This window comes from Mobula birostris, chromosome 30 (genome assembly GCF_030028105.1).
Source record: "Mobula birostris isolate sMobBir1 chromosome 30, sMobBir1.hap1, whole genome shotgun sequence".
Lineage (NCBI taxonomy): Eukaryota > Metazoa > Chordata > Chondrichthyes > Myliobatiformes > Myliobatidae > Mobula > Mobula birostris.
In genome coordinates, this window is record NC_092399.1 from 34,033,116 (window position 1) to 34,153,432 (window position 120,317).

The 120,317-nt window shown below is 41.0% G+C and overlaps 1 protein-coding gene across 2 annotated transcripts; it reads right to left on the reverse strand.

The window, feature by feature from the left end:
* Nucleotides 1-4,494: 4,494 nt before the first annotated feature.
* Nucleotides 4,495-102,216, reverse strand: nfyc (nuclear transcription factor Y, gamma). Of its 2 annotated transcripts, none has more exons than XM_072247308.1 (11): nucleotides 102,053-102,216; nucleotides 70,932-71,056; nucleotides 65,129-65,200; nucleotides 55,294-55,407; nucleotides 52,302-52,397; nucleotides 35,180-35,347; nucleotides 34,446-34,523; nucleotides 27,508-27,660; nucleotides 20,018-20,128; nucleotides 17,085-17,156; nucleotides 4,495-9,231 (listed from the first exon to the last, which is right to left on the reverse strand). In XM_072247308.1, the coding sequence occupies exons 2-11, from the start codon at nucleotides 71,052-71,054 to the stop codon at nucleotides 9,115-9,117; spliced, it is 1,104 nt and encodes a 367-aa protein (XP_072103409.1). In that variant the 5' UTR covers nucleotides 71,055-71,056; nucleotides 102,053-102,216; the 3' UTR covers nucleotides 4,495-9,114. The 2 variants fall into 2 exon arrangements, with proteins under 2 accessions (XP_072103409.1, XP_072103410.1); XM_072247309.1 differs by lacking the exon at nucleotides 102,053-102,216 and adding an exon at nucleotides 83,724-84,029.
* Between the last annotated feature and the right edge of the window lie 18,101 nt (nucleotides 102,217-120,317).

A 120,317-nucleotide genomic window follows, 5' to 3' on the forward strand; every position in this document is an offset into this window, starting at 1 on the left:
GAGAAAATGCTGGACACTATACTAAAGGATGTAACAGAACATCTTGAAAATAGTAATAGTATTGAAGTGTCAATACAGATTTATGAAAGAAAGATGCTTGGGTTCTGACTAGTAGAATAAGTAAGGGATAAGTCCATGGATCTGACATTGGTTATCAAGGATAGCTACACAAAACAGGCAGCAATGTACCCATATCGATGGTATCAAATTGACAGAAAAGTGAGAATCACCACTTCACAATAATGGTTCATGAATCTTTGGTATTTTCTGTCTGTTACAGAACCTCTCGGGGGGTTAAATAGCCTATTCCTGCTATCACAGTTCCTATGTTGACCAGCTGGAAAGGTTGATACGGTAAAATTACTGAGTGCAATGTCGTGGTTACAAGGTGTCCTTTAAATTTAGTTGGAAGAGTGAAAGAAAGTTGGAACGAGAGAAGCAAAGTGATTAAAGCGGGTGGGGGAAGAGTTGTATAGGGTTGAGACAAAATGCTGGCAGTGAGAATATGTAGAGTAAAGAAGCTGATAGGAAACATTAGGTGATTGTTGGAGAGGGAGGGAACAGAGTACATTGAGGCAGTAGGGTTAGAAAATTTGGGAGGAATATTGCAGGAAATTGGAAGGACAATGAAAATGGGGAAACATGGGCTGCAAGGGATCACATGAAGAAAATTAAGTGTTTGGGAAATAGTATCAGTGTAAGGGGAGAGCATGGGAAAAAGACAGAGTGAAGAGTTAATGTCCCTGGAGGTAAGAAATTAAATGGGAAGAGTGTGTGGGGTAGAGAATAAAATAGAGATTGTGAGGGAAAATCTGAGAGGGGGAGAATGTTTTGGAGAGGTTGTGGAAGAGAACAGCTGTACAGATGGAATGTATATTTAGAATAAGAGTGGATGAGCAGACTGTATCAAAGAAAATGGGCCAGTGGAAATTTAGGGAAGAAAGATTGTATAACAGTGGAGTATGAAGTGAGAGTGTGAAGTACAGAGTGGAAGAGAAAGTGCCCAGTTTACTTACTCTGCCATATTTTCCCTTAGTTTCTTTATCCTTGGCCCCCACCCATAAAGACCTGCAGCACTCACTCCAAATACAGTCTCCATTCCCATAACTCTCTCACCTTTGCACCAACCATTGACTTGCATCACAGACGCTCAGCCCCAGTGTATTCTCTCTCTGAACACACTGTGTTCCACATCCATGGTGCTTTCCAGCAGAGTTCATCATTTAACCTACACCACTAAAACAGATTCTCTGGCCATTAGACGAGTTTCAGTTTTGACATATTTGTAAGCTTAAACCAGCTACTGCATTATCTCATTCAAAAACTGAAGGTGGCTCTTCAGTCAACCAAGTCTGTGCCAAGCACCAGGCCTAATTTCTACCAATTTTCTTTTACACTCTCCTCACATTCCTATCAACTCCCCACCATTCAGCTACACACTACAGAGACTAAATAAGCTACAGATACACATGCCCTTGGGGTGCAGGACAAAATCTTACCACATAAGGGAAACCTATGTAGTCATAGTGAGAATTGCAAAACCTCCACATACACAGCACTAGATGGCAGGATTGAAGTCAGATCACTGGATCTGGAAACAAAGGCATTGATGTGTACACTTCCCTGATTGCAATAGTTTGTGGCCAATGAACATGAGTACAACTGTCTCCTTTCATTCCACCCACACATTCCATGCTCTTTAAGATCAAAGGTACCTGAAAATTTTCAAACAATAAATCTCAAGACATTTTGCATATTAATATCTGGGCATGTCTTTGCTAAAATGTCATGCATTATTGCAACTCCCTCAGAAGAGAAAAAAAAATGTTTCATTTGTTGCATTCCATCAAAACATACAGTGAAATGCATCACTTGCATCAAATTAAATCAGTGAGGTTTGTGCTGGGCATCCCACAAGAGTCACCACCATTTTTCCGGAGCCAAGCATGCTCACAATTTACTAACGCTAACCTGCACACTTTCAGAATGTGGGAGGAAACTGGAACACTCGGAGGAACCCGCATGGTCATGGGGAGAATGTACAAACTCCTTACAGACAATAAATATTGAATCCTGGTCTTACAGCTAGTGCTATAAAGCACTGCACTAACCACTACGTTACCCCTTATCAATACTACAGTGGCTGCTGTGTTGTGCTGGCCCTACGGTACTTCGATGACTGATACAAGATGAGTGCCAGGCTGTGATTTCATCATTAAAAGCACAGGTAGGCTGCAGAGAAAAATTCATCTTTAGTACCCATGGGAATTGTATAATTGCGCAGACTAATATCTCTGCCTTCTGTCCAATCAGCTGTGGGACCCGACACAGGGGTTTGGTTTAAAAAAATAGGAAAAAGAAAATAGTTTCATTGTTTGCGATTTTCTTAACCACTTTTATAATCAATGGCTAAAGCGTATTGATTATCAAGTTCCCAAAGCAAAAGTTAGCTGGCCTGCAACATCTGCGAGACATATGGTGACACCAGTTCCCAGGCCAAGGAAAGGAAGTACAAAGGCTTAGCCAGGATCTTACCTCAGAGTATTATCCAGAAACCCAAGACTGATGACTCATTGATAACTGACAGCTCTGTCATGTAAGAAAGCAGACTCCTGTTGCTCAATAAATCAGCACTCTCACTTGATGGTTTCTCAATCCAGCTCTATAATTGTTCTTCTCATTCATTCAGTGTTATTGCAAGAAGGATCAGAAAGTATACATATGAGGAAAGCTTAGAGAACAGTGCATTCAAAATAAAAGCACACACGGGAGATTCTGCAGATGATGGAAATTCAGATCAGTACCCAGCTGGTCAGTCAGGCATCTATGGAAGTGAATGAACAGGACGTTCTTTTAGAACTGAGATGCAGAGAAATTACTTTAGTCAGAGGGTGGTAAATCTGTGGAATTTGTTGCCACCAGTGGCTGTGGAGACCAAGTCATTGGGTGTATTTAAGGCAGAGACAGAAGGTTCTTGATTAACCAGGGCATCAAAGGATATGGGGTAAGGCAGGGGAGTGGGGATGACTGGAAGAATTGGATCAGATCATGATTGAATGGCGGAGCAGACCCAATGGGCCGAATGGCCCACTTCTGCTCCTATATCTTATGGTCTTAATGAAGTAAGAAGCTGGGAGGTGATAGGTGGAAAAGATAAAGGGCTGGAGAAGAAGGAATCTGATAGGAGAGGAGAATGGGCCATGGGTGAAAGGGAAAGAGGAAGGGCACCAGGCCATAAGCAGGTGAGGAGAAAAGGAAAGGGGCCAGCGTGGGGAACCAAAGGGGTAAAAATATTAGAAGTTGGAGAAATCGATGTTCACGCCACCAGGTTGGAGACCACCTAGGTGGAATACAAAGGGTTGTTCCTCCAACCTTAGAGTGGCCTCATCATGACAGAAGAGGCGGCCATGGCTGACCTGTCAGAACAAGAATGCGGATAGGAATTAAAATGGGTGGGCCACTGCTAAATCTACTTACTGTGGATGGAGTGGAGGTGCTGGACAAAGCAGTCCCCCAATCTACGTCAGGTCTCACAAATGTAGAGGAGGCTCCATTGGGAACACCGGATACAGTAGACAATCCCAACAGATTCACAGGTGAAGTGTTGCCACATCAGTAAGGACTGTCTGAGGCTCTGAAAAGAGGCGAGGGAGGAGGTAAATGGACAGGTGGAGCACTTCTGCTGCTTGTAGAGATAAGTGCCAGAAGGGAAATAAAAATAAATGCAAGTTTTGCAAAACTACTGTCATTTACGTTAAGACAACAGTTAAGGGGGAGTAAGTACCAACAACATGATATGGACTCCATTAAATAATATTGAAATAAACTGGCATGAGTGTCGAGTTCAAGGTCATCTGAAATTATGGTAACTGAAAAGGTGGGAAAGCAAGTTCAATTCCAAAGTTAGATCTTCCAGGTAATACCGCAGGTAACACTAGAAAAACTGTAGGACGTGAACGTATGTTTGTTGGATACACATGATATGGGTTACTCTGCACATGCAAAGGATTGCAAAAGTTACACTTTTTGCATGCTTCTGTCCTTCAGTGACATTGGCCATACCAAATGTTAACCTCACATACATTCTACAGTCACTGAGTTAAACAGCACCGAGGAATCAATAATAATGAGCTATAGGACCTGCACTGGAATAGGCATTTGCCTAAATAAATTAATCTGCATTTATACAGCACCTATAACCTCAGGGCACCTTGAAAACTTTACAACCAAATACACACTTCGTAAGTCTAATTGCTATTATGTTGGAACACACAGTAGCTATAACGCACACAGTAAAGTCACTCACACAGAAGTAATTACATTTTTGAAGGCATGAAAGATGGTTATGGAGAAACCACAGGGGAGTTTTAATTTAGTGCTGCAAAGGTCTCTTGGAGATGTAAAGAATGAAAAAGACTTTTGAGCTGCAAGCTTCTTTAACCGCTGCCCCCCCCCAACACTTCAGCAATGTTTAAATAAAGCTTGATACAAGTGTTATAACAAAAAAACATTTTATTTCTAAAGGTATATAAAGTATAAGTGGGCTAATATCAAAGACTCTGGATATCAGAAAATCCGTAAGACAATTTCAAACAACAAATGCACCCAGTGTATCACATGCATTGGAGAAGTGCAGGACATTGTAGCACAGGACCCAGCATACTAGATCTTCAACCTGGAAATGGCACTCAACCATTTCAGGGAAGGGATTTCACCTCCAGGAGTGGCTGCAAAGCTTGCACCTTAACCCAATCTTTTTAAAGGATGGACGCAGAAGCTCAGTAGAGACATGACTTGTGTGGACACCTTGTCATCTCAGTTGAGGCTGTGGGAAATTATTTAATAAGATCAACTACTGGAAATGGGCTATAGTAAGAATAATTCCAAAAGAGGAGAGAGAAAGGGGTGGGATAGGAATGGGGAAAGGGAAGTTCATAATGCTAATCACATCCTTGGAAATGCCAAGATCTATGACTGCTTATGACGCTTCACAAATGGGCTCAAATACTGCAGTTTCAAGTGTGCATCATCTTGACACCTGCCTAACTCTATTCACGATGTCTGCATCGTCACAGACCCAATGAAAATAATTTTTACCCACATAATACAAAAAGAAACTAACCATAGTTCTCTCAGGAGCACCCAAGGTGAGAGTTCAACAAAGGACAAATCATTTTTAGGGATGATACAATTTTCTGAGATTAAAACAGCTTTCAATAAGGGCACAGCTGGTTTCATCTCACTCTCTAGGGAAAAGAGTTCCTCCAGTTGTGTTCCAGTATTAGTATTACCTATTCTTTAAAAGATCAATAAACAACACCCAGGACTCTTCTCGGTTCTGTGCCATTGACTTTTGGAAGGAGTGGACTATCAGCACCAAGTCAGATTATTCCATGTCAGTGCACTGCCTAGAAAACAAACCTGATGCCAGAGGAGGTGGTGCACACTAAAACACAAATTATCTGGCTCCTTAGATGTCACATCAGTTATCAATTTCATGCCCTTACAGGAAAGGTGAGTAGGAAAGTTGGAAGACACATTCAAAATGTCAAGGGCATTAGGCAAGAAAATGTTTTTCCCATGGCCTGGCAGATGAGAAATTAGAGATGAAAGATTTAAAGTAAAAACTTGTATGAAAGGGAAAATAATCTTAGACATTATAATTTGGGAGGTACTACCCCAATGGTGGTGGAAACAGGTAAGAAAATAGAACTAGAAATCAGACCTGCTGTGAACTAATTAAATGACAAAGCAGGTATTGTTCGTATTTTGTTATCTTCATATTAAAGTTACAGCATGGAAGGAGAATCCTCAATCTGTTGGATCAGTAGCAACTCTGTGGAACAGTAATCCAGCTAATCCCACTTCCCAGACCTCTTCAAAGCTCTGCAAAATTTCATCTTTTCAAGTACTTAATTGGGCCCCTAAATGGATAATTTTCCAAAACAGCCATCATCAGCCAGATAAACTAAATAGCACTATCCTATGGAGCAAAGACTATTCTCCCATTGGAACAAACAGGTTCTGTTGTTACAGATATCCAATGTGTCCATAAATTGGAAAATACACAAAAATCACTTGATGTGAGAAACCTACTAGCAGTATTGCAATGAACAGCAATAAAAGTACACAGCTGTGATAGTTACTAAAAGTGGGGAAACCAGTCCTGCCATTTGTCAGAATGAGCATCATGTACACGTTAGACCTATTACACGTTAGACCTATCTTTGTATAAGTGTCCACAAACTGGTGTTTGTAATTGACGGACAGCTTGCAGAACAATTAGCAAATTGGCCCCTGCTGGTCAGATGAACAGAGAAGGTTTCCAATAACTGACATGAGACTAGCATCCGCCTTGCTCTGGCAATCTAAACTCCAAACTTTATCTGTTTACATGGGTTACGAAAAGCTTTAAAATTTTCAAGTATTTTTTTCTTCCCTACGGTGCTTCAAAGTCAAGAACCTACTGTCTCTCAATAGTAAATTACTAAACTGGGGAATACACACAAAATGCTAGAGGAACTCAAGTCAGGCAGCAGCTACAGAGCGATGTTTCAAACTGGAAAGGAAGGGGGCAGAAGCCAGAGCAGTACAAGCTGGCGGGTGAAATGTGAGAGCACGAGAAGGGGAAGGGGGGTGGGTGGTGGTAATAGGGATCCGGAAGGAAAAGAAAGTTGAGATCAAAGATTAAATCAACCAACTTCTTAATAGAGCAGGCTTGAGGCCAATTGATCTTCTACTCCCTGTTGTGTTCTCCAAAGATAATAGAAAAGATTACTGCACAATTAACATGAATTAATTTAGATTTAATAATTACAGAAACTTGAAAGGACTATGGATTTTCTATGGACCACCCAAAACCTTCCAGTATCCCCTCTCTATTATGTTTGGAAATACAGCGACGATTGTACGTTTAACTTTATTCAGGATGTTATCTTATTCAGGTAGTAGAATTGAGAGGATGCATTTAATTTTGGAAATTTGGAAAATGTGAGGCAAACTGCTTTACTAAAGCAGAAACAGATGAAGCAATACTGGCAGATCTGGCTCACAGGAGGGATACAGCAGCATTTATTCTGTGCACATTGTCAAATAGCTAGAAATGAATTGAAGAGAAATGAAGCTCTGTTAAAAGTCAATTTTAGTTCCAAACATTGGGTCAATATCCTGGAATGATGGTTGTTTTCCTGGAATTCAAATGATTAAACAGTGCTTTGAATAAACATTTTTGAAGCATTAAGGAGATCTGACAGGATACATAGGAGGGAACTATAACTGCTGGGACATATTTTCCCCCTTGGGAGCAAAGGAAAAAATAAGCAGGCCCGATGTATTTCTCTTCACATATGGTGACAAACATTTGGAACACGCTTCAGCACATGGCAACTTTTGTCAAGCTGGAGGATAAACTTGAGATTGTAGGATTTTATTAACCAAAGAGTTACATTGAAAAATAAAGGTATACGGAGAAACAAATCAGCTGTGATCTCACAAAGTGGTAAAAGTGGCCCAAGGGACTTATGACCTTCTCATGTTTACAAGTTCTGACTGAAAGACTATCTTCACCACAATGATTACAATTCAAGGTGGCTGTCCATTATTTCACCAGGTTATCAGGGCTGAGTGATAAAAGCTGGCCCAGTCAGCACCACTCACAGCCTGAGAATGGCCATAATACTGTGCAGAGGAACAACTAACTAGCTGATTCAATGCTCAACAACACATGTAACACGCAGCTTCTGCGAAGTCCTGTTACACTCTTTACTACAGTTTCTTTCTCTGGTCAGCAAAACAGAAAAGGAGACACTGAAACACTGCAGAAAACATCCATGGGCTCTAGAATCAGCATCATGGATTTTTTGTGAGAAAAGCTGAAGAAATTAGATCTTTCCAGTTTAAAATGAAGGACCACGAGATAGTCAATGCCACAACAAAAGGCAGAATACCAAAGAATACTTTGGTAACTGTCCACTGTACACGGGTTCCAGGAAATAACAGGCTACTGCAGTATTGCCACCAGAATATTCTTCATGCAATGATCAAGTGTTTTAGTAACATGGGCAAAAATTCCAGAATTATCAAAATGCAAGTTAGAAGTTGCAGTGAGGGTACAGTGCAAGATTTATTGCTAGTTGGATGAAAGGATCCCCCTTATTTATATTATCGTGCAGTATGGAGAAATGCAATACATGTCTTGGAAGACAGCTGATTTACCTCGACATTCAGGGGAATTACTAGACCTGCAGCATGCTGCCAAACTGGGAAAAATTTAATCAGAGATCTCTCACGAATAGATCTACACCCAAGGCAACCCCTGACCATCCTATTCAGCTTTATGGCCCCAAGCAGTTAACCGGTCAGTTATGTAGCTAGATCCAAGGTATAGTCAACACCTATTTCATGTGAACAATCAGCATTTTATAAAACAATTGAAAGGTTTTAAACATAAGAAAAAAAAACAACCACATTTTCTCCAACAGCTAAAACACACGGCAAGTTATTGAGAATGCATTCTACAAATAATATTTAGCATTCCACAGAATTTACATTTACTGTGGCAAACCCAAGAGCCACAAAATAAAATCCTCTTGCAGGAAATTGAATCTGACACTACAAATGCATCCTAATGATCCATTCTTGAAATTCTAGTCAATGTTCATGTAAAGATCTTTTGATGATTAAGACTGAGAGGGAATACTTGTTTATAAACCTATTACTACAAAATTGTGATTTAGACTATCCCTTATTAATTCAGCCAAGAAACACAGTTGTTTAGGTTACTTCCATTTTTAACATGAGTTGCATTTCTTTATATAAAAAAAGGTCAGGCACAACACTGTACAACTGAACAAGAGAACAGCAATATGGTCAGTGATGGTACTGGATAATCAGCACAGACAAGAATTCTCCTTCCCGTCAACTCTTGTATATGGGGTTACAAAGCTTCTCAGAAGGAGTTTATTGCATTTTATATATGTACAATTAATTTTACTTAACACAATGCAATGGTGAAAAAAACTTTAAAAAATCAATTTCTATCCCAGTTATTTAGTTACTGTACTATTTATACAATGGCTTCTGTGACATTTGCTTCCACCTCTCCATCACGTTGGACTATTCCGTGACCTGGGCCGTCTGTCCATCTGCGGTCTGATTAGTGGATTGGATGAACATGGGCTGGGCGATGTCTTGTCCGGCTGGCATGGTGACCTGTTGAATCTGGTACAGCTGCTGCAGAGATCAAGACCAAATAGTAACAAATTAGACCCCTCACAGATCAAGTAGCAATATTCTACAAGACACTTAGGTTCAACACCTTTTCTAGGCAATGACCAGAAAACAGTTCACATGGCTCAACTTGTCCAAACCAGATACCAACCTCCTCCTGCCATTTTTAACTTCACCCTAACAGCATCACAATGAGACACAAACTATTCAGAATCAAAGCCAAAGGCATTTAGTAGGTGGCAGTTGTTGCAAACAATAAGGTAACTTCTGCTTTGATTTATGGAAGAATACAAAAATATAAACAGGATAAAGCCCTCATAAAGGTCAATACCTGTGAATAACATCACAGATCACCTTCTACTTCAGGGCCACCTCCCCATATCCAAAAATCCATCGATCTCTTTTAATGTACTCACTGTCAGAGCCTTTAAAGCGCTCATGGGTAGGCAATTCCAAATACCCTCTGAGTAAACAATCTCTATCTCCCGAAGAGCCAACCTACCTATTGCCCATTATGCCACTCGCATATAGGGCAGCAATGCAGGTCCTCCATCTCTGATGGTGTTCAGGGCTTCCTTCAGCATGTCAGTAGCTTGGTTTTCACTACTGTCAGTCATGCAAGTTCCAGGTGGAGAACCAGGAATATGTCCAACGATTCTTCATGCTATTTCTGTAACAGTTTTGCTTTACCAGTCAGGTTGTTAGCACTGAACTGAACCCATGAACCTGGGGGACTGGTGGATCACTCTTGGCCTGGCCTCTACCCTTCGACCTTTTTGGCATGGGTGACCCTACCAAGAGCCAAAGCATAAAGCTCCGTCTCCAGCCAATATAGCTCTCCATGTCATTAAGGGACTCAAGCCTCCAAACCATAACAAGGCTGTGGTCCTCTGAAACAGCAAATACTTCATTTTTAAAAAACCTAGATTCTAGAGACCCTAGCCAGAGGAAGACATTAATCCTTTACTGTGTTAAGAACGATGAAAAACATTTTAAAGAGAGCATTTCAAAGTTCAACTTTCAGAGTAAATTCATTATCAAAGTACATATGTCACCATATACAATCCTGAGATTCATTTTCTTATAGGCATTCACAGTAAATCCAAAAATCAACAATAGAATCAATGAGAGATCGCACCCAACAGGACAGACAACCAATGTGCAAAAGACAACAAATTGCAAATACATAAAGGAAAAAAAGAAATATAGATAACAATAAATATCAAGAACATGAGATGAGTCCATAAGTTGTGGGAACAGTTCAGAGTTGGGATGAGAGAAGTTGAATGAAGTTATTCCCTCTGGTTCAAGAGCCTGATGGTTGAGGGGTAATAACTGTTCCTGGTTACTACCCCTGGTTTCTGGTGTGGGTCCAGAAGCTCCTGTACCTTTGTCCCGATGGCAGCAGCGAGAAGAGAGCATGGCCTGAATGGTGGGAGTCCTTAATGATGGCTGCTGCTTTCCTCTGACAGTGCTCTGTGTAGATGTGCTCAATGATGGAGAGGGCTTTACCTGTGATGGACTGGGCTGCATCCACCATTTTTTGTAGGTTTTTCTGTTCAGGGGTGTCGATGTTCCCATACTAGGCTGTGACAATGTCAATATGCTCTCTACCACATACCTATAGAAGATTGTCAAAGTTTTAGATGTCACGCTAAACCTTCACAAACTCCTAAGAAAATAGAGGCACTGCCATGCTATCTCTGTAATGACATTTGCAAGCTAGACCCAGGTCCTAGCCTTGTGGTGCACCTGTGCTGATTGTGATTGTGGAGGAGATGTCGCTAATCCGAACTGACTGGGGTCTGCAAGGAGGTATTGAGGCCGAGGTCTTGAAGCTTATTGATTAGTTTTGAGGGGATAATAGCATTGAATGTCGAGCTGTAGTCAATGCAGAACTTCGAGGACTATGCATCTTCACTGTCCAGATGTTCACGGATTGAGAGAAGAGCCAATGAGATGGCATCTGCCACAAGAGATCAAAGGCACTACCTGCCTTCACTGCCTACAGGCTATGTGCCGTGCCCTACCCTCTGTCCCCACCCACAGCAGGCATCAATCTGGTAGAAGCTCACTACACTCTCTCCATCACAAATACACCCCACTTTGTGTAGGACTAAGATCTGCACACATTTCATACCCAAGACCATCAAACAAGAGAAAAATCTGCAGATGCTGGAAATCCAAGTCACACACACAAAATACTGGAAAAACTCAGCAGGCCAGACAGCATCTATGGAAAAAAAATACAGCCGACACTTCGGCCCGAAATGTCGTCTGTACTTTTTTCCCCATACATACTGCCTGGCCTGCTGAGCTCATCCAGTATTTTGTGTGTGTTGATGCCCAAAACAAACATATTGTTTGCTTTCCTAATTATTTGTTAACGTTTAGTGATTTGTGTCCAATATCAAAGTCCCTCTGAGCACAGCCACCTCAATGGTCTCAATAGCATGTGCCTCAAATAACCCCTCACAACTAAGTCCAGCTCCTGGCCTTCACGTGTGGCTTAGCTACTAAGCCCAGCAGAATAGTTTCAACTGGCAGGAGAAGGGGCAAAAATGGGTTACCTGTGTCTTAATCAGTTGCTTTGGGCAGATGGGCAACATCAGACATGGTTGGCACCTCATCTAGGAGGAGAACTCCAATCTCAAACATTCGCTGTCTTGTGGCCACAGTATATTCATTCATGGGGAGGGCTTCTGGAGTAAACCGAGGGGGAAAAACCCAGAGCTGGAGACCCTGAGGCAGCCCTGCAATGCGTTCAACACTGACTGACAACTCCTGAGATACTGCTGGTGCAAAAGTGCACTGGTCTCTGGAGTTCCTTTGAGTTCACCAGATGTGCGGAGAGGGGAAACTTGCTATATGGGCAACAGCTTGCCCTCCATATTGTACTGCCCAGGGTTGTGTATCTAGACAGTTAGAATGCAACATCCATAGTTGACCCTGACTGCCAGAGGCCTCTCTCACTCAGTTAGTGTGAGCAACAGCAGGAAGAGTGTGAGAACCCCGAGCAAAATCACCTGAGAATATGTAGAGAACAGAAGAGGATAGAACTAGACCATGGAAAGAATTGTGATACCAGAATTGCTGATAACTGTCAGTAGGACACTGGAAAACAGCAAAATTTGGAACAACAATATGGAACCATGGGCAGGTGTCCTTTTAATCCTTGAAAACTAGGTACGTGAGGAAGAAAGGGTGGCGCATGAAAAAACAATGGGGGGGGGTTTAAGTGTTTGCTGGATACTTTAAAAATGTTCATTTCATTTAAATACAAAGAAAGAATAATTTTTAAAAGTTTCCAACTGTAGTACTTTAAGGGGTTTGTATTGTTACACACAGTTAATAACTGGCCATTTGCTGCTAGTTCTCACCCCATAGGAATGCAATTCTGAGAAGGTCAAGTTATTTTTGTGTCAATCATTTACATCTATCACCCACCCCTGCTGAGCAGTTGCTGAATATTATCCTGAATGGCAATTTGAAAGTTAGTGTTTCAAAACTTCACATAAACAAAGCAATTCAAGTAATTGTTATACCTACAATTAATTCTTAGTCAGGAAAAAAGCAAGGATTTGGGAGGCCAGATATAATTGAAGTGCAGTGGGTAGTACTTATGCCAGATTCAAAAGCTGAAGAATTTGACACCTATAACAATCATTTGCATGAAGACATTCTCAGCTGATACTCCTGTATCTCTCCTTCTGGATGATATTTTAAACCATGAAGAAATGCAGGCAAATGGGACTAGCTTGGGTGAGAATCATAATTCTCACGGGCCAGTTGGGCTGTTCAGACAGAAACAGACCTTCCAGCACTTTGTTTTCCTGATAACCAATTCACTGCATATATCACAATTATCTGAATTGTTTTGCTTATGTGAAGATTTGTCATTATATTTTATCAATATATCTTCTGGATAGATCATGAAACCATGTATTTCACTTCTTTTGTGTCTTTTACGTTTATTTTTCACCTTGAATGTGATTCTGGAACTGTTGAGGCCTGTTTGGAAATGGTTTGGGTGTTTGAGTAAACCTCATGGCGGCAGGCTGCGGGACGGCTTGCAAGCTGATGTTTGACTCCACTTCGCCGATTAAAGTTACAAGGAAGATTGAAACGTTAAGGTGAATGTGGAAGTTTGGAGATGGTTTGGGTGTTTCAGTGCTCTGCAGTGTCCCAGAAGATTCTGGGAGACAGAGGCAACATGCGCATACCATGTAGCAGGCAGGCTGCGGGACGGGACGCAAACCCATGTTTGACTCCATTTCACTTATTAAAGCTTCCGTTGTGCGCTGACTGAGCTGACTGCGTTTTAGATGTGGTCTTGGACTATAGAATTCTTTTTCCAGTCTATAGATCTTTTATATACCGCATTTTTCGCCCGATCTTTCTCGTTTTATTGTGCAGAGAGAAGTGATTTGGGGGTTGATGAGACTGTTCAGTTTTTGTTTTTTTTGTGCAGGGAGCTGGAATTTGACTCAATTGTCAGTTCCTGAACCATCAACACTGAAGGATTCCTACATGTCTGAGGTGCAGTCTTTCGGAGAAATTTTAAACTAAGGTCCCATCTGTCTTTTCCAGGTCAATATTTTGAAGAGCTACAACTGGTGCCCTCACTAATATTTTCCATCCCAGTAAAAACAGTAAAATATATTATCTGCTGCTTGTGGCACTTGTCACATGTTCAAAGTAAATTATCAAGGTAAATACAGTACTGTGCAAAAGTCATAGGCACATACATAAATGTAGGGTGCCCAAGACTTCGGCACAGTACTGTAGCAATTTTATGTATTGCACTGTACTGCAGCAAAAGTAAAACAAACTTCATGATGTAGGTGAGTGATGATAAACCTGATTCCGATATGGATCTGCATTATGCACAGAGTGGGAAGAGGTTAGAGAAGGGAGAATCATAGTTGGGAAAAGGGGAAGGGAGGGGGAGGGAGCAGGAAGCACCAGACAGACATTCCATGATTAATAAACCAAATGACCTTTGTCTGGTGTCTCAGGGCTGGGTGTGTCTGCACCCGTCTCACATCCGTCCTACAGTGCTCCACCCTCATCATTCCTAACAGCCTTTGCTCTGCCAGATTTACAAACTCGGGTCCAGGCTCCATGTTGACAAGTACAGTAGTATGCAAGAGTTTTAGGCACCCTAGCGCGCGATATTATATATGTATATGTGTGTGTGTGTGTGTGTGTATTTTTTATATATACATATACACACACACAACTAAGACTTTTGCACAGTACTGTATATGCCACCATATACAACCCCAGCATTAATTTTCTGGCAGGCATTCACAGTAAACCCAAGAAACACAATGGAATCAATGAAAGACCGCACCCAACAAAATGCACCCACAACCAATGTGCAAGACAACAAACTGTGCAAATACAAAAAAAAGTAATAATAAATAAATGAATAAACAATAAATAGACAACATAAGACGTAAAGTCCTTGAAAGTGAATCAATATGTTGCAGGAACATTTCAATGATGAGGTGAGTGAAGTTGAGTAAAGTTAGCCCCCTTGGTTCAAGAGTCTGATGGTTGAGGGGTAGTAACTGTTTCTGAACCTGGTAGTGTGAGCCCTGAGGCTCCTGTACCTTCTTCCCGATGACAGCAGCGAGAGGAGAGCATGGCCTGGATGGTGGGGGTCCTTGATGGACGCTGCTTTCCTGTGACAGCGCTTGTGCAGATGTGCTCAATAATGGGGACATTTTTACTCGTGATGGACTGGGCCGCACCTACTACTTTTCAAAGTATTTTCCATTCAAGAGCACTGGTGTTTCCATATCAGGCTGTAATACAACCAGTCAATACAGACTCCACCACAAATCTGTAGAAGTTTGTCCAAGTTTTAGAAGTCATGCCGTATCTTCACAAACTCCAAAGGAAGCAGAGACACTGCAGTGCATTCTTCATGATGGTATTTACTTGCTGGACCCAGAACATTTTGACAGAAACTGTAACACTGAGGAATTTAAAGTTGCTGACCCTCTCCACCTCTGATTTCCCCAATCAGGACTGGCTCATGGACCTCCTGCAGTCAATAATGAGTTCCCTGGTCTTGCTGACATTGAGATAGAGATTGTTGTTGTGCATCATTTGGCTAGATTTTCAATCTCCCTCCTATATACTGATAACACCAACTTTGATTTGACCAAAGGTAACACAGGGATCCAGATTTTCCAGGTTTGAGTGAAGAGCCAATTAAGTGACATCTACTGAGGACCTGCTGTGACTGTGAGCAAATTGGAGTGGTTCCAAGTCACTTATCAGGTAGGAGTTGATAAGCTTCATCACCAATCTCTCATAGCACTTCATCACACTGGAAAATAGCAGTTGAGGTGGGTTACCATTCTTCTGAGGCAACGGTATTATTGAAGCCTCCTTGAAGCAGGTGAGTACATCAGACTGTCAAAGTGAGAGGTTAAAGATATCGGTGAACACTCCAGCCAGTTGATCAGCACACGTCTTCAGTACTCGGCCAGGTATCCCATCTAGGCCAGATGCTTTCTGTGAGTTCACCCTCCTAAAGGATGCTTTCACATTGGCCTCAGAGACTGAAATCACAGGGTCATCGGGGGTTGAGGGAGTTGCTGATGGTTTCTCCATGTTTTTACAGTCAAAGCGAGCATAGAAGGCATTGAGCTCATCTGGGAGTGAAGCCTTGTTGTCATCTATGTTGCTCGGTTTCACTTTGAAAGAGGTAGCAGCATTCAAGCGCTGCCACAGCTGTCCAGCATCTTTGAGCGATTCAAGTTTGATCTGGAATTGCTACTTCTCGCAGAAGGTAGTTTTCCAGAGATCATACCCGAACCTCCTGTATCTTACTTGGTCACCAGACCTGAATGTCACTGCACATATGTGCAGAGCACATGATCACATGTACATGTAATATTAGAAAAGTGACATTTCAAGTTCTACAATTCTACTAAGGTTTGTAATAAGTGGACTTCAAGCACAGTGTAAGTCCTTCTTTCTCATTGACTAAGAACACATCTTGTTGACTTGGATTATGTATCAGGAAGTAGTGGATAATAGAAAAGTTAAGAATCACACTGAATCGCTGATTAAGTACCTTGTACACTGTTTGAAAGAGGAAAAGAAACAGGGTCAACTGAAGAGTAATATGTTATAGTGCTCCACAGGCATTATCTGTACAGCATGGGAGAAGCCCCAGGGGAACGACATCAGGCTGTAATGGAGACCATAGAAGTAGGTTGCTTGAGTGGTTCCAAAATGCCATGAGAATCCCATCACAGTCTATTGCTCCAGTGTATGACTGGCTATATCTTCAGACACAAAATTAACTCAAATGAGTTCATTCACAAAATCACAACTGAAGAAAGGGCAGCAGCTCACTATTTTAAGGCTGTGGGGAGAGGGATGACTGTTGTTGCCACATTATTAATGGCAAATCCAGGTTATTCCTAGCACTGTAAATAGCAAGTTCATTTGTGTGTGACAATAATACTGTGCAAGTCTAATAGCTCTGATCCTGTTGCAGTTCAGGCAATGATCCTCACAAACAATTCTCACAAGGTGAGAACTTTACACATTAGGTAACAGATCAAGAGGAAAGGCATTAACTAATTGTTTTTGACCTGTAACAATCAAAATATAAATACAAAAAGCAGCAGCCAGTCAATATTTCAGATTATTTGTGACTCAAACTAACTTTCAAAACAGTTGTAAAACTATGAACTCTGGTACAGAAAGGTCTGTGACACTTAACATTCCATCTGAAAATGTTGCTAGATACACAATGGTTGCAAGTTATGTTTCTGATACAATCCATGGAAATAAAGTTAAACCTGATCAGGAAGCAATCAGCATACCTGCCCATCAGTAAACTGGTTGTATTGTTGCTGCTGCTGCTGCTGACCCTGTTGAACCTCTGCTTGACCAACCTAAAATACAGGTGAGAACAAATTACCTAAGCAGGATACAAATACAAAAAGCAGCAGCCAGTCAATATTTCTGTTTACACCTTATAGTTATTCACCAGTTCTCTGGATTAAACAGCATTCTGCTGCATAGCACCAAGGTGACCCAATTCCTCACTCAACAGCGGATCATACACAAACAGGTTATCTATTTAGTTGCAATTCCCCTGTGGAGAAACACCTAGAAATACACACCTACTCACTACAAGGCCAGGCATTCATCTTTGTAATCACCTCAGAGCCAGGCATTTCTGTCATATCCTCAGGGAAGGAATGTGTTTTTTTCTTTCTCACTTTCAATGATGGGAAGGGAATTAGTATAAAGCACCAGTAGTCCTGTGACTAGTAAACTCAATAATTCAAAGTTCGTGAACTTTGATTTTGGCCTTCATCTCAGGCCTATTAACGTGAACATTAGTTAGGAAATCACTAATTGCAGGAAACTCTCAATTGCAGCAATGAGTTTCCTGCAGGAGCTAGCAAATCAGAGAAAAACCATTTTAGTTTACAATGTTCAATGAAGCAAGCATCACCATTTACCGGTGCATACCAGCACAGGCAAGTACTATGTAATAAGAGCACAGTAAATTTCTATCGTTTACTAAGTAGTTCAAGTTTTCCTTCCAAAACAATATAATATTGCCAGCATCCCTTGGATTTGTAAGCTGATTTATTACCCAAAATGCCAACTGCCAGGTTATTCTTTCTATTTAATCATTTCGACCTCAGGATTAGAGATGACACGGAACAGTTATTTCAAGGACAATAAAAACAAAATGCTGGGAACATTCAATAGGCCAGGGAGCATTTGTAGAAGTACAACGTTTGTAGTAGTAGTAGTACAGTTAATGCTTCAGGTCAAGAACCACACATCAGAACTGGAAAATAAGAAACCAACTTGGTTTTAAGTAGCAGGGAAGGCAGAGAAAGGATGATTAGGATAAAGGCATATAACTGCAAGGGTGAAGCTTTTGTGAAATGCTATTTACAAAGCCTGTAAGATTATCTATAACGTTAACTCAGTATTTCTCTCCATAAATTGCCTGATCTGCTGTCTACTTTCAGCATTCTCCCCTCGATTTTGGTTCTCTACAAGAGTTCTGATTTGCATTCACAGCTTGTACATGTCCCTCCCTTTGCTTCCTTTCTAACTGCCTCTGTATTCTATATCTATCAAACATAACTTTGCTAACAGCATATCTCCTTGGCAACACCGGCCTCACCCTTTCCGTGGCATTGCCTTTGTCTTATCCATACACCCCCCTCCCCCTTCACTCTGGAACTTAATCAGATCTAAAGTACTGGCAGAGTTAGTTAGTTTCAAGAGTCTTCAATACAAAGTGTTATCACTTTCCAGACTTGCTGACTGACATCCTCAAAGCATCCAACATTTTGCAATTTTATTTTAGATTTCCAGCATTCACTATGTTTGGTTATTAATTAATGAATTTATTTATAGATACAGTATGGAATAGGCCCTTCTAGCTATTCAAGCTGTGCCGCCAGCAATACCTATCTAACCATGGGTTAATTTACAATGCCCAATCCACCAACAAACTGACATGTCTTTGGATTGTAGGAGGAAACCTGAGCACCCAGAGGAAACCCATGTGTTCCATGGGGAGGACGCCAGGATCGAACTCCAAACTCAGATGCCCTTAGCGATAACAGCGTCAAACTAACCACTAATGCTGTGGTAGTTTACTCTACTGGATGAAGAACCACCAGTTTTTCCACTCTCTTTTGACAAAATTGGACACCCTTTCATTGAAAGCAGTCAGGGGAATCTTGTCACGAACATTCCTGTCTATCATCAATATGTCTGATTTAAAGTGAGAACGATATTTAAAATAAATTAGTAAGAAAAGTTTTCCACACAGAGTGATTGATATCTGGAACATGCTACCAGAAGGGACGTAGTGAAGGCAACATCTAAGAGGCATTGCAGCAAGCACACGGATAGCCAAGGCACTGAAGACTGCAGAGTCACTGAGGACAAATAGTATTAGTATAGATAGGTACAATGATATGCATAGAAATGGTAGGCTGAAAGGGACCATTTCTGTGCTGAATGATTCTAATTACACTGAGAAAGTAGTTAGAAGGCTCGTGTGCCCCTATAAACCAAATGTTAAACGCTTCATTGCTATAATTAGTGTCCAATTATATTCACTCCAGAAACCATAGGTAAAACTTCACTGTTAGTGATCATGCCTTTAACAGAACTACAAGTCATTCCCAAAGAACAAGCGGGATCTGATTTTACAGATGGCCACAAGTTGATTGTGTCCATAAATTGGAAAGTACATACTCTATCCTACAACCTACGACCATACCTCCAAAATATTGCAAAATGTGGCATCAAAAGCGAGAGGGACAAATTTTGAATCTTACAGCATCGTGGATGCTTATTTGTATGTAGGGGTGTCCACATGTTGAGGGTTCTAAACCTGGGAATGGCTTGTATAAATTTCAGAACTGTAGGACAATAATCACATTAAATACTCTGGGAAAGAAGTAGTTTCTAATAATAAATACATTAGAGCTAACTTGGGCCACCATTTTTTCTTTTGACAGAGTGAACACCAGAATATATGCCAATTTTTTTCATTTACTAATTGTTTCTTAACGATCAGGAACTCAAATAATGCCAACAGAAGTGTCACTGAAATCAGAAGTCTAAAGTGCAGTATATTCTCCGCAACATTGTGGAATGGTATTGTTTGCAATCAGCTCCAATAAAGTCAATTAACAAACACATCTGGTTGCCTATAGCAAAACAGTCAGTTTCTGAGACTAGGAGGCATTATGAAACACACGCCTACCTGCTGTGGATTGCCTGGGGTAAGGGTCTGGATCTGTCCCTGTACCACTTGAGCTCCAGATACAGGCTGAGCCAAACGGATATACTGCAGCTGCCCAGCATTCAACTGCACCTGAGGATCACAATGGATGGAAACTCAATTCTGCTGTCAGCTTAATAGAAGATGACAAATTCAGTACCTATCAAAGTAAACATAACTAACATTTCAAAACATCTTTCTATTAAACGCAACAAATTGGAAACTGTAATTTTCTCAAAACATCCAGTTTAGAATATTCTGCTGTTACATACCAAGACCATTGTTGTATGATCTAATGAAATACTAGTCAGATATTTGTGGTAGCTATTATTTCTGTCCAGAGCTTCTGAGCAATTCAGCACGCATCCCTTAAAAATGCACAATTCTCATACTTTTCACTACTAAGGGTAGCAGCGTGCTTGCAGTAACTTGAACTGTATGTAAAAGTATTTTGAGATACATGGTAGACTTCTTGTCTGAACAATATTCTTATGCTGGGATCCTATTCCATGGGCATTGACCTCTGTCGTCCCTTGCTCACATATGCAGGCTTGAACCAAGGGGAAGGTCTTTTTGTCTAACCACATATGGACTGATATATGGACAAATATGTGGAGACTGATCAATATTAGGGATTGGAATTTTATTGTCATAAATACAATGAAAAGCTTACTGTCCATACAGATAAAATCATTACACAATGCGATAAACAAGGTAAAACAATGCAGAACAAAATGTAACAGCATAGAGAAAGAGCAGCGCAAGGTGCAATCTATCATAATTAGATAGATTGTGAGGTTAAGAGTCCAACTTAATGTTCAAGGGAATTATTTATACATCTACTTACAGTGTGGTAGAAGCTATCCTTGAGCCTGGCGGTACATGCCATCAGGCTTTTGTATCTTTTGCTCGATAGACGAGGGAAGAGAGAATGCCTGGGATGGATGGGCTCTTTGATTATGCTGGCTGCTTAACTGAGGTTGCGAGAAGTATAGACAGAGTGCACAGAGAGGTGGCTAGTTTCCGTGATGTGCTCTGTGTCCACAATTGTCTGCATTTCATTTGCTGAGGTCAATTTTGGAATCCATACAATTGATTTTACAGAAAGAACAGAAGCATCTTTGTTTATAAAATGAGAATAGTAATTTTATGTACCAAGAGAGCTTGTTAATTTAAAGACAATGGATTCTGGTTAATTGGGCCATCAGTTAAACAGGGCAGCTGCTAGTCGGGACAAAAAACATGCAACACTATCAGGTTGAAAGAAGGCAATGGATCGCATAGCAGATATATTATCTGCACTAGGTGTCTGTGCTGATTTTGCTTATTAACAGTCAAAAGAACATAGCAGGGTACACTGGCTGAATACCCGCCACTAAATGTTAGGAACTAATACAGTATTATAGTACTGTAGTAGTATCGCTAGCATTTTTTAAAAAATCATTCAAATCCATCATTTGTTTGTCTTTTTTATAGTTTTTAACTATTTCCATGAAACTTTGGCTTATTGAGGCAGCCTCTGAATTGGGCCAAAATGTACTGGTCCCAATGTGCCCCAATTAGCCAGATCCCACTGTATGTGTTACTGAAAAGGCACATGGCTACCTTGCTTCTAATTGAAAGGGATTCGAGCACAAAATGGTTGAAAATGTGGTAGGTGAAACAGGCAACTAGTAGTATGAAATGCATTGGTTTTCATAAGTATCTCAAATGTTTTTGTACGTGACACACTAGAAATTAATGTTAACACAGGCACAATAAGCAATTTGGAAGCAAATGGAATATTGTAGCTTACTGTGAGAGAATTTAATACAGGTCCTATAGTCTGTACCTTAAATGCTATGCACTGGTGTATTCTCTCAGAGAATATACACTCAATGGCCACTTTATTAAGTACGGACGTGGAACCCGATGCGGCCTTCAGCTGCGGTAGCCCATCCACTTCAAGGGTTGACGTGTAGTGCGTTCAGAGATGCTCATGTTGGAGTTACTGTCACTTTCCAGTCAGCTTGAACCAGTATGGCCATTCTCCTCTGACCCCTCTCATTAACAAAGTATTTTTGCCCACAGAACTGTCACTATCTAGAATTTTATTTTTTGCAAACTCAAGAGAGTATTGTGCATAAAAATCCCAAGAGATCAGCAGTTTGATAGATACTCAAACCACCCCATTTGGCACCAACAATCATTCCTTGGTTAAAGTCACTTAGATCACATTTCTTCCCTGTTCTGATGTTTAGTTTGAACAACAAGTAAACCTCATGGCCATTTCTGCATGCTTTTATATGTTAAGTTGCTGACACATGATAGGCTGATAAGTTTTCTTTTTACATTAATGAGCAGATATACAGGTGTACCTAATAAAGTGACCACTGAGCGTATTTTAAAGGAGGGAGTATAACAAAGATTCATGGGATTGTTTGTTAGAATGAAATTTGCTCTGAGAAAGAATTAAGCAGATTTGGTTTATACTCTCAAGTTGAAAATGAGGTGTCTTCATTGATACAAAAACCTTTTACAAGGCTTCAGAGACCCGATAAAGGATTTTGAACCAAATTGCCGATTATCCGTTGCCTTCATAGATGCCGCTAGCTTTGCTGGGTTCCTCCAATACTTTGTATGTTGCATTTTATACTTTCATTAAAGACACGAAGGGGGGAAATTTGTGCTTGGAATCAGAAGATGTGGAAGAGTGACCATTGTATTTTGCCCTGGCATTCTCCATGGAGAATGACATGGAAGTTAGTGAGAATAGTGTAGAGCACACTAAAGTGCTAAAGTATTTAGAAGATGGTGATACTAGGTCTTTAAACAACATTAACACAAGTCGCTCCCCATGGCTTGATTGGATATACCCCATCTTATAGAAAGGAGCAAGGGAGGAGATTGCTGGGGTCTCGATAAAGATCTTTAAGATCATCACCAGCAACAGGCAAGGTCCCCAAAGACTTTACAGTAGCCAGTGTTGTTCCATTGTTTAACAAAGGAAACAGGGATAGTCAAGGGTATTATCAGATGGTGAGCCTTATCATGGTAGGGAGCTAGTGGAGGGGATTCTTAGAAATAGGATTTACACTTGGCCTAATTTGTGCAGTGTAGGTCATGTCTTACAGATTTGACTGAGCTTTTTGAGGAAGTGACAAAGGTGATTGATGAGAGTGAGGAGTAGTGTAGATGTTGCCTACATAGACTTTCGTAAGACATTTGACAAAGTCCTTCTAGGAAGGGTGATCCAGAATATTAGCTGCATGGGACCCATATTAACTTGGTAATTTGAATTCAGAATTGGCTTCCAGTAGGCAAGGGTAGAAGAATATTGCTCTGCCTGAAGATCCATGGCCAGCGATGTTATACTGGGACCTCTTGTTTGTAATATACACATATATTTCAGTTGGACTGTATACAGAGTTGGGGAGCTGTGGACAGAGAAAAAGGTTGTCAAAGGATACAGGAGATTATAGAACAATTACAGACCTGGGCAGAGAAATGGCAGATAGAAAGTTAATCTGGGCAAGTGTGAGGTGTTGCACATAGGAAGTCAAATGCAAGGGTAACGTAGTGAGACTGCAGAATCCTTAACAGCATTGATATACGGGCAGTCTTAGGATACAGGTCCATATCTCCGTAAAAGTTGCAATTAACTTTGGTTAGGCCACACTTGAAGTATTGTGTGCAACATTGGTTGCCCCATTACAGGAAGAATATGGAAGCTTTGGAAAGATTACAGAAGGGGTTTACAGGATTGCTGCCTGGATTAGAGGGTAGGAGCTATAATGAAAATTTGGATAAACTAGGGGTGCTTTCTTTGAAGTGTCAGGGGCTGAGGGAAGACCTGATAGAAGTTTATAAAATTATGAGGGGCATAGATGTTTTCCCAGGATAGATATGCCAAATAGCAGATGACATACTTTTAAGGTGAAGGTGGAAAGTTTAAAGTGTGTGGCAGTTTTTTTTATATATAAGAACAGGCAAGCGCCTGGAGCAGGCAACAGGCAAGTGGTGAAAGCAGATACAATAGTAGCATTTAAGAGGTATGAAAGGGTTAACATGAGGAACATATGATGGCTTTGAGCCTGTATTTATTGGAGTTTAGAAGCATGAGGGGAGATCTCACTGAAGCTATGAACATTGAACGGCCCAGAGCGTGGAGATGTTGTTTCCAATAGTGGGGGAGTCCAACACCAGAGGGCACACCCTCAGCATACAAGGAACAGAGATGAGGAGGAATTTCTTTAGCCATTGGGTGATCTGTCTGCAGTATTAAATGCCACAGATGACTGGAGGCCAAGCCATTGGGCATACTTAAAGCAGAGGTTGCTAGATTCTTGATTAGTCAGGGCATCAAAAGTTACAGGGATTGAGAGGGCCAATAAATCATCATGATTGAATCACGAAGCAGACTCAATAGGCCAAATGGCATAATTCTGCTCCTGTATCTTATGGTGTTATAGACAGACACACGGGTTTGCAGGGAGTGGGGGAGGGATATTTATCATATAAAGACAGAAGAGATGTAGTTTAATTTCAGGCATCAGGTTCAGTGCTAACATTGAGGACTGAAGAGACTGCTCTTGTGCTGTACGGTTCTGTGTTCAAACCTTTAAATTGTGGTCCAGGATTCTGATTACATACAGTAGTTATCAAGTTACAGGACCAGCAGGCGATTTCCCTTTGCTGACTCGTGAACACCTTGTAACTACCTTAATCTCCCCTATAATCACGATTTGCCCATCACCCATGCAATCTTCCCTCTGATTCCCGACCTTTCCCTTCATTCCATGGCTTGCTGTCCACTCCTAGCAGAGCCTTTGCCTATTCCACCTGTTACCATCCAGATTCTCTCTTCGCCCCCACCTTCCTGCCTTCTCCTGCTCACTTCGACTCGCTTATCACTCAACTTGTGCCCCCACTTCCACCCTTTTCGTCTGGCCTCTGCCCACTTCCTTTCCAGTCTTGATGAAAGATCTTGGCCCAAAATGTCAACTGTTCATTTCCTTCCAAAGATGCTGCCTGACCTGCTGAGTTTCTCTAGTATTTTGCGTGTGAGACTGCAGTGTATTTTGCTTTTTTGCCTCCTCTTTTGACAGGAAATATCACACTTTAAGTTTTCAAGCTGCTGCAACCTTTATCTGGGGAGCTTTGGAAACCCAGAACTCTTCACGTTCTCTGCAGCCACTTCTGTTAAAACCCATGCATGCAGCCTATCAAACCAGCTCCATCAGCTTTACCTCTAGTACTAACAATTGTTTTCAGTTCCTCTCTCCCTCTGCATCCAGATTTTTTCTTGTAATGGAAGACAAAGTACTTGTCTCTTTTTACTAATCTCTCTTTACTAATTCTTTAGTATCATTGCAGGGATGAACGCTTAGTTTCGCTACTTCTCTTTTTGCATTCTTGCAGAAGCTTCCATTAACTACTTTTATATTTCTTGATCACATTTTTCTCCTTTGTTATCGTTTTCTTTTGTCCAAGTTTTTTCATTGCTGAATCAAAACAGAATTCTCTCACGTGATGATCACTACTTCTCCAGGATCCTTTATTAAGAGATTAGTAATCTGTGCAACACACACAAAATGCTGGTGGACCGCAAGCAGGCCAGCCAGAGAAAGCAGAATCTCCCAGTGGCCACACATCTTAATTCCACGTCCCATTCTCATTCTGATATGTCAATCCATGGCCTCCTCTACTGTCAAGATGAAGCCACACTCAGGTTGGAGGAACAGAACCTTATATTCCGTCTGGGTAGCCTCCAACCTGATGGCAGGAACAATGATTTCTCTAACTTCCATTAAAACTCCTCCTCCCTTTCTTACCCTATCCTTTATTTATGTATTATTTCCCCCCCCCCCCCCCCATCGCTCTCACAACAACTCCTTGCCTGCTCTCCATCTTCCTCTGGTGCTGCCCTCCCCCTTTCTTTATCCCTAGGCCTCCTGTCCCATGATCCTCTCCCTTCTCCAGCCTTGTATCCGTTTTGCCAACCAACTTTCCAGCTCCTGGCTCCATCCCTCCCCCTCCTGTCTTCTCCTATCATTTCGGATCTCCCCCTCCGCCTCTCAAATCTCTTCTTTCAGTTAGTCCCGACGAAGGGTCTTGGCCCGAAACGTCGACTGTACCTCTTCCTATAGATGCCGCCTGGCCTGCTGCGTTCACCAGCATTTTGTGTGTTGCTTGAATTTCCAGGATCTGCAGATTTCCTCGTGTTTGCGGTTTTAAAATTACTAATCTGTCCTGTTTTATTGAACATAACCAGATTTTAAAATAGCGTGTTCTTCAATTAGTTTCACAAAGTATTGCTCCAAGAATCTGTACCAAATACACCACGAACTAATCTTCAAAACCACACTTGCCTGTTTGGTTTCTCCAATCTATGGAAGGATTAAAATTACGATTATTGTGGCATCATTCTCAGAAGACCCCATTTTTTGATTTACATTCTGGGCTATAGACTTGGTTCTACAAAGCAAACTTACTGGTTTGCTTAACCGATTCTACATCTTCACTTTTGACTCAAAATCATTTCTCACAACCGTACTGATCCTGCCCTTTTATTAATGAGCCGTGCCAATTCCTCCACATTCATTTTTCTAAAGAGTCATATTCCTTGTTCTTTCATCTCATTGATCTAATATTTTGTTCCACCTGCTACTTAGTTATTAGCAGACCCTCAAAAAGCAAAAGGTTTGTGGGCTCAAATTTCACTTGAGACTAGCACAGAAATCTAGCTTGGCACTCCACTGCAGCTAGCGAGTGCCATACTGGTAGACATGAGAGATTAAACTGAAACCTGGTCACCTCCTCCATGAGGGTATAAAAGATCCCAAGAGGTTATTTCAGAGAATACCTGGGAACTATCCCTTGCATCCTCACCAAAACTTCTCTCAGATTATCTGGTCACTAATACACTGCTGTTGGAGAAACTCTGCATTTCACAAATTGGCTGCACTGCAACAGCTCCTTAAAAAGTATTTATCACTGTAAACATTACATCAATGATATTTCTACTTCGATGAAATATAATAGTTCCCCATTTTGGATTGTAATATCATCTTTTATATATTCTTGTTTTACTACCATCTTTTATACATTCCCAAAAATGTTTATTTACGAGGAAATTCAATGTTAAAAACCTCAGAATGGTAATAAAAGGTGTCTATACACGTATGTCTGCATGTGCACATCTACTATGCATGCATGTTCAGGAGTGGACACATGTAAAGAGAAAGCACAAAAATAAACCACTCTATGTTCCATCTTCTCCAATAACATGGGAAGTAACTTAATAGTTTCAGGTTGTGTCCAATTTGGTATTTCATCAATCCATGGCACTAAGCAACATCTTATCCACCTTCATCCACACATACAAGCCAAATGCAAATCATCCTGCCAGTTGTTAACATTTGGGGAAAGCAATTGTTTCCAAGAATCACTATTTTATAGCTTTACCGGTGGTTCCAGAAAACTGTGCTTACTGGTATCTGTTGGATCTCGCCAGTGTTGGTGATGATCTGCTGCATGACCTGCATGGTTTGCCCAGAGTTGCTCTGAGCCTGCTGTGTTTGGTTTTGTGCTGGAACAAGCTGCACCTGTTGTCCATCTCCAACCTGCATCGTCACTGGGGCACTCTGTAACAAGGCAGATAAGAAATTACTCACATTGTACATGGTTTTGAAAAGAATGTTTCAGTGGGTAGTTTTAAATAAGACAATAGATTCTGCAGATACTGGAAATCCAAAGCAACACATTCAAGATATTTGAGGAACTCAGCAGGTCAGGCAGCATCTAAGGAGAGGAATAAACAGACATTTTGGGCCAAAACCCTTAAAGGATATTTCAATTTCTTCACCGATTAAAAGGACAGACAACACTTATTTGCCCAAAGATTCTGTAGGTGTGCATTTGCTGCGAATGATGCAGAATCACCTTCAAGTATGGTCCAGGTATTGCTACAGTGAACCTAGTCTATTTCTCCATTCCAGACACCATATGTAAACACAGGCATCATGACAACTCCGGTTCTGTATCTGCAGTGGTTCAGTTCTTGGAAACTGAAGGCAGAAAACTATAGATTTAAGCCGCACTACAAAGGACTTTACACAAAAATCAAGGCTGATATTCCAGTGTAGTCCCCAACAGAGTATGATGCTTTTGGAAATGCTGTCTTTTGGATAAGATATCAAACCAGGGATCAAGCTGGTTACAGGGGAGTGCTAAAGCAGAAAATTGTCCATGCTGTAATGGTTAATAGTTAATCACCTAATAAAAATCATAAAAATAGATTGTGGTTATTGTTACATCACAGTTTGAGGGAAGTTATGTAGGTACAGATCTACAGATGATGGAATGACGTCAAAGAGCCAATGGAACAGGAGACAAATGGACAACTCCGAGGTGACTTACTCCTAAAGATTAAAGATTAGCTTTATCAAAATATCAAAAGGTACAGTGAAATACGTTGTTTGTGATAAGCTGGGGCAGCTTGCAAGTGTTGCCATGCTTCTGGCATCAACAGAACATGCCACAACTTACTAATCCTAACCCATACTTCATTGCAAGGTGGGAGGAAACTACAGCATTTGGAAGAAGCTTACTTGCTCATGGCGAGAACATACAAATTCCTTACTGAAAGCCGGGAATTGAACCTTGACTTACAGCTGGTACTATAAAGCATTACGCATTACACTAACTGCTATGCAACAATGCCGCGCTTGGTCTCAACATGGGAAGTGCAGGAAATACTTAGATCAGCCAGCATTGTTTGAGAGAGATTCTCATCAAAAAGTTAACTCCACTTCCCCTTCCTGTGGGTGCTGCCTGACCTGTTGAGTATTTTCAGCATATTATGTTTTAAATGCAATTAGAAGCTTCGGAAGTTATGTTGCAGTTGTATAAAGCATTGTGGGGTCTAATCAGAACCAGGTTTATTATCACCGGCATGCATCGTGAAATTTGTTAACTTAGCAGCAGCAGTTCAATGCAATACATAATACAGAACAGAAAAAATAATAAGTAAATTAATTCCAGTATATGCATATTGAATAGATATAAAAAACCATGCAAAAACAGAAATAATATATATTAAAAAAAGTGAGGTAGTGTTCACAGGTTCAACGTCCATTTAGGAATTGGATGGCAGAGGGGAAGAAGCTGTTCTCGAATCGCTGAGTGTGCACCTTCGGGCTTCTGTACCTCCTATCTGATGGTAACAGTGAGAAAAGGGCATGCCCTGGGTGCTGGGGGGTCCTTAATAATGGACACTGCCTTTCTGAGACACCGCTCCTTGAAGATGTCCAGGGTACTTTGTAGGCTAGCACCCCAGATGGAGCCAACTAAACTTACAATCTTCTGCAGCTTACTTTGGTCCTGTGCAGTAGCCACACCACCCCCCACCCCATTCCAGACAGTGATGCAGCCTGTCAGAATGCTCTCCATGGTACATCTATAGAAGTCATTGAGTTTTTTTGCTGACATACCAAATCTCTTCAAACTCCAAATAAAGTATAGTCACTGTCTTGCCTTCTTTATAGCTGAATCATAGTTCTTGACACCCAGGAACTTGAAACTACTCACTCTCTCCACTTCTGATCCCTCTGAGGATTGGTATTTGTTCCTTTGTCTTACCCTTCCTGAAGTCCATGATCAGCTCATTCGTCTTACTGAAGCTGAGTGCAAGGTTGTTGTTGTGACACCACTCCACTAGTTGGTACATCTCACTCCTCTACACCCTCTGATCTCTATTTGAGATTCTACCAAGAATGGCTGTATCATTAGCAAATTTATAGACAGTATTTGAGCTATGCTCAGCCACACAGTCATGGGTATAGAGAGTAGAGCAGTGCGCTAAGCACACACCCCTGGGGGGTGGGGGGGGACGTCAACTCAGACCATGAGAGGCCTGTGTCGGGCATTTTCATGCCTTACATTCCCCTGAGGTGCACCGGTATTAATCATCAGCGAGGAGGATATGTTCTCACCATTCCGCACAGACTATGGTCTTCCGGTTAGGAAGTCGAGGATTCAATTGCAGAGGGAGGTACAGAGGCCCAGGTTCTGTAACTTATCAATCAGGATTGTGGGAACGATGGTGTTAAATGCTAAGCTATAGTCGATAAACAGCATCCTGACATAGGTGACTGTATTGTCCAGGTGGTCTAAGGCCGTGTGAAGAGCCATTGCATCTGCCATAGACCTATGGCAATAGGCAAATTGCAGTGGGTTAAAGGTCCTTGCTGAGGCAGGAGTTCAGTCTAGACACGACCAACCTCCAACTTAGAGTATTGTGTGCAATTCTGGTCATCTACCTACAGGAAAGATATTAATAAGATTGAAAGAGTACAGAGAATATTTACAGGTATGTTGCAGAGGCTTGAGGACCTGAGTTATAGACAAAAATTGAATTGGATAGGACTTTATTCCCTGGAGTGTAGAAGAATGAGGGGAGATTTGATAGAGAAGTATACAAATTTATGAAGCATATAGATAGGATAAATGCAAGCAGGCTTTTTCCACTGAGGTTCGGTGAGAGTGGAACTAGGACATTAGTTAAGGGTGAAAGGTGAAATACCTAAGGGGAACATGAGGGAGAACTTCACTTAGGAAGGTGGTAAGAGTGTAGTATGCGCTGCCAGCCGAAGTGGTGGGTGCGGTTCAATGTCAATATTTAAGAGAAGTTTGGATAAGTACATGGATGGAAGAGGTATGGAGGTCTATGGTTCAGGTGCAGGTTGATGGACTAGCCAAACTACTATTCTGCCATGAACAAAGGGCCTGATTCTGTGCTGTAGTGCTCAAATAAAAAAGGAAAACTACTTAACTATATCAAACATACTGCAGGATTCTCATTCATTTGCTAGCTTCTGTCATCCACTCATTCTAAAATTCTACACCTTTGTTAGTTAACTGAACTCAAATTGAATTTTAATGTTTTTGCAAATTAGATTTGAAATTTAATAATGCATTTCCAGAAGTGCTGATTCACCAAAAACTACTTTTGACTGGACTGTATGTCAATGCCTATATGTATGGCAACACACACAAAATGCTGGAGGAACTCCGCAGGTCAGCAAAGTCTACAGAAAAGAGTGAACAGTCCACACTTCAGCCTGTTTGGAAGAGTAGGAATGTCTGCTTGTCAAAGTGGTTATCAGTTGGTGGCTGTTAATAGTCATAGTCATACTTTATTAATCCCGGGGGAAACTGGTTTTCGTTACAGTTGCACCATAAATAATAAATAGTAATAAAACCATAAATAGTTAAATAGTAATATGTAAATTACGCCAGTAAATTATTAAATAAGTCCAGGACCAGCCTATCGGCTCAGGGTGTCTGACCCTCCAAGGGAGGAGTTGTAAAGTTTGATGGCCACAGGCAGGAATGACTTCCTATGATGCTCTGTGCTACATCTCTGAGGAATAAGTCTCTGGCTGAATGTACTCCTGTGCCCACCCAGTACATTATGTAGTGGATGGGAGACATTGACCAAGATGGCATGCAACTTGGACAGCACCCTCTTTTCAGACACCACTGTCAGAGAGTCCAGTTCCATCCCCACAACATCACTGGCCTTACGAATGAGTTTGTTGATTCTGTTGGTGTCTGCTACCCTCAGCCTGCTGCCCCAGCACACAACAGCAAACATGATAGCACTGGCCACCAAAGACTCGTAGAACATCCTCAGCATCGCCCGGCAGATGTTAAAGGACCTCAGTCTCCTCAGGAAATAGAGACGGCTCTGACCCTTCTTGTAGACAGCCTCAGCCACAATACTCCAAAAACTGCATATTTCCCTCTGTAGATATTGCCCAAATTGGTGAGTTCTTTCAGCATGTTGTGTGTAATTTAAAAAGAAACATTTTGGGTTTTAGAGGCATCACTGTAATGAACATGTCTGAACCCAAATCCTAGTATAAATAAGGTACTGTACCTGTAAAATACAAGAATAATTTACGTGTATAGTTGAAGTCAGAAATATACATCCACCTAAGCCAAATACATTTAAACTCAGTTTTTCACAATTCCTGACATTTAATCCTAGAAAACATTCCCTGTCTTAGGTTAGTTAGGATCACTACTTTGTTTTAAGAATGTGAAATGTCAGAATAATAGTAGAGAGAATCATTTATTTCAGCTTTCATTTCCTTCATCACATTCCCAGTGGGTCAAAAGTTTACATACACTTTGTTAGTATTTGGTAGCATTGCCTTTGAATTGTTTAGCTTGGGTCAAATGTTTTGGGTAGCCTTCCACAAGCTTCTCACAGTAAGTTACTGGAATTTTGTTCCATTCCTCCAGACAGAACTGGTGTAACTGAGTCAGGTTTGTAGGCCTCCTTGCTCGCACATGCTTTTTCAGTTCTGTCCACAAATTTTCTATCGGATTGAGGTCAGGGCTTTGTGATACCTTGATTTTGTTGTCCTTAAGCAATTTTGCCACAACTTTGGAGGTATGCTTGGAGTCATTGTCCATTTGGAAGACCCATTTGCGATTGACCTTTAACTTCCTGGCTAATGTCTTGAGATGTTGCTTCAATATATCCACATAATTTTCCTTCCTCATGATGCCATCTATTTTGTGAAGTGCACCAGTCCCTCCTGCAGCAAAGCATCCCCACAACATGATGCTGCCACCCCCATGCTTCACGGTTGGGATGGTGTTCTTCGGCTTGCAAGCCTCACCCTTTTTCCTCCAAACATAACGATGGTCATTATGGCCAAACAGTTCAATTTTTGTTTCATCAGACCAGAGGACATGTTTCCAAAAAGTAAGGTCTTTGTCCCCATGTGCACTTGCAAACTGTAGTCTGGCTTCTTTTTTTTTTAAATGACGGTTTTGGAGCAGTGGCTTCTTCCTTGCTGAGCAGCCTTTCAGGTTATGTCGATATAGGACTCGTTTTACTGTGGATACAGATACTTGTCTACCTGTTTCCTCCAGCATCTTCACAAGGTCCTTTGCTGTTGTTCTGGGATTGACTTGCACTTTTCACGCCAAAGGATATTCCCCTCTAGGAGAGGAAATGCGTCTCCTTCCTGAGCGGTATGACAGCTGCGTGGTCCCATGGTGTTTATACTTGTGTACTATTGTTTGTACAGATGAACGTGGTACCTTCAGGCGTTTGCAAATTGCTCCCAAGGATGAACCAGACTTGACATCATTTTCTGTCCTCAATCCGATAGAAAATTTGTGGGCAGAACTGAAAAAGCGTGTGTGAGCAAGGAGGCCTACAAACCTGACTCAGTTACACCAATTCTGTCTGGAGGAATGGAACAGAATTCCAGCAACTTACTGTGAGAAGTTTGTGGAAGGCTACCCAAAACGTTTGACCCAAGTTAAACAATTTAAAGCCAATGCCACCAAATACTAACAAAGTGTGTGTAAAGTTCTGACCCACTGGGAAAGTGATGAAAGAAATAAAAGCTGAAATAAGTGATTCGCTCTACTATTTTCTGACATTTCACATTCTTAAAGTAAATAGTGATCATAACTGTCCTAAGACAGAGAATGTTTTCTAGGATTAAATGTCAGGAATTGTGAAAAACTGAGTTTAAGTGTATGTAAACTTTTGACTTCAACTGTATGTGCACAGGAGGGAGGAGAAGATAGCAGTGCGCGCGGCCATTCTGAATGAATATCGTATGTGTTAACTAGGGGGCCGTGCACAATCCGGATTTGATGGAGACAGCCGTGAGAAGCACGGAGGAACGCCTGGAGAAACTTCTGAAATGCCTGCTTCGCTGCCGCTGCTACTGTGCGATCGAGAATCTCCGGAGACGAAGGCCCCAAATCCTTGGCTTTGCCTATCGCCTGTTGCCAGGGCCGAAGCGCTCGGCAGAGATGGTGCACGGTGTCAGGGAGCTGGTCGGAGTTTTCGGACGGACTCGGAGTCGAACTGTGGTCGGATGCTTCCAGTATGCTGCATCGGCAAGTTTGCGGTGCTGAAGGTTTACCATCTGCGTGAGATGATGGGACTTTCGAGAGACTTGAGACTTTTACCATGCCATAGTCTGTTCTTATCAAATTACGTTATTGCTTTGCACTGTTGTAACTATATGTTATAATTATGCAGTTTTTGTTAGTTTTTAAGTCGGTTTGTCATGTATATCTGTGATATCATTCTGGAAAAATATTGTATCATTTCTTAATGCATGCATTACTAAATGAAAATAAAAGAGGACTGCGTGTCCTCAATCTAAAAAAAAAATCACAGGAGCACTGAGACTAATCTGAAAATGCAAGACTCTAGGACAGGTAATTTAAATTCACGGATGCAAGCATTACGAATTGTGTTAAAGATATCTGGGAAAGGTATTCCAGTGGTGTGGCAAGCTGGAAATTCATCTATTAGCACCAAGACAAATAACAGCATAAACTATAGCTAGAAACAAAGTACACATGATTTACAGTTGGACATTACCGTGATGGATGATGCAGTAGTCTGAGACTGTGCCACCTGCACTTGCTGCAACTGTTGGACAGTGGCTCCTTGCACAACCTGTAGATGCAACATTTCAAGCCATTGAGCAGCAGAGACCAAAAGGCTTTTTAAACAAGCTGTTACTCATGAAATTATGCATACTGCGGTTCTGATGGCATACAACCAGTAAAGCTAACCAGTGAAATGTGACATCATGTTAGATTCCATTAGAACAAGGATCAGATGACATCTGCTGTGACCTGCTAGCTCCTGAGCCAACAATAATGGTCTATGCAATAATTATCATTTAGATTTTCATGTATACAAGGGTACAATAAAATGAGAATATGACAAGCTGTCCAAATAGATATCAATGAACTAAATTTTGCAAGTCATTAAAATTAAGATAAATTGAGGCATTTTATGCCAACAGTTTTAACCACAGAACTTGAAGTCCAAAATGGCAGAGAGCGCTCCTGCAGCTCGAAGAGTTCAGCTGACTGAAGATGCTCTGTTGTGGTCTCCAAAAGTGTAACAGAAGGAATCCAAGCTCTTAGTTCCCCAAGCCTCTGAGATACCGAGGTCACTGAATAGCTCTGGAGATGAGCTCACAATTAACAATCATAAACAGTTAAAGCTATGAGCTCAAATGAATCTTTAGAGAACTGATCACAACTAGAAGAGTTTGATTAACAAAGTTTGATGCTGCTCCTTGGATCCTTATTGCTTCCTACCTGACCCTGCTGTGGTTGCCCAATGATGATCTGACTTGGCTGAATGGTTGAGCCGCTGGAACTCTGTCCCTGCTGCTGCCCCTGTACTTGCACCGTTGTTGGCTGCTGGGCCAACGTGAAATAGTACTGCACTTGCTCGGAGCTTGGAACTGCCTGGCGGACTTCCTCCTGTCATACAAAAACCCAAAAAGTACATTTAGAGGTTAGAACAGCTGCTATTTTTGTTAGTAAAGCTACTACTATCAAAATAAAAAGGTGTTTTGTTCTACAAACGTAAAAGTAGCATAGATTGTTCCTTTCACGTGACAATCATAAAACTTAAAATGGTGGCACAATATGGCTGCTATATCCAGTACCATACCAATTAGTTACAAAGCACTGCTCTCACCTGGGGCACATCCTCTTCATACAGCATACTTCCAACATGGTACACAAGAGCATCAGCAGTTGCAACTACCCAATTCATATTCTCAAACAAAAGCATATGGATCTTGGCTTCATCACTTGAATGGTAACTTGCTGACAAAAGCTTTCAATTCTCTACGACAGTATTGAAGTACATCACTTAAAAAAAAAAGACCAGGAAAACTACTGGTTCAATAAACAGAATAACTGTCTGATGTTGGTTACTGTTCATTCACCTGTTTTCATGTTTGTGCATTTTGGCTTTTTGCAATACTGGAAAGAAATACTCTAGGCACAATAGTGCGTATCTCCTCTTCTTGGAGTATCATGCATGCCAAACATAGACCCATTAGCATCCTGTGCTATCCTTCACCTAGAATTCTGAAGTACATAAAAATCCTTAAAAGCTAAAGGCCACCGCTTTCTATAGCTAGGTTACCTGGTAAGTTTCCCGTCGAAACAAGAGCCAAGAAATAAACCAGGAAGGATCTGGTTCCAATTAATTTTCAGTCTTTTGTAACATTGACACTCCATGATTGGCTTCATGTTCCGATACTGACTGGTTCCACCACATACTTCCAACACGGACAGGTTTGCTCTCACCACCCCCCACCCCCCCCCCGCCCAAGTCAACGTAAGCACAAGATTAACAGAACCTCTAACAAATCTAGTACAGTCTGTGTGCACACATTGATGGCTTGATGCTGCTTAGTCTGTGCCAGAATGAGCAAACATCCCTCTCCCAGCTCAGTCAGACCACAGCTGAGAGTGTAGGATGTTTACACACCAGAGCACAGTGATTCTTCTGCATCAAAATGAAATCTTCAAACGAGAGCTAGGAGAAAAGGAATGACAAACCAGAAAACAAACACTTCAATGAATGAAAGGCTAATACACTATGACCCCTTGAACAGGGCCGAGGAACTCTGACAAAAGGTTCTTAACTTCAGTATTGATTGGTTCATACAACTTTTCATGCAATTATCACCAGTTTTTATTTCAACATCTGGCATCTTCTGTTGTCACCTTACAAAACAGTTAACACTACAGATGAAGTTGGAAAGATATTTTGTCCAATATCCAATTGCATACACAAAATTCCCACTATTTAGTGAACATTCCTCCTGCTAGCAGTCTCGCCTCCGACCAAAGCCGGGAGATCAGAGAAGTGAAAGTAAAATTTTTAAGTAACAGTATAGTCCAGCATTGATGGAGCACAGTACTGGCTGAAGTGCTTAGTGCTCTCATTTAACAACACTAGTTTAAAAAAAAATCAGGGAGAATTATCAGTGCCCTGGTTATGTTTATCCTACAACTAACATCACTAAAACATGTTGATTATTATCACACAGCTGTTATGGGATTCTGCTATATATAAACTAGGTGCCATATTTATATATTGCCACACTGACTACAGAGCAAAGTGCTCTTTTAGCTATAAAGTTCTTTCAGCATCATGAAGCCACAAGAAGGTATGGAAATTTAAGTCTGACTTTATATTCTTCATTCCCCTAAGGGCTACTTAATGACAGTAACTTAAAATATAATTTAATGTAGATTTTCCTCTATGCCAGTATTCAACACACTCATGGAGACAACAGATGTGCTGGCCTATCAGCAGTTGCTTGGTGGATCAGGCAAGCTATGACAAAGGAACAAAGAGGCTGTAACATTCCCACTTCAGCTTCAGCTGGAAACAGCTCTCATTGCAGTGGCTGCACTGGACAGGGATAACAGTTTGTTGAACAGCAACATGTCCTGGTGGCCTCACTGAGAAGAGGAGGAATTTTAGATGCACATTATATTCAGGAGAATTTTAGTGACATACAAGCTGACTACAGGCATTGTCAAATTTGTTTCTGCAGTACCTTAGTCATTTAGTGATGAACATTTAAGGCACCACTATAGTATGAAGTTTACTTTAGGTTTGTGAAAAGATACGCAGCACTCCAAGATAAGCAGGCTGCTGAAAAATGCCAATTGCAATGAGAAGGGTGAGGTCTGGGAAAAGTGGAATTAATGCTTAGCTAGCAAAACTGCAATTGAACAACCTAAAGTCTTTAAGGTAGAGATAATTCAAGTATAATGAAGATACATTCCCACGAGGAGGAAAAAAGGTATGGTAATTAAAGCCAAAGCACTCCGGATGATCAAAAAGAGAGGATAATAAAGCAAAAGAAAGGGCATTAGACAGGAGGTTGATAACATGTCTGAACCATGATGATTAAAGGGGGTATTTAATAGCCAAAGAACAAAAAAAGCAGGAGAAAAGACTAATAGCAAAAATAAAAGGAAATCCAACATTCTGTAGATATGTAAACAATTAAAGGATTGAGAAAACAGGTGGGGCCAACATCAAATCAACCCAGCATATCACTACAGAAGACGTTGCTGGCATCTCAAAGGAATAGGAAGCTGAAATAGAAAGTGGATGAATGATTGACATAAGTGGCGGTAAAAGGGGTGATTAATTAAAGTGAATTTGTTGCATCCAAGATGCCTAGATAGATTAGGAATAACAATAATCAGGGACAAAACTAGCCATCAGTTCGAATGTTTAGGGAAAGCTACTATGAATTTGCTGAAGGCAAATTGCATCTAATCAAACTGACATTGGTTTTAAAGAGGGACTGAGGTATCTGCAGCTGCAGTATTCAAAGGGTTTCCAAATAAGTCATCTACCTCTACCGCATAAGAGAAGCTAACAAGAGAAGTCAAAGCCAACATGAAAGCCGAACTGAAGGCATATAATAGAGCAAAAACTAGTGGGAAGTTAAAGGCGCAAACAACAGGAATTCTGCAGATGCTGGAAATTCAAGCAACACACATCAAAGTTGCTGGTGAACGCAGCAGGCCAGTCAGCATCTCTAGGAAGAGGTACAGTCGACGTTTCAGGCCGAGACCCTTCGTCAGGACTAACTGAAGGAAGAGTTAGTAAGAGATTTGAAAGTGGGAGGGGGACAGGGAGATCCAAAATGATAGGAGAAGACAGGAGGGGGAGGGATGGAGTCAAGAGCTGGACAGGTGATTGGCAAAGGGGATATGACAGGATCATGGGACAGGAGGTCCGGGAAGAAAGACGGGGGGGGGGGGGGGAGAAGAGAACCCAGAGGATGGGCAAGGGGTATAGTCAGAGGGACACAGGGAGAAAAAGGAGAGTGAGAGAAAGAATGTGTGTATAAAAATAAATAACGGATGGGGTACGAAAGGAAGGTGGGGCACTAGCAGAAGTTAGAGAAGTCAATGTTCATGCCATCAGGTTGGAGGCTACCCAGACGGAATATAAGGTGTTGTTCCTCCAACCGGAGTGTGGCTTCATCTTTACAGTAGAGGAGGCCATGGATAGACATGTCAGAATGGGAATGGGATGTGGAATTAAAATGTGTGGCCACTGGGAGATCCTGCTTTCTCTAGCGGACAGAGCATAGGTGTTCAGCAAAGTGGTCTCCCAGTCTGCGTCGGGTCTCGCCAATATATAGGAGGCCACATCGGGAGATCTGGACGCAGTATATCACCCCAGCCGACTCACAGGTGAAGTGTCGCCTCACCTGGAAGGACTGTCTGGGGCCCTGAATGGTGGTAAGGGAGGAAGTGTAAGGCCACTATCAACTCTGCTCTCAAACGCATCTCCCCCATTTCACATACATCTGCTCTCACTCCATCCTCCCGCCACCCCACTAGGAATAACGTTCCCCTGGTCCTCACCTACCACCCCACCAGCCTCCGGGTCCAACATATTATTCTCCGTAACTTCCGCCACCTCCAATGGGATCCCACCACTAAGCACATCTTCCCCCCCCCCCCCCGCTTTCCGCAGGGATCGCTCCCTACGCGACTCCCTTGTCCATTTGTCCCCCCCATCCCTCCTCACTGATCTCCCTCCTGGCACTTATCCTTGTAAGCAGAACAAGTGCTACACATGCCCTTACACTTCCTCCCTTACCACCATTCAGGGCCCCAGACAGTCCTTCCAGGTGAGGCGACACTTCACCTGTGAGTCGGCTGGGGTGATATACTGCGTCCGGTGCTCCCGATGTGGCCTTCTATATATTGGCGAGACCCGACGCAGACTGGGAGACCGTTTTGCTGAACACCGACGCTCTGTCTGCCAGAGAAAGCAGGATCTCCCAGTGGCCACACATTTTAATTCCACGTCCCATTCCCATTCTGACATGTCTATCCATGGCCTCCTCTACTGTAAAAATGAAGCCACACTCAGATTGGAGGAACAACACCTTATATTCCGTCTGGGTAGCCTCCAACCTGATGGCATGAACATCGACTTCTCTAACTTCTGCTAGTGCCCCACCTCCCCCTCGTACCCCATCCATTATTTATTTTTATACACACATTCTTTCTCTCACTCTCCTTTTCCTCCCTGTGTCCCTCTGACTATACCCCTTGCCCATCCTCTGGGTTCTCTTCTCCCCCCCCCCCCCGTCTTTCTCCCCGGACCTCCTGTCCCATGATCCTCTCATATCCCCTTTGCCAATCAGCTCTTGGCTCCATCCCTCCCCCTCCTGTCTTCTCCTATCATTTTGGATCTCCCCCTCCCCCTCTCAAATCTCTTATTAACTCTTCCTTCAGTTAGTCCAGACGAAGGGTCTCAGCCTGAAACGTCGACTGTACCTCTTCCTAGAGATGCTGCCTGGCCTGCTGCGTTCACCAGCAACTTTGATGTGTGTTGCGGGAAGTTAAAGGATTAGGAAGCTTTTTAAAAACCAACAGAAGGCAACTAAAAAAAGTCATCAAAAGGTAAAGATGGAATATGAAAGCAAGCTCGCCAATAATATTAAAGAGTATATTAAAAGCTTCTTCAGATACATAAAGTGTAAGAGAGGCAAGTGGATATTGGACCGCTGGAAAATGACGTTGGAGAGGTAGTAATGGGGGACAAGGAAATGGCAGACGAACTATGAATTTTACATCAGCCTTCATAGTGGAAGAGGGGAGCAGCATGTTGGAAGTTCCAGATGTAAGGGGTCATGAAGTGTGTGAACCATTACCAGAGAGAAGGTTCTTGGGAAACTGAAAGGCCTGAAGGTAGGTACCATACTCAGGGTTCTGAAAAAGGTGGCTGAAGAGATTGTGGAGGTATTAGTAATTATCTTTCAAGAATCACTAGATTCTGGAATGATTCTGGAAGACTGGAAAACTGCAAACGTCACTCCACTCTTCAAGAAGGGAGAGAGGCAGAATAAAGGAAACTATAGGTCAGTCTTGGAGTTGATTATTATAGGTGAGGTCTCAGGATACGTGGAGAAACATGATAAAATAGGCAACACACACAAAATGCTGGAAGAGCTCAGCAGGCCAGGCAGCATCTATGGAAAAGAGTAAGTAATCTATGTTTCAGACCGAGACCCTTCATCAGTCTTGCTTACTCTTTTCCATAGATGCTGCCTGGCCTGCACAGCTCCTTCAGCATTTTGTGTGTTGCTAGGATTTCCAGCATCTGCAAATTCTCTTGACTTTATGATAAAGTAGGCATGGATTCCTCGAGGGAAAATCTTGCCTGACAAATCTTTTGGAATTCTTTGAAGAAGTAACAAGCAGGATCGACAAAGGAGAAACAGTTGACGATGTGTACTTGGATTTTCAGAAGAACTTTGACAAGGTGCCACATGAGGCTGCTTAATAAGCTACAAGCCCATGGTATTACAGGAAAGACTCTAGCATGGATAAAGCATTGGCTGAATGTCAAGAGGCAAAGAGTGGGAACAAAGGAGCCTATTTCTGGTTGGCTGCCAGTGATTAGTGGTGTTTCACAATGGTCTGTGTTGGGACCACTTCTTTTTACATTATATGTCAATGATTTGGATGATGGAATTGATGGTTTTGCTGCAAAGTTTACAGGCAATATAAAGACAGGTGAAGGGCCAGGTAGTTTTGAGGACGTAGAAAGGCTACAGAAGGACTTGGATGAGGAGAACGGACAAAGAAGTGGCAGATGAAATACAGGGTTGGGAAGTATATGATTATGCACTTTGGTAGAAGAAATGAAAGGGATGACTATTTTTTAAAATAGAGTGAAAACCCAAAAACAGAGGCGCAAAGGAACTTGGGAGTCCTTGTGCAGGATTCGCTTAAGGTTAATTTGCAGATTGAGTCTATGGTGAGGAAGGCAAATGCAATGTTAGCATTCATTTCAAGAGGACTGGATACAAAAACGATCCAAGGTTAGATTATCATTGAAAATTCAAATGGGATTAATGTAGGATTAGTGCAAATAGATGGCTGATGGTCAAAATGGATGGTGGGCCAATAGACCTCCTTCCATTCTGTACGATTCCATGGCATTATGAACAGAGCTGGTCAGATGAAGAAAGTGACCCGAAATGCATACAGAAACTTTGGCTTTACAAACAGACGCCACAAAACATTAGAGGATCTTGATTAACATGGACAAAACAAAAATCCAATTGCAGCAAAAGCAATACCCCCAGTTCTACGCACCCCAGAAAAGAGATTACTAGTGACTGGACAAGAGATCAGTTTAATTATGATCTCCACTATTTTATGGGTAAAATTTGTATTTTTCTTGTTGACCATGTGGGTCACTTGCAGGTGCTCCAGTTTTCTTCGAGATCCTGAAGACATGAAGTTAACTGGCTGCAAAAATTACCCTTAGCATGCAGGTGGGTAATGGAAGGGGTGCTGACCATATGTGGGAAGTTTCAACTGTGATTAATATTGGATTACTCTAAATAAGTGCTTGATGCTTCACAAAGCCCATTTTCACATTCAACAGCAGACTCTACAAGTCAAGTTTGTGCTCCTTGGAATAAGGGAGGTTGACGGCAAATCTGATATTTAACGTTACTAAGGGTCTGGACAGTAAATAGAGCAAAACTCTTTTCCTTTGATAAAGGGTCAAGAATCAGAGAATTAAAAAAAAAACAAGGCAAAGCATCATGAGAAAATAGCAATATTTTAAAAAGGAGGAACAATCTGCCTTAAGAGTCAGTGGGTCGAGCAATATCCACAGAGGTAGAGTAATTTTTGATGATCCAGGTGGAAATCCTGCTTTCAGTCCAGATTCTACCATTTGCCATCTCATGTGCCAGCACTGTAAGGGGAACTGGATAAGTACAAGAAAGGAGAATTATTCCAGTGCTAAGAGGAGAAGGCAAGGCTTGCTCTTGCATAAAATTATGTCCTTAAATTATTTAATATTGTGATGTACTGAGACACTGCAAATCCAAATGCCTACACATGAAGAACCTCACAAAAATGATTGAAATATGTATATTGTGCATTTTGCAACAGTAATTTTTATTTTGTAATTCCTGTGTTTACTGTCAGCTAAGATGCACACAACTGGCAATATAGGTGATCTTTTCTACGGTACTGTACTGGGGAGGGAGGGGAGAAGGAGGGCAATTCATTATACAGGAAATGGCAAAAAACAAATACATTCCTATTTTGGGCAATTTTCAGATGTGCTAAGGAGAACTAGAGTCATAGAATACTAGAGTACAGATACAGGCTCTTCAGCCCATCAAGTCCATGAACAGTTATTCTGCCTAGTCCCATTGACTTGTACCTGGACCAGAGACCTCCAGATCCCTCCCATCCAACCCTTTTAAATGCTGAAATCAAATCCACATCTTCCACTGGCAACTCGCTCCAGTCGCACCATCCTCTGAGTGAAGAAGTTCCCTTAAACACTTCCGCTTTCACCCTTACCCATGACATCTAGTTCCAACATCACTCAACCCCAGTGGAAAAACCTGCCTGTATTAACCCTATCTATACTCCTCATAATTTTGTATACTGCTATCAAATCTCCCCTCCTTGTCTTATGCTCCAGGGAATTAAGTCCAAACCTACTCTAACTTCCCATACAACTTGGGTCCTCAAGACCCAGCAACATCCTTGTAAATGTTTTCTGAACTCTTTCAATCGTACTGCTATCTGTCCTGTAGGAGAGTGACCAGAACTGTACACAATATCCCAAATTAGGCCTCACCAACATCTTATTCAACATAACATCCAACTCTTGTACACAATACTTTGATTTATGGAAGTCAATGTGCCAAAAACACTACGATCCTGTCTACATGTCACATGACTTTTAAAAGTATTATGGACTTGTATTCCCAGATCTCTCTGTACTACCACACACTCCACGGTGGTCTACCGTTCCACTGTGCAAGTCCTACCCTGGTTTGTCATCCCAAAGTACAACACCTCAAACTTGCCTGCATTAAATTCTATCTGCCATTTTTTCCACTGCTCCAGATCCCATTGCAAACCTCAATAGCCTTCCTCACTGCTCACTACACCCACAATTTTAATGTCATTCACAAATTTGCTGATCCAGTTTACTGCCACTCTGGCTTTTTCCATGAAGCTAATGTCAAATCCAAATTACCTCTTGAATGGCAAGCAACTGAACCTTCTTGACCAATCTCCCATGTAAGACCTTGCCAAAGACCTTGCTATGCACACAATACCCTCTGCCTTTCCTTCATCAACATTCTTGGTAACTTCCTCCAAAAATTCTATAAGATTGGTTAGGCATGATCTATCATACACAAAGCAGTCCCGGTCTAATTTTCTTAAAGACTTTCTCAAACAATAAAACAATATTAGCTATTCTCCAATCCTCCTGCATCTCAACCGTCTCCATGGATACTTTTGAAACTTCTGCTATGGCCACTGCAATTTCTGCACGCCTCCCACAAGGTCTGACCCTGGGGATTTATCCACTCTAAGTATGCCCTCCTTTGAAACCTGTATACAGTTCATGACCTCACTGTTATTTTACATCAATTCCATTAACTGTGTCAAACTCCCAAATAAATACACATATACTCCACATAATGCTACCACACATAGCACTGATTCGTTACAATGCAGTTGTTCAATACTTTGACATTTTTTTTTAAATGACTAAAACTCATTCTAAAGAACACTTAAAACTTCTCTAGAGTGGCTGCCGTTACGGTAAACATTCAATCAGCCAATGAGAGCGTTTTACATACGCTCTAAGCCACTCACAGCCAATATGTTAGTTCACGCTCTGTAAATGTTCTTGCTCCCCCACCAATTTTTGCGATTTTCTCACCCATCTCTGGAAAATGGCCTGCAACATCAAACTGCATGAATGGAGTGTGGAAGAAGCTATGGCCAGAAGCATGCAACAACATCCTTGGTTCCAGCTGGAACCAGTCACCTAAAACATCGTTGAACTGACAAATGAAGCGGGATCAGAGGATGTAAATGATGGCGTTATTGAAGAGTTGCTGCATTCTCATGGTGAGAGCCTTAACAACGAAGGACTTCGAGAATTGGCAGATCACCACATCCTGGGTGAATCTGAGGACAATGATGGAGGACAGGAAACACCAGCAAGAAACCTCACCACTAGCATCACCACGATCACACAAATCATGGATCAGTTCATCGGTAATGACCCCAACCAGGAGCGAAGCAACAGGGCAAAGATTTCCTGCTACGGGGAACTGTTTCATAAGAGGAAACTTAAGAAAAGGCAGTCAAATCTGAACATCGACTTGAAGAAACCAAAGTTAGAGGATGACCCACAGCCTGGTCCCTCCTCTCAAGATGTAACCACCACCTAGTTTCCTTCGCTGCTGCTGTGACATGTTGCTGCTCCACTGGTGTACAGGTTTGACCTATTTGCGTGTTTGTTACTCCATGAATTACTGTTTATACATAAAATAATACATCATACATCAGGTTTGATTTTTTTTTAAAAATCAGGCACATGTTCAATTACGCAATGTTATGATGACCCTGCATAGTGCTAATTTACATAGAATTCCACCTCTGAGGAAAGCGTTATGCGGAGTCTGAGTCTACAGATGAAAAAAATCAAGATCTCCTCCATCTCTTTCAGCTCCATAGATAACCATACTGATCTTCAAGTGGAACTGCACAGATGTTAACCCAAGTAGATTGTTATTACTGGCACCCAATTCAATAAAAGGGTGCAGAGCAAAACTCAGCTTTACTGTTGAAAGTATGTCCCACAGTATGGCTGTACACAAGGAACAGTAAATTTTTACAGTAATTAATGGAACATTAACAATTCAATGGTAACAAATGCAAGTGAATTTTGGGGCAAAACTCTAAACATAGTAAATTAGTTTATTATTGTAACAGGTACCAAGGTATAATGAAAAACATCTTGAATATCATACATGCAGAATAGTGTTATAGTTACATAGGCAAACACCAGGTGCAAGGTCATAATGAGGCAGATGAAGCGTTCAATAATTTGGGGAACAGCAGGACAGACCTAATAGCATAGTTTAGGAACAGCAGAGTAAAAGCTGATCTGGAGCCTGGTGGTAGGTACTTTCAGGCTTTGGTATCTTCTACCTAATGGGAAGGTGGTGAATAAAGAATGTCTAGGGTGGGTATGGTCTTTGATTATGCTGACTGCTTTACTGAGGCAGTGAGAATTGTAGACAGAGTCCATAGAAGAGTGGCTAGTTTCTATGATGTGTTGAACTGTGTCCGCAACTCTCTGCGGTTTCATGCAGTCACTGACAGAGCAGTTACCATACCGAGTTGTGATGCAACTGAATAGAATGGTTTCTATGGTGCATCAATAAAAATTGGTAAGCATCGATAGGGGAAATGCCAAATGCCAAATTAATTTAGCTTCTTGAGGAAGTAGAGATAATGGTGAGCAGTCTTGGCAATGGCATCGACAAGTTTGGATCAGGACAGGCCATTGGTGATGTTCACTCCTAGCAGCGTGAAGCTCTCAACTCTCATGATCTCAGGACCATCGATGTAAACAGGAGCTTGTCCAATGTTTCCCTGTTTAAAATCAAACAGCTTGTGTTCTGGTGAATTGAGCTCACAAGACCATAAAACATAGCAGCAGAGTCTGGCCATTCAGCCTTTCAAGCCTGCTTCGCCAATCCATCATGGCTGATTTATTATCCCCCTCAACCCCATTCTCCTGTCTTCCCCCGTCACCTTAACGCCATGTCGAATATACAGTCACAACACCATGTCGAATATACAGTCATGACACCATGTCGAATATACAGTCACAACACCATGTTGAATATACAGTCATGACACCATGTCACTCGGCTCTCCATCTCCTTCCTGCATTTCAGCTCATCATTCTTTAAGAATCAGCCCACTGCAATAGTATCATCTGCAAAGCTGTAGGTAGAACACAATCTGACCATGCAGTCAGGGTATACAGATTAGTGCAGGGGGCTGAGGAACCAGGATGGAGGATAATTGTGGTGTTGCTGTCCTTATTAACTGGGTCTGTAGGACAAGAATCCCATTGCAAAAGTAGGTGATAAGTCTCAGGTCAAGGTTGGAGACAGGCTTGTTTGGAATTATAGTATTGAAGGCACAGATGCAGTCAATAAAGTCTAATGTAGGTGTCCAGATATTCCATTAGTTTGTTAGGCCAGGGTAGATGGTGTCTGCCATCTGTTTTGGTAATAGGCAAGTTGCAGTGGATCAAGGTTTCCTGGGAGGCTGGAGTTAATGTCAGCTACAATCCACTTCTTGAAGCACTTTCTGATGGTGAATGCCAGCCACCATGTGGTAGCCACTAAGGCATGTATGTTATCTTGTTTCCCTTGCACAGCTGGATGGTAGTGGTCTTCTTAAAACAGATAGGAACCCCAGTTTGAAGTGGAGAAGAGGTTAAAAAATTTCTGCAAATATCCCCAACAACTGACCTGTGTAGAACCTAAGATCATAGCCAAGGACACTATCCAGGCCAAATTATGCCAAGAGTGAACGTGGATGTCTAATATTAAATGGACACATATGCAAACCAGACCATTAGTAACCCACCTCAGAGAATTTCAATTGTACCTTGAAGGCAGCAGAACATGAAAATACTTTGATAAAACTTAAACTGAGAAGTTCCAATTTATAAAAAAAAATCTGTACAGAACAGACAGAGATTTCAAAATAAATGTAGAGTCAGTGATGGAAATAGCCCATGTGGGGTAATATACATGCTAAGATACAGATGAGCACTGGGGGACAAGGATGACAAAGACAGATAGAAGAAAGAGAAAAGACAGATGTTTATTGAACCTGTACTAACATGAAGTATTTCATAACCGGACCTTGGAAAACAATACTACACTCTAAAAATCAATTTTACTGCATGTCATAAAGCACAGGACAGCAGACTTCTTAAAACTGCAGGTAATTTCTGAGCAGCCACAATTCATTGAAGCAATCAGCAGTCAACAGCTGCAAACATCTGACTGAAAGCCCTTTAACTGCTGCACAGCTTCCAGTCAAGGATGTTTACAACTGTATAAACTGCCAGTAACCAAATCCATCAATACCAAAAATACTAATAAACCAAGTTGTAAATCAGAAATCACTAAATTAGGTTTGATCAGCACAATATAGGAGTCCTGATCTGATCAATTTGATAGCACCAACTATTCCAAAAATGAGGCAACAAACATGAAAACCACTCTCAGACATCCAAAGTCATTCAATGACCAAGAAGTTACAGTGCTTGACTGGGACAAAAACCCAGAATCCTCTTCAAAAGACATTTCCAGACTTGTGTGACAGGCAGATCCAGAATATTACACTCAACCATTTCAGAAGGTGGTCTAATTGTAGCTTGAAAGCTGCACATGGCTTCTACAGCCCAAACGCAGCTCTCAAAAGATCAATGGCAAACATGATAGGTTCATCAGAAGTGGATCAGGGTGCAACAATGCCCAATGCACTTGGTCCTCCAACCTCAGAAGAACTGCCGTAAAATGCTCTGTATGAAATTTCACAAAATGGTATCAGATAGTATTCAGCCATTTTGCTGAAATGATCAATGTGTTTGTGGCGAATTCTCTGGAGAACATTTCTCAAGAATTTAAGGACTGTAAGTTACGCTTTAAATTATCCATAGCCCTATATTATGTACATTACAATTTAAGGCACAGTGGAAAGATGTTCTGCGTTCACTGTTGAAGATGGCAAGCCACTATCTCCTATAGGTATCTGCAAAGCATGACCCATTTACTGCGCCGTAAGCAACTTGGAAACATCACTACGAAAATGAAGCAGAACGGAAAAGGCAAGATTATGACATTAAAGACAAACCCAAACAGCTAACGAGCACCAACTTTCAGCATGAAAACTGGTAGAACAACACAAGTGAGTTTGGTTATTGCATGCAAAATCGTACATGATTAGAAAATGAAGAGATGAACCTTTTTGAATTTGTATGACAAAACTCCAGCAATGAATAAAGCAAACTTCAATTGTGGAATGTTAGAATATTTACCCATTCAGTGATGTCACAAGGTGGATGCAGAATGGCTTTTCTTTTATGTAGTTAGGCTTGTTCTCATTGAGTACAGTTGAAAGACAAGTCATAACTTTTTGCCAACTATGTTTCTGCATATTAAATGAAGGAAGAAATGGTGGACCTAGTGTTGCTGAAAGAAACAAACTGATGTTGATATAAAGAAAGCAGTTAACAAAACAGTGGAAAATGCCAGAGTGTCAGCATGGAAACTTTTCAGTGCTGCAGTGGGTAAGGTACCTGAAAAGACAGGATAAAAGTAGTCTTTGTCCGACTCTTGACACAGTCCCAAATATCCAGAATATTTTCCCACTCATTACATCATCCATCATGAACATTCTGCCCGCAGAAGCTAAATATAAAAATAATCCTAGAAATCAATTTCTTCTGTTTATATGGGAAGAGGCAAAAAAAATCAGCTAGAAGTGGAATTACTCCACAGCAAGGTGGTTATCCGCCAGCAGTATCTCAAGTATGTCTATGGAAACTACTGGAACACATCATTGCTTTCCTTACAAAAATGGGAAACTTCTCTCCACAACTTGGTATGTATGCAAGTTCGGATAATTTTTACTGTTATCAGACATCTGGAAACATTCAAATGGACACCGCAAGGGCAAGATAAGATTATATTCCACTTTAAAGAGTATTCAACTTTCAGAAGTTCTGCAAATAGTCAGTGTCAAGAAACCTCACTTCTCTCATCATGGTATGGCAAACAAATGACCAAAAATCCAAGTAGCAGAATGAAAACTCAATGAATTTTAGGAATGGTTGATGACTTTCATGTGCATGTGTGAAGATCTACAGAAAGGGAGTGACCACAAATGCTGTGCCATTATTACAGCTACAGAAATATCTACCATAGAAACAGAATCAATAGAGTTCTAGGAGAATCAGACTAAAGGTAACGCACAAACGAGGATCAACATTCAACTTCTGGCAGAGTGTGCCAGGAACAAACCCCAGGACCAGTGTGCTGCAGATTTTGATTTCTAACATCACTATGATGAAGTTGGTAAATTTAAGATGTTGTGCAACGCTTACCAAGTCAACTGACTTCCATGACAACACATCAGATTTCTAAAGAACAAATAGGATGACACAATGGACACAACTCCAGACCCAACATTAACTAGCCATGATGCAGCAAATATTTGTTGTTTCTCTTTATTAATTCAAAACATTGCCAGTAAACTATGGTATAACACTGTGAACATTGAATCTCTTCAACTTCTTAAAGTTACCACACGCAGCTCCAAACACTAGTAGATTTGGTTACCTTAGCCTACAGAAATATAATGCAACATAAAACACAACACAGAAACAGGAACAGAAGTAGGCCATCTGGCCCATTGAGCCTGCTCTGCAATTCAATAAGATCATGGTTGATCTGGCCATGGATTCAGCTCCATCTCCAGCCTTTCCCCCAAATCATCAACTCCCCTGCTATGCAAAAATCAATGTGCGCTTTAAATGTATTTAATGAAGTAACCTCTTCAGCTTCCCTGACTAGAGAAGTCCACAGATTCAGTACTCTGAGAAAAGCAGATTCTTCTCATCTCCATGCTAAATATATTCCACTGAATCTTAAAGCTATGTCCTCTAGATCTGGTCTCACTCACCAGGGAAAACAACTTTCCTGGCTCTCTCATCTATCCCTGTCCAAATTTTATATCTTTCAGTAAGATCCCCTCTCATTCTTCTGAATTCCAGAAAAATATAGTCATGGGCAATCAATCTCTTCTCATAGGTTAACCCCTTCATCTCTGGTGAACCGCCTCTGCACGCCTCCAAAGCCAGTATATCTTTCCTCAAGTACAGAGGCCACAACTGCATGTAGTATTCACTAGTATCCTGTACTGTTACAGCATAACCAAATACGTGTAGCACTGTTCATTTTGCCATTAAGAATGCCTTTTTAGACTATGCATAATTACAATAAACAAAGGCCTACTCTTTTAACTATCAAACATTACCTCAGTAATAGTAGTCCTAAGTAAGCAATCAAGATTTAATTACAAACTCATTTTTGTACAAAGGTTGAATCAGTACATTTCAAATGATACTGATATTCATTCAAGCAAGCTCATAAAAGTCAAACAACATTTAAAGCCACAAATCAGTCAATTAATCAACAATCATTTACTCCCTTTCTGAACTACCATGACAAGAACATGAGTGAGAAGATTGCGAATTTTAAATAAATCGGTACTTAGGGATTGTCCAGTGACTTGATATTCAGAGACTTTTAGTGACAAGGTAACATAAACATCTCACTGAAAGCCGTACTTATCACATCAAGCTTTCAGTTAAAGATGTTTACATGACCTCTGCACTAGACGGCAAATGTATGTACCAAGGAGAAAATGGACAGCACAATTTTAAAATTAAACAGATGACACTATTAGAATCCAACATTTACCATCCAGCCATTTGGGTACGGAGACTTTTCTTTCAAATGCCCTCCTTTGACTATACTTATTGCAGAATAGAGACATAATCTGAAACACAGAGAGCCAGTCGGTACCTAGAGTGAAAGCCATCGACTGCCTGCCAGGAACACTGAAGGGGTAATGCTTGGTCAAGAATTTACAATCAGTTGAGTGCAGGTTTGCTTTGTTTGAAACACATTGCATACAAGCATAGTAAAAATTATATAACAAAAGAAAACACAATGTGGATTTTGTTTTGGAACAAATCCTCATACTTATTTGGATCTTAAGAAAACTGCAAGGACAACTGAAACTGCTAAATTCCAATCACTTGTTAAATAAGCTTTATCTGTGGGTAAAATACATGTGGTCCAGATTATTACCCAAAATTCAGTACCTTTAAGAAAATCTAAAAAAAAATTATAATATTTCAGTGATTTTTAAATTCCCTGTGAAAATAGAATTCAGAATAAATAACATCTTGATCTTTTAAATAAGCCTAAGAGCAATCCATTTCTGCAAATCAAAAATACTTGAAATAGAACAAAATTAAATAATTTCCCTTTTTTTAAAAAAATAAGACACAAACTGTCACATTTATCAAAAAGTAGAAGACATTTTAAAAGACCTGTTCACTTGTTTTGTCACCAAAAGACAATTGGATGTTACTGAAGAAAAAAAACATATGTTCAATAGACAGTGATTGAAAATGACTCCTCTCTCGGAGAGCATGACACTCAGGAATTCCCATCACCAACATACAATGTACAAGGTCAAGGTTGCCATCAAATACCATCATTCTTAAGTGGTGCATAGCCACAACCACGAACTTTAAAGGAATAAGTATACATATTCAGACACCACCATTCCTAGTGATCAACTGATAGACAACCTACACTAATAGATTTGAGAGCTCAGAGTGCAGTAAAGTCTGAGAAGTGTGAATTTGATTTATAGCAACCTAAACATTCCTATTTTTCCTCCTTACCTGCCGTTTTGGGGGCTTGAGCTCATCTCTAGGAACAATGTCAATTAGAAAATCAAACTGATCGAACTTTGTGATGGCCATAGCAATATCATTCCTCTGTAAAAAGAGAAACATGAAAAATACTTCAGAAGCAGGCAAAGCCACAATACAGATAGCAATGCAATACCAATATGCTGAAAGGGAAGGAGAATTTTCCCAAAAAGCATCAATTTATTGGGAGTGAAGGAGTGATGAGAAGTGAGGAGGTTTAGGATATGTAGGGTCAGGTTTGCATCTCCATGCTAAATATTTGCCGTACACAGTATCTTCACTCCACATTTCACTTCACTTTCAGAATCAAAGCAAACTTTCAGCACCTGAAATAATGCCTAGCTTGGGATTCACTAATGGAGTGCAGTCCATTACATTCTAAGGAATGTACAAAAAAAATTCTAAAAAGTTTTACCCGATAAATTTTAATGATTATACGCTACAGAAACCAGGCTGGCATTATTCTGTACAGCATATAATCAATTAGTAATAAAATGTTTTTATGTGATAAATTCAAAAATCAAAAATAAAACCACGTAATAAATTCAACATGTCATCTAGGTCAAAAATTGCTTTAAGTATTCAATTATACCATATTATAAACAATGGCCCCTTCAAAATATTATTTATCCAAAGAATGGGCAACTCCCAAAAACTTGAAATCCTTGGCCAATGGAATTAAAATTCAAAAATAATAGAATCCTCTTTCAACTGCACCCCTCAGCAATCAAGGCAGAGGGTAAATCAGAAACCGGAGAGTCTGGTTTGAGCTGTACACTGGTCTGACTTCTCAAACTCATTCACTGCAGCTGCAAGTCACTGCAACATCTCTGGAAGAATAGTGCAGCGAGAGAAAGGAAGTACAGCTCCTAATCTTACTGTCTTGTGAATCACTACAGTCAAATGGACCACGATGCCACCCTGCTACTTTACAAGCAAACTCACTCCTGTTAGACAATCACAGAGCAACAGCACCTCAGTTCCTTAAAACAATGGAAGACTCCTTGCAATTTTTTTCATTACTTTGTTTTCTAGGGTAACAGCACCCAAGCAAGCCTTGTCCAGCTTTCTAACGTTACCATTAGGGCAGCATTAGGTCATATGGACCATCAAGTCTGCCTCACTGTTCGATCACAGCTGATTTATTAACCCTCTCAACCCCATTCTCCTGCTTTCTCCCTGTACCCTTTGATGTCCTTACCTATCAGGAACCTATCAACTTCTGCTTTAAATATACACAACAACAGCTTTTTATAGCAATAAATTCCACAAATTCATCACTTTCTTGGCTAAAGAAATTCCTCATCTCTGTTCTAAAGGGATGTCCTTCTATTGTGAGGTTGTGCCCTCCGATCCTAGACTTTCCCACTATTGGGAATATCCTATCCTTATCCACTCCATCTAGACTTTTCAATATTCAGTAGGCTTCAATGGTATTTCTAAACTCCAGCGAGTATGGGCCCAGAGCCAAACATCCATCATGAATTAAGCTTCATTCCCTAGGATCATTCTTGTAAACCTCCTGTGGACCCTCTCTAATGGCAGCTCATCCTTGCTGTACATTCATTGCAATGAGGAGCAATTGACAGCAAACTGGATATACGTTCCAGTTCTCCTTCAGCAAAAGTGCTTTCTACAAAGTTGACCAAAGTTGAGCTTTACAGCAAGTTCAAGTGCAAGGGAGCTTTAAACTCACACCTTAAACAGTATTTACTTCAACCAGATGCACAGTATATAAAATTAATTCCCAATAAAACTATGTACACCAAACGGATTAAACTTGTATCTTGATAAAAAGCTGTTATCAGCTTTCCAAGCAGCATGCTGACATCTACAGAGCTGTAATGGTTTGAAACAAGCATTAAGGTTAATGCCTATTCAGAAATTCTAATGTAAATTCACATCTTTACTGTTATGCTATAGATATTTAGCAGTTCTGTAACAGCCATCTGTTTTCAGCTGTTTGGGTTATTGCTGAAGATACGGGATGATGAGGAACGTGTGCCATCCATTAGGATGGTGGAACTGGGATGACATTTTTTTGGGGGAGGGATACTAAAGTTGATCTTGGAGCTTTTGTTTAATGGGAGATGCTGGGGAGAACTGGTCGTAGAATACGACCCGGTGGGTGACTCGTTCGTTCAAGATAGATTGCGAGGAACTTTTGGAACGCAGACCGAGGGCCCAATGCGCGAGTGACAGAGAAGCTCCAACTTGTGCACATTTGACTTTTAATTATAATGGGCCCTTTTTTCTTTTCTTTACTAAACCTTTAGTTAAGCAAGTTTCATAAATATAATTCCTCTAGTCACATGCAGTGTGCTGACCATTATTTCTTGGCAGAGTTGTAACGGGGTAGCAAATTACACAACATCCACACAAACCGGAGTGCATCTTCCCTAGACCTACGCAGCCAAGGAAGCCAATGGGGTGTCATTAATAAAAATATGTAAACAGCCTCTGAAATAATAAAATTTCACTTTTAAGAATTAATTCTATAAATATTTCCTGTCTTATACTCTGATCGGAAATGCTAGACATTCATACATTTGGACAGATGCATGAATAGGAATAGCTTAGAGGGGAAGTGGGCTGAATGCAGGCAGATAGGCTTAGCTAGGTGTTTTTTTTGGTAAATCAGTACTGATGAGTTAGGCTAAAGGGTCAGCTTCAATGCTATATTACTTTATGAATCCAGTTGAATCGACATCTGAATCCTGTCTTGAAGAAAGTGCTGATCAGTGAAGCACGTTTGCTTGGTCAATCTTATCCAATGCTGGATTATCACAAAAACAGAAAATGTTGGAAATACTCAGCAGATCAGGTTATATCCGTGTGACGAGAAAGAGCTAGTATTTTTTTATTCTTCACCTCCTTCAACTGAACTTACTTACTAGAATATCACAATATGACTTAACCTCAGTCAAGTTCGCTATTCAATAAACCTAATTTTCTAAAGTACCTGCAGGGTCCTGCGTTTATTATCTTCAGTATGTATCCATGCTCGTAAGGATAATTCAGTAATGAAAATTTGAGCTGCTTTTGCAAACAGCACTGGTGCCTCTGCGCTGATCATCTGCAAGAGAAAAAGAGCATGTGGAGATTATAAAAAAAATTCTCCTGTCATGTGCTCTTTATGTAACAGGCCAATCAAAACACTACACAGTTCTAATAAATAACAAAGGCTTTGGTGTACAAAGCCCTCAGATAGTCCTACTGCTTACTGAAGGTTTCACAACCAAAGATGTGGTTGTATTGGAGAGAGTCCAGAGGAAAGTTACAAAGAAGCTGCTAAGAATGAAAAATTGTAGCTGTGGGGAAGGATGGGGGTCGGATAAGGCAAGGGCTCTTGACTGATCCCTGATTTAGTGTTCCCATACAATTTGGAACTGATCAACTTGCAGTCTGGGTTTTGGTTACAAATTTATAGATAATTCAGAAGATAATACACTAATATGCAACATTTCAAAATCCTTTTCTGCTACTCCTTCCACCGGGAAATGACTATGTGGACAAATGTATAAACTTTACATAATTGTCGACCTGACTTGAGGTGATTGCCTTATAAACCACGAAATATTTACCTGCACTTAAACACCACAGTGGAATATACAATTGGTGTATTGTACTGGTACTGCATGATAGCTAATGAAAACAGAAAGGTAATAGAGCAAGATTGCATTACTTTATGCTTTATTCCACTGAGTCATTTTCATTCCAACTCTCTACCTTTCTTTGAATTGTAGACTTAGTTACTAATCTACATGCAAGAATTTCAAAAACATCCTGCTAAAATTCATATAGATTTACCTCAAATACCATACTTCCATTAATCCTCGTTACAAGATTCAATTAGTCACACACAACCTGCTCTCAATAAATCAGTCTTGCTGTACTTGATTACCCTCTGCTGCGCTAAATACAGATTTATGCTGCCGTTGGGAGCTTTTCCCAATGATCTGCTTGCTGATTGACTGGTTAGTGGTCACTCAACCTATTCTTTCTTCTCCTTTTAAGTAATGGTACCACATCAGCCTTCTAGTCCACCAGTACCAAGGCTATTACAAGAATTTCAAACTTTTTTTTAAAAACCAAGATACCTGTATTATTACATCAGATCTTGTAAAAACAGATACTAAGCATTCATTTAAAACCAAATTTATATTTTCCATTGCTATATAGAGTCTTAGAGTCAACAGCATGGAAATCAGATCCTTTGACCCAACTCATGCTCAACTGAGCTGGACTCATATCCTTCTAACCTTTACTATAAATTGATTACCTTTTTATAGTTTCCAAAGGCCCTAATTCTGTTTTCCTCTATATTACAGATTTTATTCATTACACATCTATAGATTCTCGTAGCTTTTTAATTTCATTTTTATTTCATCCTTGCTTATCCTATTTCATCAATTTTTCCAAAATATGACCGTTTCTTTTTTAAAAAGTCTTATCAGATACTTTAACTATCTAGACTAGAGAGTCTCACCCTTTCAACGTAAACATATTTAGTATAAAACTTTGCTATTTCTTCCTGGAATGGTTCTCACTTCTCCAAAACTATTTTACCTTGAAGCAGCTATTTCCACACCACTTTTGTCAAATCATATCAGCTTATTGAAGTTGATATTATATCTACAAATAATTCATCCTCATTCTTTGAATCACCGACATCCAACTAAAGCTTTCCCACTGACACCCCAACCATAGGGCAGGGTCTGTTAGGGGTAAAAAGTAACCAGCATGGCATGGAGATAAGATTCTGAATGAATACTCTGCAACTATCTTCAAAGAGAAGGAGAGTGGAAGGTGAGAGATTCATGTCAATGTTACTGGTAGAGAACATTGTTTATCTTCGACAGTATTTTGCAAAGTTTGAAGTTCAGGATCTTTGAAAGTGGATAAATTACCTTGTCAAATGAAATACACATCTCAGACTGCTCAAAGAACCAATGGCAGAAATTGCAAAGGTTTGAACTGTTATTGTTCTATTTCTCCTTGCTGCATGAATTATGCTAAAATGACTGGAGGACAACTGATACTGCATTATTATTTGAAAAGGAAAGTTGGAATACATGCAATTTTAGAATTTGTTTAATCTTGAAAGTGAGAACACAGGTAGATGGGTCATTTGGGCACACAGTGCTATGATTTATGAAGACCAGAGTACAGAAGTAGAGATGTTATGTTGAAATTGTACAAGACGCTGAAGTCAAATTTAAAGTATTGTATGCAGTTATGGTCAACTACCTACAGGAAGGACATCAATAAACTTAAAGAGTGCAGAGAAAATTTACAAGGACATTACCAGAACTTGAGGACCCAAGTTACTGTAGCATTAAGGCCAACAGGCTACAGAACAGTTCCTTTCACTAGGCCATCAGGTTTATCGATACACATTGATCTGATTGCATATCTGACTGTACATACATGTACACAAAACAATTATGTATACAATCTTTGTGTGTGCACAATATCCTTCCACATTTCCCTTCCTTATTACTTGTACATAGCGACACAGACGCAACATTAAAACTTTTACTCCCTCATGTTGTGAGATGAATGTAAATAAAATTCCAATTGTAATACAGGGACAGGCTAAATAGGTTAGGACATTATTTCCTGGAAAGTACAAGAATGAAGGGAAATCTTTTAGAGGTAAACACTGGGTGAATGCATGCAGGCTTTTTTCCGCCCTCAGGGTGGGTGAGACTAAAACTAGAGGTTGTTGGTTTAGAGTGATAGGTGAAACGTTTAAGGGAAATCTGAAGGGGAACTACTCTACTCAAGAGGGTGGTGTAAGTATTTAATGAGCTGGGGGCAGAAGTGGTAGCTGAAGTGGTAGAGGTCAATTTTAACATTTAAGAGAAGTTTGGATAGGTAGGTGGATGGTCCAGCTGCAGGTAGATAGGACTAGCAAGAAAAATCAGGCTGGCATAGATTAGATGGGACAAGAGGTCTGTTTCTGTGCTACAGTGCTCTATGACAGTGATTGCAGAATACAAAACTTCACCGAGATAGCCACACTTGAGAAAGCAAGGAGTTAATGAGGGCAGTACATTTGATGCAGTCCACATGGATTTTTAATTTTTTGACAAGGTCCATCATTACAATTGGTTAAAAAAGGGATGAAAGGAATAATGGCAAATTAGTCCAAAAACTGTCCCAGTGTCAGAAAGCAAGGAGAAAAGTAGGCTTTTTTTATTAGAAGGCTGTTAGTGTGGTTCCTCAGTATGTCAAAAAGTTCAGTCTACCCATCAGCAGTCATGCCTACCATCTTATGATTTTTTTTTTGAGATGGACTTACAGAGCAGTTACCACAAAGCATTAGAGAGCTACTACGAAAAATACCTCTTTAAAATCCTCTGAGTCTCCAGCAGGAGAAGCAAAGCATCAGCATCTTTTCTCAGGCCTCCATCTCTAACATCAAAACCCTGTTTTTGATTGTCAATCCATCTAATTTATTCACCCAACAATTCAGTCTTGAAACATACTCTACTCCTAACTTACCCAGTTAGCATCTTCCACCTTACCCAAACAAAGTTTATCAGTCCTACATTTATGTCTTCAGCCACTTTAGACCTCTCTGGTTTGCACGGCTCACACAGAAAACATAAAAGCACAATACAGATTCTTCAGCCCACCTTAGAACATGTCCCTACCTTAGAACTACCTAGGGTTTATCCATAGCGCTCTATTTTTCTAAGCTCCATGTAGCCATCCAGGAATCTCTTGAAAGGCCCTATCGTTTCTGCTTCCACCACCACTGGTAGCCCATTCCACGTACTCACCACTCTCTGCGTAAAAACTTGCCCCTGACATCTCCTCAGTGCCTACTTCCAAGCACCTTAAAACTATGCCCTCTCATGCTAGCCATTCCAGCCCTGGGGAAAAGCCTCTGACTATCCACACGATCGATGCCTCTCATCATCTTATACACCTGTCAGGTCACCTCTCATCCTCAGTCGCTCCAAGGAGAAAAGGCCGAGTTCACTCAACCTATTCTCATAAGGCATGCTCCCCAATCCAGGCAACATCCTCGTAAGTCTCCTCTGCACCCTTTCTACGGTTTCCACATCCTTCCCATAATGAGGCAACCGGAGTTGGGCATAGTAATCCAAGTGGGGTCTGACCAGGGTCCTATAAAGCTGCAACATTACCTTGCGGCTCTTAAACTCAATCCCACGACTGATGAAGGCCAATGCATCTTATGCCTTCTTAAACACAGAATCAACCTGCGTAGTAGCTTTGAGTGTCCTATGGCCTCGGACCCCAAGATCCTTCTGATCCTCCACACTGCCAAGGCTCTTAGCATTAAAACTATATTCTGCCATCATATTTGACCTACCAAAACGAACCACCTCGCTTTTATCTGGGTTGAACTCAATCTGCCACTTCTCAGCCCAGTTTTGCATCCTATCAATGTCCCGTTGTAACCTCTGACAGCCCTCCACGCTATCCACAACACCCCCAACCTTTGTGTCATCAGCAATTTTACTAACCCATCCCTCTGCTTCCTCATCCAGGTCATTTATAAAAATCACAAAGTGTAGGGGTCCCAGAACAGATCCCTCAGGCATACCGCTGGTCACCAACCTCCATGAAGAATATGACCTGTCTACAACCAGTTTGCCTTCTGTGAGTAAGCCAGTTCTAGATCCATAAAGCGATGTCCCCTTGGATCTCAATAAGCCTTGCACTGGGTACCTTATCAAACGCCTTGCTAAAATCCATATACACAACATCTACGGCTCTACCTTCATCAATGTGTTTAGTCGCATCCTCAAAAAAGTCAATCAGGCCCGTAAGACAACCTGCCTTTGACAAAATCATGCTGACTATTCCTAACCATATTATGCCTCTCCAAATGTTCATAAATCCTGCCTCTCAGAATCTTCTCCATCAACTTACCAACCACTGAAGTAAGACTCACTGGCCTATGATTTCCTGGGCTATCCCTACTCCCTTTCTTGAATAAGGGAACAATATCTACAATCCTCCAATCCTCCGGAACTTCTCCCATCGCATCATTGCCAAAGGCTCAGCAATCTCCTCCCTCACTTCCCACAGTAGCCTGAGGTACATCCCATCCAGTCCCGGTGACTTATCCAACTTGATGCTTTCCAAAAGTTCCACCACACCCTCTTCCTTAATATCTACATTCTCAAGCTTTTCAGTACACTGCAAGTCATCCCTACAATCGTCAAGATCCTTTTCCGTAGTGAATACTGAAGCAAAGTACCTCCGTTATTTCCTCTGGCTCCATACACACTTTTCCACTGTCACACTTGATTGGTCCTATTCTCTCACGCCTTATCCTCTTGCACTTCACATACTTGTAGAATGGGGTTTTCCTTAATCCTGTCTGCCAATGCCTTCTCATGGCTCCTTCTGTCTGGCTCTCCTAATCTCATTCTTAAACTCTTTCCTGCTAGCCTTATAATCTTCTAGATTCCTAACAGTACCTAGTTTTTTTGAACCGTTCGTAAGCTCTTCTTTCCTTCTTGACTAGATTTACAACAGCCTTTGTACACTACGAATCTTGTACCCTACCATCCTTTCCATGTCTCATTGGAATGTACCTACTCAAAACCCCATGCAAATATCCCTGAAAATTTGCCACATGTTCTCTGTACATTTCCCTGAGAACATCTGTTGCCAATCTATGCTTCCAAGTTCCTGCCTGATAGCCTCACATTTCCCCTTACTCCAATTAAACGTTTCCCTAACTTGTCTGTTCCTGTCCATCTCCAATGCTATTGTAAAGGAGATAGAATTGTGATCACTATCTCCAAAATGCTCTCCCACTGAGAGACCTGACAACTGACCAGGTTAATTTCCCAATACCAGATCAAGTACAGCCTCTCCTCTTGTCGGCTGATGTACATATTGTGTCAAAAAACCTTCCTGAACACACCTAACAAACTCTACCCCATCTAAGTCCCTCACTCTAGGGAGATGCCAATCAATATTTGGGAAAATAAGTTTTCCCATCATGACAACCCTGTTATTATTACTCTTTTCCAGAATCTGTCTCCCTGTCTGCTCCTCGATGTCCCTGTTACTATTGGGTGGTCTATAAAAACACCCAGTAGAGTTACTGACCCCTTCCTATTCCTAACTTCCACCTATAGAGACTCCGTAGACAACCCCTCCATGACTTCCTCCTTTTCTGCAGCCGTGACACCATTTCTGATCAACAGTGCCAAGCCCCGACCCTCCCTATCCTTTCTGAAACATCTAAAGCCTGGCACTTGAAGCAGCCATTCCTGACCCTGCACCATCCAAGTCTCTGTAATGGCCACAACGTCATAGCCCCAAATGCTGATCCACACTCTAAGCTCAACCGCTTTATTCCTGATACTCCTCGCAATAAAATAGACACATCTCAAACCACCGGACTGAGCTCGTCCCTTCTCTATCACCTGCCTATCCTCCCTTTCACACTGTCTCCAAGCTTTCTCTATTTGTGAGCCAACCTCCCTTTCCCTCGTCACATCAGTTCGGTTCCCACCCCCCCAGCAATTCTGGTTTAAACTCTCCCCAATAGCCTTAGCAAACCTTCCCGCCAGGATACTGGTCCCCCTCGGATTCAAGTGCAACCCGTCCTTTTAGTACAGGTCACACCTGCCCCAGAAGTCGTCCCACTGATCCAGAAATCTGAATCCTTGATGTCTGCTCCAATCATTAGTGATCTACACTTAAAACACAGGAGGCAAAATAATGTCCTATAGATAGATGGTGGAAAAGTTTTGGGACACAGGCAAGATAGTTGTTGCAGGATACCAAAGCTCTGATCAACTCTCAGCCATAGGACATATATATGGCCAGTCCAACTGAGTTCCAGAACAATATTGACCTCCAGTACATGAATGCAGGAAGACTCAATGGCATAAATTCAAAGGTAGGTGGCCGTCTTGCTAGAAAAGGATATTGCCTGATACTTTAGTACAAACATTAGTTGCCACTCATCAGCCCATGAAGTCTGTGCAATGGAATTGAAAACAGTGCAACAGTCAGTGAACATTCACTCTCCTGACCCATTAGGTTTGCACGCATTTGCTCTTTTACCTTCACGAGCATTTTACCATCATGCAGGTCATTCACTAAGACACAATCTAGTGGAACCACTATGATGCTACTACAATAGAGTAACAGTTGGCTAAACTTCTCAGTAGTAAATTATTTACAGATGTGGATCAGCCCAGAGACAGGTTACCAGTTGTGTCCCACAGGAATTAATGCTGAGTCAATACATTCAATGATCTACTTAAACAACTTAGATGGAAGAGCAAGGGAAGCGTCAAAGTGGGATGATGGAATGAAAACGTGCAGTGTTGAGAAGACAATAGATCTGAAGTTAAATTTTGGAAAAATAGGAATAACTCCAACAAAATGCTTTTAATTCAGAATGCAATGTTAATTACATGGACAAAAGAAACTCCAAATATACCAAGATTTTAACAAATTGAAGCATTAGGATATTGCCCTAACCACTGCTGAAGAGTAGCTATCAGACTAACAGGACTTTTCAATGTAAAAGTACACCATGTTGTCAATATATCAAACTTTATTATTCGAAGTGTTTGTTATGGCACGTCAGATTTTGGTTTCTACACATAGTGGGTGACAGAAGCTGCAATAATAAGGTTCAAAGTTTAGTCACCAAAAAGTAAAACTCCTGCAAGTTGTTTTACAATAATAAACAATCTTAACTACATAGATAACAAGCATTTCAACTTCAGGGAAGGTTGAACTGAAGTCAGTATATATTGAGTAATAAATTGCTACCCTAATGAAGAATTTCTATTTTGGAAGGAATAAGTATCATCCTTTGCCAATAATGTTTCATGGCCACCTTTTATTGACATATACCCAATTAAACTTGAAGTTAGAGGCTGCATTACCGTCCATTACTGTCTGGTATTTGGGGGGGGGGGGGGGGCGGGAGGGTCTACTGCACAGGACTAAAAGAAGCCGCAGAGGGTTATAAATTTAGTCAGCTCCATCTTGGGTACTAGCCTACACAGTACTTAGGACATTTTCAAAGAGCACGTCTCAGAAAGGCAGCGTCCATTAAGGACCTCCAGCACCCAGGGCATGCCCTTTTCTCCTGTTACCATCAGGCAAGAGGTACAGAAGCTTGGAGGCACACACTCAGCGATTCAGGAACAACTTCTTCCCCTCTGCCATCTGATTCCCAAAAGGACCTTGAACACTACCTCACTTTTTTTATATATATCATTTCTGTTTTTGCACAATTTTTAATCTATTCAATGTACATATACTGTAATTTATTTATTATTATTTTTCTTCTAGATTATGTATTGCATTGAACTGCTGCTGCTAAGTTAACAAATTTCATGACACATGCTGTGGGTGGTAATAAACCTGATTCTGTAGGCTTGCTCCGAGATACAAGAGTTAAACTGGACATTGCTGTGTGTATGGCATCACAAGGTAGATTTCCATAAGAATGTTAGTGAAACAGATTAGTTCTTGTGATAATCGAGTAATTTCAGAGTCACTTTCTACACAGTTAATTCCAAATAAAATTTCAGGAAAAAATAAAGTACGTTCAATTATTTAACTGAATTTAAATTGGACTTCCAGATTAGTTCAATAACATAACTACAACTACACCATCAGGTATAGATAAATCAGTTTTCTACTAATTTTTCTAAATTTGCATGAACACAAGGTGGTAAATTCACCAAATTACTACCTCTATCTTTGACCTAAGTGTCTAGGTTCACAGCTTCAATGGCCAGCTGGTGTTTTACAGTCCAAATGTATCACTGAATGATGCTCACAGCATTGTATTCTCTCAGCCACTCCACCACCGTAGAGTGTCTGAAGAACAGAAGACCACAGTATGGTTTTTAAAAACTGCACTTTGGACATTCACAACACTAAAGAATCCACAAATGGTATCAGATTTCTTTCCACCTCAGATTTCTGCGTCTGCTGACTTAAATTAGATTTGATGTGCCATACTGATCAAAAATGCTTTTTGCTCCAGTTTTCTATTAATGTCCTTTTCAAAGATAAGCACCATACTCTGCAGTAAGCAATTGGGCGTCAGGTTTATGGCTGTAAAAGATTAAGAAATGTCACAAATAAAGGAGTCAAGAATTACCGTGACCCTATTATGGCACTGCAGACATATCCATGTTTTGAGTGACTTTGCTTCCCTCCCCCCCACACACTTTTTCCAGATACCTTTATGTACACCGACTGCTATAATTAAAAAAAAACTTACCCTGCAGTTTAACTCAGAGATCTTTTGTTAATAAAACCACATTCAATAATTGGATTATTAATTGATAATCAAAATGAACTTTGGGAGAATTAAAGGAGAATAAGTAACAGTCAGCTGCTGATTTACACTCCGAGTTGCAAGAATACAAATCCTAGTTCTATGAGATTTTGATTTGGTTGCTTAGATGCTACACTGAGAAAAATAAAACAACACTGGAGCAGGCGATAAATTATATCTAAAAAGGGAACAATGATACTGAATCCCTTTATAAAAATAAACACGCACGAGCTACTGCCCATACATATAAACCTTGTCCAGTTAAGGTAGTTCAATGCGGGATCTGAGTGAAAGCATTTCAACCATCGTGGGAACAGTGGAGCTATAATTCGTTAACTGCCACCTGTCATCCGAAGCCTTCCAATTTGCTGGAAAAACATTTTCCACTTATATTAGCTCTGAGTCCAAATGCATGAGTGAAACGGTGCTCCTGTGCAACCTTCACTGATTGCCTATTACTACAGCATGAACACAGTACCTTTACATCTTCATCGAGTTTCATAATCTTCTTGATTCGAGCCAAGGGAAGATCCTGCATCTTGAAATCATTCTGTTGGGTCAAATATGAAAAGAGGGCCAGAAAAGGGGGTTTAAAGCATAATGTAAAAGCTTCTAAAACATACAGATTGAACACGACATCCAGTAATTCTACTAGCTGCACTAATTCTAGATATAATTTTACTTGGGTGGCCTGTGCACAGCTCTCAATCTTTTAAAATTCATTGAGTAATAACTACAGTACATTCCAAACTGGATTCTTAATGACACAATCCCCACTGAAATAAGACCACAAGCCTCGTTTCTGGACTGTTTTCACATTTGGGCTGAAATTAAAAGCCCTGCCCTGGGCTTAAATCAGAATTAACTGCGGAACTATTTAGACCCAATTACAATCTGCCACCCATTAAAAACCCTCCGACAATTCTTTTCAAAATATTAGCACATAACATACTGGGATTCATTTTATTATGAAATGAAATCACAACTGTAGAATTTAGAAGTAAATTTAACACTTAGCAAATGATTTAGAAATGTCCAGATAGGGAATAACAAAACAGCTAAAATAAATTGGAAAAGGAACAGAGATTAATAACTCTCAAATTGAAACAAAACATTTTATTAAAAATGTAAAATAAGAACACAGAACAGCGGAGTACAAGAACATGCCATTTGGCCCACAATGTTGTGACAAACCAATTAAATTAGTATACAAATGGCTTACTAATCTTTTCTGCCTTTGCAATGTCTACAGTATTCCAATTTCCTCTCATTTGTACACCTATCTAAACACATTTTAAAGGTCCCTCATATTTCTGCTACTACCAGCACCCCAGGCACCAACCACCTGGTGTAAAAAAAAAACTTGCCCCTCACATCTCCTTTGAACTGTCCCCCTTTACCTTAAATACATGCCATCTGGTATTAGACATTTCAACACTGGGAGAAAGATACTGTCTGTCTATGTCTCTCATAATCCTCTATCAGATCTGTACTCAGCCTCCACCGCTCTGGAGAAAACAAGCCAAGTTTTTCCAAACTCTCGTTATATAGCACATGCCCTCTAATCCAGGCAACATCCTGGCAAACATCTTCTGCACCCTCTCCAAAGTCTCAACAGCTTTCCTACAATGGGGCACCAGAACTATATGCAATACTCCAGGTGCAGCCTACCTCGAGTTTTATAAAGCAGCAGCATAACTTACTGACCTTTGAACTCAATGCCTCAACTAATAAAGGCAAACATGCCATATGCTTTCTTAACCACCCTTTCAACCTATGTAATCACTTTCGGAGAGTTATTAACTTTGACTTCAAGATCCCTCTGATCAACAACACTGTTAAGGGTCTTAACCTTAACAGTGTACTGTTTCCTTACATTTGACTTGCCAAGGTGCAACACTCACATTTGCCTGGATTAAACTCCATTTACCATTTCCCCACCCATATTCACAAATTAACTATATCCCATTGTATTTTTGCCAGTCGTCTGCGCTATCCACAACACCAGTCTTCATATCATCTGCAAACTTATTAACCCCCCCATCTACATTTTCATTCAGGTCAATTATATACATCACAAACAGTACTGAATAGAAAGCAAATATAGCTTAAGTTTGGAATTCAGCTTCAAAATAATTATTTTTGCATTTAATTCTGTCTGTCTAAATGCTTGGATCACCCCTTTGCAGAGCAAATGAAGATAAACCATGTTTGTTTTTGAGGGAGGTGTACACTAGGGTCAAAGCAGCTCAAGGTGGGAAAAATACCAAGGCCAATTTAATTCATTCTTGAGCACGGGAGGAAATTACACACAGTAGTTGGTAATGCCCACCAATGTGCTCTCTTCACTAAATTGCATTTATATAGGGTCCTAATGGTAATGGAGTCAACTGCCCTAAGGCACTGCACAGAGCTTGCAAATAAAATTTAGCATTAAGTTACAGAACGAGAAATTAGGGCAACTTCTAGGTTCCCAATTTGCATGCATACACAATGAAATGAACGCCATGACCTTGAAAAGCAAGCCTGCAACACGCTCAAATCTCAGTTTAAACTAGTATCAAGGAAGTTAGCAGCTTCAAAGTTGTATCAGTCTTTTTGATCATTATGGGGCAATTCACCTCCAAACTTCCAACTGGAATGAAGCCAATTTACAGAAGAATTCTTCAACCTACTGCAAGTCACCTCTAGACAGAACTACAGCCACTCCAAATTTAAGTTAGATTGCTGTACACAGGATGCCACTTGCATTTGGGCTTGCTCGGAGGCTGAACTGCAAATCATGATCAACTCATTCATTGAAGCATACAGAGGATGAACCTGCTATAAATAACAAACCACCAAACAATGAAGATCTAGGAGAACATCCCGCAATACATTACTACTTTCCTATATCTCAAAGACAGAAATTCATCACTTTCAGTTCACTTACACAGCCTTTGACAATAGACAATAGGTGCAGGAGTAGGCCATTTGGCCCTTTGAGCCAGCATCGCCATTCACTGTGATCATGGCTGATCATCCACAATCAGTATCCAGATCCTGCCTTATCCCCATAACCTTTGATTCCACTATCTTTAAGAGCTCTATCCATCTCTTTGCATCCAGAGACTTGGCCTCCACGGCCTTCTGGGGCACAGCATTCCATATATCCACCACTCTCTGGGTGAAAAAGTTTTTCCTCAACTCCGTTCTAAATGGCCTATCCCTTGTTCTTAAACTGTGGCTTCTGGTTCTGGACTCACCCATCAGCAGGAACATGCTTCCTGCCTCCAGCGTGTCCAATCCCTTAATAATCTTATATGTTTCAATAAGATCCCCTGTCAGCCTTCTAAATTCCAGAGTATACAAGCCCAGTCGCTCCAATCTTTCGACATATGACAGTCCCACCACCCCTGGAATTAACCTTGTGAACCTACGCTGCACTCCCTCAATAGCAAGAATGTCCTTCCTCAAATTTGGAGACCAAAACTGCACGCAGTACTCCAGGTGTGGTCTCACCAGGGTCCTGTACAGCTGCAGAAGGACCTCTTTGCTCTTATACTCAATTCCCCTCGTTATGAAGGCCAGCATGCCATTAGCTTTCTTCACTGCCTGCTGTACTTGCATGCTTACTTTCAGTGACTGATGTACAAGATCACCTAGATCTCATTGTGCTTCCCCTTTTCCTAACTTGACTCCATTTAGATAATAATCTGCCTTCCTGTTCTTACCACCAAAGTGGATAACCTCACATTTATCCACATTAAACTGCATCTGCCCACTCACCCAGCCTGTCCAAGTCACCCTGCATTCTCATAACATCCTTTTCACATTTCACACTGCCACCCAGCTTTGTGTCATCAGCAAATTTGTTAATGTTACTTTTAATTTCCTCATCTAAATCATTAATATATATTGTAAACAGCTGCGGTCCCAGCACTGAACCCTACGGTACCCCACTGGCCACCGCCAATCAGAAGAAATCAACAAGCCAGCACAAATATCACAGGGTACAGGACCACAGGCTACCCACTTTTGGTATACGAGACATGCAGAAGCTACAGCAGGAGCACCAAAACTCTGGAGGTATATCGTTAATTAACCCTTGCAAAAATCATCTAAATCAGCATAAGTGAACCAATGTCAGTATCCATTCCAAATCCACATCCAGTATAAAAGTCTTAATATATTCAGTCTACTCCAATGGGAAGATTTACCCAAAGTCCTCAAACAGCTACTGCAAATTCTCATGGCAAGAGATTACAAGGTAGATATAGAAAACAATACCATTGTTCTCCAAAGCTACTCAAAGCAATTGTAACATCCCCACTGGCTTCTGGGAATCTTTAGCTCATGGTCAAAGCCCAAGTTAAAAAGGAGCATTTAGGATAGGTTGAAGAGTGCATTCATCAGAAACACACAGAGCAAAAACAAAAGTGCATCATGTAGCAAAGCATCCAGACACTCAATTAGCCACCTCCTGTCCACCTGTGACACAGCTCAAAGATCCCACATTGACTTCAACAATTTCCTCAATACTCTCAGAACTGAATGGTTTGATAAGCATGCACAAGGTATATTTCACTAAATACAAGATCAAATCTCAAACTTTCAAACGGAGGCCAGTAGTCAGCAGAATATTCAACAGCTTCAAAAAAAAAATGACAGTTTTGACAAGTATGATTTTTCTTGCTATCAAAATAATTACCAAATTCAAAAATTTAATCTGTTTGATATCAAAACATTTCCCATCAGATATCATGGAAATGACCGTGCAAAAATTAAAACACATTGAGACACTGGTGATAGCACAAAACAGACCACTAATTAACTGTACATTGAAAGCAGATTGTGATTTGAAATAAGACTCTCTCTCATTGGGGCCAAGTCATTAGTGGATTTGTCACAAGATTTGGTGCTCTTCTGCTGGTGATATTAAATCTAACAAATGCAGCAAGAATCGCCAGAGTTACAAATTACATCTGGCTTTAATTGATTGGCAAATGTCCTCCAGTGTTGATAACCAAATAACTATGAATGCGATGATCAGAATATTTAGGGCTGGATGGGTAGGATAGGTGACAGGTGGCTGCCTAAAAGCTTTTATGCTAAATGGCTCCAGCCACAATAAATTGCTGAACTATTCACAGGAAATCTAGGGCCTCAGAGGTTATATGTAGAAAAAGAGAAACTGATTTCCTTCTTAGCTCCAGATGTTCATCAGGAAGGACAAAAATAATGATCCCTAATCTATGCACCTCAAACTTTGCTAACAAGCCCAAATATTGTTTGAGTTTCATCAGAGAGAGACTGAGCTTGAGGAAGACTGATAGTGCTAGTTCCCATTTTTTTCTCCCCAACTCTAAATCCACAGATCCTTCTATTCATTTACACTGGGGCAGTTTACAGAGATCAATTCATGTTCCAGCTTGCACATTTTAAGGATGTGGCAGGAAAATGGAGCACCTGGAAGTTCACGCACCTACAAGGACTCGTACAAATTTCCCAAAGGGGCAATATTAGAGGTCAGGATCAAACGGCGACTGGGTGAGTGCCCCCCTCCCAATCGGTCAGGGGTCAAACAAAGATGTTGTGTCCTAGCTAAGACTGATTCAGTTTTGTACCAGCAGCATCGCAGGAGTTGCCAGTCAGCATTGAACTCAACGTAGGACTGCCGTAGGGACTTCAGCTCAGAATTTTTCCCAGGTTTACTCCCTAATCTTTCCATATGAGTGGGTATAGCCGCAAGATAGCAGAGGTTTGAGATCAGATTTTTCCTTCTAGATGATCCACCAACGACAGCTGATGAGCCCATCTGCCCAAAGCGACTGGTTTTAAGGTGCCAGTAACCCGCCTTTGCCCCTATAAGGGAAAGGCTCCACTATCACCCTTATACAAGGTGCTGAGACTGTGTAAAGGAAGAAATAGATTGAACATTCTGAACAGTATCAAGCACGAGTCTAATGCTTTTAATCTTATCCCAGACACAGACTCAGTTCTCCAATCCTGCCGAAGGGGTGTACTTCGTTCCATGGATGCTGCCTGGACTGCTGAGTTCCTGAGTACGACACACTCACAAAGACTGGTGCAGCTTGTATTCCTGTCCACATTACCAATGACCAAGGCAGAGCCCAGTTTTGGTGGTTTAACTAAAAGCTCAACCTGATGCTTTAATTTAAGAAATTTTATTCGTACATATTTACAATACATCCTTTTCCTTAAGTAGTTACAATCCAGATTTCAGCCAGTTGGAATTTCATGAACTTGTAGTGAACATTCAAACAAGTAATGAGACATACCGGTGTTAAGTTGCGAATCTCTTCCATGACACGTGGCCAAAACGTCTGCAGCAAATGTTGGGCTTCACTGTTGCCACCGCCTTGAGAGGCTGTACTAAATGAACCATCTGCAGTGGCAGACATTCCTACGAAAGGAAAAGAATTCTACTTATATAGCGCCAAGCATGTCTTCAGGACATTCTTCAGCAACTTACCGCCATAAAATTACTTCATGGATATAGAAATCTTGGAAACCAATTTGTACAATGCAAGCTCCACAAACAGCAATTTCAAAAAGAGTGGATATTTTATTTTCCAGAGGTTTTAATTGTGGTATAAATAATTAACAAGCCCAAAAATTAATTACTTTTCTTCTAAATATTACCACGGCATCTTTCATATTTGCCTACGAGAATAAATATTCCCAAATTTTAGTGACTTAACTAAAATATTGTGATTACAACTGTGCAGCAGTGTCTCAGTACTATGATGGAGCTGACTTACCATCCAAACTGATAAGAAATGCTTTTAGTTGCACTACTCAGATCAAAAAGATATTAGAAATCAGCACAAAAGTAGGATAACATTAGTAGTTTTAATTCAGCAGAAACTTTAATTTTGCTAAGTAACTTCAGCAAGAGATCTGTAGTTTCAATACAAGAAACATATTAACCCCGTACATATTAGAATACAGGTGAATCAGAAATAGACACGATCATCCTGATCCATTAATAGGATTATGCCTGATTTTCTTTAATCTTGTTGCCATTCTTCTGCACGAATCCCATTTTCCATGATTCCCTTAATATCCAAAAGTTTATCTTAAAACTATTCTTGCTTTTATAGTGATAACTAATCAAAAGCTTCTAAATGTTATAAATCATTGGGGCATTTTTGGACAAGTATTTATTACAAGAGTTCTTCTGTGAAATGCCACCCCCCCCCCCCCCGGTACACAGTTAGCTGCTAAAAGGTCAAAAATATGGATGCTTACAGTTTTCAATTATGTACACACAAAAGATATCCAAAAAGAAGGAGAATCCTAACTGCAGGCTGAGAATAAACGGGGAAGACATAAAACAAGTACAGAACTTTTGCTACTTCAGAAGATGGGTGACATCAGATGGCAGGTGCGACTTGGACATCAAAAGAAGAATAGGGATGGCAAAAGACACCTTTATGAGAATGAAGAGTATAATGACCAATACTAAACCAGGCATGACAACCCGCCTCAGAGCACTGAAATTTTACATTTATCCAGTTAGGTTATATGGCTCAGAATATTGGACAATATCTAGTAACATGAGGAAACGAATTGAAGCAGTAGAGATGTGGTTTTTGAGGAGGATGCAAAGAATATCATGGACAAAATGAATATCTAACGAGGATGTCATGAACAGAGCAAGCACAAAAAGAGAAATAATGTATGAGATCATGAACAGGCAACGTGACTTCATTGGATATGTGATTAGGAAAGAGGAGTTAGAATGCACGGTAATTATGGGAAAGATTGAAAGGAAGAAAGCAAGAGGAAGGCAAAGACAAATAATGATGGAGACAGCAGCCAGAGAACTGGAAATGAATACCAATGATTGATCCACTTGACTCGAAACAGGAGAGTGTGGGCCATGGCAGTCATAGCTCAAACTCCTGATGATGACGACGACGACAACGACACACAACTTCTCAGCAAATGAAATTCCCCAGCCCACAGTAAATTACATTTATGCCACACAAATTCTAGATAATAACCATTTCAAAAAGAAAGTGTTATTTGCCCTTGCCACTTAGTAACATTACTGAAATGAAGTCCTTGGGGTGGGGGTAGGAGAGGGACAGAAGGTACATCACCAGTGACCAGAAACTAACCACACAATTACAGTGATCACAAGTATACACTAGAGGCTGAAACAAATGAATCACAGGTGCTTTTCTACTTCATATACTTCCACTTGAAACCACATCATCATTATCCCAAATTCTGGAAATTCCTACTCAATTAACATTGTGATGGCATCTTCACCAGAAATACTTGTTGTAGTCAAGCAATAGTCCACCACTGTTTTCTTACCCTAACACTACCATTAGTGTCAATATCTCATACATGAATAATTGTTTTTTTTAAAGTTGCCCTAAAGTTATCCTTAAGAGTTCTATCAAAGATTTCCCTGTTCTCTGAAGGACACTATTCTTGACAGGATAGTTTCTGTAGGATCAAAGTTCTCCTCATAAACAAAGTAAATTCACCAGAAAAAAAACTATTTTGTCACTGCCTGCTATGCACAATCCAAGGGGAGATGTTGAGAAAACTTTTGCATTCATTATATTTCACTGAAATCTATGACACTACTGAATATCACAAGTAAATGCCAATGTAGAAAGGCTCAGATCCCATTTCTCAGGATCAAATCCATTGTGGAGGCAATGTTTTCAAATGAGAAAATATACATTCAGAACTGTAAAAGTGAAATTAATATAATGATGAGGCAATAAGTCTCAATATCTTCTTGGTAGAAGTACATCATTCAGCAGTCCAGCTTAGCAAATCAGCAAAATTAAACCAAAAATTTACCTTTGAACTGGAAATTCTAATTAAAAAGTCATCTCTTAGAAGTTCTAAATGTCCCTGGTTACTAATTCAATTGGCAGTTTGAACTCTGGAAGTGTTGCATAAACTCAGTTTACCCAACCATTCAGTACATGGTAATGAATTATCTCCAAGAGCGATAGTTTTATGGAAACAAGGACTAAATTTTTTTTTACGAAAATATTTATATTAACTAAACCTGCTTAATCATGCAAATGATCACAACTCACTGAACTTGAAAACGAATACAATTGACTGACTTGCACATGCATTCAGTCAACTTCCAATCTGGATTTGTAAATGCTTCAAAAAAAAAAAAAAAAAATTTCCTACAGCTTTATACAACTCCTAGAAAAATTGGCAAAATACAACAAAATCATTTATGTGTTTTTGGAATGAACCAAGTGTATCATCCCAAAGTGATCAATGTCTTGAACAATGACTAGGTTCCTCAAACACTTTAGCGAAGTTGGAAGTTGGTGTCTGAGCAAGTATGACTGATTGTACCTTAACAAGGCTCAGCATGTGAGCAATGTTTCTACTTTAAGAGAAAATAACAAGATGAAAGTGTATTCTCATTTCTAGTTAATCTAATATGGCAAAGCAACTCAACCTTTACAATGAGAAAATGGGAATCAGATTCCTCATAACAAGAAAATAATTATTTAATAACTGCCAATTAAAACTCTTTCAATGTCACAGGCTATAATCTAATTTTCAGAATAAGTAGGAACTGCATTGCAAGGCTAGGCGGACATCCTGAATACAATAAGTTTTGAAATAATTTTTTGCGGTACATGTCAAGAATCAAGGATCCTTTAAAATCCAAAATTTATGAAATCAATGATTTAAAGTCATCAGACTCTTCTTGTCATGCACATACAGTTACAAGAAATAGTCTGAGCCCTTTGCAATTACCTGGCTTTCTGAATTACACATAAAATCTGATCTTCATCTAAGTCATAATAACAGACAAACACAATCAGCCTAAACCAATAACACACAAACTGTACTTTTCATGTCAATATTGAATACACAGTTTAATCATTCACAGTCCAGGCTGGAAAAGTATGTGAACCCTTGTATTTAATAACTGGTAGAACCTCCCTTAGCAGCAATAACCTCCACCAAACGTTTCCTGTAGCTGCTGGTCAGACTTGCACAATGGCAAGCAGAATTCCTCCACACAAATATGTTTCAGTTTATCAATATTTCTTGGATAGTTGCATGAACAGCCCTCTTCAGGTCATGCCCCAGCATCTCAATTGGGTTATGGTCTGGATTCTGACTAGACCATTCCAAAATACATATTTTCTTTTCAAACCATTGCTGTTGATTTGCTCTTCTATTACACATCGTTATCTTGTTGCATCATCCAACTTCTATTATGTTTCAGGTCCCTGACATTCTCCTCCCCTTTTGAATTCTTTGTTCCCTAACAATTGCAAGCTGACCAGGCCCAGAGGCAGCAAAGCAGCCACAAACCATGATGCTCCTTCCACCGTGCTTCACAGCTGGAATGAGGTTTTGATGTTGGTGCTCAGGGCCCTTTTCCCTCCAAACATAGTGATGTGCATTTCTGCCAAAAGGTTCAACTTTCGTCTTACCTGTCCCAAGAACATTGTCCCAGAAGCATTGTGGAACATCCAGGTGGTTTTTTGCAAACTTGAGATGTGCAACAATTTTTTTATTTTGAAGATCAGTGGTTTCCTCTGTGGTGTTCTTTTATGAGCATCATTCTTATTCAGTGTTTCTCTTATAGTGGATAAATGAACAGAGACTTAAGCAAGTTCTAGTGTTTTTTTGCGGGTCTTTTGCTGTTATATTTGGGTTCTTTTTCATCTCGTTCACTATTGCACATTGTGCTCTTGATGTGATTTTTGCAGGGAGAGTAGCAACAGTACTGAATTTCTCCCATTTGTAGACAATTTCTCTTACTGTGGACTGATGAACACTCCGGTCTTTAGAAACGTTTTTGTTGCTTTTTCAAGCTTCATGCATCTCCACAATTCTTCCAATACCTCTGAAAGTTGCTTTGGTTGAGGCATAGTGCACATAAACAGATGTTTCTTGAGAAGAGCAGGCAGTGTCAGTGACCTGACCTTGTGAGTCTTTTTTAGGGCAGGGCATTGCTACACGCACACCTACAAACTCATCTTATTGCTTAGAACACCTGACTCCAACCAGTTTTTGTAGAAGGCATTATCCCAGAGCTTCACATACTTTTTTGAACTTCAACTGTGATTGTTTAAATGGTGTACTCAGTATTGCAGAGAAGTAGTACAGTTGTTTGTGTTATTTTAGATCAGGCAGATTGTGTTTGTCTATTTTTGTGATTTAGATAAAGATCAGATCACATGTTAATGAGTAATTAATGCAGAAAACCAGGTAATTGCAAAGGGTTCACAAACTTTTTCTTGCAACTATATGAGCATTTCTACTTTCATCTTTTAATCACTTTTACCAATGATAAAAGGTGCAAATACTACCACTAATCAGGGTGAATTGTGAAAAAAGGTTGGTTGAAAAATTGCAGGTATGAGTGAGGGATTTATCTCTGACTATTGTGAATGTACGACAGATTCCTGCAAGGGTGGACAATAGGATCTGGATCTTAAAATGTCTCTTACCCATCTCACATCATGGTTCAAAGATCTTGCCAACTGATTTTTAAATGAAAGTTTAAAAAAATAACATTAATAAATTTAATTCTACTGACATTTGCTGAACTAACTTGAGCAGATACAATATCATGCTCAAAAGAAAATAAAATTAAGGGAGTGCAGTGCTTTGGGAGCAGTTCTACATATAACAGATTGCTCTAGTACACAACTTGAGGCAAATACAGCAAATCCCTGGTCAAAATATATAATTTTTATTGCGCTCACCCTCCTGTCACAGAACACTCATTCCCTAACTTTTGTGGAAATTCAGCAATATTATAGATATTCACTTAAAGTGGAGGCAAGTTGCCTTCCCAGCATTCAGAATAAGGGTGGGAAGTCAAATTCCGAGATTGCCATCAAAAGCAGCTTATTTGCATCGCCAGTGATGTGTAGCACCAGGGAGTAGACTGCACAGCAATTCCGGAAACAAACCATTAATGCTTCCTGAAGCATGTTGATGATCATTAGTGCCTCTAGAGATTATGCACTAATATAAATATGATACAAGAAAGTGTTCCTATAACATTCAAGTAAAATTGTGAAATATCACGAGCTTATTGCTATTGAGAAATTTGTGAAGACATTTGACCCTTGGCATGGACTTCATCTTCATATCCACCTTGAATAAGTTTGACAAATATACATTACCATTACATGAAACATTAAAGTCATTTTTTTAATAAAAGGGGATCCTACCTGCCCAGTACCAATGATAAAAGAGTTTAGATGCAACAGGTGCTTTTATAACCTGCACCCATATGATACAGATCACATATAGGACCTACACCAGTGTAATTCCAGTGTTCTACAGTCGCAAGAAAAAGTTTGTGAACCAATTACCTGGATTTCTACATTACTCAAAAACATGGTCTGATCTTCACCCAAGTCATAATAGACAAATACAATCTGCCTTAACTAATAACACGCAAACAATTGTACTTCTCATCAATACGGAGTACACCATCTAAACAATCACAGTCAGAATTCAAAAAAGTATGCAGACCTCTGGGGTAATGCCTTCTACAATAGATTGTTCCAATCAGTGAGACGGGATTGGATGTGTAGGTTGTAGAGGTGCCCTGCCCTACAAAAAGACACAACGATTACAGACAGAATCAGCTCTTCGCAAAATAGATCTGTTTGTGTGCCCCATGCCTCAATCAAAACAACTTTCAGAGGACCTTAGAAAAATTGTAGATACATGAAGCTGTAAAAAGCCATAAAAACATTTCTAAAGCCCCGAGTGTTCACCAGTCCACAGTAAGAAAAACTGTCTACAAATGCGAGAAAATTCAGTATTGTTGTTACTCTCCCAAGGAGGCTGTCCAGCAAAGATCGCACCAAGGGCAAAACAGGCGTGAAGGAGGTGAAAAAGAACCCAAGTGTAACTGCAGAAATCTCTAGAATTTGCTAAAGACTCTGTTCATGTATCCACCACAAGAAAAGCACAGAACAAGAATGGTGCTCATGGAAGGACACCAGGGAGAAAACCCCTGCTCTCCAAATAAAAACATTGCTGCACATCTCAAGTTTGCAAAAGACCACCTGGATGCTTCACAACGCTTCTGGGTCAATGTTCTGTGGACATCTTAGACAAAAGTTGAACTTTCTGGCAGAAATACACACCATTATCTCTGGAGGGAAAAAAAGGCACTTTACACCAACACCAAAACCTCATCCTAGCTGTGAAACATGATAGAAGGAGCATCATGGTTTGGGGCTACTTTGCTGGCACAGGGGGTGGACAGCCTGCAATCATTGAAGAACAATAAATGAAAAATTGTATCAAGACAGTTAGTAAGCTTAACAGAAGTTGGATGACACAACAAGACAATGGTCTGAAACACAAGAACAAATCAACAGTTTAAAAAGAAAATTTGTGTTTTGGATGATTAAGTCAGAATCCAGACCTTGACCCAATTGAGATGTTGTAGCATGACCTAAAAAGTACTGTTCATGCAAGGTATCCCAGAAATATTGATGAACTGAAACAGTTTATTGTGAATGAATGGTCTGGAATTCCTCCTCACCATTGTGCCAGTCTGAGCAGCAGCTACAGGAAATGTTTGGTGCATAAAGGTTATTGCTGCTAAAGGAGGTTCTACCAATTATTAAATACATGTGTTTTCCCAAATTGGACTGTGAATGAAAAAAAGTGTACAATAAAAACATGAAAAGTACAATTCATGTTAAACTAAAAATGTGATATTAGTTTAGGAAGATTGTGCTCGTCTATTATTGCGACTGAGATGACTGAGAACACATTTTACAAGTAATTAAGAAAACCAGGTAATTGCAAAGTGTTCACCAACTTTCTTACAACTGTATGCTCTTTCAGCCTGAGCTCTTAGAAATTTAGTATTGTGAGACAGCATATCCCACAATCAGCAGGTTGTTACATACATCCGAGTTTCCAGTCACATAACAGATTTGCCATACCCTATGATCTGTTGCTCATGCTCTGTCCAACAAGAATTTATTCAATACTGTTTGCCTTGGCTGATAACTGCACAATTATGCTTTCAGTTACATATTGCTCAATTGTAACTGCTCATTTAACTTATACTTACATGTTGAAGTTCTTATTCCATACAATATGCTACTTAACCGCCTTCAGTAGATCAAACACAAAATTGATATAAATGAAAAGGTGAGATTGGAAAGCTATGATGACAACATAATTTCTGAAAAAAACTTCAGTGAATCAAACTTTCCACTTTAGAAACATTTAATTGTAATTTCATCTTTTTAAGATAGCTAATTAGGAATATTCATTAGCAAGCTATTTCATAAATACAATAATTTTGGATACAAACATATTGCCTAGTGTATAATATGTAAATAATGTTTTAAATATAGCAACTAGTTAATTATACCCAGATAATTGCATACCAAAGATCCATCTTGGACTTTAACCTTTCTTGCATTATGACAGTTGCATTTTCACATTAGTAGTTGTACTTTCTAAAAGAATCAAGTCAATCCTAATTGAAATTTATTTTGTGCTGTCTTGGACTTGGGTGAAACTGAAGCAAATTTATTTTACTTGTGAATTAGATCTCATTGCTTAGTCCCAAAATGAAATGCAAGAATGTTGTACTTCGGTGTCAAGTATCTCAAAAGTGCTTCTTCACTTTAAATCAAGGACCTTTCATCAGAATCATCTCATCATAAACTATATATTTGTCCTTCCATGTGTTGGTTGGCATGTTCAGTTTTTGTATTTTTAAAGAATTCACTGCATCCACATGATTTTGCTTTTGTAGAGGAAGAACTTCCTGCTTTCTACAAAGAGCACAACAGGATCTTTTATTGTTCATAGTAACTAGCAGTGAAAAATGACTGAGAGCCACCATTTTAAAGCACCACAGTTTCTGAAGGTACTCTCATCAGTGCTACTGGATTTGGAGATACAAGTTTCCTTACACTTAATGGTAACAAAGGACCTGTGCCCTCATCTTTCTTAACTGAAGTCCTGGGGTTAGGGGACCATGTATCCCAGCGATGCTACACACTGCAGCCTCCATGCAATAGTGGTGGAGGTAAGTATTTAGAATATAGCATAATGTGCCAATCTGAGGGATTATTAGAGCTGGAATGATCCAGCTGAGTATTCCAGTCAATGCTTAATAACAATGGAGACCATTCGCTATAACTGCCCAGCCTCTGACAAAGCCACTGGTATTTTGGTGATGTTCTAGCTTCCTCACTGGAAATGAACACTGCCTGCCACTTGTTTCAATGCTGTTAAATTGTGCATGCAGACAGTAGAGTGAACACCACTGCTTTTGGTTGACTGATGGAAGATCAATGAAGAAGCTGCTAAAGATGGTAGGACCCAGCATAGTCCATCGAAAAACTCACATAGTGATATCCTGGGACTCCAATGATTGCAAGATTTAGCAACCAATGGGACATGCTCATGGCTCCCATTGATATCATATTGGGTCAAGTACTGCCTTTAACAGTAAGGGAAGTCATTCTTACTTTGCATCAGGAGTGCAGCTCTTTTGTCCATGCTTGGACTCAGGTGACAATGTGGTCTTAAACTTATCATCTCCCCCTGCTGACTGAGACAGAAGCACTATTCAATACAACCAAGTTGTTACTTGGACTACTACTCTGTAGCATCCACATTCCAATTTCAATGTCAAACAGTGAAACAACTCAGAAACCAGTAAAATTAAATATTATTAGTACTTTCAAATATTTCAGTCACTCTCAGCAACAGCTGCTATTCTTACCCTTTATATTCCAAACAAATGGCAGTTAAAACCAGCAGTCTTGCATTTTAATTAAGTGTTCACATTATTGGATTGAGGACAGAGTTAATCAATGTCACATGACTGAAGACTGAAAACTGAAAGACTAATTTTTACAGCAAAGTGTGTGTATTCACAATATTTAATGTTGCAACACTTAGCCCCTCTTATGTACACAATACAAGAAGAACTCCACACTGCTTGGGCTGTGACCTGGGAAGATCACGCAAGGTGGTTATACTTTGGTACATGGAAAATAATCTACTTTTTCAATAAAACAGCATGAATCTTTGCTCCTACAACACCAATTAACTTACACTGACAAAAACTAGTCTGATACTTTGGAAGGAATGGGGCTATTATTTCTTCCAAATATGCAACAGTAACCTAGATACATAAAATACAAGATACTCCATATAATAAAATTTATTTTAACCTAAAAATATTAGTAAATCCTTCTTTGCTCAATAAACCTTGAGAAATGTATGCAAAATATGGGTTTTGTTAATTATTATGACATCAGTAAATTCAACTACACTAATACATTAAGCTTTACTTGTGCGAGTTCTCTGGACACCATCTACAACTCTGTCTGTCTATAAGGTGGTTGTATGTTCAGCACACACCATGAAGGCATTCCTTCAGAACTGTAAGCATTGCTAACAGGATAATAACATACTTTTATTTCACAAATATTAAACGTACTTTTGGTAACATCCTTACAGAGCAAGCAGTGGAAGTTCCACAGTGGTATCAGCAATTTTGCATTGTATAAAACAAGGACATGGAGTTGTCACTGTTGTGTTACAGCAATAGGAATACCAGTGGGCAAATAACAATTGGTAAAACCAACTGGAATGTTCTCATTCAGAGGCCTGGAGGTTTCTGAGAAAAGTGAGGATCAACAAAAAGGTTTGAACTGATTAGGTACATTTGAAAATAGACCAAGAGTATTAGTAGATTGAGCTGATCTGAAATAATTGCTTATGATCCATTTCCTATCCCAAAAAGTGTGAGTTTCCCATTTGTAACAAGTTTCTGCTGCTAACAAAATGGCTGCTCTTGAACTCCCGTCTAGAAGCAACACCACATAAGTACAGAGTGCAGTTTCTCGATGTCAAAGACAAGTATTGTGAGCAGTTTTGGACCCCGTATTTAAGAAAGGATGTGCTAACATTGGAAAGGATTCAGAGGAGGTTCACAATAATGAAGCTGGGAATGAAAGGCTTATCATATGAGGAGGGAATGATGGTTATTGGCCTTTACTCACAGGAATTTAGAAGAATGGGGTGTGGGGGGAGGGATCTCATTGAAACCTATTGAATTTTTAAAGGTCTGGATAGAGTGAAGTCAAGAGAACGTTTCTTATGGAGGCAGAGTCGAGGACCAGAGGGCACAGCCTCAAAATAGGGGGAACGTCCTTCAGAACAGTTGAGGAGGAATTAACTAGAGGGTGATGAATCTGTTGCCACAGGCAGCTGTGGAGGCCAGGTCATGGGGTATATTTACGGAGGAGGTTGATAGGTTGTTGATTAGTCAGGGTGTGAAAGGTTACAGGGAAAAGGCAGGAGAATAGCATTGAGAGGGAAAAGAAACAGCCATAAAGAAATGGCAGAGCAGACTTGATGGGCCGAATGGTCTAATTCTGCACCTGTGTCTTATGGTTAAGGGTGGCCATCCCCAATGAGTATGCCACACTATCTTTACACTGGAAGAAACATATGATGGCACATATTCCATGGAAGTACTCACACAAACAAGTTCACTAATTGGCTCAATATCACCTCTCACATCTAACCTTATTTAATGGGTAAATAAACAATTTAAATTAACTTTTTACACTATTTTATACCTTGCACAGATTCATTGTTGCATTAAAATAAGGCAAGAGAAACTAATCTGGTTGCATCATGCCAGAAACAAACAAGGGGAAAACCTGTATTCATTCTGCAATGGTCAAAATTTTTCATTGTGAAATGCTATACACATGTTCAAAGGTTATCATAATATAATTACTATTTGCTATGTTATCGATCCTGTTATTCTACTAAACTGCGGTCTTTTCAAAAATTCCAGAGGAATATTGGAATCTGCAAAATGGGAAACTCTTACTGAAACAATTATAAACACTTAAACACAGTGGAATACTTTCATAACATGGACTTGTTTCCATCCAATGGACTAAGAACACCCTCTGAACAGCAAACAAGACTACTGTATCTCAAGGTCACTTTCTTTTAGTTCAAGGCCCAGTTACACCAATATCAAGCCTCTCACTACAGGAGCAGAGCCAATGGGTAGTGTAACATTTCTGATAAGAATCCTAATAGACTTCTAGATAAATCAAAAAGCAAGTGTCTCTCCCCAACCGTCTGTTCCAAAGTGAGTATTTCAGTACTCTGAGAGGCACTGGCTGACTGAGCTGTTCAATCCAACATTCCAGTGACCTTCACTCACTATTCCCAAGCTAAACAAAAATACAGGACAGGGCTCTAGTCTGTGTCCTTTCTCTTTCACATCATTCATTTAAATTTCAAGTTGTTTCCCTTCTAGATGACTGCTACAAATGTATTCCATAACAAAGATGAAGCCCAAGGACCAGCTTCAAAATTCACTGCCAGTAATGGTAATATCACAAACTATTAAAGGCAAAGACTTTGTCGTGCAACAATAACAATTTCTGAACGGCCTGGTTCACAAATAAATAAATTTCAAATGAAATTGACATAACTAATTTTGGTATACGCTGGAAAAAAAAACAGTTGAACTTGCCACTCTGATCTGAACACATTATACGATCTCTCTAACCAACTGCAAGCCCAAGAACCTCGTAAACTTCTTTCATGGCAGTTTTGAAAACCCACTCAGATTGTTTTAGGCAGGGGGAGATAAGAGGATACAAAAAGTAAGCTGCAGTCAGTTTGCACCAACAACAAACTAGCGGACTTCGATACTGTTTAATGGTTGTTGATTTTTTTTGAACTACAGATAAATGTAATCAAAGTGGAATTCTTCGTAAGAGAACCAGGCAAAAACACTCGTACTCCCTTCTACTTTAATAATCAGTGCCAATCCACTAGTCATTTGTGAGGGCTGTCTCAAAATCTTCGATTGCTTACATCAGGTTTGTAAAGAAACAAGACGCTGAAGGGCATCACAAAAATGTTTGCACGGAGTAATATACAAGTGGGATCTTTTCTTTCTTAATCCCGGATTTTTAGAAGGAAACCCCACACATTGCAAAGACTGCCATAATTTCCATTAATTCAATCCTGCATAAAATATATCCCAAACTTACCCTAACATCCAGGCTTACGGTATGCTTTTCCCTCTCCTGCTCCGGAGGGAGGGGGAGTGGGAAAGGAGAAATGGAAGACTCTCCTATGCTCCGAAAAAGGAAGCCAACAATCAAAAGCGCCTCGAATTCAGAGAATCCCAAAGGAAGCTCCAGTACATTGCAGACAGGACACTATGCAATATATAAGGCTTGCTGTTCAGAACCCCGTAAACGAACGCAATCGCCATTTTTCTTTGTCTTTCACTTGACCCCTGTCTCAGTGATAAACTCTCTACAACAAACCTGCAGCCTTTCCCCCACTGGCAAGTGAAAGCTGAAACTCAGCCCAACCTGCTACCCGCTACAGGACCACCTCCCACGCTGGCCATCATTCAATTGGCCCACAACGTCATCGTTCCCTCAGAGCTTGCACCCTGATTGGACCACTGCTACATCAATCGACTCGTGATTTGACACTTCCGGCTTCAGGTTAGGTTGCCCTGCACACTAGGGGTCAGAGGAGTAGGAGAGGCCTGGACACAGGACGCGCCGAACAGGAGCATTTATTGTGTTAAAAAAACATGAATGATTGTAACAAAGGTCGTAGCACTTTACTATACAGCCAATCCGTAAGCCTTGTACTTTTTGCCCATCCATTTACTCGCTTGCCCTTGGGAATATATTTTGGCGCAGGCTTGGATCGCAGTGTTCACCCCGCCTTCTAACCTTGCTTTGTTTTTTTCTTGAATTTAATAGCAATGCGGTTCTTTTTCTGCAAACTTGCCGCCGCTTTGCTTTTCACCAAATTTTCCCCGCCCCGATGACATTTCTATAGGTCGGAACTGTTTTACGAACATTCCATTCGAACAGCGCTCGTGTCCAATTGGTTACCCACAGTGTCAATCATATAAATAATTGGCGTCATTCCGAAGAATCCTTTCCATTGACAATTGCAGTCAGATTCCTTCTCAAATATTCAGCAAGACTCTTCAAGTTATCTTTACTCCAACAACAATTTTGCAAATCTAAACTTTTCGGCCAACGTAGGTCCTATAATGTGACCCAAACATAAAAAGAAAATCTCAAGTATTGCCTTGTGTTCTGAAGTACAATTTATTAATCTTAGACAAATGAGTCCATACTTTGCGATTGACTTCCTGAATGCATGTTTGAGCAACCAACATCTGGGCCAAACACGTTAATTACAAGCACACCACCAGCATCTACCATGTAGATTACAAGATGTCTCGATAATTTTGCAAACCAAAAAACCATGAGATATTGGGGTTATGATTAAAAGAGTGATCTGAGGCATTCTTTACAGGAGGGTAATAAGCGAGGAGAGATTTAGAATAGGAATTTTCAGATAGCATTCTACATACAGATACAATAACTATTTTGACAGACATTTAAATAGGCAAGCCATGGCAGATACAACCCTAGCATAGGCAATTGGGATTGTGTAGTTGTACAAAAGCCTGCATGGATGGACGTAGTGGGCCAAAGGACTCTTTGGGTGTTCTACAACTCTTAAGAATCCTATTTTAAAGCTTAGGGACTTGGCAGCTGGAAAAAGAGATCAAATTAAGGGATGATCAGAATCACAAAGGGCGTAGATATCTCAAATGTTTATGATTCAGGAAGACCATGGGGTGTGCATTTAAAAGTGTTTTGAAATACTCCTGGTTTGCAAAGAATGGGGACCAGCCAGTATTACACTGAGACAGCTAATCCTAGTGGTAACAAAGGCACAACTGAGTATTTCAGCAGATTAGCATAGACAAGAGTTATAGTAATGTTATAGAGTGGTAACAGGTAATGTTCGTTTCACTATACGAACATGTGGTACGAAATTCTTCAAGCTCACGTCCATCAACTAATTTGCAAATAATCCATGGACAGTGACAAGGAATAAATTGGTTGCTTGGGGAGACAGAATTTGTGATAAAATCTAAAGATGATGGGCAGAGTTAGTTGCTAGTAATTTCTGTTCATTCAGCACTGAAGTAGTGGGCATGAAATAGTGTGGTGTAAAACTGAGTGAAAAACAATGCTTCAGGGACAGCTGGGATAAGTATACAGCGGGAGAAAAAAACATTGATGGTAATGCAAAAAATCCAGAAGAGGTGTGATTTTGGAGCCAGTACTGAAGCAATGAGAGTGCAATGGGTTGACAGGGGAAGGGAAATGGCAGAAGTAGCTGACCACACAATATAATTTTTAATCCATTAACTCCCTGCACTTTATTGAAAGTGATAATGGAAACAACAAATGAATAAAGACCATAGAGAAAAGCTTGATACCGTGGCATGGAAACTGGTCCTCCAACTGACTTAATTCTTGCCAATCAAAACATCTATTCAAACCTGACACATTTACCCTCATTTGGCCTATCTGTCTAAACATTCCTATCCATGTACCTATCCAAATGTTTTTTAAAAGTTGTTATTGTACCTGCCTCAATAACTTCCTTCATATACATACCACCTTCTATTCTGGGTTCTCCCTCAGGTCCCTTTTAAATCTCTCTGCGCTCTTACAAACCTATGCCCTCTGGCTTTTGATTCTCTTTCCCAGGGAAAAAGACTGCCGATGCCCCTCACCATTTTATTCACATCCAAGGTCACAGCCCAGTCTCCCGTGCTCCAAGGAATAGAGCCCCAGCCTGCACTACCTCTCTGTATAACTCAGGTACTGGACTCCTGTCATCCTTGCTGTAATTCCTCTTTGCACTCTTTCTAAGTTAATGATGTCCTTCTTAAAGCAGGTTAACAAAAATATACACAATACTCCAAGTCTGACCTCACCAAGCCTTGTAAAACTGCAACATTACATTCCAACTACCATATTCAGTGCACTGATTGATGAAAGCATGCTTGCCATTTGCCTTCTTCACCACACCAGCCACCTGCCCAAACCAGTGTTATATCATGACTTCTTTTCTCTTCCATTTCATACCTTTATTTTTAAAGTTCAGGGTTCCTGTTACTTTTTAATAATCACATAAACTTATACACTTGCAAGAAAAAATTGGTGAATGCTTTGTAATTACTGATTTCTGCATTAATTACTCATAAAATGTGGTCTGATCTTCATCTCAGTCACAACAATAGACAAACACAATCTGCCTAAACTAAAAACACACAAAGAATTGTACTGTCCATGTCTTTATTGAACACATTGTTTAATCATTCACTGTCCAGGCTGGAAAAAGCATGTGAACCTTTGTACTTAATAGCTAGTAGAACTTCCTTTAGCAGCAATAACCTCCACCAAACGTTTCCTGTAGAAGCTGATCAGACTTGCACCATGGCAAGCAGAAATTGGAGACCATCCCTCCAGACAAAAACGTTTCATTTATCAATATTTCTGGGATAGCTTGCACGAACAGCCCTCTTCAGGTCATGCTCCAGCATCTCAGTCGGGTTATGGTCTGGATTCTGACTTGACCATTCCAAAACAAGTTTTCTACTTTTCAAACCATTCTGTTGTTGATTTATTCTTCTATTTCGGATCATTATCTTGTTGCATCATCCAACTTCTATTTAGCTTCAGGTGATGGACTGCTACCCTGACATTTTTATGTAAAATGTCTTAATACAATCTTGGATTCATTGTTCCCTCCATGATTGCAAGCTGTCCAGACCCTGAGGCACCAAAGCAGCCCCAAACCATGATGCTCCTTCCACCATGCTTCACAGCTGGGATGAGGTTTTGGTGTTGCTGTGCAGTGCCCTTTTTCCTCCAAACATAGCAGTATGCATTTCTGCCAAAAAGTTCAAATTTCATCTCATCTATCCACAGAACATTGAACCAGAAACACTGTGGAACATCCAGGTGGTCTTTTGTAAACTTGAGACATGCACCAGTGTTTTTTTTTTTGGAGAGCAGTGGTTTCCTCTGTGGTGTCCTTCCATGAACACCATTCTTGTTCAGTATTTTTCTTATAGTAGACACATGAACAGACTTTAACAAGTCCTAGAAGTCTTTTGTTGTTCCCCTTGGGTTCTTTTTCACCTCCTTCACTATTGCACATCACGCTTTTGATGTGATCTTTGCAGGACACCCACTCCTTGGGAGAGTAGCAACAGTACTGAATTTCCTCCATTTGTAGACAGTTTCTCTTACTGTGGACTGTTAACACTCAGCTCTTTAGAAATCCTTTTGTAGCCTTTTCCAGCTTGATGCATCTCTACAATTTTTCTTCTTCTTCTAAGGTCCTCTGAAAGTTGTTTTCATCGAGTCATGGTGCACATAAATAGATCTTTCTTGAGAAAAGCAAGCTCACTAGTAACCTGACTTTGAGTCTTTTTTCTAGGGCAAGGCACGTCTACAACCCACCTCCAATCTCATCTTATTGAATGGAATACATTACTCCACATAGTTTTTGTAGAAGGCGTTACTCCGGAGGTTCACATACAATTTTTTGAACCTAGACTTATTGTTTAAAATGGTATACTTAGTATTGACAAGAAGATGTACAATTGGTTGTGTGTTATTAGTTTAGGCAGATTGTGTTTGTCTATTACTGCAATTTAGATGAAGATCAGACCATATTTTATGAGCAAATAATATAGAAAACTAGGTAATTGCAAAGGGTTCACGACCATTTTCTTGAAATTGAGCTCCCTCTACCTCCTTTAAAAATGAGCCCTTAAGTTTATATTGCCTCTTTCATACTTCCTATCAAAAAGTAACACTCTAGTCTTGCAGTATCAAAATTTCACCTGCCATCTATCTGCCCATTCCATCAGCTGGAATTTGTCTCCCCAAAGTCTCAATACACTTCCAGATTTTTAAAAAAAAGTTGTTTTTAAAAGCAAATCTGTATCATTTTGCTGTTACAAAAGCAGTGGTTTAGGTAACAACTCTGTGAACTCTGCTATACCACTTTCTCCCCCTCCCCATCCATTTGGAAAAAGAGCAACATTTCAGCGTTTCTTAGCTAGATCTTTCTTCTTGTTATGACAGTTCCCTTTTATTCTATGGCTTTCAATCTTGATTAGAAGCCCATTAAGTTGAAGTTATCAATCTTCTTTTATCCCTACTTATCACATCAACCAGATGGCCCTCATTAACACTCCATCAGTTCAAAATAATATTGATCAAGCATTGGATATGATTTGTCTCAACAAATACATGTAGTCTCTCCTTAATCACACCACATTTGTTCAAGTGACTGTCAACTGTCCTTGGTTATGCCTCTGGAACTACAGCCACCACCAAATTGCTGTTTTTACCCTATAACCTTTCTTGCACAAGGGTGGAACTTCTGTAATTTTGCAGTCCTCGGCCACTGCAAATGCACGTTTAGATTTTAGGAAGACAGAGGCCAGAGGCTCCATTATTTCCTCCTGTTCTTCCCTCAACAACCCAAGATGGATCCCATTTGTACCAGATGATTTATCCATTAAGAGCAGCTGGACTTTTTAGGACATCAGCTATTACTTTTTATTCCCTATCTTAACTTCATCTTGCTTTGCTGAAAGTCCAGCAACAATTCTATCCATTGTCACCAAAGGCCTCCTTCAGAACTCCAGCCATTTTCTGTGCCTCCTATTACTTTTCCCTTTCAGTCTTTGAGCACCCAATCCCCTCTTACAAGCTTTTTTCCTGTTCATTTCCTGTTTTTGGATTCCATTTTATATTTGTTACGGACCTACTATTAAGCTCAATAGTAGAGTTTGATCCTGTCTTCTCACTTTTTAATTGCTCTATTAATTTTTTGTCTTTACCTTGGATTGTGCTCTCGCCCACCCCCAATTTATTTTACACTTATTTTGATCGTCCAGTAGCTCAGGGTTTAATCTACCTACCTTTCTTCCTCACATCAAGAATATATATTAGAGCCAAAACATATCTACCTTTGCTTGATTTATTTGACCATCTCATTGATACTTGTACATTATCTATTGTTTCATTTACCCTGGAAGTAAGAATTCGCATATTTTTGCTTAAACGATTGTTTATATTCTCAGAGCTCTGACTCCTGGGCCTCCCTTCCTCCCCAGGGCTTTGACTCAGGCTCTCATTTACTGACATACAGTTATTCAGTTTTCAGTCTCCTTTCCATGGACAGAGTTATAGTTCCAGTTGTCCAATCTGCTGGGACATTTTCAGAATGCAAGAAGACCACAGACAATAAATACATTGCTCTTCCAGCCCAAGGATGCATTTCATCAAGTTCAGAACATGTCACCCTCTAATCCCATTAGTTTGCTTGGAAGCTTTTCACCAGTGTGTGAATGCTTTAAAATAATCCCTGGCTGCTACACTCAGGTGTTCTACTTTTCTAAGGTAGCTTTTAATTTTTCCTACTGTGTAAACAGTTAAAATATTTATCTGAAGTATCAACTATTTCCTATTTCACATTATGTATTCCCAGGATAGAGACTTATCTTAGTTTTTTTCTTCCTGTTTATATAATTGTAGAAGCAAAAAGCATTTTGTGTGGCACCAATACCAAATTCCATGAGACAGGTTCAGAATATATCATGCCACTTTAGACTGGCATTCACGAATGGAAGTTGGTATCTCAAGTGAAAGAACTACTGTAAATTCCACAATGATCATCACTGACTTTCCTCAATCCATCTGCAGCAAAACCAGTGATTAACCCAAATTCAATGTAAAAGCAAGCTGTCGGACCCATGAATGCTGGGCAACATGTTTGCTAAAGACAAAGTTAAGCAATTTTACCACCAATAAATCAGATCAAAGCTCTGAAAGACTGCTGTATCCATTTGTTCATAATGACGAACATTTCTGTACTTAATGGTAAACAGGACTAACATGGATGAGAATGTGATGCGGTTGAGGGGATTGTAACAGTCCTTAGCTAGAATGCCAAGTGAATAATTCAGCAAAACCTCCTCATTACTGGAGACAGCTTTCAGCAAATTTGATTTATGATCTCAAGAAAAATCTGAGCATGCTGCACGTAGCAATGACTGTGGCTCCTGACAAAATTTGAGTTGTAGAAATGAATACTTTTCTAGAGCCACAATGCTAGGCTGTTTCAATACAACTTCAAAAATCAGCCAGGAAAATACCCTGTCCAATGAAAGTCAATTCACCCAAAAGGAAGGAAATGTCAACAGTATTATCAAGTAACACATTCACGAAAATTCCAAATACACCCTATCCTCATTATATGCGTCTTCAGACTATGCGGATTCACAGTTATGCGAGGAACCTATTTCTACCAACGTCCTGTTATATGCGTCCAAAACTCACAGTTATGCGAGGAGCACTGCTTTCCCACCAATACAAGTCACGTGCACATGCCTCAGTCTCACTGTTGGGACGAGGAGCACTGCTTTCCCGCCAATACAAGTCATGTACACTTGCCTCACAGTCTCACTCCCGCCAGTCTTGCATTGGTTTTCGCAATGTGTGGATGTGCCATCTTGCGCTCTTAAAATTTTGTTGTTTTTAACCTACAGTGCACCGATTTTGTGACTGAAATACTTAACTATGCCTCCTAAGCGTCCGATGTCAAGTCCTGGGCCATCAGCCAAGCAGCACAGAACCACTTTAACACTTGAAAAAAAGCTATAAATTATAAACAGGGCGGCGTCCGGTGAAGGTAACGCAGCTCTGGGACGCTACTCCGGCCTGGGTGAGTCCACGATCAGAAACAAAGAAAAATGCTGAGAAAATAAAAAGTGCAGTGATTGATTCATCACAAGTGTCTTCAAAGATTATTACCAAACTGCGTAACCAGATTAAGACAAAAATGGAGAAAATGTTGAGTTTGTACATTGAGCCTGAAACAAAGAAAAAAGTAACATTTAGTTCCAATCATCTTCGTGTAAAAGCTTTGGAAATTTATGGTCGCCTTTGTTCAGAGGCTAGTGAGGAAGTGTCAAGTTAGCTTTAATGCAAGTAGGGGATGGTTTTCTAAGTTTGTTAATCGTCACAGGCTTCACAATTTAGCTGTGCGCGGTGTGCAAGCCAGTGCCGACCACAAAGCTGCTGAACTCTACCCTGTGCAGTTGCAGGCTTTGATAGCTGAGTTAGGCATCACACCAAAGCAGGTGTTTAATGCAGACGAGACCGGGCTTTTTTGGAAGCGTATGCCGAAACATACTTACACAAGTAAGGGTGAAAAAACTGCGTCAGGTTTCAAGGCAGCAAAGGACTGATTGACTTTGCTTATGTGTTCCAATGCCGAAGGAGACTGTAAGATGAAGCCTTTCTTAGTTTACCATTCACTAAACCCACGTGCTCTTAAGGGTTTGAGTAAGAATATGCTTCCTGTCCACTGGGCAGCTAACAAGAAAGCTGGTCACTGGGTCACTGGTCAAATCTTTGAAGATTGGTTTGCTAATCATTTTGCTGTTGAGGCTGAACACTACTGCCGGGAACAGAATCTTGCCTTTAAGGTTCTTTTGTTGCTTGACAATGCGCCAGCCCATCTTAAACATTTGGACAGCATTCATCCTAACATAACAGTGCCTTTCCTGCCGCCTAACACAACATCGCTGATTCAACCACTTGACCAAGGTGTGATATCCACATTCAAGGCGTATTTTTTACGGCAAACTATCTCTCAGATGCTGCAAGCAACAGACGATTTTGAAGCTTACCAACGGTGAGGGAATGGTGGAAGTCCTTCAACATCAGACATGTCATCAACAACATTGATGAATCCTGGAAAAAGGTCAGGTCTTCCATGCTCAATGGAGCGTGGAAATCAATTTGGGCGGAGTGTGTGCACACCCTCAGGGGGTTTCCTGCCTTCACTGCAGCTGTCCAGGATTGTGTGGTCCTGAGTCGTAAAGTTGGTGGGGAAGGATTCTCAGATCTTGAGACTGCTGATGTGGTAGAACTCCTGGATTCTCACGATGAAGAATTAAGTGTGGATGACCTTCTGCGTTTAACTCAGACTGAAGGTGATAATGATGAAGAAGAAAGTGTTGAGTTGCAGGTAAAGGATTTTACGGTGAAGCAACTGGCAGAATTTTTTAAGGCTGCAGAACACTTGTCACGAATGGCGATGAACATGGACCCAAGTTTAGAACGGAGTCAGCATTTCAGTTGTTCCCTGCCTCCTTCCCTACAAGCAAATTTATGCTGAAAAGCAAAATGCTGCCAAGCAAACAACCCTCACCACTTTCTTGAAACCAGTGTCATCTTCTGCTGCCTGCAGTACTGAGAGTTCTGTGAGTCTTCCTTCACCCCTTGCTGTCCTTGATGATCCTGACGACACACAGCCGTCCATCTTATCCATGTAAAGCTGCGAGACACAACAACCACTCATCTCCCGGAGCAAACACACCTGCCACTGTTGGTGAGTTCTGTTAACTTTCTACGATTCATTACATTAAATTGATGAAATATAACCCTAATGCTGCCTTGTGGTACTGCTTTTGTGTTGTATTGGTATGAAAATGTGAATAAATTACAGATAAAACATATTTAGGAAGCCTCCAGAACATATTCTTATTTTCTCCACTTAATTATTCCCATTATGCGTCGACTTCGAGGAACGCATCCCCCACATATAACGAGGATAGTGTGTACACAGTGCCTTTTAAAAGTACTCAGACCCCAACCTTTTGTTCACATGGGTATTAGAACCAGGGATTTTGATCAATTTAACTCATGTTTGCTACATGTTCCTTTTTTCACAGTAAAGCCCAAAAAAACACAGGGAAAATTGTAAAGCATAAAAAACTAAAAACACAAAGAACTGAAATGTCAGCAGTTCAAAGTATTCATCCACCTTTGTTCAGTGCTTAGTTAAACCAGCCCTCACAACTATTACAGCCAGTCGTCATTTTGGGTAAGTCTCAATTAGCTTTCACAATGTAATGAAGCAAGATCTGCCCATAGCTCCTTGCAAAGTTGCTCAAGTTGTGTCAGGTTAGTTGGAGAGAGGTGGTGGACATCAACCTTGAGGTCTTACCAAAGATGTTCAATGGGATTAAGGTCAGGACTCTAACTGGGCCACTGAAGGACATCAATTTTCTTCATCTAAAGCCATTCCATGGTTGCTCTGGCAGTGTGCTTTGGGTCATTGTCCTGCTGAAAGATAAACTTCCTCTACATCCTAACAGTATCATCTGAGTGATTCTTTGCAAAGTCTTTATTGCCAAGGATATGCCAATTTTTTAGCCAGAGCTTCTTCCTTGCCACTCTTCCATAAATACCCTTTCTGTGCAAGGATAGAGATTGTGCAGCCACAAAATTCATCTCCAAATGGAGCCACCAGCTTCTGCAGCTCACTCAGAATGACTGTTGGCATCACAGTAGCTCATCTTACAAGTGCTATTCTTCTCTGGCGACCAAGTTTAAAAGGGCAGCTCTGACTAGGCAGTATGGCTGTGGTTTCATCATTTTCCACATTTTCATGATGGACTGCTATGAGCTCTGAGGCTCTGAATGCCTTTGAAATGGTCTATTACCCTTCCTCAGATTTTTGCTTCTCTATTATCATTTCCCTGACTTGTCTTGAATGCTCCTCTTCATTTTGGTTTGGTCTGTTGAAAATCTACCACACGGTTAGACCTTACAGACAGAGGGAGAAATTATTCTTAAGAATTCATTGAAAACAGATGATCCTCCAATTTTCTACAACAAATTGGGTGAGTTGGTAAGGTAACATATAGTATTGCACCTGAGGAAATTTAGTGTCGAAATTACAAAGGGGATGAATACTTTTCTCAGCCTCAATTTTGGTTTCTAATTTTTAGTAAATTGGTGACAGGCTTTGGACTTTTTCTTTTAATACAAAAATAGTTGCAGGCACTGAATACTTTTTCAGGGCACAGTAAATTCACATTGGGTTTTGCCAGATCTAGATGACTCCAGGTCTCAATTCAAACATAATAACAGCAACTCATTTAAAGAGCACTTTTAATACAGTCAATGTAGTTCAAATTGCTTTACAATGTGATAAAGTGCAAACATGAAAATTAAATTAAAAATAAAAACAATGAAAATAAAAGACAAATAGATGTTAGTTAAAAGGTTAAGTAAATAGGCTTTGTGTTGACGTTTAAAGGTGTCAACAGAGTCTACATCCTTTTTAGTTTTGGTGTTGAATTCCACAGTTTAGTTCAAAAAAATCTGACCCACCATTCATCTTTTGAAGAAAATTGTTTAAATTTAAGAGACTAATGGGATAAGACCCGAGAGTCCGAGCAGGATTATAGAACAAAACCCATTTTGTAATATTCACTGGTCCTAGACCATTAAGAGTTTTAAAAACAAGTAAGACAACTTTAATATCAATTTTAAAAGATACAAGAAGCTAATGCAGAGCAGCTGGGATTGGAGTAATATGCTCTCCCATCCTCGTTTTAGTTAAAAGTCTAGCAGCAGCATTCTGAATAAGTTGCAGTTTGTCAATAGACTGCTTTGGAAAGCCAGTACAAAGTACATTGCAGAAATCTAGTCTATCTGATATGAAGGTGTGAATTAGTTTTTCAGCATCATTATGTGACTTAACTCTTTTGGCTTTGTGACCAACCAAAAATACTTCTGTTTTATCTTCATTTCATTTTAAGAAATTATTGCTCATCCATTTATTCATTGCAGCCATACCAGATGTCAGACAAGATGAAGTGTTATCACCATCAGGCTCAACCAAGCTATACAATGGTGTGTCACTTTATGCTCGCTAATGTCCCGCAAGGAGAACACATAGAAGGAGAAGAGCAGGGGATCAAGACAGCTTCCCTGAGCAACACCAAAAGGTACATCGTAGCTCTTAGAAAATAGGTCTCCATGACAGACAAAAAAAGTTTCCAAGATATACGAGTGAAGGGCATTACCAAAGAGGCCAACCCAGTTCTCAAGGCAATCTAGGAGAATGTTATGCTCAATTGTTGAAGGCAGCACTTAAATAATAGAAGAACTAGAACAGAGACTGTTGGCATCTGTGCCAAACTCAAGGTCACTGATGCATTTTGGTAAGGGCCATGTTTTGTCCTGTGGTTTGCTCTAAAACTTGACTGAAACTTTGCCAGATGTATTGTTCTCATTCAGAAATTGTTGAATTGGTTGAAAATTACTTTCTCAAAAATCTTGCCCAGGAAGGAAAGATTTGATATAGCCCTGCAGTTAGCTAGTACCTCAGTATCAAGGGTTGACTTTTTAAATAGAGGTTTGAAGGGATCTGGGAAAACTCCAGTTTCAAGGGAAGTGATAATTTTCCTGACAGTTTTGAAAACATTATTAAGTTATTAAAAGGTGTGGGAGGAACAGGGTCGAAATAGCAAGTAGATGGTTTACCCTATCACAATCTGAATCAGAAATACTTGTATATTTTGTCATGGTTGCCATCTTTTTATGGGATTGACTGCAGAGGTACCAGTACCTGTAGCAATAGTTATAGTCATACTTTATTGATCCCAGGGGGAAATTGGTTTTCGTTACAGTTGCACCATAAATAATAAATAGTAATAAAACCATAAATAGTTAAATAGTAATATGTAAATTATGCCAGTAAATTATGAACAAGTCCAGGACCAGCCTATCGGCACAGGGTGTCTGACCCTCCAAGGGAGGAGTTGTAAAGTTTGATGGCCACAGGCAGGAATGACTTCCTATGACGCTCTGTGTTGTATCTTGGTGGAATGAGTCTCTGGCTGAATGTACTCCTGTGCCCACCCAGTACATTATGTAGTGGATGGGAGATATTGACCAAGATGGCATGCAACTTAGACAGCATCCTCTTTTCAGACACCACTGTGAGAGAGTCCAGTTCCATCCCCACAACATCACTGGCCTTACAAATAAGTTTGTTGATTCTGTTGGTGTCTGCTACCCTCAGCCTGCTGCCCCAGCACACAACAGCAAACATGATAGCACTGGCCACCACAGACTCGTAGAACATCCTCAGCATCGTCCGGCAGATGCTAAAGGACCTCAGTCTCCTCAGGAAATAGAGACGGCTCTGACCCTTCTTGTAGACAGCCTCAGTGTTCTTTGACCAGTCCAGTTTATTGTCAATACATATCCCCAGGCTTTTGTAATCCTCCACCATGTCCACACTGACCCCCTGGATGAAAACAGGGGTCACCTGTACCTTAGCTCTCCTCAGGTCTACCACCAGCTCCTTAGTCTTTTTCACATTCAGCTGCAGATAATTCTGCTCACACCATGTGACAGTTTCCTACAGTAGCCCTGTACTCAACCTCATCTTCCTTGCTGATGCATCCAACTATGGCAGAGTCATTCAAAAACTTCTGAAGATGACAAGACTCTGTGCAGTAGTTGTCATTTTGACAACTAATAGATGTCAACTAATAGATGTCATTTTGACAACTAATAGATGTCATTTTGACAACTAATAGATGTCATTTTGTTGATAAAAAATATTGCAAGTTCCTCATATTTTGTGGCTGATGTGTGACTGAGGGCATTATAGGTTAGGGTATGTTGAGACATGGACAAGAAAGCTGAATTCTAGTGGGAAGTACAAGACTGCCCATGATATCAGGCAGCACTTGCGTAAGTTCAAAATTAAGTGAGACGGGAAATGTGAGGGAAAATTCTCCGCTGTCACACCAATCATAAAGAAAGTTTTAGTTGCCCAATCATCTGCTTCAGGGGAAAATTCTCCACTGTCATGCCAATCATAAAGAAAGTTTTAGTTGCCCAATCATCTGCTTCAGGATATTAATGCAAGAATCTGTCTCCTCAGTGATGATTGGTGAGTGTCCTTCCAGAAGTCTACAATCTATTCTTCGACAATTTATGCAACTGACATTTGGTGCAAGATTGATGGAGACCATCAATGTCACCATCTGAGATTCTGCCTACAATAATGGTGACACCAGCAAATTTATTGATGTCATTTGAGCTTTGCCAACTCATCCAATCGTAGGTGTAGAGGGAATGGAGCAGTGTATATTATAAAGTACAGCACTTAAGGCTTGGTCCAACTAATATTATAAACCAATTTAGCACAACCTCCCTGCTCTTATATACCTAGCTAAAACCGCAAGGCCACTTTGAACAATGCTGTCCTAAACCTATAGATTTGTACAGGTACCTTTCAAGATTCTTTGATTCACATTCCATATTGTCCTGTTTATTATACCATCTTATTTGCTTCTTCACAAATGCACTACCTCGTGTCTCAGGTTTACCCAGTTTTATTTATTCATTTAGTGATTACAACGCAGAGTAGGGCCTTCCAACCCTTTGAGCTACGCTACCCCAGCAACACCTGACAGACCTGATTAACCCTAACCTCATAAGGCCATAAGATATGGGAGCAGAAGTAGGCTATTCGGCCCATCAAGTCTGCTCCGCCATTCAATCGTGGGCTGATCCAATTCTTCCAGTCATCCCCACTCCCCTGCCTTACCCCATACCCTTTGATGCCCTGGCTAATCAACCTATCTACCTCTGCCTTAAATGCACCCAATGACGGCCTCCATAGCCACTTGTGGCAACAAATTCCACAGATTTTCCACCCTCTCACTGAAGTATTTTCTCCGCATCTCTGTTCTAAATGGACGTCCTTCAATCCTTAAGTCGTGCCCTCTTGCCCTGGACTCCCCTACCATGGGAAATAACCTTGCCATATCTAATTTGTCCAGGCCTTTTAACATTCGGAATGTTTCTATGAGATCCCCCCTCATTCTCCTGAACTCCAGGGAATACAGCCCAAGAGCTGCCAGACATTCCTCATACAGTAACCCTTTCATTCCTGGAATCATTCTCGCAAATCTTCTCTGAACCCTCTCCAATGTCAATATATCCTTTCTAAAATAAGGAGCCCAAAACTGCACACAATACTTCAAACGTGGTCTCACGAGTGCCTTATACAGCCTCAACATCACATCCCTGCTCTTATATTCTATACCTCTAGAAATGAATGCCAACATTGCACTTGCCTTCTTCACTACCAACTCAACCTGGAGGTTAACCTTTAGGGTATCCTGCACAAGGACTCCCAAGTCCCTTTGTACCTCTGTATTTTGAATTCTCTCCCCATCTAAGTAATAGTCTGCCCGTTTATTTCTTCCACCAAAGTGCATGACCATACACTTTCCAACATTGTATTTCATTTGCCACTTCTTGCCCATTCCCCTAAACTACCCAAGTCTCTCTGCAGGCTCTCTGTTTCCTCAACACTACCCGCTCCTCCACCTATCTTTGTATCATCGGCAAACTTAGCCACAAATCCATTAATACTGTAGTCCAAATCATTGACATACATCGTAAAAAGCAGCAGTCCCAACACCGACCCCAGTGGAACTCCACTGGTAACCAGCAGGCAGCCAAAATGGGATCCCTTTATTACCATTCTCTGTTTACTGCCGATCAGCCAATGCTCCACCCATGCTAGTAACTCCCCTGTAATTCTAAGCAGCATCATGTGCGGCACCTTGTCAAAGGCCTTCAGAAAATCCAAGTACACCACATCTACTGCATCTCCTTTGTCTACCCTGCTTGTAATTTCCTCAAAGAATTGCAACAGGTTAGTTGGGCAGGATTTTCCTTTCAGGAAACCATGCTGGCTTTGGCCTATCTTGTCATGTGCCTCCAGGTATTCCATAATCTCATCCCTAACAATCGATTCCAACAACTTCCCAACCACTGATGTCAGGCTAACAGGTCTATAGTTTCTTTTCTGCTGCCTCGCACCCTTCTTAAATAGCAGAGTAACATTTGCAAATTTCCAGTCATCCAGTACAATGCCAAAATCTATCGATTCTTGAAAGATCTTTGTTAATGCTTCTGCAATGTTTCCACCTACTTCCTTCAGAACCCACGGGTGCATTCCATCAGGTTCAGAAGATTTATTCACCCTCAGACCATTAAACTTCCTGAGCACCTTATCAGTCGTAACTTTCACTGCACATACTTCACTTCCCTGACACTCTTGAAATGTCTGGTATACTGCAGATGTCTTCCACTGTGAAGACCGATGCAAAGTATGCATTCAGTTCCTCTGCCATCTGTGACTCTCATTACAATATCTCCAGCGTCATTTTGTATTAGTCCTTTATCTACCCTGAACTCTCGTTTACCCTTTATACACTTAAAAAAGCTTTTAGTATCTTCTTTAATATTAGTCGCCAGCTTCCTTTCATAACTCATCTTTTCCTTCCTAATGACCTTCTTAGTTTCCTTCTGCAAGTTTTCAAAACCTTTCCAATCCTCTATCTTCCCACTAGCTATGGCTTCCTTGTATGCCCTCTCTTTTGCTTTTACAATGGACAATTTTACAATGACCAATTAACCTACTGGACTGGGGGAGGAAACCAGGGGACCCAAAGAAAACCCACATATTCCACAGGGAGGACATACAGAATGGCACTGGAATTAAAGTCCAAACTCCGGAACATCCAGATGTAATAGTGTCACACTAACCACTACTACTGTGGCACCCCAGTAATTTTTTTTAAATTACAGTGGTATAAAGGACAGCACAGTGATTGAGCTAGTAAAGATACCTCCTCACAGGCTTGGTGCTAACCTCAGGTACTATGTGAAGTTTGCATGTTCTCCCTGTAATTATGAGTTTTCTCCAACATCTCAAAGACAGATGGGTAGTACACCACCGAGAGTATGTCTTTTAGCAGAATCTGGCAGCAGTTGATGAGAATGTGGGGAGAATAAAACAAATGGATAAATAGACAGTGCAGACATTGGAGAACCCATTTTCATGCTGTATGTCTCTAAATTAATTGAAAGTCGTTACCATATTACTTAGAAAATATTGATTAGACGCCAAAGAGAAATACACTAATCTTTAAAGAAAAATGATAGAAGGTTTTACATCAACTGAGGTAGTTGTGAGAGTTGGGAAGAGATGTAGGTGCACCAAGCTTAACATGCAAATTCTTTCCTTACTAGACAGTTTGTTACTTTCTTGAGAACACCACACCATTCAAACTGGCAAGAATGTGATCCCCTGAAACATACCAATAGCCATTTAGAACCCAAACCATCACACACCAAGTAATACACACAAAATGCTGCAGAAACTCAGCAGGCCAGGCAGCATCTATGGAACAGTGCGTTGAAACGTCGACTGGTTACTATATTACTTACTGTATGTGTATTATTTTCATTTCCAACATTTGCAGAATTTATCTTGCTTGCACACTAAGTTCCTTTTGAAACGTGATCATTGTTATTTTTGTAGGCCATCACTAAAATAAATCTGCATACTGCAAAGATTAAAGAACAGGAAAATGGAGGCAGAAGAGATTGTATGTGGAGTTGTGGGGAGGAGGTCAAGGGTAAATCAGCATCCGATACAATCTATCAAGGTTCTCAGTCATCCAGGTCATTCTGTATCAAGCAGTAATAAATCAAGGTAATTGGACTTGCTGTGTTGTCTAGAAGACATTTCACCACTCATCTAAGAGGGTTCTTCAGTTCTAATCCCTGGTGGGTAGTTTTCTAAAGTTTTAACTAAAACAGCTATAATTCATTTTCCCCCACAGATGCTACTCCACCTACTGAATTCCTCCAACAGATTGATACTGACAAAGTTTCGGGTAAGTTCTGGTATGGGGCCTGAAACAATACATGTTCAAGAACACTGCATGCTATTAGCAGCGTAAGAAAATAAGGAGAGTCAATTTGTGTCTGCGGCAGCACTCAAATAGGGTGCAGAGCAAGAGAGGCATAGGTTATTAAGACTAAATCAAACTCGCAATTAGAACAAAAAATAGAGAGTAGCATGAAGTTACAAAGATCCAGTCAAAGCTCCTTGCAACCTAGAGTACCCATTAACCATCCAAAGTCCCAGTCCGAACTCCAGGACAGAGCACCCACCTCACCCCCAGCTCCCCGGGAAGATGACCGACCCCCAACCGTTTACCATCCCTCTCCGACAAGGACAGAGGGTCTGTTACAAAACTCCAGGACAGTGAACACCTTAACTTTGCTGAACACAATGCAAGCAGTGGGCAACTAGGAAACGGACAAGATAGAATCCAACCTGCTTGCGGCACCGTACCCGCCCCCAGAATCCACTGATTGGTGGGTAGACGAGTCCGCGCCAACTATCCCACGGTCTGTGCTTGATGATTGGCCCAGCTGCACGCCCATTAAGGGTGTTCAAGCGGGTTTGAGTGAGACGCGCGGCTGCTAGCCAAGGCCCATGGCGCCAAGCAGGGCCGGGCAGCGGGGATAAAAGGAGGGCCAGTGGCTGGGACCTTCAGCCCCCAGGATGGCGGGCAGCCACCGGGATGCCAGGCAGTGCACGGAGCTCGGACTCGTGAACCAATAGCGGCCGCGGCCCTCAGACCAATCACACCTCTGACCCGTGTCCACCAATGAGAGTGGCGGGAGGCGCAGGCTCAAGATGGCGCCATGGCCCCATATCCTCCCGTCGCCGGCCGGCCCCGGTCCTGCACCACACTCACCTGCTGGTCTGTAGCGTGCCGCCTACCCGACACTTGCCTCCTTCCAGCCAGCCGCCGCCGTTCTTCTCCGGCCTGACTCGCCTTTTTGCCCCCCCGCTCGGAAATACCGTCCTCAAACAAGATGGCTCCCGCGCCGCCTCAGGGAGGAGAGGGGATCGCATCTCGCGATAGCTCGTCGTTCTCGCGTATTTCTTAAAGACGCTTCCTGGCACATTAAAGGGAATGTTTGGCCAAAGCTTCATCTCTCTGCAAGTCCTGACCCCTGCCCTCTGGCAATATTGAATTGAATTGTCTTCATTACTTGCATCCTTCACATACATGAGGATTAAAAATCTTTACGTCACGCCTCTGTCTAAATGTGCAATTTATAGTAATTTGTACTAAATAGTATGTACAACAGGACAGTCAATATAACATAGAAATACAGTTGTATCAGCATGAATTAATCAGTCTGATGGCCTGCTGGAAGAAGCTGTCCTGGAGCCTGTTGGTCCTGGCTATTATGCTGCGGTTCCATTTCCCGGATGGTAGCAGCTGGAACAGTTTGTGGTTGGGGTAACTCGGGTGTCCAATGATCCTTCGGACCCTTTTTACACACCTGCCCCTGTAAATGTTCTGAACAGCGGGAAGTTCACATCTACAGATGCACTGGGCTCCCCGCACCAGAGTCATGTGATTGAGGGAAGTACAGTTCCCATACCAGGCAGCCAGTCAGGATGCTCTTAATTGTGCCCCTGCAGAAAGTCCTTAGGATTTAGGGACCCAAACCAAACTTCTTCAACCATCTGAGGTGGAAGAGGTGCTGTTGTGTTTTTTTCACCACACAGCCAGTATGTACAGACCATGTGAGATCCTCAGTAATGTGTATACCAAGGAATCTCTCAACCCCAGATCCAATGATGTCAACAGGAGTTGGCTGTCTCCAGTCCTCCTGTGACACTGAGGGAGAGGTTGTTTTCTTGACACCACTGTGTCAGGGTGATGATTTCTCTATAGGCTGCCTCGTTATTATTTGAGATTAGGCCAATCAATGTAGTATCATCAGCAAATTTAATTAGCAGATTGGAGTTGTGGGTGGCGACACAGTCATGGGTATACAGAGAGTACAAGAGGGGGCTTAGGACACAGCCCTGAAGAGCACCTGAGGGGCAGAGGTGAGGGAGCCCACTCTTGCCACCTGCCAGCAATCCGACAGGAGGTTCAGGATCCAGCTACACAAAGCAGGGTGAAGGCCGAGGTCTCTGAGCTTCTTGTCGAGCCTGGATGGAATATGGTATTGAATGCTGAACTGTAGTTCAAGAACAGCATTCTCACATAAGCATCCTTCTCCAGATGTGTAAGGATGGTGTGTAGGCTCTAGTGTCAATAGTGTCAGCCAGTTGTGTTGGTAGGTGAATTGTATGGAGCCCAGTTTGGGTGGTAGCATGCTGCTGATATAGTCCTTAACCAGCCTCTCAAAGTATTTGCTTACTATTGAGGTGACAAGTCCACTCAAATGAATAAGGAAGGTAGGAAAAAAATGTAAAATGTGCATTAGGCAGAATCTGTGTGGAGGGAAACAGAAGTTCTGTTTCTTCGTGGATGCTGACCTCCCTGCTGAGTGTTTACAGCATTGTTTTTTTTGTTTTATTTTCCAGTCCCTGTGGTTTTGTTTTTGTTCCCGTGAGGAAATCCCACGGCCTCAGGAAACTGATGCTCTCAGTGGGTGAGCATCTGGGGGACAGTGACCACCGCTCCCTGGCCTTTAGCATTATCATGGAAAAGGATAGAATCAGAGAGGACAAGAAATTTTTTAATTGGGGAAGGGCAAATTATGAGGCTATAAGGCTAGAACTTCCGGGTGTGAATTGGGATGATGTTTTGCAGGGAAATGTACTATGGACATGTGGTCGATGTTTAGAGATCTCTTGCAGGATGTTTGGGATAAATTTGTCCCGGTGAGGAAGATAAAGAATGGTAGGGCGAAGGAACCATGGGTGACAAGTGAAGTGGAAAATCTAGTCAGGTGGAAGAAGGCAGCATACATGAGGTTTAGGAAGCAAGGATCAGATGGGTCTATTGAGGAATATAGGGAAGCAAGAAAGGAGCTTAAGAAGGGGCTGAGGAGAGCAAGAAGGGGGCATGAGAAGGCCTCGGCGAGTAGGGTAAAGGAAAACCCCAAGGCATTCTTCAATTATGTGAAGAACAAAAGGATGACAGGAGTGAAGGTAGGACCAATTAGAGATAAGGTGGGAAGATGTGCCTAGAGGCTGTGGAAGTGAGTGAGGCCCTCAATGAATACTTCTCTTCGGTATTCAGCAATGAGAGGGAACTTGATGATGATGAGGACAATATGAGTAAGGTTGATGTTCTGGAGCAGTGGCCCCAACCACTGGGCTGCAAAGCATGTGCTACCGGGCCGTGAGGAAACGATATGAGTCAGCTGCACCTTTCCTCATTCCCTGTCACGCACTGTTGAACTTGAACATAGGGTTGCCAACTGTCCCGTATTAGCCGGGACATCCCGTATATTGGGCTAAATTGGTTTGTCCCATACGGGACCGCCCTGTCCCGTATTTCCCCCGCTAAGGTAGAGCGTTTCTACGAAACCATGCGTAAGCCGAAATGGCGTAAAGCGAAGAAGCAATTACCATTAATTTATATGGGAAAAATTGTTGAGCATTCCCAGACCCAAAAAATAATCTACCAAATGATACCAAATAACACATAAAACCTAATATAGCACTAACATATAGTAAAAGCAGGAATGATATAATAAATACACAGCCTATATAAAGTAGAAGTAGAAATATGTACAGTGTAATTTCATTTAACAGAATCGGGAAGATTAAGCCAAAACGGATGTGTAGAAAAAAACCGGCATGTACAAGCATGCGCACACAGGTGCCCACGCAAGGCTTCTTCGTCATGGTAGCCTTTCTCCGGGTGAGCACAAGTGTCTGGTATTTGACTGCTACTTTTGTCCCTTATTTGGGAGTGAGAAAGTTGGCAACTTTACTTGAACACACACTCCACCCCCCACAACTCCTGTCGGCCGGTCTGCAAGAATATTGTCAATATTAAAACGGTCCACAGTGCAAAAAAGGTTGGGGACCCCTGTTCTGGAGCATGTTGATATTAAGGGAGAGGAGGTACTGGAGTTGTTAAAATACATTAGGTCGGATAAGTCCCCGGAGCCTGATGGAATATTCCCCAGACTGCTCCACGAGGCAAGGGAAGAGATTGCTGAGCCTCTGGATAGGATCTTTATGTCCTCGTTGTCCATGGGAATGGTACTGGAGGATTGGAGGGAGGTGAATGTTGTCCCCTTGTTCAAAAAAGGTAGCAGGGATAGTCCGGGTAATTATAGACCAGTGAGCCTTACGTCTGTGGTGGGAAAGCTGTTGGAAAAGATTCTTAGAGGTAGGATCTATGGGCATTTAGAGAAACATGGTCTGATCAGAGACAGTCAGCATGGCTTTGTGAAGGGCAGATCGTGTCTAACAAGCATGATAGAGTTCTTTGAGGAGATGACCAGGCATGTAGATGAGGGTAGTGCAGTGGATGTGATCTACATGGATTTTAGTAAGGTATTTGACAAGGTTTCACACAGTAGGCTTATTCAGAAAGTCAGAAGGCATGGGATCCAGGGAAGTTTGGCCAGGTGGATTCAGAATTGGCTTGCCCGCAGAAGGCAGAGGGTGGTGGTGGAGGGAGTACATTCAGATTGGAGGGATGTGACTTGTGGTGTCCCACAAGGATCGGTTCTGGGACCTCTACTTTTCGTGATTTTTATTAACGACCTGGATGTGGGGGTAGAAGGGTTGGCTGGCAAGTTTGCAGACGACACAAAGGTTTGTGGTGGTGTGGATAGTGTAGAGGATTGTCAAAGATTGCAGAGAGATATTGATAGGATGCAGAAGTGGGCTGAGAAGTGGCAGATGGAGTTCAACACGGAGAAGTGTGAGGTGGTACACTTTGGAAGGACAAACTCCAAGGCAGAGTACAAAGTAAATGGCAGGATACTTGGTAGTGTGGAGGAGCAGAGGGACCTGGGGGTACATGTCCACAGATCCCTGAAAGTTGCCTCACAGGTAGATAAGGTAGTTAAGAAAGCTTATGGGGTGTTAGCATTCATAAGTCGAGGGAGAGAGTTTAAGAGTCGTGAGGTAATGATGCAGCTCTATAAAACTCTGGTTAGGCTGCACTTGGAGTACTGTGTCCAGTTCTGGTCACCTCACTATAGGAAGGATGTGGAAACATTGGAAAGGGTACAGAGGAGATTCACCAGGATGCTGCCTGGTTTAGAAAGTATGCATTATGATCAGAGATTAAGGGAGCTAGGGCTTTACTCTTTGGAGAGAAGGAGGATGAGAGGAGACATGATAGAGGTGTACAAGATAATAAGAGGAATAGATAGAGTGGATAGCCAGCGCCTCTTCCCCAGGGCACCACTGCTCAATACAAGGGGACATGGCTTTAAGGTAAGGGGTGGGAAGTTCAAGGGGGATATTAGAGGAAGGTTTTTTACTCAGAGAGTGGTTGGTGCGTGGAATGCACTGCCTGAGTCAGTGGTGGAGGCAGATACACTAGTGAAATTTAAGAGACTACTAGACAGGTATATGGAGGAATTTAAGGTGGGGAGTTATATGGGAGGCAGGGTTTAAGGGTCAGCACAACATTGTGGGCCGAAGGGCCTGTACTGTGCTGTACTATTCTATGTATGTTCTATGTAAACCTGCTCACATAATCAAGGACCCCTGTCATCTCCGAAATTCTCCTTTCTCCCAACTCCTTTTGGGCAGAGGATAGAGTGCTATGCAAAAGTCTTAGGCACCCTAGATTTTTTATATAAATTTTGTTTCAGATGTTTATTCTTTGTCTTTTGCATTATTAGAGTATCAGTATAAAAGAACACATTTTAGATTTGCAAACCTTAATTTTCCAAAAAAAAGTTACAAGGAATTTTTTGTACTTTGTTAAAGAAAGTAGTGCTAATGGTCAATGACATAATGAGTTGAATGAACTAGACTGATAACTGAAACAGAAACGGGTGCAAAAAGAATCAAACTAGACGAAGGACAACCAGACTAAAAGGTGAGGGTGTCGCATGTGTAAAAGTTTAAATCATCAATCCTTACACCATGGCAAGACTGAGCTTTGCAACAAGACACAATCTGGTCATCCTGCATCAGCAAACTCTTTCCAAAGCAGGAATTTTGCGGCAGACAGTTGTTAAAAGTTGTGCCCCAAGCACACAGCCAAGGTCACAAAGAACTATCTTCAGCGAGAGAAAGAACAAAGAATTCTGCAACAGAATTCCACAGAGCCCTGATCTCAACATCATCAAGACTGTCTGGGATAACCTGGAGAGATGGAGGCAAATGAGACAGCCAGATTCTGCAGAAGAACTGTGGCAAGGTCCCCAAGATGCTTGGAACAGCATACCAGTCGATTTTCTTATAAAACTGCACAGCAGTGTAATAAGAGAACTGATGCAGTTTTAAAGACAAAGGATGGTTACATTAAATATTGATTTGATTTAGTTTTTTACTGATTGCTACTCTTTATGGTAAATGTTTTTGATTTTGTTTGAGAAGTTTTTCATTTAATTATTTTCGAAAGCATCTTCACTTTTCAGAGTTTTTTACACATGCCTCAGACTTTTGCACAGTACTGTACATACTACAACACAAGGACAGCTCTTACCAGGGTCTTGAATGGACCCCCCTGTGCTAAAACATGAACCCTTGAGACTGCTTGTACTCATTACACTTGCATTCCGTTCATCTACCTGCATTGCAATGCCTCTGCAGCTGTAACACTATATACCGCATTTGGTTTTCTTTTTACAGCTTTATTATAATTACATATGGCATCATCTGTCTTGATGACATGCAAACCAAAGGTTTTCATTCATTTGACAATAAAGACAATTACCAGTTGTGATGAAGGGTTCTTGCCCCTCACTTTCTCTACACACAGATCCTACCTGGCCTAGCAATTTCTATTTTGACTTTGTACTTCCAAAATCCACATTTTTTTTTCCTGTGGGCTATCTCTGATTCTGACTGCATCAAGCTGTGTAGATTTTATGCTCCAAAAGCTTTCAAGTGGATCTGTGACCTAATTTCACATTCCAGGCTATTTGTCTCTTATACTTCCTTTCATTAATCTAAATGTACAAAACCCATCTTTAATATTAACAACACACAAAATGCTGGTGGAATTCAGCATGTCAAGGAAGCACCTATGAAGGGAAGTAAACAGTGAACGTTTTGGACTGAGACCTTTAATCTGGGCTTCATCATATTAACAATTCCCTTTCCTTCAATTGTTGTTTGAAGCAGGGCTTTCCAGACTTCTGCTACACTTCGTAAGTGGAACTTTCTAAATTCATTGCTAATTTACTATATATCCCGCAATATATTTGTTGATTACGTTCTGTGTTTTGTGTGAAGGAGTTACTTAGTACTGTATGTACTGTCACGTACACCGTGACGGGTTAAAGAACAAGCAGAAATGGAAAATATTTTGGAGTCCAGTATTGCTATTAACTAATGGTATTTATTAGTAATTATGCAATACAGTAATATAAATGCAGATATATCAAACAGGTTAGCAATGATTATATATATATGTGTGTGTGGAAATATATGAAAACCAAACTTCTTCAAGTCTAGGGGTAAGTAGATAGTCTTACGATGATGAGTAAAGTTCATTTCAGTTCGTGGTATTGAGTTGAGTAGTGATGGAGAGAGAGAGAGAGAGGGAGAGATTTGAGTCTTCAGGTGAGCTGATGCCGTCGATCTTCCCGTTGTCCTCTGAAATCCTTTAGAAGTCACTGAGTGTGACCACAACAAAGGGGACCGTTCTTCTGTGGTGGAATTATCAACCCAGTCGAGGGTCGGCCACACGAATAACTCCCCACCGGTCACACCTTTTTCACACTGCGAGAGCCACTGATCAATCCGCCTGATAGATCCTCCAAAACCCACCTTTTCTGTGGGCACAACAAAGCTCATTCAGTGTCCAAAACCATGTGTCTGTAGGTCTAACAGCTGACCTTCTATTTATCTCCCCGTGCTGAATACCAGCTGTCCATCAAGCAGCTCCTCCCTTCTCTCTCTGTAAGAACTTGGAAGCTGCCAGTGTCCTTGCAGAAGTGTAAACATGCTGCAGAGAAACTATAACATCAATTGTCCATCAAATAACTCCACCTCCCTCTCTTTCCATGGCAACCCAAAAGCTGACAGCAGTAGTCAGTGTCCTTGTAAAAGTGTAAACATGAGCTGAAAGACAGCCTCTGCCTCTCTCTCTCTCAGCAGAAATCCAAAAGTTAGTCTCAGTTCTTTCTTGTGCGTTAAAATGACAATCCACAGCAAAAAGGAACCCCAGGGGTACATAACAGTACATTCTACTGACCTCATCATGATCTATAACAGGGGGCATATATTCAAAGCAATTGATAGCAGGATTAGGCAAGAGATGACCATTTCACCCAGAAGGAGGAAGAGTATGGAACTTAATATCTGAATGGGTGATAGCAGAAATTCTCATCGCTCAAACATATACACTGTATCATTGCTTAAAATTTTAAAAATCATTTAAAAGTTGAGATAATCTGTTATCTTTTGTCATTGTCATCAAAACTATAATTAATCATGAATCCTTATTTTTTAATCTTGCAATTAATCTTAATTTTAAAAATACTCAGCATCCACATTAATAATAGATGAACTGCTCCATGTTAATAATAGATTGTTCATTTCTTCTACATTGGTTTTTACAGGACTTAATGTATACAAATTGGCCCACATAACAGTAGTCACACTTCAAAGGTACTCTAAGGGCAGTAAAGTGCTTTGAGGAGTCCTCAAGTACTATATAACCACAAGTTTTTTCATAGACCAAAAACACAGTCAATGCTGTTAAATTTTAAGGAGATTACTCTGGAATGAAAAGAGTTATAGATGGAGCTTTAAAGTGAAAATTCCACAGCTTAAACCATTGATGGCTGAATGTTCATGATTAATTCAGGGATGATCAAAAAGCCAGAGATGAAAGAGAGAATTCTTATCTGAAAATTGTATTATTGGATTCCAGTGGCAAAGATCTGATGGTAATAGAGTGAGTATTTGCAAAAGCAAAAATGACCAGGATGATTCTTCTTTCCCATAGATAGCCTCAGAAGTTGCAGACCAGAAGACAAGCTAGGCCAGTGTGGATAGGTCACCAGATTACTTAGGGGTGGATGAGAGATGGCAGAGGCAGGCAGATCTATAACTTTGCTGATGACACAACTGCTGATGGCTGAATCTCAGATGGTGACGATAACTGAGATAGGTCAGTTGCTCGAGTGGTTTCACATCAGTAAGACCAAGGAATTTATGTGGACTTCAGGAAGGGGGGTCGAGGGAACTCACCGAGGGATCAGCAGTGGAATGGGTGAGCAGTCTGAAGTTTCCGGTGTCAATATCTCCGAAGGTCTAGTCTGAGCCCAACATATTGATGTAATTACAAAGAGGGCACATCAGTGGCTATATTTCATTAGGAATTAAAGGAGATTTGGTATGTTGCTAAAGACTCTACCAAATTTTTACAGGGGTGCTACGGAAAGCATTCTAACTGGTTGGATCACCGTTTGGTACAGAGGGGCCACTGCACAGAATCAGAAAAAGCTGGGGAAGGTTGAAAACTCAGCCAGCTCCATCACGGGCTGTAGCCTCCCGAACATCGTGGACATCTTCAAAAGTCGATGCTTCAAAAAGGCGGCATCCATCATTAAGGTTCCCCATCGCCCAGGACATGCCCTCTTTTGATTGCTTCCATCAAAGAGGAGGTACAAGAGCTTGGAGACACACACCCAACTATTGAGGCATTTCTTCTTCCACTCCGCCATCTGAACAGAAAATGAACCAAACCATGAACACTACCTCACTATTTTTGCTCTCTTTTTGTATTACTTATTCAATTTATGTTTTTATGTACATATATTTCTGACTGTATTTTAATGTATTGTTGTGTACTGCTTTCACAAAACAACATATTAAACCTGATTCCGAGATTCCCCATGTGACTGGGTGAGTGAATAGTTTTGCAACTCAAGAAGATACAGATTGTCTGATTGGTTGGGCAGAAGAAAGAAAAATACACCTTAATTCAGGGATGTGTGAGATAATATGTATGGGAACTGTAATGTGTCAAAATAATATACAATAAATGGAAACATAATGAGCCAAGGAAGAATTTGTATTGTATACCCTCAAATCTGTAAAGGCAACAGGGTAAGTCAATTAACGTGGTTAGAAAGGGATAAGGTTTCCATTATAGACTGAGGCAAAGAATATCAGAATTATATTAGAATAATATACAGGTTGATTACTGCAGCTTGAAGACTTCAAAGGAAAGATATTTTTGTAATGGAGATGTTGACGAAGAGATCCACCAGGACTGGAAAGCAGTAACTATGTGGAGAGATTAGTGAAACTAGGTTGTTTTGTTTTTGCAATAGCACCTTAATGGAAATTTCACAAAAAGTGATTTCGGGATTGAAAGGCTTCTCATATGAGGAACCTTCGAAGCCCTGGGCTTGTACTCACTGAAATTCAGAAGAATGGGGGGGCGGGGAATCGCATTGAAACCTATCAAATGTTGAAAAGCCTCGATAGAGTGGACGTGGAAAGGATGTTTCCTATGGTGTGGGAGTCTAAGACCAGAGAACACAGCCTCAGAGTAGAGGGATGCCCATTTAGAACGGAGATAAGAAGGAATTTATTTACCAGAGAGTGGTGGATCTGTGGAATTCGTTCACAGGCGGCCATGGAGCCAAAAGCATTGTGAGTGTATTTAAGGCAGAGCTTGATAGATCCTTGATTAGTCAGGGCATGATGGGATATGGGAGAAGGCAGGAGAATGGGGCTGAGAGGGAAATTTCAGCCATGATGAAATGGCACAGATTCTTTGGGCCAAATGCTCTAATTCTGCTCCAGAAGTTCTTCTTGCTTTTAAATAGTATCTGGATATATACTTGAGGGGCGGTGACCAGTAAGGTTACAGATCCCGTGCAGAAAGGACAGCCGAGGAGCTTGTTTCCTACCTGCCTGGAAGTGATAGATCAAATGGCCTGTTCCTTGTTCTTGGCTGATAAATGTTCCGTGATTTACAATTGCCGGGGAGGAGGGGTGGTGGTGTTGGGTCTGTGAATTAAGGGAGCTTAAGCTCACAGTTGAGTTCAAATGCCATCACAGCAGCTGTAGAAATTTAATTCAGTTAATTAAATAATTGAAAATTAAAAGGTGAGAAGGGGGAGCTTGTCTCAGAAGTGGTGACCAGAAAACTGATAGACAGTAAGATAAACCTGGACATCATGGGCGAAGGATGAAAGCTGAAATCTTTAAGAGGAACATGAGGGGGAACATCTTCACTTAGAGATGGTGAGAGTGTGGAACGAGCTGCCAGCAGAAGTGGTGGATGTGGGTTCGATTTCAGCAGTTAGGGGAATTGGGTACATGAATGAGAGGGGTAAGGACGTAGGGTTCAGGTGCAGGTCAATGGGACTAGGCAGAATAATAGTTTGGCATGGACTAGACGGGCCAAGTGCTGTTACTGTGCTGTAGGGCTCTATGACTCTAACTATGACTGGTTCTGTAATCTTTAGAGAAGGAAATCTACATTCTTTCCTGATTCTGTTACCACAGTCATCAAAGTGATTGATTGGTAACACCCCCCCCCGCCGGCCTCCCGATGTGGCCTCGCATTCAATTGCACCATAATGGACGGTTACGCTAAACAGAGTTTCTGCATTGAGCTAGGTGCTGGTTCTCAATACGGCAATGCCCTTCCTCTCCCAGTTGGCCTTGCAAAGACCTACTCATAAACAGGTAGGGACTGATGCCTAGGCTAGGGGATCAGTTCCCACAGACTGGCCAGCCAACTGACCAGCATATCACAGTCACCGGATGTGTCCAGTCCTACTGGCAGCATAAACATCCTGGGGATGATATGGTGGGAGGGTGTGGCACTGGGGACTTCTCAATTTTGACTCTAGACCTCATAATGTCTCAGGGCACCTGGAAGAAAACCTCTTGATTACCACTGTCAGGTGATGAATTAGGACTCCACCATGTTGGCTAAATCAAGGGCACATTATGCACTCTGGCTGGTAGACGTCAGAGTCCATTATTAGGATGTGGCACCTCTGTTGACAGAGTCTATCAGTGACAGGATTTGAGTCAACTCACACATGGGACTATCCCATTCCCATTCTGATATGTCTATCCACAGCCTCCTCTACTGTCAAGATGAAGCCACACTCAGGTTGGAGGAACAACACCTTATATTCCGTCTGGGTAGCCTCCAACCTGATGGCATGAACATTGACTTCTCTAACTTCCATTAATGCCCTTCCTCCCATTCTTATCCCATCCCTTCCTTCCTTCCTTCCTTCCTTATTTATTTATTTATTTATTTATAATTTTTTCCCTTTTTTTCTCTCTCTGTCCCTCTCACAATCACTCCTTGCCTGTTCTCCATCTTCCTCTCCCCTCCCCCTTTCTTTCTCCCTGGGCCTCCTGTCCCGTGATCCTCTCATATCCCTTTTGCCAATCACCTGTCCAGCTCTTGGCTCCATCCCTCCCCCTCCTGTCTTCTCCTATCATTTTGGATCTCCCCCTCCCTCCCCCCACTTTCAAATCTCCTACTAGCTCTTCTTTCAGTTAGTCCTGATGAAGGGTCTCAGCCCAAAACGTCGACTGTGCTTCTTCCTAGAGATGCTGCCTGGCCTGCTGCGTTCACCAGCATTTTGTGTGTGTTGCTGGGACTATATGGGTTTACCATCAAGTGCTCTGGTCTCCACCCACATCCCAAAGATGTGGAGGCTGTTTGGTTAAGTGGACACTGCAAATTGCCTTCTTGTAAATGAATGGTCGACTTCGGAGGAGTTGGTAGAAATTCTGTGGAAAATGTTGGGAAAGGATTTGTGTAAAACTGGGTGTTCGATCGTTGCTGCAAGTTTGTTGGGTCCCTGTGACTGTAATCTCTCCATTTAAACAACATCGCCTTCTGGATCCTGCCAGCGGAGGTGCTTGTTCTGGTTGCTGGCTGCCACATCGATTTTGATAAGCTGCCCTCTGTTCTTGGCATTCAGTAAAGTGGATCCATTGGTGTTTAGAGCTGAGATGATTCTGACAGAATCGACATATTATGAAGCAACAAACAGAATGCTGGAAAAACTCAGCAGGTTAAGCATGAAATCCTGTTTTTGGAAGAGGTAACCAAGAGGATAGGTTAGGGTAGGGCAGTGGATGTTGACTATATAGATTTTAGCAAGGCCTTCAACAAGGTCCCACATGACAGGATGGTCTGGAAGGTTAGATTGCGTGGGATACAGGGAGAGATAGCAAACTGGATTTGTAATCGGCTCGATGCTCCAAGATTGCTTCTCACACTGGAGCTGTGTCACAGGGATTGGTGCTGGCATCTTTGTTGTCCGTTACTTATAAAACAATTTAGATGTAAATGTACAAGGGGTGGTTAGCAACATTGCAGATCATCTTAAAATAGGTGGTATCGTGGTATAAAAATTACAGGGGCATTTCGATCACATTTTAAGTGAGCTAAAAACTGGTGTAAGTTCTTGGATAAGCAAGATGCGTTGCATTTTAGCAAGTCAAACCAGGGTGGGCTTAACAAGTCGAACCAGGTATACAGCGGCTGGTTGGATTATGGGGAGCGTTGTGGAACAGAGGGACTTAGGAGTATGAGTTAAAGGTGACACCATTTTCAATTAACAAGTCGACATGGTTGTGAAAAGGCAGTGGAATGCTGGCCTTCATCAGTCAAAGCAGGGAGTACGGAAATTGCGTCATTATGTTGCAGTTATATAAGTTGTGGTGAGCCTTGACTTTGGAGTATCGTGTGCTTACAGTCGTCTTGCTATAAGAAATACATTATACATTATTAAACTGGAAAAAAGTGCAGAAGGTTTACAAGGACGCTGCTGGGCTTCCAGAGCCTGAATTACAAAGAGAGGTTGGCAGACTAGGACTTCATTCCTTGCAATGTAGGAGATTGAAGGGTGACCTTACAGAAGTGTTTAATATCATGAGACCATAGATAGGATTAACACATGAAGCTTTTGTTCTCAGCGAAGGGGAACTAAAACATTGAACAAAACATAAGTTTAAGGTGAGAGGTGAAAGACTTAAAAAGGCTCTGAGAGGCAGCCTCTTCATACAGAGGGTTGAGTGCACACGGAATAAGCTGCCAGAAGAAGTGTTTGAGGTAAGTACAGTGACAACATTTGGATAAGTTGGCACTATAGTCGGTATGGACGAGTCGGAATGAAGGGCCTGTTCCCTTGCTCAATAATACTATGACTCTAGGTGCTATGCGTGAGTGCAGTGGATACCGGCTTAGCAATGGACACACTCATCAAATCCGTCTTCTCACAGGGGAACCAGGAGTCTCTTCGCAGCTGCCAATTAGGGTGGACTTCCGAGCAGCCCAGACATTGTGGAAACTTGTGGCTTCTTTTGTTTTGGGACAACTGGGGTTGACAGGTTGTCAGAGAGGTGCTGTCTGAGGAGGATTATCTTTATAGCTCGTTGCACCTTCGTCATTGATTTTCCTGCAGCCATGCCCGTTTGCGTTGGGTCCAGGTTCAGCAGATCAGGAAGTTGCTGGCCCTTGTAATGGTGGGGAGAATGTGGGTAGCCTCGCAGTCTCTTGTCCAGAGATGCCTGGGCACCAGCCCTCCCACTGAGCACGAGTTTATAGATAGTGGAGATGTGCTTTACTATTGCTGCAGTTGGTCTACGACATTTACACTAAACCACAACCTATGGATGAGATCAATGCTCTCTCACATCCTATCATTCATAGCAGTGGGCATTTCTAGGAGCTAATAGGAAGGGGAGGCTTGAAGAACATCACAACCTCAAATAGTGCTGAGCCACAACACGTGAATGCCTTGGACAGAACTGGAGCACTTACAGTCATCCCCAAGTAGGAGTCTGGAGTGACTGAACCACCTTGGCAGCCCCCTGAAATATCCACCATCACAAAGGTCACCGAATCATTCATCCTGTTGAATAAAAATTAACACTTGCATTCTACAAGCCCCAGTTAATAAACATCTGCAACAAAAGTGAGTTAAATCACCTCATTGGACCTATCCCAATCCTCATGGAAGAATACTATTTCTTCTTAAAGTCCATTATAACTTGGCTTCATTGTTCCCATGCATTTTGTTGCCCTGAGCACTGCAGATAAATAACTTCTAGATAGAGGGATTTATAGTGGGGAATGGCAATGGAAACGTTGTTTTATAGTGGGGATTTGCACTGGTCAGGAATGGATAGAATAGGTACATTCAGTAGGAAGGCACACCAAGGGGTGTTGGTAGAAGCAGGTACGTTAGTAACATTTCAGAGGCATTTAGACAGACACATGTATAGACAAGGGAAGGAGGAACATAAGCCAGATGGGATTAGTTTAAGTTGTTATCATAGTCAACACAGACATTGTGCACTGAAGGTCTGTTCTAGTGCTGCATTGTTCTATGTTCTACAAGTCAGTTATTCCTGGTGAAGGAGTTTATATCCTATCAAGGTACAGAGGATGTGACTCTGCATCTCCAGTTGAACGAGAGGAGCTGAAGACCACTTGGGATGGACGGCAGAATGCTTTAACGGTTTAGATCTATTGTTCGTGCATCGTTACATACATTTTTCTCTATAAATTGAAATTTGACTGACGGCATCATGTCAATCAAATGACAATTCAAGAGGGAACACAATGTGAACAATTAAGTGTAAGTGGGTAGCAGACCAGGTTTTAATTCAAAGTTGAATTTATTGTCAGATCCACAATTGAATTGAATTGACTTTATTACTTACAGTTGACTTTATAGTATGTACAACAGGCTAGTCAGTATAACATAGAAATACAGCTGTGTCAGCATGAGTTAATCAGTCTGATGGCCTGGTGGAAGAAGATGTCCTAGAGCCTGTTGGTCCTGGCTGTCGGATGGTAGCAGCTGGAACAATTTGTGGTTGGGGTGACTTGGGTCTCCAATGATCCTTTTCACACACCTGTCTTTGTAAATGTCCTCAATCATGTGAAGTTCACGTCTATAGATGCGCTGGGCTGTCCACATCACTCTTTGCAGAGTCCTGTGAACGAGGGAAGTACAGTTCCCATACCAGGCAGAGATGCAGCCAGTCAGGATGCTCTCATAGAAAGTTCTTAGGAGTTGGGGGCCCACACCAAACTTCTTCAAATGTCTGAGGTGAAAGAGATGCTGTTATGCTTTTTTCACCACACAGCTGGTATATACAAACCACGTGAGATCCTCGGTGATGTTTATGCCAAGGAATTTAAAGCTGTTCACCTTCTCAACCTCAGATCCATTGATGTCAATGGCCTGTCTCCATTCCTCCTGTAGTCCACAACCAGCTCCTTTGTTTTTGCGACATCGAGGGAGAGGTTGTTTTCTTGACACCACTGTGTCAGGGTGATGACTTCTTCTCTGTAGGCTGCTTCATTATTATTTGAGAATAGGCCAATCAGTGTGGTGTTGTCAGCAAAGTACTTGTATGCATGGGTGCACTCTTGCCGCAGCTTCCAGGTGCATAGAATCGTATAACCAAGAAAAGTATACAGTAAATAAAACATAAATTATACACAATATTTACAAGGAAAAACAAAATTAGAATGAAGCTAAGTCATTTCAGTGTAAAGAGACTTGTTGTTCACTGGTTAAGACTATAAAACATAGGAAAGAATTAGGCCATTCAGCCCATCAAGTCTGCTCTGCTATCCCATTATGGCTGATTGTGGATCCCACTCAACCCCATACACCTGCCTTCTTGCATATCATTTGATGCCCTGACCAACTAGGAAGCTATCAACTTTTGCCTTAAATCTACACACAGACTTGGCCTCCACCACAGTCTGTGGCAGAGCATTCCTCAGATTCATACTCTCTGGCTGGAAAAGTTTCTCCTTACTTGTGTTCTAAAGGGTCGCCCCTCAATATTGAAGCAGTACTCTCTAGTTCTGGATACCCCCAACATAGGGAACGTCCTTTCCATGTCCACCCTCTCTAGTCATTTCAACATTCGGTAGGTTTCAGTGAGATCCCCCTGCATTCCTCTAAATTCCAGTGAGTACAGGCCCAAGGCTGCCAAATGCTCCCCATATGTTAACCCCTTCATTCTCAGAATCATCCTCATGAACCTCCTCTGGACCCTCTCCAACGACAACACATCCTTTCTGAGATATGGGGCCCAAAACTGTTGGCAATACTCCAACTACAGCCTGACTAGTGTCTTAAAAAGCCTCAGCATTATTCTCCTTGCTTTTATATTCTATTATCCTTGAAATAAATGCCAACAATTCATTTGGCTTCTTTCCCACAGACTCAACCTGTAAATTAACCTTCTGGGAGTCTTGCATGAGGACTCCTAAGTCCCTTTGATGTTTGAACTCTCTCCCCATTTAAATAATAGTCCACACTATTTTTTCCTTTTATCAAAATGCATTATCATACATTTCCCAACATTGTATTCCACCTGCCACTCTTTTGCCCATTCTTCCAATTTGTGTAAGTCCTGCTGCAATTGCATTGCTTCCTCAGCACTACCTACCCCTCCACCCATCTTTGTACCACCCGCAAACTTTGCCACAAAGTCATCAGTTCCATTATCCAAATCATTGACAAAGAAATTGGTCCTAAAATGACCCCTGAAGAACAATACTAGTAACTGGCAGTCAACCAGACAGGGCTCCTTTTATTCCCATTCACTGCCATCTGCCTGTCAGCCATTCCTCTATCCATGCCAGTATCTTTCCTGTAATGCCACAGGATTTATCTTATTAAGCAGCCTCATGTGTGGCAGCTTATCAAACACCTTCTGAAAATCCAAGTCAATGACATCCACTGCCTCTCCTTTGTCCAACCTGCTTGTTATTTCCTCAAAGAACTTTAACAGATTTGTCAGGCAAGATTTCCCCTTGCAGAAACCAAGATTTCCCCTTGCAGAAACCATGCTGACTTTGACTTATTTTATCATTAGTCTCCAAGTACCCCGAAACCTTATTCTTAATAATAGACTCCAACACTTTCCCAACCACTGAAGTTAGGCTAACTGGCCTATAATTTCCTTTCTTTTGCCTTCTTCCCTTCTTAAAGAGTGAAGTGACATTTGCAATCTTCCAGTCCTCTGGGACCATGTCAGAATCAAATTATTCTTAAAGGATCATGACCAATGCATCTGTTATCTCTTCAGCAACCGCTCAGCAACTCTGGAATGTAGTCCAACTGGCTCAAGTGACTTATCCACCTTAAGACCTTCAAGTTTGCCTGGCACTTTTTCCTTTGTAATAGCAATGGGGGTCACTCTTGCTCCCTGACACTCATGGACCTCTGGCGCACTGCTAGTGCCTTCCAAAGTGAAGACAGATGCCAAGTATCCATTAAATTCATTTGCCATTTCTTTGTCTCCCATTACTACTTCACCAGCATCATTTTCCAGTGGTTCAATATCAACTCTCACCTCCCTTTTACTTCTTAGTCATAGTCATAGTCATACTTTATTGATCCCGAGGGAAATTGGGTTTCGTTACAGTTGCAGCAACCAAGAATAGAGTATAAATATAGCAATATAGAACCATAAATAATTAAATAATAATAAAAAAACTTTTGATACCCTGCTTTATATTTTTGGCTAGTTTGCCCTCACATTTCATTTTATCCCTTCTTATAGTTTTTTTAGTTGCCTTTTGTTGGATTTTTAAAAGCTTCCAAATCATCCAAATTCCCACTTAATTTTGCTACATTATATGCCCTTTTCTTTGGCTTTTATGTAGTCCTTAATTTCCCTTGTCAGCCATGGTTGCCTACCTCGGTCATTTGAGAACTTTTGTTCTGTGGGAACTATTAGAACTATTCCTAGAAACTTCAGCCATCTCTGCTCTGCCGTCATCCCTGCCAATATCCTACTCCAATCCATCTGGACAAGCTCCTTTCTCAAGCCTCACTTTATTCCATTGCGATACTGATACATGTGACTTATGCTTCTCCCTTTCAAATTCTAGTATGAATTCAATCATATTATGTTCACTGCTTCCTGGGGGTTCCTTTACATTAAGCTCCCTAATAAGATCTGTGTTATTACACAACACCCAGTCTAAGCTAGCCTTTCCCCAAGAAGGCTCAAGCACAATCTGCTCTAAATATCCAGCTCATAAGCATTCAACAAATTCTCTCCTTTCTGATGCA

What these genes read in the sequence shown, in the direction of transcription:
- nfyc (XM_072247308.1), bottom strand. Translation starts at nt 71,054, where the DNA reads ATGTCTGCCACTGCAGATGGTTCATTTAGTACAGCCTCTCAAGGCGGT. An exon ending in AACTCGATGAAGATGTAAAG is followed by an intron (nt 55,408 to 65,128) that starts GTACTGTGTTCA and finishes TTTCTCTTGCAG; the next exon opens with ATGATCAGCGCAGAGGCACC. An exon ending in GCGAGATCCAACAGATACCA is followed by an intron (nt 20,129 to 27,507) that starts GTAAGCACAGTT and finishes TGTGATCCTCAG; the next exon opens with GTGCAGTTGAATGCTGGGCA.